Source organism: Diadema antillarum, unplaced genomic scaffold, assembly GCF_040938485.1.
Source record: "Diadema antillarum isolate AM-2024a unplaced genomic scaffold, OU_Dant_1.0 seq00000345_RagTag, whole genome shotgun sequence".
NCBI classification, from domain to species: domain Eukaryota; kingdom Metazoa; phylum Echinodermata; class Echinoidea; order Diadematoida; family Diadematidae; genus Diadema; species Diadema antillarum.
This window is the reverse complement of record NW_027271356.1, coordinates 254704-378453: the sequence shown is the minus strand read 5'-3', so window position 1 is coordinate 378453 and position 123750 is coordinate 254704. Positions and strand designations below refer to the sequence as shown.

At 38.9% G+C, this 123750-nt stretch overlaps 3 protein-coding genes and 1 long non-coding RNA gene across 5 annotated transcripts; 1 reads left to right on the top strand and 3 right to left on the bottom strand.

The window, feature by feature from the left end:
* Positions 1 to 5537: 5537 nt before the first annotated feature.
* LOC139730964 (crossover junction endonuclease MUS81-like) lies at positions 5538 to 26075 on the bottom strand. Its single transcript, XM_071641844.1, has 18 exons — positions 25934 to 26075; positions 21391 to 21520; positions 20212 to 20369; positions 18638 to 18736; positions 18098 to 18178; positions 15664 to 15752; positions 15343 to 15477; positions 14459 to 14550; positions 13161 to 13325; positions 12366 to 12531; positions 11369 to 11527; positions 10387 to 10627; positions 9941 to 10057; positions 9221 to 9316; positions 8431 to 8556; positions 7446 to 7549; positions 6018 to 6101; positions 5538 to 5604 (listed from the first exon to the last, which is right to left on the bottom strand). Exons 1-18 carry the CDS (start codon positions 26069 to 26071, stop codon positions 5538 to 5540), a joined length of 2247 nt encoding a protein of 748 aa, XP_071497945.1. The 5' UTR covers positions 26072 to 26075.
* A 4001-nt stretch (positions 26076 to 30076) lies between these two features.
* Positions 30077 to 32861, bottom strand: LOC139730971 (uncharacterized). Its single transcript, XR_011710949.1, has 3 exons — positions 32194 to 32861; positions 31402 to 31526; positions 30077 to 30571 (listed from the first exon to the last, which is right to left on the bottom strand). It is a non-coding gene; the product is annotated as an uncharacterized lncRNA (long non-coding RNA).
* Positions 32862 to 35399: 2538 nt separating this feature from the next.
* LOC139730970 (heterogeneous nuclear ribonucleoprotein A/B-like) lies at positions 35400 to 47733 on the bottom strand. Of its 2 annotated transcripts, XM_071641850.1 has the most exons (11): positions 47636 to 47733; positions 44421 to 44545; positions 43876 to 44020; positions 43085 to 43286; positions 42311 to 42442; positions 41647 to 41700; positions 41318 to 41365; positions 40338 to 40433; positions 39773 to 39889; positions 38771 to 38887; positions 35400 to 37620 (listed from the first exon to the last, which is right to left on the bottom strand). In XM_071641850.1, exons 1-10 carry the CDS (start codon positions 47654 to 47656, stop codon positions 38775 to 38777), a joined length of 1053 nt encoding a protein of 350 aa, XP_071497951.1. In that variant the 5' UTR covers positions 47657 to 47733; the 3' UTR covers positions 35400 to 37620; positions 38771 to 38774. The 2 variants fall into 2 exon arrangements, with proteins under 2 accessions (XP_071497951.1, XP_071497952.1); XM_071641851.1 differs by lacking the exon at positions 41647 to 41700.
* Positions 47734 to 62183: 14450 nt separating this feature from the next.
* LOC139730938 (cyclin-H-like) lies at positions 62184 to 110556 on the top strand. The gene is made up of 11 exons (XM_071641821.1): positions 62184 to 62274; positions 63618 to 63879; positions 64973 to 65095; positions 67933 to 68006; positions 68658 to 68862; positions 71978 to 72085; positions 77129 to 77184; positions 82295 to 82368; positions 84497 to 84608; positions 86260 to 86335; positions 110312 to 110556. The coding sequence occupies exons 2-11, from the start codon at positions 63763 to 63765 to the stop codon at positions 110351 to 110353; spliced, it is 987 nt and encodes a 328-aa protein (XP_071497922.1). The 5' UTR covers positions 62184 to 62274; positions 63618 to 63762; the 3' UTR covers positions 110354 to 110556.
* Positions 110557 to 123750: the final 13194 nt, after the last annotated feature.

Genomic DNA, 123750 nt, shown 5'->3' with positions numbered 1-123750 from the left:
AATTGATGTGGGTATAGCGTTGAGGGCTCTTCATTGAGTTTTGAGTATATTTCAGTAAGGGTGTTGGTGGCGCAACCAGCCTTGGAAATGTCTGAAAAGTCTACAATTTAGAAGTGTTTTGTTCTCAGTGTGACACTATAAGTAGCAAGATGTCACGGTGCTGAAATCTTTGCACAAGGCACAGTACAGACTTTCACATTCATGCTTGATAATGAGTGCGTTCATCTTGTGGCATCAAACTTGAAAGGATGTTCCAGAGCAAGTAAATGCAAGCAAAAATTGGAAGGACACATAGTTTCTGTCTTCATCTGACCAAAGAATTCATACAATTTCACTATGTAAAGAGAGGAATACATCGTACAAAAATAGAAAAGTGCACTCTTCTTTTGCTAGAGGCATGAAGTTTTCAAGCTGTCCATCTGTCTGTCCATCTGTTTGTGTCTGATCTTGTTATCACGGTGTAAGACCGAAAATGTGGTGGATTTACTTGGTACATAGCCCAGGCGTGCTACACGAGTTGTGGAAGGGACGATCAGAGTTTTTGCCAAAAAACCCTCAAGTTGAAGGTCAGAGGTGACTGAACTTTGGCAAAAAAAATTATTTTCATCTGTACATCCATCTAGGAATGTCCAATTGTTGTATAATTGATAGAAGTGATAGAAATTAATAGACTGGTGTGTGAACATAAAAGTAGTTTGAGGTCAAAGGTCAAGGTCATAAGCCACTGCATTTTCCTTAATGCTGTGATAACTTTTGTCAGGGATGTCCTGTGGTAATATCTGGAAAAGCTAGATGTAACATAAACAATTACCATAGTTTAACAAAGTCACCCAAATTTTGCTAAAATCATTTTCTGGCAATATTCTACTAGGTAACTCAAATAATTGTGTAATTTATCCTAATGGACATGACTAAATTGAGAATTTTCTAGGTGTGGAGAGGGTTCAAGGTCAGTCATGGAGCAGTGGTGAAGATCAATGTTATGTATGGCTGATACAATGACATGGGAGAATGCTGGAAATCTGATGGTAAAAAAAAAGGTGAGAGATACTAATAGTAAACAAGCAAATGTTATGTTTGTGAGAAAAAAAAATCAGTGGAGTATTGTGCTTGTTCCTTCATAGAGCAAGGCCAGCGTATATTGCCATGAACGACTGAACGTGGATGTGTAAAAGTGTAAGGTGTTTCTGATGATTTAGCCTTGAAAACTTGTCATTGTGCATTCCCTGGTGGCCACCAGATCCACAATGAAATTGCAAGGTCACCCTCCGATGTTGCCTTGTGCACTTTCTGTACCATCTCGACAAGCTGTGCCATAAAAGTTGGGGGGGGGGGGTTGTTTTTACCATTTCCATCTTTGTCAAGCCTGCAGTCACTCAAGACTATCCGTGCTCTGTGTGGTCGAGGAAAATAAATGCTAAAATGTTACACTTTCGCACAGATGAGGAAAATCACCGCTGTACTTGTGTACCCTTTGCATTAATCTCTATCCGTTGGGAGAAGGCAAAGATCTTACCTGGTATGCTCTGGAGCAGAGGGGGGGGGGGGGGGGGGGAATGGGGACTTGAGGGGGAATGGTTCAGAGCGGCACAGCATAACTCTCGTCTGTTATGAATATTTCTTCAGTGGAGACTTGAAACAAGAAAAGTGCACCTATGCAAGTATACATTCTTTTTTTTTTTTTCCTGGCAACACAGATTTTCTGTGCTTCCGTCGCCCCGTTTCCATCATTTTGCTTCGCACGAGAGTACAAGCTGGGTTCAGTATGTAGTTGGTATGTGCGTCACTTCACAAATACAGACTCGCCGATCTTCAAGTCCTTTGTTCGTTTCTCTGCTTTTGGTGAATTTCTCCAAATCAAGTGGCAAAAAGTTGCATTTGTTGTGCAGCCCCAGACACCCGTGCATGTAGTGTTGGTGTTATTGTATCTCGCAGGTGCAGATGTTTTCTAGGCATTTCAAAACGTTAAATAGCTGTGAAATACTCGGCGTAGATAGTCCAGTTGAGCCTTAGCATTTAACAGAAAAAACAAGTTAAGCAAAAGTGAGGTGTGGGGGTTGTACAGGTTATCGCAGAACATACCACGCTGCAAGAGACTCTACACAGGTATGATGGAAAATCTGTCATGTTGGAATTGGTGTTCTAACCCGTGCAAAGAAAATTGTGTTTAATCGCTGTGGTGTAACTGGCAAATAAGTATTAGGGTCCTTGGCAGTCTGGCTTTTTGTTTTCAGAGATATCGAACACGGCAAATTTGGGGATGATGATTTTGAGATCAACCTCAACATGTCAATTATGTTTAACTTTTTTTTTTTAAATTTTTTAATCCTTTGAGATGTGTTGTATTTATTGAAATTGATTCATGAGAGGCAGAAGCATAGTTAGCGGACATGAAAGAAACTGAATTTCAGAGTGTCTGCAATCTATACTTGTCCCATGTGACATAGCATATCACAGTGCATACAATTATTCAGTGATGGTACAAGAGACAGAAGAACTTATTGTATTTTCTTCTCTTGCTGAGAGAAGGACAGAAAATATGGTGTAATACTGTGTGTTGATTGAACAAGAAACTGGAGTAAATATATATATACCTATATCACTTCGATGGTCACCAGTGTTTCTCATTAGCTTCTTGAAAAAGATGAATAAAAAATGACGCATGGTACATTGATGTTGTGAAGAAACGACCGACATGCTCGTATTTCAGAACATGTGAAACAATCACTGATAAGGTCTTGATATGTTTATATGATGACAATTTATATTGACTAGTAGAGTATAAGCAGTAATATGTTGTCCGTAATCATATGCATTTCACAGCTACACAAAGCATTGTCAAATTTTAAGTTATTTTCTCCTTCACAGTATACATAATAAGCTGGTGAAGCCCGGATTTTTGTCCATGTTGTGCGTGACAAGCTTTCTTTCTGTTTATTCATATAATTTTAACACAGCAGAGAGAATAAAATATTTAAATATCTCTTTCTACTCCTACTCGTCAAAGAGAATAACAGGAAAAAAAGGTATGAAACACACAAGAGAAAGTACTTGTATGTTCGCATTACTTTTTTCCTTTTTTTTTTTCTGCTCATGCAGCCCTCCCTGTAACTTTGTATGGATATGCTTGCTTTGTAAGATGTAGAAATGTAATGTACTCTGGACAACACACACACACACATTGTAATATTTTGAAAATTGTTATGAAGATGTATTACGAAAAAATGGAAACAATTTCTGTGTGTATTCGTGTGTTTTCTTTGCTGTCTGGTGTGTCTTCAGTCTTGAGTTGTTGATGTACAGTGTAGTGGAAATCAGAAGCAGAACATTCAATGATTTGTTTAAAATTTTTTTGTTATGATTTTTTCCTTGAAAAGTTAAGAGGCAGTGGGAAGTGCACTCATGTTCTATTCAAATTTCCTTATTTTTGTTAGCAGTACATTAGATGAAAGTACAAGACAATTTTGGATTACTTCACACTATAAAAGCAATTTGTTTTGTTTTGTTTTGTTTTCAATAATGGGAAACAAGTGAAATGGTTTTGATCACTCTCCAGTTGCAGACCTCCCAACCATCATGAATTTGGAGGAAAGAATCTGAATTTTGACCATTCCCAGCTCTTGTTTCAGTAGGAATTCCCTATCTTTCTTGATAATTCTACCAGACACTCCTATGGGAACTGCTCTTTCTTTCCTACTTTTGAGCCAAAGCATCCCTATTTTTCAGTCAGAAAGGTTGGGAAGTCTGCAGCTGATTCAGGTCACTGAAAAGAGAGAAAGAAAAATGAGAAGTACACCATGTGTTTTAAATAACCATATTGATACTTTAATGCTTTGTATCTTCCTACACATATGATGCAACAAAAAAAAAAAAGATTTTTACTGTGTGTTTGAAGTCTACTACTGCTGATGTACATCAGACAATGAACCTTGTCATAACAGTTTTTCTAACCGTAGGAACCATGTAATTTGGCAGTATACTGATTAGGTATTGGTGCTCTTAGTGGAAATGTAAGGCCAAGATGATGGAGTTTAGCGGCATGCAAATACTGCATTACTTAAAGAAATGGTATAGTATTGGTGGAGATGAGGATTGGGCTTTTAACTTTTTGCAAGATACATTGTACAAGAAACAACTTATGAAATAGTACAGAGCAAGCCATTGTTAGAGGAATTCAAAGTTTGTATGATGAAAATCGGTTTTGGAATGGCTGAGACATAAAAAAAACAAAACAAAACAAAACAAAGCGATCCTAACAAAAGGTGGGTCCCATCTTTTATTAGAATGGCTCTGTTTTGGATATCTGCCATTTCAAAACCAATTTTCATCAAATAAACATTGAATTCCCCTTGGAATTACATCCTCTTTCACATTTCATAAGAGGTTTCTCATTATCTCACAAAAAAAAAAAAAAAAATGCTTGAAACCTGAAGTCCTGTTTCTGTCCCACTCCTGACACATACAGGTACACAAACAAATAAGCCAGTTTGGAGTTATCTCATGGGCGCAATGGTACGAATGACCTTTCTTTTTTCTCGGTCGGTTAGGGGCACTTCACCCATTTTCAGACAGACATAAGCTTTATGCAACAATTTATGGGATTCATCAATCCTGTTCAAACAAAGAATGAACTTGCGCAGACCAGATGACCCAGAATGATCCGTCAATTAACACTTGGGAAAGCATCCATTTCATTACTTTACACTGAATGTATTATCAATCTCTTTCTATTGATACTGCCAAATACCACTTCTGCTATCAGGTGGATGTGCTGGTCATTAGCATTTATAAGGATTACATGAATAATCATTTCATCACAGACGCTTAGCCCAGTCGATTTAAAAACCAACATGCTCTCGTTGGTTCAAATGACCTTTTTTCTGCTCATGCGCAAAGTGGAACTCCGAACTGGCTTAGTCACACTTGCAATTCCACCTTAAGCCCAACATCGGCACAACCCCCAGCGCTTTTCAGTCCCCTCCCCCCCCCCCCCCCCCCCCCCATATAAAGGTAGTAGCACACTTCTGCTTAGAAGTAGAATGACACCACTGAATCTGGGCTGAGGTAGAAGCAATGTACAACTAGTATGACTTCCACATTGCCTAGGTAAGCCCCGTTAACTGATAGACATGCAAGTACAACAAGTGGCATACACGTTCAGAAGGCAAGATAATGACATTACTGATGGCCAACACAATCTGTTTGGCATCACGGCTGATGGTCTAGAAAAGTGTTTGAAATTCTCTTCAAGTCTTCATCTTGAGCTCTTCTGTAGTAGACGATGGACGAGATGATGACTTCCATTTCGGCAAATAACAAGAAGAGAATTTGTCCACAGCATCTACCTGTGATTTCCTCCTTGATTCGAGGATCCAAGACATAAACATAAGGAGAACCATCTCCACAACTTTTTATGGTCCTATCACAATGGAACAGATGCTGCCGACCAGCATCCCGCTCAATTCTTTAGCACAGGGAGTCCAGTGCGGTTACCACAGATGTGCCCGATGATGCGTAAATTGATGATGTGCATGGCGCTAGGTCAGAGCAGTGGGTGTGCAGTAGTGCTGGTAGATCACTCTGCTCAACATGGGACCAATATTCCTGAGGTATGGGAGAAAGTCATGTGAGAAAGAATTGGGGTTAGCATCTGTATGTTTTATCAAACATAAAGACATGTAAAACCCAGTGATAAGGCACCTAAAAGATTTATTCTTGTGATACACAGTCATGTGATTAACTTATCTTAAAGGAAATTATTGGCTCCTGCTTACTCTATGCTGGTCTCAACCCACTACCCATGTGAACTGGGTGGATTTTGTGTAAATTCTGTACAGATTTCAGAATGTCATTTGAAACAGCTTAAAACTTGAGCTGTGGTAGCATTACAAAAGGAGTAATTTCACTCCGAAAGAGATATATTCATCAAGAGTGAACAGGGTATGTTACACAGTTAGTATAATAGTTACATAAAAGGTTAATGATACAGCCATGGTGGCTTGAGCCAAGGAACACACCTCTGTGATGCCCCATACTTGACTTTAGCCAGCATCTTCTCCTGGTCTGAGGGCAGGTGGCACATCCTGTAGGCCTCCAGGAGGCTGGGGTTGGGGTAGGGGGAGGAGAGATTGAACAGATAGTGTGAGTACATGGAATCAAACTAGAAATAGTATATTGGAGCTTAAAGGAAATGATCATTCCTATTTGTAAAGCATCACGAGGTTTCCCAAAAAATACAATGAAATGGTTCCCTTTAACCCACTGAGGATGGGCTGATTTTGCTACAACACGCATTTCCAAAAGACACTTGAACGAGTATACTCAGGACTCTCCCTAAATGGCTTAAATTTGACTATCCTGACCATGTAGTTAGGACAGCAAAATAGCATCTTAGATTTCAAAAGGCTAAGAATGGCATGTCACTTTCCAGCTCTCGCCAAGCTCCTGAGCATGACATGGAACACACACTCATGGCTGTAATAACTAACATTCGCCTAATTCTGAACTTACTCTTGATTGTAATGAAAGCAAGCCCTTCACGTATTATTGCAAGTGTCTTGGTATCCACACTTTTTTTTTCTCAATACACCAGCGAGATCTTGGGGGTGTAGTCGTTACACGGGTGTGGTTAATACATCGATAGGCATGGTGATAATCTCTTCTTCCTTGTCTCTCACTGACCGTGACTGAGAAGATTGGGGAGAGTTAGGTAGATCTGGAGAAGGCAGGGCTCTGGCACTGTTATATGTACTAGTACAGATGTATTTTGCTAAAGCACAGTGCTGTAGGAGGAATGTCCCAAAAGACTATCAACAAAATCTACAATATATATTGTACAGTTTTCAAACCTAATGCTACTATGACTGAAAATTTTGGGCACTCAGGCCTCAAATGAAAAAGTCAAGCTGGATGGAAAAAACATTAACAAACCAAATGGTTTTTCAAAAATAACAAAAAGGCGTAACATCCGAAAGCTGAAACCAAGCAAATAAGCTATACCTTGAAAACTCTTTTGTGCAGAATACTTTATACACAGTATATTTTGCTGTGCTTTTACTTTCACAGATTTGAGGAGTTGATCAATATTGGCAAAATGAACAACTTGCCCCAAAAATTGCTTCCTAAAAGTGTGTTGTATGTCACCCTAAGGTGGGAAATCTTCAACTTTTTCCGTAAAAAAGGAAAAATACTTCTTTCTCATTTCATCAATATGGTTCACGATCAAGAACTCAGCCACTTGCGAAACTGTCTTAGGAGTCCTAATTTGCAAAATATCATGCTCGCAAAATATATGGACCACAAAGTAGATGTAACAGCTAATGCAAGCTTTAAATGTCGACCGACTTAATCCAGCAGTCATGGATGTTGGTGTTATATGACCAATGTGGATTAAACTGTCTTTCTCAGCAACACTTCTGGTCAGTCTTACGTGCGAGTTGACTTACTCAGCAGGTGTCTGGTACATCTCGGTCAGCGCCAATGCCTTCTCCGCTGTCAGACCACTCAGCTGAAGGAGCTGTTTGGCAAACGTCTCTGTCACCGTCATTTCCTGGGATGGTCAACATGATTGGCGAGGATTACATGACTGGGGTAAGAGAGTCTTGACAAGATATGGGCCATTGTTGTGGGTCCCCTGGTTGATAATAATTGTGTTTCACATTGGTTCCTATGACCTTGGCATGACATGTTGACCTCACCCCATTAACTGGTAAACACAGCAGGCAATGTATGTCGTACACTTCATTAATTATTCTACTCTCCATTTAATTTCCTTAGGACTGACAACAGACACCAACTTTAGAAATCAGATATTCGATATATTCAATATGTCTCTGACTAAAAGAATCACAACATATGCAGGGTTCCCAGCATTTCAAAAAAACAAAATTCCCTGATTTTTCCCTGATTTTTCCCAGATGAAGTCTCAAAATTCAATGACAATTATTTCAACTCATTTCCAGTTTCATATTTTCTACATTGTTGCAGTGAACTATTTGCAGTATAAACACTGTAATATAAAACTACTTAGTACTTTTACACAGGCATGAAATGGCCTCCCTTCTCCTCTCACAGGCATCGATCCTTTCCTCCTAATATACAAAAGTCGGACTGACTACTTTCAATTTTTGGGCCAATCAAAATGCCCTGACTTTTCCCTGATTTGAGCCATTTTTATCAAATTCCCTGACTTTTCCCTGCTTTCCCTGATGGGCTGGGAACCCTGCTATGGAGCTTGAAGTGAGACAGGACTGCAAGTATGAAGTAAAAACTTAACTGCAACATGGAGGACCATTGCACATTTTGGGCAGAAATTTAAGAATTCAATAATAGACTGTAGATCAGAAAAGAAAAAGAAGAAGAAGAAAAAAAAAGCCATATTATGTGATCTGCAATCATAATCAGTGAAGATGGTGACATGACTTGCCCTACCCTGTTCTTTATGGAAGAATCGCTGAACTCCTCAAAAGTGATGAAGTGCTGTTCCGGAAGAGACAGGTCATGGCTGTCCTTAAACCAGTCGATGTCATCCTTGCGGTAAGCCTTCAAAGTCTTGCCCTAAAGGAGTTACAAGAACAATTATGATAACACTGCGCATACTGTATTTTCGCGTACAGGTATTTTTCGTGAATGACAAGCTAACAGACATTTTCGCGAGATGTTATTTTCGCGAATTGACACCAATGCTATCATACTTGTAGCGCATTGCGATGGCACTGAGAGTGAACCTGCTGTCTTCCATTTACATCTAGTTAAACTTACAAAAAATATAAAATTGATGATGTGAGTATATCTTTGATCTTCTTGACAGAGTGCTGGAAAGTTTTGTTTCATTTACTTCTGTGCAGTTACACAAATTCTGAAAGAACTTTGTAATAGATAAATCTTAAAATACCAGTATGTTATTCTCTAAAAAGATTACTGCAACTCGCAACTTTCCATTTACTTCTATGCAGTTACACTTATTCTGAATGTAATACGTGTAGATGAATCTCAAAATACTAGCATGTTTCTCTCCAAAAATGTACTGCTACTCAAACTTTTCTGCTTTTGTGTCTGCGTATGCACAGCACAATCTGCATCTTGCTAGGGAGTTCACCAGAATTTTCATAATGACCTGTAATGGGGTGGAGAATTGCTAGCATGAGTAATATCCAAAAGTTATAAACATATATTGTCAATATATGCCATCTTGGGTGCCTGTGGAGCTTAGAAGACTTACTGAGTACAGACTTTGCAGGTATCTCGACATGATGGTCAGATAAGCTGCCGACTCCTTACTGTCATGCGTGTACTTCACAAAGAAGCCATCTATGATCTGCAAATCAAACAACAGCAAACAGACAAAGTGTACAACAAACATAAAAAAGATGAAATACCAGTAGTCAAGGTTGGATGTAGTGTATAGCAATCACTACTGTTTGTAAATGAAAGAAATAGTGCACATTGTTCAGAAGTTGTTTCTCTTTTTCTTTTTTGACTGAATCTGGACATAAGCATGGTTTGACAAAGAAAACCTATCGAGCATATATATAATTTTTAATTATGCATAATGATTGAGACTCATGAGGTGCCTCTGACTTTTCAAAGGAGCAAACTTTTTTTTTCTGTTTGCGACACTGGTGTTTGATTTTCTATGCTGTTTGAAATTTTAAAATCATATAAGCATTTATAGGAGTCTAAGCTGCTCTCTCTCCTCCATGAGTCCCCTGGATCACTCTTGGTATATTAGTTATCTATTCCAAGACAGTTCCCAGCATCCTGAACTCAGATCACCTCAATTGCCCTCCCTCACAGTCTCCCACTCACACTGATCAATATCTAGTCAATGTTCCTATTTGTTGCTATCTCTTCCAAGACAGTTCAGAATACCACAGATGCCCTCACTTCGGTCTACCACTGGTCAATATCTAGTCAATGTTGCCCCTTCCCCCTTCCCTACCTGCGTGTTGACCACAGACTGGAAGAGGGTAGATGCTGGAAGAGACAGGTGGTCAGCTGAGCCAAACTCCTCCACCAGGTAGACGGGATGACGAAGACCACACTGCTTCAGGCGAAACTGGGAGAGGTCAGTGAGAAATTTGATGATGTAATTCTCCAACTTCACAAAAATTCCATGGCACTATCATTTCCTCTTTCTCTTTTTTTTTTGTGTGTGTTCCTTTGGAGAATAAGTTGAAAAACAACAGCAACCAGCAAATGTCAACAACACTTTCCATAGGGTGGTGCAGGGTGCAATTACTGGCAAAAATCTTCTCCTGCCTGTTGGGGGTTTCAGAATCAATTTTGAATGCTTATCCTGCCATGTAACCATGACTTCTTTGAAACAGGAACAGGTGAAATAATAATCAGCATACACACTCTCTCTCTCTCTCTCTTCAAGATTACCTTCTGTTCTTTGAAGCGGCCATCTTGAATGCTGCTGCACAGGTCGTCCATCCTCTTCCGCTCCACCACGTGGTCGAGGACAATCTCCTTTCTGTGAGGCATCTGAAGGACACCTGGCATGGCCACGCCCTTCTCCCTGGCCACCCAGAGAAAGTCGCCCACCTGCAGCTTGCGCACGTCCAGATTGACTCCGTTCTTCTGCAACTCCTTGAGGAGGACGTTCTTCCTGCCTTTGTCATTCCTAGGGCGGACCAGAAGAATGGATCAGAAAGGATTAGGATCACGGGGTAAGAGGATTAGGATTAGACAGAAGATGGAGCTAGTGGGTCAAGGCTTTGATGCGGTTAAAGTCTTTGATGTGAATGCCTCTTGATGGAAAGATGGTTAGTAGCGTGAAAGTGAGATGAACTGAGTGGAAATGCACTGGAGGAAAAATAAATTTGAAAAATCATGCAATTAGCAGTGGGAAAATCACATGATTAAGCAATGAAGTCATTGTGAGATTTGCAGTGTACATGTAGGCCTACCTACCGTATCAGGTTACATAGTTAAGAACAAAAGTTGACATTTCAGCCAAAGATGTGGCATGCAGAGGCCTTCAATTGAATATCTATGAATTTATGCACAGTCCTGGCACTTTAATTTCGAGGAGAATTCTTTTTTCTTCAATTACATGCAAGAATCATTATTGGCCAAAATGGGGAGGGGGGGGGGGGGTCAAAAGAATATAGCCCACCCACAGTAACTGAATGACTGGAGAACTTACTACAATACTTAAAATACATACACTAGTGTTAACTTGAAAATTCACAATGTATGAAAATAGAACACATATTTTTGTATTTACGGTAGTGTACAACTTTTATGCAAAATAAGTGAAACTGAAATGCAACTAAAATTGTATTGTTCAATTCTTAATGATAACTGAAGTAATGGCGGGTATCTTCCCCTACAGCAGTAAACTAGCCTGCCTTGTGCATACCTCCCTCCGATGCCCGTTGTCTCACAGTTGTCCACACAGAGAATGATGTCGAACTGGCCTGGCAAGAGGCTGAACAGAGGTTTAGGTCTTTCTCGTTTCTGTTCGATTCCATCCTGTCTACCATTTTTGTAGGCTGTCGTAGACGGTCCGGTACTTTTTCTTTCAGATGTAGAATGAGAGTCTCTGAATTAAGAAAGTATGAAATACTGGGTATGCGACTACTGTGCAACAATTATCTCTATCTTTCTGAGTAATCAAGAAGATATGTATTTATTGAGATAACATTCTTAAATGAATTTGCAGAAATGGGAAATTATCTATATGTATGCAAAAACTGCCAATATTTCATGAAAAAGCCACTAGGGAAGAGCAAAGCACATGGTGAATATGTCCACAAACCTGACACAGGATCTCATCCAGGTCTGAAGGTAAATGTGCTACTATAGTAATAGGGGTCATACAGGCAATGCCTCAATGTTCAAAATGTGTGACACACACTGGATCTTCGGAAACTTGTATGCTTTCAGAATAATCACCAAATGCTCCAATCTGTTGCATAGTCAGAATATTTCATAATTTTTGATGAACATCGGATATTTCATCAGCACAGCAAACTGAACAAAAGGTAGAAAATCTTGCTTCATACCATCCAATATTTCTATGCATTGAAACAAAAAAAAAAATCCTCCTGCACAAAATTTCCATTCTTGAGCCAGAAGATGCTAGATAGTCTTCATATTTAGTCATCTCTAAAGGCAAATTAACAGACTATTAAAACAGAGTCAGTCACCTACTTCAGGTATGGAAACCATTAGGGATGAATCCCAACAATTCATGTGACTAATAAACCTACTTACTCTGGTAGGGGGACTTCAACTATGATACTTGAGAATGTTCTTAGATACTAATTTTACTTTGGTAAGTGACACAGTGTGGACCTACGGTGATTACATTGTCCAGCAGTAATACAATTTTACAAAGAGCTCATTGGACTCACTGCTGTGAATACGACAGTGGCTGGACGTGACGAGTCCCAGGCTCTGAAGACAATGTGGTGGAAAATGATGATGAGGAGAGATGAGAGGTGCTAGTGGTTGCTGGGTGTGGCTCCATTCTGTGACTGTTCATGCTGGAGTGAGTTTGTCTCAGGGTAGAATTTCCTCCTATATGCAATGCAAGATGAAGGGAACACACAGCTTCAGAACAGATCCCCAATCCTGGAAAGCACGAGTGTTTATCAATCTTGACTTTACAGTGAACAATTTTCACATATGTATGCACTGTCAATGTTATGTTACGGTGGGGGTTCCATGAGCACTAAAGAGAATTGATGAGTATGAAACAGTCGCCATAGTTACTTACTGATGATGCATGCCACATTGTATCTAAGACCATTTCTGCTGTGAAGGTGTGTGTAACATCAGGGGGGCATTTCATGAAGCATTTTGTCTGACAAAGTTGGACAAATTTGCTCTCAGCCAATCAGATGCAAGGATTTCAGTAGCTTGTAACAGTTTGTCAGAAAAATATCTGACCAAAACGCTTCATGAAATGCCCCCCCCCCCAGTTTGACAGAAAATCTAATTTTCACAGAATTTCTTGACCATTATGTCTAAGAGAACATCCACTTCCTGATGAGCTAGTGTACACTGTATTTGCATGCTGTTTTCTGTAGTTGAGAAGATGTGAATGTGAGGGAATTCATTTGTAACATACAAATCTGCCTCTATGTCACATATGGCCACAACGTAAGACATTCATGGAATAGATGCACACAAAGCAGATGGCATACTTGGCCCTGCAGCGGCTGGACATATCTCCATGGCGTCGTCGTTATGGAGATAAGCAAACGAGAGTCCCTGTGTGTCTGGCCAATCGGGGGCAGGTTTGAATCGCAGGGAGGAGTAACGTAGATCGGCCTTGGAACATCTGATCAGAAACCCAACTTCTCCATCGTCTGGAATACAGAGGAGAAAACCACTTTGGATTGTGAATATTTTCCATCTTGGCAAGACCACCAGAGACACTTTTGTTGCAATCATATGTGTATCTTGTAAACAACAGCCACTGTCTTGGGAAGCAAGAGCACAACTTGATTATGAAATTGGCTAAGATCTACCAGTTCACACAATCTTTAAATTATGTGATGGCTGGTACAGCAAAATTCTTTGGACTATTGTTAACAATAACAATGACGAAATTAATATAGTGCACTCCAGTTTTAGTGAACACGGTTATAACGAAATTCCGGTTACAACGACGTAAAACTTCAGCCTGCAACATTACCTGCTCTTTGTTTTTTCTTATTGTTACTTTGTTCGGTTATAACAAATTTTGATACAACGAAAGCAAACTGCCGGTCCCGAGGACTTTGTTATACAGGGAGTCCACTGTAATAGCATCAATGATCAGGATGGTCGTCATCATCTTCATAACAACAACAATTATCACCATCATCATTATCATCTTGATAATAGCATGGTCTTATTTACAGGAGGTAGACTTTTCAGTGTCTGCAATGCTCTCCCAGCGGGCCATGCCATTATTATTACCTCAGCATTGCTATCCCCATTTTTACAACTGGGTCGAGAAGGATATGACCGGTAAAAATGTCTTGTCAAAGAATGTATTGTAAACGCCATTATTTTAGCATAATTAATTATTCACGCTGAGCGGCTCAAAAACATATTCACAGGTTCTTGAATTCGCGCTGAGCAATTGTCAACCCACTCAAAACTTGCAGAGAAAATTGCGAAGATATTTTCGGGGGTTTTAGAATTCTTGCTGACCAGAAGTATCACGAAATACACAAAAATTAATGTACTGTAAAAATTTCGGCGTTTACAGTAAGCACTTTGCAGGATTTGAACTCAGAAACTCTGTTTGAAAATCTAGTGGTCCTATCCACTTTAAAACTATGCATCCAAATTATGAAATTTGTTGCACAATGGTTGCAAAAAATAATACATGGATAACAACCATTAACAACAGCAATCAAAAAAGGCTTCATTGAACCTCAGAAAATTAAAATAAACTGTAATGGGCAAATGACGATCTTTGAGTCTTCTAAGTCAAAATAGGGAGCCATACCATCAATGCTGACGGCAGCTTTGTCCTTGGCATCCACTCTCCTTCCTTCTGTATCAATGTACCAGTATTGTGGCACCTCAGGTTCTGATGATCTAGACACATGCCAAAAAGAAGAGAAAAAAAATATAACAACCCAAGTAATTACATGACAAAAACAACAACTAAAACTGTATATAAATGATCAAAATGACAATGCAAAACTTAAGACTACTAAAAGTAACAAAGAGGTATAATCATTGAATAATTCATCTAATCAAGGGCAAGTGAGGTGCAAATACCTTTTGCGCCAATTTCATTAAGAGTTTGGTATATGAGATGTTTGGGCATCCACAGTTTCACTATAGGATTTGTAAAATATTCATCAATTTCCCTGTATTCTCTTCTCAGCTCACATAAGCTCACATAAGAATGAGACAAATCTGTTGTGAAACTACACATGTAGGAAATGTGTTACCACAATTTCACAAACCCATGTTTACCTGATATTCAAATTTTTATCTCCCCCCCCCCCTTAATACATGTATAACTAATACTACCTACTACTACTACTACTACTACTACTACTACTACTACTACTACTACTACTACTACTACTACTACTACTACTACTACTGCTACTACTACTACCACCACCACCACTACTACCACCACCACAACTGATACTACTACAACTAAATTGCTGTAGTTGTGTGTGTGGGTGTGTGTTTGAGTAGTGGAGGGGTGGTAGGAAGAGTTCTGGTAATTAATAATATTAACTGTGCTACTGAATATAGCATAAAACATACAACCATGCAAGGCAGGAATACCAGTCTTAATAGACATAACATGAACTGTACAGAAGAGAAAGAGAAAGAGAAAGAGAGAGAGAGAGAAAACAAACATACTTCATTCGTTTTGGCTGTAATGCTTCAGGCGACATGCTTGCATTAGGATCTGCTGATGTGGGCGGGGCCCTCTCTTGCTGCTCAACCTCTTCCAGTCTCTGAGCCAACCTGCATCCAGCATCAGTGATAACATACCTACATTCATACAAGATAATAATGGAGAAAGAGAAACAAATACTATCAATGGAAAACAAACAAAGAAACAAACAAATACAGTGATCCAATCTGGTATATTTCAAGCCATTGGCTAAGCCATCTTCAAGAAGAGTATTTGAAATGATAACGACGCCTAGTGCAGTGGTGTTACTGGTGAGAGATTACCTTGCGGGGTTCCCTTCCTTGTACACAAATCCCTTCTTGGTGAGTGTGCTCATGGATGACCAACCAGTGTAGTGACTCCCTGGGTCTGGCTGAAATCACAAATTCAACAACAAAATATTGTTGGCGCTCAACATTGTTGTGTAACACAATGAATCACAGTAACGCGTAATATAAGTCCAGTCAAACAGATTTATTTATGCATTATAAGCCAGTTTGGGGTTAGCTCATGGGCACATGGTTCAAATGACCTTTCTTCTTTCTTAGTTGATTAGGCACTCCACTAGTTTCAAGCGGCAGAAGACATAAGCTTGCCCAACGCAACAATTTATGGAATTCATCAGTCATGTTTAAACAAAGGATGAACTTGCGTAGACCAGGTGACCAGAATGATCCTTCCATTGGCATTTTGGAAAGCATCCATTTCATTATTTTGCATTGAATGTATTAACAATCTCTTTCTATTGATATAGGGTGTGTTTATCAACTCCTTTTCTCGGCAGAAACAGGTTATCCAAACAGCTTTCAAGGAATTTTTACGAGTTGATAAACTCAAAGCTGTTTTGAAAGCCTTTTAGGAAAGCCTTTACGAAAGGGTGCGTTTATCAACTCTCCTTTCTCGGCAGAAACAGGTTATCCAAACAGCTCTCAAGGAATTTTTACGAGTTGATAAACGCAAAGCTGTTTTGAAGGCCCTTTAGGAAAGCCTTTTCGAAAGCTCCAAATTTGTGGCTATCCAAACAGGTTTTCCGAAACCTGTTTGTAAAAGCCTTTTGGAAGTTGATAAACGCAAAGCTGTTTTGAAACGGCTTTGTAGTATTGTACTTCAGTTACGAACAATGCACGCCTTATATGACCTCTTCATGTGGCATTGCACCATGACTCGTCACTCTCAAAGGAAGATATGTCTTTATGATGGTAATTGCTTTTCGCCGTCCCTTCTTAGAAAACAAGCGGCACATTAATAGTACAGGAAGTCAGGGCTTTGGAAAGGGCTCTCGAAAGGGCTATGGAAAAGGCTTTCGAAAGGGCTATCGAAAGGGCTATCAAAAGCCGTTTAAACAGGGGAGAGTTGATAAACGCAGCCATAGTCAGATACCGCTTTTGCTGTCAGGTGGATGTGCTGGCAACAAAGAGATTTTCCCCAGTGACTGCTAGAGTGCGGAGTCTTCATACGCCCTGTACTATTGTTTTGTGAGCGCAAGGGGAGCACTGGATGACGAGGCGGTAGACTCACCCCTCGTGCTAACACGTTAGCAAACGAGCAACCGAGGAGCAGCCAAAAGCAGGTGCGTACTCGCGTAAAAGTTCAGAAGTTCATGTAATACGCGCTGTAGAAATGTATTCTTGCGGTCGGCTACACGTCACTTCCAGTTGACTGGAGTGAAAACAAACAGCTTGCAAGCGCAGGCGTGCTAGCCTGCATAATGCGCATACTGCTGTGCATGTGCGACATGTATACTTTATGTGCAACTCTACGCAGACGACATGCACATGGGGACTGTTTTTCATTATTCATTTTGTCATTTGTGCCATTCATGAGATATATGTATCATGTCTTGCCAGCAATATTCTAAAAATCTGTATCGATCCTGTCGATTGGTCCCGGTATTTTGCCAGGTTGAGGTGTAAGGCAGCCGGACTGGACCTGTGCCCGTATGAAATCGCGGCAGGAATCTGGATCAACGACCTGACAAAATGGCCAGATGTGCAGTAGGCCCTACACCGATATCTACGCTTACCTCATCGAAACTCCAGGTAGGTCTATAGGCCTAACGTTAGTACTGTAGTACTTAGGGTAGGGCCTAATCTAGGGTAGGCCTAGGGCCTAATCCTGCCGCCCGCACAGCTACAGTAGTACAGCTTGCGCTAGCACTATGCTCGCTGGGCGCCCCGGCAGAAAACACCTACAGCATTACCACTCCAGGCTCACGCGACTATAAGACTATGGTTTGTTTTCACTCCAACCGCTATCCATGACCCCGTGACACGCAAAATACCCGGATGTCCGACCATGAGAATACTTAGTATGCAAAGTCCGCCATTACTAAGTGGGTACAATGGCGGCCCCCATGAAATCACTGACACCATTGTAGAGTCCGCCCTCTAGTGGTGGGGAGGAGAAAAATCTCTTTGGCTGGCAAGCACCACTTATAAGGATCACTTGAATAATCATTACATCACAGATGCTTAACTTAGTGAATTTAAAAACCAACATGCTCTGCTCAGATCATCGACACAATGAATTAAAGTTGCGCAAGTGCTGCATGGAAGAATGGGAGCACATCGTTTTGGAAGTGAGAATCAAATGAAGGAAAGTGTTGATACCTGTGCCAAATTCACTTGTTTTTGTCAATCAAATACAGAGAAGAAAGGAAAAGAAAAACAAATGTTTCTGAAAATGGTGAAGGGCTGTTCCATATTGCAGCTCTCTTACCAGGGTGAGAGATTTTTCACATAAAGGTTGGGCTTGCTCCAAGAGTTCTGCCTTTTTGAGGAAGCCTTTGCTGCCTGGTCTCTGCAAACAACAAACAAACAAACAAGAAAGGAGACTCACTTGTCAACAAGCAAACAAATAAAAAGAGGTCAGATGGCCATGGCAATGCCACCCTGCCTCATTGCACCTTTATTACAACTTATTACAGCTGCAATGTTTCTCATTGCATACACATGCTATTACATCAGTTCTTAAATAGATTATGTTCTCTCTTTTTTGTGTGTGTGTATGTGTGTGTGTGTGTGTGTGTGTGTGTGTGTGTGTGTGTGTGTGTGTGTGTGAGAGCGAGTGTAAGTGATAGTTTTAAAGTATGCATCATTACAGATTAGAAAGAAACAATAGAACTTACAATTTCAATTTCACCAAAATACTCTGAAAGAAGAACAAGGCCACCTCTGAATATTATGCACTGAACATACAATCCAAAGAGTATAGTGACCTATATTACCTTTGGCAATGATAGAAATCATGTTAACTTACTAGGTGGTTTCTGTAGAGGGTCAAGATGAGACCATATGGCCCAGACCTGTAGAGAGGGACATATTCTCTGGTCCGCTTGATAGTGGTCCTGTGAGTGGTCTGTCGAACCAAGTAAAAGTTTATGTCAAGGGCTAAGAAAATGACTAATAGGAAAAGCATGAATTCATTAAGCATCTTTCATTTGTAATGAATTATCATACATACCAGATCAATTTATAATAATAAATTTTAGAATGCAAATCAATGTAAATATTACACACAGTACACACCCAAACATAATTTGAATAGCACACACAGATACATGAATTTGAGTTTACACACACATTCCTCATGCCTCCTTAATTTTGGACATATTTGATAACTAGATACAGAAATAGGGTTGGTGAGCTCGGGTCTAATAATTCACCTGTGTATCCTCTATGATAACACATTGTATATTCATACACATAAATCAATGCATTCTGCAAGGTGCTATAATTCTTAACATCTACAATATAATCTGTGATGATGAAAAATGAGCAAAGCAACTAATATTCAATTAATTAATAACACAATACAAAATGTGAAAAAGCTGCATTCTAATTTTGAAAAAGGAATTGTATGTGCAAGAAAAAAAAAAGCCAACTCTACTATTAGTCTAGTACAAATGTCTGACACACTTTACCCCAATGCATGCCAAAGTTTGATGACATTTGAACCCCTTTAATGTAAAGGCTGATCCAGAAATGTCATAACCACTGAGTTTTGACCATGTTTGATAGAACAGATATATCACAACCAAGTAAAAACAAATTCATCATATACATGTATGTAGAGTTCTGCAAAATGAAGGATTTACAACATGTGCTGCTGACCAGGGGCTTGTGCTGAATTTTTAAAAACTTATTCTTACTCAAATTTGCCATCTTTATGAACAATGTGTATCCTTAACTTTACATTAATACCTAGTGGGGAGATATTGCACTCAATTTAACAGACTACTAGTTCACATCTTTCCACAGAAGTGGGAGCTTCTCAATGACGGTAGACATAGTATATCAATTGTATTAGACCAACAAAAATGAATAACACATTTCGCAAACTTGTTCCTTACTGCTAGGCAGCTACTAACCAAAAGAGTTGAATAAGCCAGTTTGGGGTTCCACTTTGCACAGAAAAGGGTAATTTATAGAAATGAAGCATGCTGGTTTTTAAATTCACTGAGATAAGCATCTGTGACGCCATGAATATTCATGTAATCTTCATAAATGGTGCTTAACTGCCAACACATCCACCTGCAGAAGTGGTATTTATATATCAATTGAAACAGACTGTTCATACAGTCAATGCAAAATGATAAAATAGCTGCTTTCCTAACTGTTGATTGATGGACCATTCTCATCACCAGGTCTACTCAAGTTACCTTTTGTTTGAGCATGACTGATGGATTCCATAAATTGTTACGTTGCAAAAGCCTATGCATCATGTGGCTTTGTAAATGAGTGAAATACCTAACCAACCGAGAAAAAACAAACATCATTTGTACCCATGTGCTCAAAAGTTGTTCTCTGAATTGCCTTATTCTCTTCACTAACCGGACTATGATGTCCATTGTCAGTCTGTTGAGAAGGGCATTGTCTGTCACAGGCATACATGGGGCACTCCTCAGAGACTCTCCTCCCAGAGGCACTACTGACTGTGGAATGTCTGTCGTGGACTTGTGCCGCCTCCAGTGGCAAAGCAGAGATCTCTCCTGCAGATAGAGAGAAATTGTAAAGATAGAAAAGTGAACATGGGCAAAATTTCTGGTCAAACGTGTCGTAATCTCTGTGGAGGCAGTAGCTGCACAATAAAACAAAAGGTTAAACAACAAACAAGTATCTTAAAGCATACTTAGATTCTGCACATAAATCATACATTATGACTTGCTGAGGCTGAACACAATCAGAGAATAAACAAAAAGCAACATTTAATCAGAGAAGTGTGAGAGAGATTCTCCCTCGCCTCCCTGATTTAATATAATTTCATCCGTAATGTGATATTTAGAAAAATTTCCTAACATTCTCATATCACATTTTACTAGTCCATGCATCAAAGATACAATCACAGCACGCTACAAGAAGAAGTACGGTATTTTGAGTAGCATAATCACTTGGCAAAGAGGAAGTGAAACTGCAATTAGCTCCAGTACTGAAGAGGTTCTTCAGTACTACCACTGTATAATTTTACATCAACCTCAAACTCCTTGAATTCATGCCGCTTTCCCCCCTATATCAATGCCATATAATAAAATAATATCAAATGGACCTCCTTCTAATTCAAACTTTGATCTTTGACTCTGTACTTTCCCAAGTTTCCCTCACTTGATGTTCAATTAGTGAATCTATAGAACTTTCACCATGTACTTGATCTGACAAAAAAAAAAAACAAAAACACATATCGTATGACATATATAAATGCAGCAAGTAAAAGTGAACCCATTTTTTCAACATGCACTTCCAAGACCTCACACCTCTTATTTTTGCTCTGAAATCTGAATATCTAAAAGCTGAATAATGCTCATATTGCACTCCCCCCTCCCCCTCTCTCGGTTACAGTTTTTGTTTCCATTTTCAGGTTTCATTATTAACCTTGTGGTTAAGTACATTAATGAGAAAATTCAGAGAGACAGTTTATAGATAACTTTGAACATGATTCCTTGGGTGTGCTTTGAGTCTTTGGACTCAGTACTACACTACAGCATATACCCTTCAAGCTTCACATTGTATGATTACCTTGGTTTGCTGCATGTTCTTGTAATCTCTTATCCAGCATAGCACATATTTTGTCTCCAAAGCTGTCCAGTATCTTCGCAGCTTTGCCAGAAGGCAGCGGCAGTGGATATTTTTTCAGTGCACTCAGGGCCTTGAGAGTAAAGACAATGTGATGGAAACTAAAAGTACATTGTAGAATGCAAACTGTAAGGGTCAGGAAATTACAGATACTGTGATTAGTAGCCAGACAAAATCATTATCTTTTATGTTTTCTTAGAATAAACTGGTGATTATTATTCTCTTTCATCTGTACACATAATACATCATATTTCAAATAACATCATATTTTTTTCAAATACAATACAATATAATATACATCAAGAAAAAAGGTGTCTAAAGAGACACCATTTTTTCCGAAACACTTGCAACTTATGATTATTTCTTGCAATAAATTTCTCTTTATCATAATATTCCCTTATACTATATTTACATAAATCAAAACGAGGTGTTATTTTTCTTATTTTACAAACATAAATTTCATATCTCACAAGCATGTGGTAATACAATTCAATGCCACATTGTTAATAATAATAATAATAATAATAAGGTCTTATTTACCCAGGGTAGCCTCTTCAGTGTGGCCACTGCTCTACCAGAGGGCCCTGCTATTATTATTACCCTAACGTTGCCAGGTACCCATTCATACATCTGGGTCGAGAGGGACATAGTGGGTAAAAACATCTTGTCCAAGGACGTAAGCACTGGGTGGGAATCGAACTCGGGTCCTCCGATCGGGAGTCCGGAGTCTTATCCACTATGCCACAGCTAATACCACAGTTGATACCCCCAAAACCAAATAATTTATTTTCCGTCGTAAAATGTTATTTCTAACCCCGTGTTGACATTAATCCATTCTCTTACTTCAACCCACAATCTATCAACATGTTGACACTCACTCAAATGTTGACAAACATGTTGACAAACCCATATCATGATTCAAATCTATATAACCTGGAATATTTTGTGTGAAAACACATGGTACATGTAGGCTAATGGGAGTTTAAAAGCTCTTGATTTACGGATCCATGCATTTCGACTCCTTTTGTTACAAGCTGCCAATTTCCAATACATTTTACAAATGGGCATCATGTTTACAATGGACAACTTTCATTGTCAACAAATAAACATTGCTATTTCTCAATTCATTAGCACACGAGACCAAGTAGCTAAAAAGACGCAGAAGTACATGTACAGTAAATTGTCTCCTGTTCAACAATAAAGCAATGAGACATTTAAAACGAAGGTACACACAACCCCCAACACAATCAAGTCTTGAATTAACCACACTGGTTACTGGTTCACTGGTTACAGCCCCCCGCGCCAGGGTTACTGTAATAGTGGATATTTTCGCGCGACTAATTTTTCGCGCTTGGCCGGGTCAGAAGAGTTTCGCGTGTTTTTAATTCCGCGGAATCTAGACGTCATGTACAGGAACATATGGCAAGCAAAAATATTCGCGGGCTTTTATTTTCGCGCTAGTTTCTGGTTGCGCGAAATGCGCGAAAATTTCAACACCGCGAAAATTTCAACACCGCGAAAATTTCCGCTTTTACAGTAGTCTTAATTTTACCTCATTTGTATTATGGAATAACTGTTTGGGGCAATGCTCACGAATGTAATATATTCAAAGACTTTTAGTGCTTCAAAAACGTGCTATACGAATCATTTCCCATGCTGCTTTTCTTGCCCATACCCCACCACTTTTTTTATCCCTGAAGATATTACAGTTGAATGATATGTACAAATATCAAGTTGAAATTTTTATGTATTTGTGTCCAAATCATTTATTACCAAAGACTCTTTTAGATTTGTTCACTTTTAATAAACAAATTCATAATTATAGCATGCGATCCGCAAATGATTTTTACCTACCTCTATCTCGTACTTCTTTTTATCAACGATCTATCATTTACAGTGGTCCTACCCTGTGGAATTCTCTCCCCTGTGCAATTCGTAATGCTAACTCTTTGAATACGTTTAAATCTGGTTACAAAAAAGTTCTCCTCTATAATCACAGCCAAACTCATTGAGGTCAAGAGTATAATCTTTTATCCCTTATGTTTCGAGACATCCTGTATTTTGTTTTTATCATTGTGTGTTTTGTTTTGTCTTTGTCTTGTCCTGTTCTTACGTTTTACTTTCCATTGAACACATTATAGATAATTGAAATTGAATGAATAATTTTAGGTCAGCTAAAAATAAGGGACATCTCCTTTCTGGCCGCTACCTACCATAGCATAACTGTTACCCTATGTACGTATAATTGTCAATCATTTTTTGCATTTTTTGCCTTTTCACTGTCTTACTGATATGTTTGTATTGTATCTGAATATTGATGTATGTATTTGTTTTTAATATGTTCCTTGCTTTGGTGAAATAAAGAAACTTGAACTTGAAGTAACCCCGGCACAGTAGGCCTACGGGTTGGGGTCGCTGGTGCGGTTAGTCTTGAAGCAGCTGCAACACACAGCTACAGACACTCAGCTCAAGATCGGGAAGGGTTCGTGCACTGGAATACAACAAAATGTACATGTTCCTAGCCCCTGCCCTGGTCTGGAGCGGATGAAACTTATGTAGAAATCCAATTTAAATGTGAAGGGCCAACTGTGTCAGTGTGTGTTGTTGTTGCAGCCATGCCCTTTACTTAACTGTTAAAAGTATAAATTTGGTTAATAGTTGTCACACTAGTGTCTACTCTACTGCTAGTGTAACTATACACAGCCCAATCGCTGTACGTAGGTACGTAGCACAACGTACTTACAGCGTCTCGTCGGGCTACTTCTAGTGCTACTTAGAAACTTAGTTTTCTGTAGGCGGTTATCTCCTGCATTTTATTTCTATAGGATCCGATATGTCTAGTAAGCAAATAATCAACGTTGGTGAAGGTGATGGGACAAACTATCACTTCCGAGGCGATCTGGATGTAGCTATCTTTCCGAAGCGCAGCTGAGGAAAGATAGAGTATACATTCAGATCGCCGAGGAAGTGATAGTTTGTCTCACTGCCTGAAACTAAAAGTTGATTATTTGCTTTATATTCCACATCTAGGGTCCTAGACATTCCCATTATTCCACCTCTGAAACTGTTTTAGCTGTCTTTAGGTATCCATCCCTAAGGCTTAGGCTACGTGTGCGCGTAGATGACAAAACAATGTATTTGCTGCACGCATCGCGCGGCACCGATGTGAAAGTGCGTTGCACTGTGTACTATCAAGTGACCTAGGCTAGGTCACATGATAGTCCACAGTGCAACGCACTTTTATTTCATGTGTACTCATCTTGCGTTAGGACTGTGTGGACTGTGTGGAGATCAGCGAAACAAAAGGGACTATCAACATAGAGTGTAACGAACTTTTCTTCTCAGGTGATGTGATGGGCAAAACTACGCTTCATCACGTGATCAGATTATGACCTCCGTTGGAGCGCCCACTGTCAGTCTGTGCTTTCTAAAGCAAACCAAACCCTAGGTCTGTTGCGGAGAACTCTGTCTCTATGTTCCAAAGAGGTGAAAGCCCAAGCTTACAAGTCACTCGTCCGACCACAACTTGAGTATGGAGTTGAAGCCTGGAATCCCTATGACGTTACTACTATCAACCGATTGGAACAGGTACAACGAGCTGCTGCCCGTTTTGTCTACCAAGACTATAGACGTACATCTCCTGTCACACCATTACTATCTAAGTTGAACTGGGACCTGTTACACACCCGCCGTCTTCTTGCGCAAGCAACAATGTTCTACAAAATACAACATAACCTGGTGAACATCTCCTTCCCAGCCATCGTAACCCCAGCAACTTACATTGGCAGAAATGACCACCTCCTCAAATACTCAGTCCTGGACGCCACAATTGATCCATACAAATATTCATTCTCCCCAAGAACAACAAAACTGTGGAACCGCCTACCATACTCTACAGTTACTTCAAGAACACCTACTGCCTTCCAAGAGGCTGCCCTCCCATCTATTCGGAACATGCAGCCCCCAGTCAGTAGGATCCAGAATACTATAAATTCACCGGCTTAGTTTTTACTTGCACATGGCAATTTTTTTTTATTTTGTACAATTGATTATAATTGCCATCTGTAAATACACTCTGTCCGTCGGCCGTTGATATCACCTTGTACTATCCCAGTATAGCTTCCCACGAAAAGCTGCAACAGGGATTACTCCTTCAAGGTTCAAGGTTCAGCTCTGGACCAATCCTACGGCAACATTCTTAGTACTAGTAGACTATGTGGAATATAATAAGTTTTGATAGTGGTCTAAACAAATTCATGTCATCATTATCATACTCAAAACATACTTTACATAGTATAAATAGATCGACAACATGTCAAGACTGTCTTCATTAACAATACCCATCTTTGAGACTTGATGCTACTTTCTAACAAATTTACAAATCTCCTGTTTCCTCTTATAAAATTAATTATATTCTCTACAAAACGAAAATACGACTGCTAGAAAACACCACACAAAATTTCGAGTATGGGACTGTGTACTGTACCTTTCCATACGCATACTGTGTTTTCATCCCCCTTTCCGCGGCCTCATCACGCCATTCCGTAAGCCACTTGATGAAGAGAGGGTTTGGGCATGAATCCACCTTCTTCTTGCGTTTTAATTTGGCAGATGTTCCACTCATTTTGAATTTGTTTCATGTCATGTTTCAGTAAAAAGATCGCCGACTGTGACTGTTTCGGATTTACCGCCACGGCCGCTCCTGATCATTCGCTTGTTGTACACACACATTTACAAGCGAGTGTACATAACTACAATACAAGCGACTGACTAGCAAGCTAGCGAGTTCTTTCGGAGGTAACCTGGAGGTAACCCCGGGGCGGGCGCGGGCGCGCTCCTTCGCGTTCAGGGCAGCTGGTACTGTGATCGCAGTGATAGTTCGGAGGTACCAGGGAGGTGAGTCACCTCCCTGGAGGTACTGAGTAGCTCATTCACAATCACATGGGTAAAGGGTACAAATGACCTTTCTTTTTTTCCTCAGATGGTTGAATAGGCACATCACTCGTTTTCCAAGCGACAAAATCCATCTACATCACCTTGTTCAATAGAACAATTTATGGAATTTATCAGTCATGTTCAAACAAAGGATCTTAGATGAACTTGATGTGTAGACCAAGCTATGACCAGAATATGGTCCATCAAACTTTGGGAAAGCATCCATTTCATTATTTTGCACTTAATGTATCAACATATATATATATATTTTTTTTCAATGATATTGTCACATATCACTTTTTCGCGGTCAGGTGGATGAGCTGGCAAATGCCATTTTTGAGGATTACTTGAATAATGCTTATCTCAGTGAACTTAAAAACTAACATGCCCTGTTGGTACAAATGACCTTTATCTCCTCATGCACTAAGTTGAACCCTGAACTGGCTTTTTCTGCCTTCTCTGTCGTGAGCTGGTGTGTCAGAGGTGGAAACAGTCCATGTTAAGAAATTATTATATTCACAGTTCTCTGTGTTACTTTTTTTTTCTTTTTCTTAACAAATACATGTACTGGTCAGACACATTAAAGGACAAGTTCACCTTCATTGACATGTGGGTTGAGTGAATGCAGCAATATTAGTAGAACACATCAGTGAGAGTTTGAGCAAAATCGGACAATCCGTTAAAAAGTTATGAATTTTTGAAGTTTCTGCTCAGTCACGGCTGGATGAAAAGACTACTATAGCTTGTGATGTCACATGAGTACAACGATATAAGGAAAGAATAAAGAAAATTCAACATATTTCCATTTTTCTCGCATAACAAAAGAACACTCGACTTCTCTCTTTCAGAAGGCAGGGGGAATAATATTACCCTTAACATACATCAGTAGCAAGTCGAAGAAATGTGCACTTTATTCAAAAAGTAAAGTTTTGTGAAATTCTCTTTTTATTTTCCTTATAGAGTTGTACGCATGTGACATCATACACTGTAGTAGTCTCCTCTTCCAGCAGTGACTGCGCAGATACTTAAAATATTTGTAACTTTTGAACGGATTGTCCAATTTTCCTCAAACTTTCACTGATGTGTTCTACTAATATTGCTGCATTCTCTCAATCCTTATGTATATGAAGGTGGACTTGTCCTTTAAACATGATCAGAAAATGTTATGTGAATTTTGTTTTGGAGGTGCTTTTTCTACCCTTACGAGTTGTAAGTTGTTATGAAATATTGTGGACAGACCATGTCATCTTTCTGGTTTCTGACCAAGTAGATGAGCATGTGTCAGTATACTGTATACAGTTGAAGATCACTTAATGAAATAAATCCTGCATGAATATCAGAATTGCGCAGATGCTCCATACATATATCTGTTGAAAAACAACCAAACAAACATATTTGGTCGATTATCTAGCAAGTACAATAAATACCTTGACACTACTGGGTCATTGCTGGAATGTTTAATATTCAAGTTATAAATAATTTGATGCCAAAGGTACCACGTAGACTGTATTTCTTTTTTACAATTTCAAAAGGAACTTTGTTGAAGACTTGTGCAAGTCGATAAAATATGGCAAGATGATGAAATCTCCTGATATTGTTTATTAGAGACTAATTCTCGAAAACATACTGGTACTGTACATCTTTACAATTATGTCTCTGCGTGATTTTAAAGATTTTTTTTTTGCTGTTGATGCTTTGATTTTACTCTTTTACTGCTGTCAACTTTGAACATGACATGGGGTGGAAGAGTGTAACTTCACCAAATTATGAAGTAAAATGGATAATGCATGCTCATATACATGTACATGTAGAAGAGTTTTTTAATGGTCTAATTTCTGAAGTATTTCCCAAGGACACAGATGCATACTCACAACCACACACACAAACACACACAAATCTCAGTAATCATGATGGTTGTATCAATCGAGAACGAGTTCTTGGTCTTCACTCCATTTGAGCGCTTGTTCATCTTGAAGACAGGAAGCCCAGTGGACTGTATCTTTCAACGGAGTTGCACAAAATCCTACTGAGAATGTCATCCCATGTTCAAATTACATGTACAGTCAACTATGAATAAGTCAATCTTGAGGGGACTGAAGAAAATAGATCCAACTTGGTGATACAGACTTGTACTTGACTTCCGTATGTACAGAGGAATAGCAGACATGCTTTGAATGTAAATTGGGACTTCTTATTTTTGTTGACTTTGCCTATTTTTTACATGTGCTCTGTCAGCTTACAAGGAGTCGACTCCTTTAGAAAAATATGAAGTTTTGTGTGTGTGTGTGTGTGTGTGTGTTTTTAAAGAAATATACTGTGGTATACATGTATGTATATTGACTTGACAAGAAATCATCCTCACAAACACCATGAACAACAAAGCTTTTTTATATGCTTGATGGATTGCATTGTTCCAACAGCTTACAGGAATTTTGTGTCTGTTCATCCTCTAAAGCACTTGTTAGTTGTGATTTTACTGATGTACAATACACATACATGTACTTTGTGTATATGTATATCAGTGCAACATAACTACGGGTATGTCTTTGATTACTACGTCTTTGATATTGTCATTCATGACAGCAAATGTTAAAATAAATGGGGAATCCGATCACATAGTGCATGTACTTCACACATTCCACAACACATCTCATTAGTCACACACTCATCTAGGGACGACAGGCAGGGCAGGCCGAGGGCATACAGTGATGCCTAACAATCACTGGCTCAGATCAGGCAGGGCGTGGTGTATTTTATGTCATCTTTCACTGACTTGCAGGCATCATGCTCTTTCTCGGGGGAGTGCACTTAATGAAGATTGTCACATCTCACTCATCAATCACTACAAACACAGCCTAATCTTGATATAAAAGACATGTAGACTTACTCACTGTGACTTATACAGTGCAAACTCAGTATAACAAGATCCTTGGGACAAAGACAATTTGTTATTTACATCAGACTTTCTTTTTTTTTTAATATCAGTAGTCAATGAATAATACTTGTACAAAACAAAGGAAATAAATTAATTGGGACTGGAGAAATTTACTTGTTATATCAGGAACTTTATTTCAGATCTTTTTATTTTGAGTTTCCACTGCACTGTACTAGACTTGACAAGCCAAAGGGCAACCGTTAAACCATCTAAACCTTCTTGGAGAGAAAGACAATGAAAGGCAAAGTTGTATTTCCTTTTTGCTATGAGGATTTATTGTACACAAAGTTCATGATTTTATTTTTTTTCAAAGTGTCTACTGACACTGTGACAGCACAATTATGTATCACACAGACACTGTAGAATGGACTGCTTGTACAGTAGTTTCACCACTAACACAGGATGCGACCTATGGACAAGAACTATAGTATGCACAGAAAATCCCCATAAAAAGGTTGAAATCTCGCTAAATTTCTCATAGAACTATAAGTTTTCCTTTAGAATCATATTAGCAAGATGAATGTAGTGTAGGGAAATGAATGTACACTCCATATTCTTTACTGCTGGGGTGACAAGACCTAGTATCTCAAATTTTGGTGAAAATGACTTTTAAAAAAAAATTAATGGTCAGATTATCAGTTGAGTGATGTCCCGTCCAAATCCTAGCTGTCTTACCCCCCAAAATGAAGCCACCATGGCATGTCAAAGGAAAGGCCATTCCATTTGATGCAGTGCTTTGATAATACACCGTGGCCCTGTTTTATGAATTGATTATATAGTTGATTTCTATAAGTCTATGGCAGCCTGTGGGTTAAGGTAATTTACAATCGATTTTATCTTTTGATAAAACGGGGCCTGTACCTGATAATACCTGATGATGGGGGAAAAATCTAATCTGATTCCCCTACATCTATGAAACACTGCAACAATTACATTCTTATCCTCTGAAAGTGATATGGACTTGGGGCGTTTGCAGTGGAACAAAGTAGAGATGCCATGTCTTCATTCACCGGAGGAACTACATGTGACCTCAGAAGCACCTATGTAAATGTGCAAAAAGAGAAGGGAGCTCATTCTGAGCAGGCAAGCATTCAAGCAGGTCTATTCTAAGATTACTGATGCATGCATCTAGTGTTCTGCTCCTTGCTCTCAACACCCAACCCTGCAATTCTGGGAATAGTCCTGTGTTGTGGTGTGACGCTTTTGCATGATGACACCTCCCACATTTTCTTGATGGCTTCGCATTCAAGGAACCTGCAAAAGATACACAGAACATTTCAAGCGTTCAATACAGAATTTTCTCTTTCCTCTTCAAACTGAGTTTTCTATAAGCAAAACTTAGTGTGGAATACACTTTCCTTTCTTTTATCACTACAAATGGAATTGTGTATTCATGTCAGCCTCTATCCTTTCTGCAGCAGACTTCACAATGTTCTCCTTACAGTCTGTGACATTTAAGATACACAATCATTGTACATGTATTACACTTTGATACCATCGTTACTCATTCATGCATGTAACAGTTCAACGCACTTTCAGAGACTGCTGTCTGTACTCAAAATCATCACATAATATGGCAATTGGACAGATGATTTCATTACCTTAAAAAGCCTACATCTTGCCAAATCATATTCATCCACAAACCCACTAAACCATTGTCTGTATTTCTAATATGGCACCGTCATGAAGAGATGCACTGTATAAAACATTGCACATGCTCCCACCACGTCACACCAACCCAAAATCCATTCAACTCTTTGCTTATGGGAACTGGACGAATCGTTAGTGACCCCATGGAGAATAAAAATATATTGGCAGCAAAGGGGTAATGCACAGTACGGACCTTCTCTTAGCAGATGGTCTTTACAGTCATGAACATTCATTTAACATAGACCTTGGAGTTTCTGAAGATAAAAGATATTATGCACTGTACCTACCAGAAAAAATGCAAGCACTACATTTCACATTTATGGATGTCTAGGCAAGGGATTTGCTTGTCAAAGTGTCTACCTCTACGCTAACATAAACCACACCACTTCAATGTGCTCTGAACGATACAAATGTTATCCAACCCAAATACTTGCCCTTGATCCCTTGGTCGTAGACTTGAAATCTACCCCATTCTGGCTCCAGACAGGCACTCCATGTTTTGGAAGCGATTCTCCTGTAGGGTCTGCATCCGATCAGAATGAGGCTGTTATCCATTGGGCTGGGGAAAAAAACAAACAAACAAATATTCATCACATTTTTCCAAGGAAATCTTCACAGGCATGAACTGTAGTGGTATTGACATGATCAGTAACTCTAAGTGTAATGCATCTTCAAACAAACATTCACTGCTTCACAGATCTTTTGAGCATAATACATTAATGCATTTTTACCACACTGGAAAATTTTGTTCTGAATACCTCCCTCGCAACTAGTTGCAGAGCTTACTGAACATCAGTTTGGTGAAGCAGAATTTCTCTGTAATTGTAACACATTCATTCAAAATATAACACATGATATGAGGATATGGATATTTGTGGACACCGTGTATGATACTATTGTACAGTGGTTGAGTGTGTGAGCAACATGGTATGCTTTGACATTAATGCCACTTTTTTTTCTCTCTCTCTTTCTGGTGAACTACTGAACATTGTGAAATGACACAGTTCACTTTCGCGGATTTTTTTTTTGCCCTGAACTGTTACACACAATACAAATTGAACTACCAAAGCAGGATTACAACACAAATATGATAAAAAATGGAAGCACTTGTCAATTCTTGATGCACCTGCTCTAAAAAGAATGGTGTTAATAAATAATAAATGTATAAACAATATTAAAGAATTACACCCAAGCAGGATCGCAAGACATATTTCAGTCATACATACCCGATAAGCCTGCTACTACAGGAATGTCACCAGATGACAACTAAACAGCTTTCATCAGTCTCCAGTAGCTGGAAAATTGGAAGAAAAATTGCAGTATACAGCATGGGATATACTCACATGAAAAACAATAATGCAAATGATGAAAATAATTATGCTCCCTTTTGTTACTGTGATGAAAACTTCCCCTTGCAAAATTTAGTAAGTTCTTTTCCTTTTTTGTTAATCAGACCCGCTTGCTAGTTATGGCAGAGAGCTTTTTCTGTGGTACTTTGTTACACACCACGGCTCTATTTCATTTTTTTTTTTTTTTCATAAGCTACACCTTATAATGAATTGTGAAACTCTACTGTATATAACCTGACCTAAACCCCTCAACATCCGGTTGCTGGCTTTGTCTTTTGAGTATCAGTGAGCCATATTTGTTTCTTCGGGGTTTTTTTTTGTGTGTTTTTTTTTTAATCAAACAGTATCAAAAGGTAAGAGAAAAATGTCTATATAAGTTATTACAGCCAGCCTATGTCTAGCCACCAGAATATGCAATACAAGCTGTGTCATTTCCTAAAATTTGAAGTGACTACACTTACTAGTGCAGCACATAACTGGGGTAAAAGTAAATGCTACCTTTCATAATCAGGAATCATTTGGGTGAAGAACTAAATATGATTCATCAAAGGTCCCCCCCCCCCCCCTTCAGAACGAAATTTTGATTTTTTTTTTTTTTTTTTTGAAGATATGTTTGTGTAAGACCATACTGTAAACAATATAAAAAAATAATAATATAAAAAAATAATAACAATAACAATCTTGGCTTTGACTTCTAGCAAGTCACATATATTCATCACTCTTTCTCATGCATAAAGAACATGGTTCCATTCCTGTTTCAAAGATGCACAATGAAATAATTTTAAGTGAAATTGTAATGGTTATCAACCACCACTTGCATAAATAAGTCCAAATAATGGTCTTTGGTCCAAGAGAGTAAATTGTGCACTGAAGTGGTACACTGAAGTGTGTACATAAATCGATCTGTTATCTATGAAGTTGATTTGCTTTGGTTTTGAAGAAAAAATAAAAATGGGCTTTGAAAGTGTGGAACAGTTTTCAGACTTCTCTAGAACATTGAACACACAAGTTATGAACTGTCACAAAGAAATGTGATGTACAGAGATATACGTACACATATACTCTACCTATAGCATCTGTTTAGCTCTCCGCTGCCTGAGGGTCCTAAGGTTTCTGTCCTATCATCTTTCTCTTCACGATCTTTGCCGACACTTGCTAGCATACGCCTACCCTTCAGGACATTTGAGTCCTGTAGTCTGGCTATGTGATGTCATTCATTCAAGACGCATAAGATACAATCAAGAACATTCACACCTCGTCATCTAAACTCATCTCACAAAGACAAAGGAATCACAAGGAGAAAGCGAATCATTCAACAAACTCTGTTTGGGGCGGGCCAATACTAACACCCACTGGGCTAGGTTTCTTGTGTCTCGTGACAATTTGGGGTAGGTCACACGAGAAGTTCTAAGTCTTTGATCGGTTTCAAGAGCAATTGAAGCTTGAGCCAAGGTTTAGACCCTAACCTTTTCAGGACTCTGCAGATGTCTACTATGGTGAGAAATTCACCTCAAATTATCAATAAGGTGAAATTTTAAAAGCAAAATCAGACAGTTTTACCACTGGAGATATCAGCAAGTCATTAAATGTGGCATCTGGAGTATCTCTAATATACAATGCCACTGTCTTTTTCATATGACCGTGTCATAGCACAAACAGAAGTTTTCTATACCCAGTGTACAGTGCACTCCCGTTATAACGAAAAAGGTTATAACGAAATTCCGGTTACAACGAAGTAGAAATTGAGGCCGCAACACCATCCACTGTAAGTATTTTCATTGTTTATTTGTTCGGTTATAACGAAATTCCGATATAACGAAAGAATACTGCCGGTCCCGAGGACTTCGTTATCACGGGAGTCCACTGTACTTCCTCTTTGTCTTGGATGGTGAAAGCACGGAAAGAAATCTTCAGAAGAGTCCTACAAAAATTTCAGGTAACTATTGATTGTTAGTTGACAGAATCACTGGATGGTCATAATCTTCCGCAATATTGTCTGATTTTGCCAAGATCTTCACGCATCTTATGCATTCTTCCCACAGAAGCATTGGTCATGGGTAGCAATTTGAAGACGTGACTTCATCAGCTTGATCGGTTAAGATTAAAAGCCTCATCCTATCCTTTGTGCTAAAAGAAATTGATGCTTGATACCAATCTTTAAAAATTGTGAATGAAGAAAAGTTTGACAAAGATGCCTACAGGGTAATAGAAAAAACGTAACAAAAAACCAAGACCAAGTCAATGCGCATGCACGAAATGCTTTTGCGTACTATCAGGTATGAGTTGCCAAGGTGTGAAAGAATTTTTTCTTAAAATAAGCACTTCTGCCCACTGGTGGAGTCTGACCTCATTTGGCAATGACAAATATTCTTCTTTCAGAGCAATTCTACACCATGTGCAAGTTGAATTCAGTGAATGGTGTCAACAAGAATGCAAGAGCTTTCATCAAAATCAGACCTAATGGAAAATTATGGTGTTAGAATAATTATAGATGAGTTTCACACAAGTTCAAAATACCAGGTAGTAATATTTGTTGCAACCATGTACCAGGTACATGTATGTGCAAATAAGTTGAGATAACAACTCACCACAAGTCCCACATTAGTTTGTGAACAATAATATCAAGTGATTTCTTTGAATAATAAAAACAATGGGTTTTAAAACTTTTAGGTCCCACTGCGATGAAATCTCTACCATTCCGTTTTTACTTTATTTACTAAAAAAACTTGGACATGATGTGGAATTGCATTTCTAAGCCCATTTGTGATACATAGCACACAATTCTACTGAAAACGAGTCTAAGACAAATATCAGACAGCTATTCAGTCATGCTACCCCCCATGATTGTGAGATACAGGGTGTACTTTCTCTTCTCATCATCTCATTTACAACATACACGACCGGGAATGTTTCCTCGGTACAAAAGTACAACAATGTAATATATCTGAGAATGGCATTAACACAAAATCATTAAACCACGTTGAGTTCGGTTTGTCCCCTTCTAGATTGATATCTAGCTGAAACTGCAAAGGAAGAGTGGTTTTTTTTTTTTTTTCAAGTGTAAAATGCCACAGAAGTTCACAAAGTGTAAAAGGCCATTCAAAACTTGGATTCATACACGCAAAGAGCACAAATGCCACATCATAATCACAAAGGACCCTAACACCTATAAGAGAGATTTTCTAAACTCCCAGCCAGGTATTATACAGCTGTATCTAGGTTTGCATGTGTTGCAACATGCAAATAAATAGATGCATATGATCATCTGCTTGATACTTTAAGCTGTGAGCGTTGCTTGTTGGGAGTATCTTATGAATATTTCAGTGTACTTTGCCTAAACCAAGTGTCTAACCACAGGGTATATGGGTGAAAATGTCACATCACCAGAATTTTATTCCATAAGAGATGTTAGACAATGCACCGGTCATACGTCCAGCCGTAACATATTTTTTGGGCCCCAAGTGTCCAGTCAGGAGTTCAATGTTGTGCCTCACAGGAAATGGCACTCCTATCAACCCCCCCCCCCCCCACATAATTTCAAGAAGAAAAAAAAAGACATCAATGACTTTGTATTACTGCTGGATCTGCTTTGAAAGAAGTGTTGGTGTGTGAGAAGCATTTCACAGAACAATCATGTTCCGTACCAAAAACAGCAGATGAAATTGTTCCTTTTCACAGGTTCACAGTCTATTCCACTGCATTCCCTCTTCATGTACCCAATATCAGCCGAGTCAACTGAAATTCAAGTTTCTACTACTACAGGACAGGTATTCCACAAAAAATAAGTTTTCAACACATTCAACTAAGATCAATCAGAACTAACGAGAGACTATTTCACGAGAAACTCATTTAATTCACAATCTCTTCTGATAAAAGCACGTAAAACATCGAATTCAAACAAGATCTACCAAGTAAGACAACTGTGATGGTGACTCAAATACTGTGGGGGTTAACTTTGTACAGAAAACAAAATCCCCTACACAAACCAGTACAAATTCACACAAGTTCCATTCTTTAAAATGCAATCACAAATGAGACTGTCTTCGACATGAAGCTTTATATATAAATCACTAGCATGATTACTCCGGTTCATTTGCAAGTTAAAAAGATATGGTTTGGACAGAGGTAAGCACTTGTGTGCATGGAATAAATTAAGGATCTTACTAACTCATATCATACTTTAATAGTAAAACAGTTATCATACAGCACGGGTAAGTCAATATTAAGAGGCCAGAACTACAAGTGAGCCAGGAAAATTTTTAACGATGGAGTTTAAATGTTTGTGTGATTTGTTGGAACCATGATGTTATATCACAGTTTGTGAAGGCCCAAAATTTGCGAGGTAGAACACTGTTTTGAGTCCTTAAAGTAATCAGCATGCGTAATATTTTCAAGATACAATATCCAATTTAAGCTCAATTGATGATGTACTAAACAAGGTGCCTTAACCACAAATATGATTTTTGATCCACAGTTAATGAAAATACATATATGCTGACATACAAACCTGTCTTTCGTTTAAACACAAATGTATACAAAACAGGATCAAGTGACTTTTAAACCAGAATGATTGATCTAATTGCGATCTGTACATATTTACATTTCAGTAATCTAGGTAGCACTACCCCTTGAAGAATCCTGGCAGAGTAAAAACGTATCCCCCATTTCCAATCCATTATACCAGTGACCTATGCAAGATTTTAGAAAACAAGTGTTACACAGTTTTAGATATATCTTTTGATTATAAAAGGATGACCTATGTTTTTACAACCTAAAATGAACATACTTGTATACAAATCAGTTGTGACTTTTACAAAAATGGATTTACACCAGGAAAAAAATTATACAATATAATGGTAAGCATTACCTATACAGCAATGGTGGGAAATGAAAATAAGACATGGGGGACAGCCCTTTATTGAACACAGAAAGTTATATTTGTTCCACCTAAATTACAACATCTACTTTCCTGAATCTTTGTTGTGAAAGTTCAACACTCCAGCTGTTACACTACATAGGCGGCTATGAGTGCACCTAGCTCAGTTGTGGAGACTGCGAGGAAACCTGGCAGATATCCACACCACTCACTGTGGCGAGACACGCCACACAAAATCCTGTCTTGTCTGCAATTCATCCTACATTCAGAGATTGGGTTCATGGATTGGTTCTATGTCTTCGCTAGCTTTTCCACAGAGGGTGAAGATTGCCACTAGACAAGAGGTGTGGCCTGGCCTATCACTGATTTCTGCTTGACTGTCATATGGGGGTGTCACTGGAATCTCCTTGCTACCAAATATATCTCCTCTGTATGTGATAAATGGCAAATCATATACAACTAGCATAGAACATGTCAAGAAGCAAGGTATGAACACAATAAATCAGATTAGTCAGTCATTACAAGCTTATAACAAAAAAGGAAGAAAAAAAGCTGGCTCTATACCATCCCGGCTATGTCCTCTTGGATTTTGTCATTGAGAGATTTTGATTGGGTATTCATTCTAGTGCTCCTAACATCAAGTTTGCCTAGACAAACTAGCCCCCTCCCCCTGCCTTTCACTAAATTCATCAATTAGCGGGGGAATAAGAAAAGTATGTAAAACAGGACTGTCCACACCTGGGTGTGTCATTCAAATGTGTCATGGATGTATGCCGTCATAATCCTAATCCATCAGCAAGCACTTCTGATTATGAAAGACCGGTGCTCATGTGTGTGTGTGTGTGTGTTTGTCCAGGGAGCAATGCTGCTTTAGAAGTATGATTTTCTCAGGTGAAGCCAGTTGACTATCAATAGCTAGATATCAATCTGTTCTAAACGACATCAAAAATAATCTCTTTGGAAGCCAGATGCAGATACATGATCTTATCTTAAAAATGTATATATTGCTCACAAAAAGAAGAACAAAAAAAAAATCTCAAATGTCTGTATCTATGACCACATTTACATTTAAGCTAAATGTATATTCCTCCTCTTCTCCTGTTAAAATCAACTACGTGCTGCCCATGTTTTCAAGAACATACTGAAAATTGTGCAGAGAGAAAAAGAAGTTCCCACCCTGCTACATTTTTGTAGCTAACGTCCACCTTAAAACAAGAAGATGAATGAAAATCTGTTTTCTTACGGGCAGCTGACACCTCAGAAGTACCATTTCACCAAATGTACCGTCTCAAAGCTACTTCTTCTCAAGGAGGTGCAACGGAGATTAGACAGCCTGTTGGCTTTGCATTGCTTCCAGGGTGACGGAAAAGTCTGTATTGTTGAAGTTCTGGGCTAAATAGTGTATCTAACCCCATAGTGCCTGGATAGCTAATGACAACTTGTTTGTTTTTAATCATTATTACTTTTTTTACTACCCATATGCAATTCAAGAATATTGGCCTGATCAGATACAAAAATTCAAGAAGTCATGATAACAGGAAGAAAAAAAAAAATGATTCTTCAAAGCCTCTTACTTACCAGATTAGTAGTAGTTGCTACTTCTGCCACCGCCGCTGCTGCTGTAGTTTCCACCATATCCATAACTGCTGCTGCTGCCGCCGCCGCCGCCACCACCACCGGAGTTGCCGCCATATCCTGAAAGCACAGGCATAATGTGATAAGATGTTGTTGGATATAGTAGCCATTGAGTTCAGATTACACTTGTATGTACATGAAACAACTTCATAAATATTGTAATTTTTTCGAGGTATACCCCTTCCCCGCACATTAATTTACCTTTCATGTCTTGAACTCTTACGCACCGTTACCAAATTTGCAACAAAATGCACAAATTTGCTGCTTTACTTTCCACACTACAATCTGCTCACATAAGTGTACCATCCTCACTTTTCTGGTATCACCTAAGCTTTCCTCTCAAAAATCTTCATTTTTGCAATCCTTCTGCATTCATTTTCATTGCTAAAATTATTGCTTAGGATACAATAGTGCTGGAGAATTTAGAAAAGGTCATCAACAAGGTGCAATTAGAACAGATTCCTGCTCACATAATGCACGTCTGAGTTGACGATCTCTTTTATTGGCATGAACAGGGCGACTTTGTTATAACAAGCTGCTTGGAACCACTGAAATTTCCTTGTTATATCAGGGATTTAAAAAAAAAGATAGAAAATTGCTATATCCAACATTGCTATAATGAGGCTCCATTGTATGACCTCATCTGATACATACCTGCCAACATTGCAAGATGACATATCTTACTAGTGGATTGCAAAAAATCTCATTTTATATGCAAACTGACGTTGAAAATCTTACTTTCAGTCAAATCTTCAGAAAATACACATGAAAGGTATATCTAATTATTTTTTTAAATCTTATTGCTCTGACAGAAAATCTTATCTTGCTTTTTTTTAATGTAAAAAATCTCACTGAATCTGAAATAATCTTATTAGTTGGCAAGTATGCTGATACAGAGGACAGGTAGTTTTATCACAGCAGAGGCACAACCCTTGTACAACTTACCACCTCCAGAGTAGGGGTTGTTGCGATATCCACTGTTGCCACCCTTCATTGGACCGTATGAAGAGTTCTGACCTCCGTAGCCCGAGCCGAAGTCATTGTAGCCACCACCACCACCACCTGATGGAAATGAATGTGTGGGGAAAGTATCTGTTTAACTCCAGTTACTGGCTTTGGTCCATTGGTGCAATGACAATATACCTCATACACAGCGCAAATGTATTCTTTACCGTTGAGTGATGCCTAGGGGAAAACAGGCAAGAAGTTTTGCCATTTTCATATTGAGGAACCACATGACCCTCTGACCATTTGTGGTAACACAGACTGTTTCTTTGATCTGTTCTGAATATACCTCTGAACAGTGTCCATCTGGAGTATAATGGATTTGCTTGAACCTACAAATTAATTCATTTCTGAATATTCCACAAACTTGCAAATACCATCACTTCATTCTTTCAATTTCAATTGCTTGATCCACCAAAAATACAGGTAACATATATAACAACACCCACACACATATGCACAAAAGACTCAAAAGGGTTTCTCAATCCCTGTAACTGTCTCTCACCAGAGTTGTCATAGCCAGAACTATGGTATCCCGAGCCTCCATAGCTTCCACCTCCATAGCTGCTGCCGCCCTGTCCACCTCCGTAGCTTCCATACCCTACAAAATAAGTTTTGGCAAACACATACCTTTACTGTCAGTCAGGGAAGAAACACTGTTGAAGTATGCTTCAAACTGTGGTTACTGATGACTCGTGAGATTATTCATTATGGCCATATTCCAGGGCTGCACGCTAATCCATTTTTTTTTTCTATTGGCCGACCTGTCTGTTGGACCAGTAGGTACCAACTTTTTCTATTTTTACTGGTCCATGTGTGAAAAAGTTACTGGTCCGACAGTGAATGTTACTGGTCCTGGACCATCAGACCAATGCCAATGTGCAGTGTTGCATATTCTTTTAGTCAATATCTAGTTCCCCGCCACCAGAGAAAGGGATATAGATCTATTATTGTGTGAAAAACAAAGATTCATTGTGGTCTCAGAAATTTACTTCAAAAAGTTTCAGACGGCGAGGAAATAAGAATAAATTCAAGAATTTAGAAATACACAGTCATCAGGCAGCTTCGGGACAATTTGATACACTGAATGGAACTCTCTGACTGGAATATATACCTTAATAAAGCAGGCCATTACATTCTTTAGTGGCTTAGAGAGCATTTGGGGCACTGCGAATACATGAAGGCCCTCAATTCTTGCACAGGCAAGAGACCATTCTTTTCATTTTCCACCAATGCCAAGTTTCGACTGGCCCGGGCAGCCAGGAATGTGCATTTGTAACACCTACTCTATATACATGCATTTACTAAGAAGACAGTTCAACACACTTCTAAGCACTCAAACTAATTGTTTTTTTTTTTTGATTTTTTTTCCCCCCTCTTGTTCCAGTCAACTGACTTTAAATAAGGAGCTGCACCCGTCGACATATTTTAAGTCCTTACGAAGTTACAAAGTATGATGACATGCTTCAAAAGCATACTCCATACCTGACTGCTGGTACCTTCCACCACCACCACCATAACTTCCTCCATAATCTGAATAAGAAAAAGATATCAATTCAAAGAGTAATGCATTTCTTTCAAACTTTTTCATAGAAGATAAAGGGGAAAAAGGTAAAACAGAACAAAAAGAAAGGATATCATACAAGCAAATGAAGTGATCTTTTGAATTGGAACTTTAAAAAAACAAGATACTACAAACACAAGCTCTACATCTGTATATAACATATGCTCTTGTCGTCAAAGGGCGAAAGGAGTGAACTAGCTTTACTATGCATGCATGCAGTAAAAAGGTTATGTCCGAACATTGGCCATACCTCCTCCTCCACTGCGGTATCCACCACGGTTGTTGCCATATCCACCTCTGAAATCTTGTTTAGACAAAAGAAGAGAATCTCGTCTCACAAACATTTTCTCTTTTGTTTTTTTCTCCCCCTCAGTGCGGGACTCAACTGAAGCAGGTCAAGTGTGACAATGGAAAGGCGGAAGTCTTGAAAGGCATAATTTATCATAACTCTATAGAGAAACAATAGAGCTCCATGGTCTAACAAGTTTGCCAACAGCTGATAAAGCCTAATGGATTGCTAAGGTTTCCCTTGAAGGTACAGTGAAACAAATTCTTGACTATGCCAATGTAGTTTAATTGAGATGGGATATAGTAAAGTCACACCAACATTTAAATCACGCCCTTGTACTTCTCCAAATTCTAATTTTCTATTGTCATGAACTGTTCTTCCCATGGCCTTTTATGTCAGACAGCATATTACATAATAAGCCCTAATTTCTCAACTAAATTTTTAAATGGAGAAGAGAGATCACCACAGATAAAGACTACAACTTCTCGAAGTAACACTTGTCACTTTCTCACTCTGACTGAAGTTCAATTTTCTCCTTGTGTAGAATCTATTCTAACCAGAATGTCTCTTCCTGACCATTGAGTGATGAAATACAAACTTGATGAAGTTGTAGAACACTACTTACCTCTGCCTCCTCGACCCCTGCCCCTGCCTCCACGGGGACCTCCAAATCTTCCGCCGTCCCTGTCTTTGGGCACTGCCTTCTTCACATCCAGTGTCCTATCATGGATAATGTGGGGATCATGGTGGCCCTTGACTGGTAAATAAAAGACAACAAACAAAACAAAACACACAATCAGTCTTTTTCCAGAATTGCTGTTTTCATTACATTGACCAGGCAAAACAAATTTGCCTTTTATGCTTAACCTACAAACTTTGAAAAAGTGAATGATTTCACGTGATATCTAATTCATGACTCCAACAGTAATTTGATGATTTGAATCACCACTACTCTTAGATATCAATACATAATCTCTGTACAATATCAGCAAGTATGTAATTAGTCAAAGACTATGGCCAATCCTTTTAGCTAACAAGATACCATTGGTCAAAAGTCCCCTCCCCATAACACTGCATGTGGCAAACTATACTGCAAATTTTTTGACATACCAATAGACAGTCATTAATGATTTAAGATTCTTTTTTTTTTACTAGTTTTATGATTTTTTAATTCCTAATAACATGTCAAGAATGCCAACAGTCTGAAAATGAAAATTTTACAGGTGGTTACCTTAGCTCTTCCTATTGTTTATTACACATTACATTCCTCTGCCTGGATGATTATTCTTCTAGTGTGGCAGCCATGGAGCAAATACCTGTTGATTTAGCATGATATGTGTTGAGGTTAGGGATAAAAAGGTTTGCTCTTCAAAGAGCAACCTTATGCTTCTGCACTTACTGATGATACAGTCCACACTGTCAGAATCTTCAAATGAGACGAAGCCAAAACCTCGCTTCTTGTCTTCGTTGCTGCGTTTGGGGATGGTCACCTCAATCACATTTCCAAACTTTGAGAAATGCTCACGCAAATCCTCTTCTGTGGTTTCAGGAGCAAGACCACCGACAAATGCCTTGGTGACAGGTTCTTTAGGTCCTGCATCCTGTTAAAACAAAAAAGAATGCAATGCTTGAGAGCCAATTAGAACAATGGTTGTGACAGTTATGCAAAGTTACTTGTTCTTGCTGTCCTTATGAGTCCAATGCTTTGTCAATCTCTCCAAACATTGGCATGGAAACTACAATGATTAGTATGTAATGATAAAAGAAAAAGAAAAGAAAGAGAAGACACTTGTAAACCTCAATGCAGTACACAATGTTGTATGTAACAATGATTTATTCATTGTATTACAAAGACTTACTCATTGGCATAATGCATAGTCCCATACATGATTATGTGTGTTGCTTACAAAGAGGTAAAATTGGTTGGACAGACCATGATTTGGTTGTGCTGGTTTATATAGGCTGTACCCCAAAGTTTTTATTACTTTATTTATGTGAAAAATAGCGTGGCATTATCATCGGCAAATGAGATATAGAGGTATGTGAACATCAAACTTTTCTTCTCCATTACAAAATCTTCAAAAAGATACAGAGAAGGAGAGGGAAACTGGGATTCACAGACACCGTCTGCAGTAAAGCTACATACTATAATACCATACACCACATATTTTCCTTTGACTGAGCAATTACCTCTTTGGAGAGAGCTCGCTTCACATCAATGTCTCGACCATCCAATGCATGGGGAGCCTCTTTTTTTGCCCGCATCACCTTCTCCACAGATTCTGAATTTGAGAATGTGACAAATCCAAATCCGCGTGGTTTCTTGGTGTCTTTGCTAAATGTGAGACAGAGAGGGGAAAAAAATGCACAATAAGCTCATTAAAATGTATTTCTATCATATCTATACATTTGTTTAAAAAATGGTATTTCAAAAAAAAAAAAAAAAAAAAAAAAAAGTACTTTCAAATGCATTGCTACATGTAGTTTGAATCAGTTTCAGACCACGCTCTCACATGACACCAGGGCTTGAGCTAGCGCCAATCAATTGCATGCAGGAATCTGCAAAATCTTATTTCAACAGTTAGGCCATTACATTTTCCAGAAGACACATGTTACACAGTATCTCATTACAACATATTCTTTCTAAGATCCATATATGTTATTGAGAGTGTAGAAGTGACTGATATTTGTGGTGAACATTCAATGACACTGACATTTTCTGAACAATGACTTACTCGACAACAACACAGCAGTCCACGATTTCACCATACGACTTGAAATAGTCCCGAATTGATTCTTCATTTGTATCAAAGCTCAGACCTCCCAAGAACATCTTGCGCAGCTGTTCTGGCTCCTCATTCTGCGGGAGAAAACAGTTTACATATATACATAATGTTATTCACAAGTTATCAAGGTTCTGAAATTTGAAAACCAAGGTTATTCTAGTTGTTGCTCAATGTAAATGGGATTTCCATGTGAAACAATGGAAATATCATCTCATAAAACATTAATAAGAGACCCACAGGGTATAGCACTCTTTAGTCAGCCAACACCAGTTGACATTCTTGCATATTATTATATAAACCTATGAAGAACATAGCAGCTTAGGAAACGTCCGGGGGGGGGGGGGGGGGGGGGGGGGGGCTGATTTCCATAATGTGTACATCTATTCCTCCCTAATGTGTTAAAAAAAAATCAAAATATCAATATCAAAATATCCCCAAATACCCCATTTGCGGCAGACTTTGTACAGGGTGCCTATTTGCAGCAAGGGCCATTTTATTCATTGATTCATCTTAATAGAACTTGAAAGAACAAATGTTGGTTTATATTCTGTTTTGTATAGAGGACCTCTAATTTGGAATAACTTGCCACAGTCAATTAAAATGAGTCCATCTTTAAATGTTTTTAAACGAAGATTTAAATTATTCTTATTGGAAAAAGAAAAGTAATCTACACATTCGGGTATTACTCTGTGTTTGTTTGTTTGTTTTTGTCTCTATGTGTCTATTGTTGAATATGTATTTTCAATCTCTTTGGTTTTGATATCTATGCAAATTTATTTGTATGATTTAATATGACTTTTATTATAAATGCTTTTGTTATGGTGGCAGCTGCTTATAAAACTTTGTTTTTCTTGCTGTCTCCACATTCTGTTACATTTTTATTGTCAATTTGAATTTATTTATATACTTTGTCTGAATGTTTTTTATCTGTTTAAATGAAATAAACGCGAACTGAAAGATTGAATTGAAATGAAAAGTCCCAATCAGATGTAACTTCCCATAACACTTGCAAGTAACTCCTGCTTGTGTTCTAAAGTGGGATTAAACACGCATGATGTTCATTAGCTGTTTTACTGAAGAATGAAAGTGCCCCTGCCAGAAATAGGCACCCTGCCGCCGCAAACTGGGTTGATTACTCTCCATCTATTCTAGACTCAAAACATTTCTGATTCTATAGCATATTTTATTTATTTCTTTTTTTTTTATTCTTTTTTTTAAAGGAAGATTTGATCATTTTAGGTTTCAGGGCCAGGCCTGGCCTCTGGGGGCCGCCCAAAATGGGGTACAGTGTAATTTGTACAAATATTTTTCTATCACACTAGTGATAATACCTGCAAAATTTGGTGAAAATTAGCAAAGGCGGTCAAACCTTGTTGCAGGTTTTTTTTACTTGTTGATCTACTTGAAGAGGTCTCTGTAAGTTTTGATGTCTGGCACTACAGATACCTAGACTGTCTAAGTACTTCATATTCACTCTTTGCAAAATTTCCCTTATTCTTTCTTCAGAAGGAATGGAGAATGCTAAGCAGATCACTCGCGTTTGCTTTAACTTTTAGTAGTTAGACCTACTAAGTTAGATCCTAGATAGTAGTTCCTATTAGAAAATTATTAGCAATTGTAAACTACTGGTTTGCATTCTAAGAAAAAAACAACAACCCTGAAGCAATATCCATGCAAAGGGAAATTCTTCCTTTATGAAACATTATGCTAACTAAATACTTAATACAACTTACTTACTTACAACTAACTTTATACTTAATACAACTACAGGCACGACTTATAATATCTTTTACGGTTGGGCCATGAAGATGCACATGATCTATGCAGAATGAAGTGAAGGAGTGTCTAGATCCATGCAGAATGCAGGTGAACCATGAGTGCGAGTTGGGCCTAGCATCTAGAGTAAAACCCCCAGTTTTCGGCCAGCCTCCAGAATCCGGACGCTTCACTACGCCAGCAAATCACGCATATCACTTTGTTTCACATATTGGCACTGCTGTTCACAACAGGACAGTGCTTTAGTCCCCTCCAAAAAACCATCTAGGATCTCATTAATTTCGCCATCATAAATACAAAATCAGCACAACTTTACAAAAGCGCACGTGAATTAGAGTCTACTAAGTCACATGTTAAGAATCAGGGTCGCCGAAAAAGCGATAAGAGTAAGAATGTAGAAATACACCGTTCTGTTGCGAGATTTTTCACTTATCGTAAGCTCAGAGTGTGATGGTATCCTCAAAAACACAAAAGAAATACAAAATCTCCGTACGTGCCGATGCAGTGACTTAAAAATGAGTGCGCGCCATACCTTGTTGGCGCAAGGTTGCATCGGGGACGTTGCAGCTACTTATTCGCTGCACAACAGTGCATTGGCACCTATGGAGATTTTGTTTTTCTTTTGTGCGTTTTTGAGGATACCATCACACTCTGAGCTTGCGATAAGCAAAATCTAACGACAGAACGGCGTAATTTTTCAATTTTTAGCGCTTTTTCGGCAACCCTGATTCTTTATACAGGACCCAATTTGCGCGCACTTTGGAAAAGTTGCGGCGCTTCTGCATTTTTGACGGCAAAATTTGGGATTTTAGATGGATTTTTGGAGGTGACTCTGGCACTTTCCTGTGGTGAACGAGTGTGCCAGTTTCTATATGAAACAATGTGATATGCATGTGTTCTGACAGTAGAATTTGCTGGCTTGTGATAAGTGATGTGTCCAGATTTTGGAAGCCAGCCGAAAATTTGGGGTTTTCATGATCTGCTAACGTTAGTCGTTAGTCACAAACCTCAGCAGTTACGAGTTTCTTCAGCTTCACTGCACAGCAATTTGGCAACACCAACAGAATAATGAAGACATGAAATTGATCTATAGTTTTACCTACTTCGTCTGGATGCATCAGTTGTTAAATTTGATTCATTCATCAGCACGAAGTCACATGCTTCGATTGGCTTGCATTATACGCATGGCGTTTGTGCCAATGGAGAAACCGCGTGCTGAGTGCATGCACGCCATAGAAGATACACGCAGACAGCACGCCATTTAGAAGCATCGTGATCACACACACTGAAACTTAGAGCTACATCTTCAAAAAAATATACAGGAAATGCAAACCAATGGCAATAAAAAATGAACGTAATATTCCTTGAAGATTGTCTACAATTCTTACCCCTGATCCATTGTAATCCATGATGACGATTTGCTTGTTAAAAATTGAAATTTAGACGAGCAGCTTTCTTGGCAGTCACGCGTTGTTGGAGCTACTGCAGGACAAAGAGAAAGATGGCGTTCTTTCGATCGTGATGTGCGCACGCACGCATGCGGTATGGATCTGGCGTGCATGCATGCATGCACGCCGCCCGACGCCAAGGAAGGGAGCGCAGCGTCACCGGCGGCGGGCACAGAGTTGATTATTATGCAAATACGATCACGTGTCTTTCCGGATGCGCAGACAGTCGAAAAAAAGCAACGCCGTGAAAAGCAAATGGGCATTGAAGTAGCGTGACGGAGGCTTCCCAACCAAGGAGCTGTTTTCCCTACTTGGAAAAGGGAATCACATTTCAATAATGTTTTGGGACTCGGATCTGTCTTTGAATGTTTCTACAGATAAATGGCGCTATATTAATGCTGTTTCATCATCATCATATCTAAATGATTTTTTTTTTCAATCCTAGTCAAAGTGGCATATGTCCTCGATGCTCATATTATGGTACTGATGTTAAAGATATGCAGCATTTTAGTGTTTTGTTTTTTTTTTTTGGGGGGGGGGGCTGAAGTTAGAGAAAAATCAGACTATCCGTTCCAACCGCCGTCGCTAGATGAGAAAACTTAATTCGGTTTATATGTTACTGTTTGTGAAATCACTGCAGGAAAAAAAACATAAAGAAAATTCCACAAAAATAAATCAGTCTTTTGCGAAAAGCACACTCCCTTATATTGACTTCCATTTGACTTGTATATACGGGTAATATATTGTTCCTTCCGCTTTCTGAAAGAGGAAGTCACCGTATTGAGTGCTCTTTCATTTTGCTGGAGATATAGAAATATAATGAATTCTTTGCTTGTTATACAGTTGTCCTGAAGTGACGTCACAAACTGTTAGTCTTCTCATCCAGCGATGCGGCAACAGAAGGCTCAACTTACTTCATAACTTTTGATCTGATTGTCCGATTTTCCTCACGAACAAGTTCACTGATGTGTTATGGCAATACACGTGTACATATTGCTGCATTCACTCAATCCACACATAGGTCCTAGCCTAGGTTTAGAGGTGAACCTGTCTTTTAAAGTCAAAATGAAAATCAATCACACTGCAAGTCAACAGTTCATGTCAAACACGTCGTATATAAGCTCCCACATCATATACAGAAATATTAGGTTTGAGGAAAATTCGACAATCTGTTCAGGAGCAAAAAGTTAGATCCGTGCACTGTGCCATCGTGCTACATGAATATAGGCCTAAGTAATATTAGTAGTAGTAGAAAGCAACAATTTATGATGTAACAGTCAGGCCACAACCCTGTCAAGAAATCACATTTTCACTGTTTCTAGCATGCATAATCAAAGAGTATTAACAATCACTGACTGTGATGATGACACGGCCGGCCGTATCTTCCAGAAACAGGTGCCCCCTCGGAGGGGCCGGCCAGGTATGGTGCCCCAACAGTGTACTCCAAGCAGTATAGATTGCTCTAGACCACCGGTTTTCGTTCGTTGTGTCGAAATTTCGTTATAACCAAACCTTATAGGCCTACGAGTGTATACAATATAATAGATGATGATATTAGGACCTGAATTTTGATTTCGTTGTATCAAGAATTTCGTCACTTATGACCATACGGTATGCCCCCCCCCCCAAAAAAAAAAGAAATGGTGGGCATTATGGCATCGAAATTTGGAAGATAATATTATTATGTTTATTGTGGCCGTTAGGAAAAGCGTTGCCATGGTAAACACAATTTTTAGTAATTAATTTCAAATTTGTTATGTATATGATCTGAGGTGTAGCTATATGCAAGATATGTTTGTGTTTGTACCAGACTGAGGCGTTGCCATGGCAACTGCATAATTTTTAATTACCACCACAATTGTGAAGCAATTGTAATCAAATCTAGTGGACATGGCATTTGGGGTATAGATATAGAAAAGATAAAATGTACAAGTTTTTTTTTTATTTGATATTGAAATTATATTTTTATATTTTGGAAATTATTGACTGTATACCTATATGAAAGGGTTAAAGGTTCAGTGAAAACCATGAAATCCTGAAATATCTGGGGGTTTTTTAATGATAGAAAATATAGTCATTAGTTCAATTAAACTTATAGTTCAAGGAAAATGAATATTTAGTATATTTGCGACGAGTATGTCATTTCGATATTTTGTCAATCTGATATGTGTGAAACTGGCGTCACACACTGTCAATACGTACTATATACTCTGGACTAATAGAAGCGGCATGCATCATGGCGGAGGCATACCAGTCGCCATATAGTGACATTCCTATCCATAGTCTAGCTTGGTACACACACACACACACACACACACACACACACACACATATATATATATAGTTGTTTAATCATGACTTTATTCAAAAAAAGTTCAAGAAAGTGTGAGAATAACAAGTATATATACAAAAGAACCAGGTCCACCGTATCATTCAAAACGAATGGCAGGTTTAGACACGTACATGGGGGTACAAAACAACAATTTTAGAGTTTACATTATTGCAACCCATATCACACATAAAATATCAAATATTACCGGTGATCAATCAATAAAAAAAATCAATACAATTTACTATTTCTGTGTTACAATAACAGCAGTGATGTAGTTTTCATCCACAGTATTAATACAATAATCCGCATTCAAATATGATATAATAAATTATACAAATACACATATAAACCTATATATATATGCATATATATACACACACATACATATTATATATAAAAAACCTACATAAACCTTATTATCATCATCATCTCATCAAATCTTCACCAACATTAATCTTTATTTGGCTCTGTGCCCCATACCCCCCATCACATATTATAATTATCAAAACCCATTTAGAACTATAAATCTTTTTCAACCTAAAACCAAAAATTATGAACAAACATTTCTACATTTTTTTTTTCAATTACCCATTCACCCATAATATTACAGTGCATAATGCTAATCTCATCTCAAGTTTCCAAACATATCATTTAACCTAAAATTCCTTTCCTTTCCCAACAAAAGACAAAACATCAAAAAAAAAAATATGCGAAATCCAAACCAGCCGCAGCGGCAGAATAAACTTTCACCCGCTATCCCCATCTCATACCTGCGGCTACCCTCCTCCTCTCCCCCTCCCCCCCCCCCCCCCGGAAAAAAAAAATCTACAGCCAATACCACATACTTATAAACCATAAACATCTGCGCCTGTATATTATACAAACAATAAATATCTATATCAATAATTATAACATACCTCAAACAATATTCTGTATTTATATCACATACATAACACATACAACTGACAGATGAAATGATTACAAACAGACTTACAGACCGGCAAACATTACTGTACTTCTACTTCGGCTTCATGGAGGGTGTGAATATTGCATAACTATTAAGTCATGGATCTAAGTGCCGTATACCTCCCCTCAAAGCTCTCTCTTTCCTGGTATAAAATATTGAAAAAGAGGAGAGTATGACGAGTTTAGAGAGTGTCTGGAAAAATTCGTTCGGACGAATCTTTGAACCTGTTGTTCTCAGAATTCGCTTTAAACGGCTTTTGTTCCCCCGGTCTATTAGGCCCCTTACCCCGACTTCTATCACGTGGAATGACACTGAGTAGCCCTTATCCTGGATATCCCGCACAATTGAATTATACTTTTCTACGTTTCTTTGATGCGCATCCTTGAGGTTCATTTCAAAGGGAACAGTTAGTTCAACAATCGTGATATCTTGTTTTTCCCTTAAGATAACTAAATCTGGGCGCAAACTTGTAGTGAGAATATGGGGAGGTATGGTGCCCCCGGCGATTGAGTGCCCCTCTAAATCAGTGTAAATCGTCCCGTTGGACAGATTTTCAAGAAATGTTTTATACATATACCTCAGCAGGTTGTTATGACGCCACTCGTATCTATCTAGAAAAACTGGGAAGTTTGAAAGTATATAATATATGATGCAAAGTGCCTGTGGTGCCCGGACAGAAGACACATTATCACTGAGGCGTTTACCCCAGGTGTGCAAGTTTGTGTAGGAGGGCAGAGAATCTATACACGCATTGATGATGAAACTGAGAACTCTTTTGGGGAGGTTATACAATAAATGATCGATTTCCATGTTAGATTCTCATTTTCCAGTAACAGTAATGATGTGAATTTCCCCTGCACTAAGAGTGGCGCTACTCGATCAGTCCAGTATTTCACTGTATCCTCCTCTATTTAACCATTTTCTTTACTGCGTTCCATGAGCTTGTCTGCACATTAACTACGTGTAAGTTTTCCACTTTACCATGAGTTACGTTACAATGCACAACAGTGGACTGTTTACGTGCCCAATTTGACTCTCTTTCAATGGCGGAGTCAATCGCTTGGTTAACGACACTCAGCTTTGACTCTCGATCTGGTGAAAGCTAGAGATTGAGACTGGCGGTCAAGATGTCAGATAGGCTGGGGTGTTGAGACCATGGGGTAAGTGAACAATGGCGATGTTAGCACCACGAGCGGGAATACCTAATAACCATTTTTTCAGATATTTTTTGTCGGTCATTACATCGAGTTTATCTAGGTGGGTCTTTTGCAGTGTATGAACTGTAAGCAAAAAACGGAAAGAATTTAGCAGGTAACGTGAATAGATGGCAACCTTAAACTCCTGACGGACAAATGTTTCTTCAATTCTTTGCATCTTGACCATTATTTCATTGTGAACGAACTCGCATACTTCGGCTGGTTTGCCACTAAAAATATGCGAACCCAGAAATTTATGAGACTTTTCTTTGATTGAACGAATACGTTCAACAGTGGCGTATCTAGGGGGGGGCAAGGGGGGCACGTGCCCCGGGCGCCACTCCTTGGGGGCGCAAAAAACGAAAAAAAAAACGAAGAAAAGAAGAAAAAAAAGGAAAAAAAAAACGAAGAAGAAGAAAAAAAGAAAAAAGAAGAAGAAGAAGAAGAAGAAGAAAAAAATCGCCCGGAAGGGGGAGGGGAGGGAGAATGGCGGGGGGCAGAAAACCAAATCAAACAAGATAAAAACAAAACATGATGATGACGCGGACAAAATGACAATGTTTATTGTGTTCACACAAGAATTCCATGTTCCGTAAGCTGAAATACAAACATTTTCGGCGCGCTCGCTGCGCTCGCTCGCCAAATATATATAAAAAAGAAGGTAAGAACAAAACTTGATGATGACGCAGACAAAATGACAATGTATATTGTGTTCACACATGTCATTTAATATTTAGCAGGCAAAATGTTTCACTGAGCAGCGGCTGCAATTTCGTTCTGAAGCGATCGCCAATTGGATCAAAAGGCGCCAACGGTTTCGAACATGGGGGGGGGGGGGGGGGCAAAAAACCCCAAATCAAACAAGATAAGAACAAAACGCAATGATGACGCGGAAATTATACAAATTTCGGCTCACTCGCTCGTACTAATTTACAGTACTTTTTCAAGTCCTCAGTTTGGTGGTATAAATCGTTATCTATATAAGGCCGTCACTATATCTTGATTAGAATTGTAAGATTTAATTAGCAAAAAATGACAAGAGTTCCATGTTTAGCAAGCTGAAATATAAAAAATTTTCGGCTCGCTCGCTGCGCTCACTCGCCAAAAGTTATCAAAAAAAGGAAGAAGAAGATAAGAACAAAACGTGACGATGACGCGGACAAAATGACAATGTCTATTGTGTTCACACATGTCATTTAATATTTAGCAGGCAAAATGTTTCACTGAGCAGCGGCTGCAATTTCTTTCGTTCTGAAGGCGATCGCCGATTGGATCAAAAGAGGACACCAACGGTTTCGAGCATACGGGGGGAGGGGGCGCAAAAAAATCAAAAAAGATAAGAACAAAACGTAATGATGACGCGGAAATATACAAATTTCTGCTTAGGTTTGTTGGTATAAATCGTTATCTATAAGGTCGTCACTATATCTTGATTAGAATTGTAAGATTTAATAAGCAAAAAAATGACAAAAATTCCATGTTTTGTAAGCTGAAATACAAAAATTTTCGGCTCGCTGCGCTCGCTCGCCAAAATCTATATATTTTATTATATATTAAAAAAGAGAGATAAGAACAAAACGTGATGATGACGCAGAAATATACAAATTTCGGCTCACTCGCGCGCACTAATTTAGAGTATTTTTTTTTAGTCCTCAGTTTGTTGATATAAATCGTTATCTATAAGGCCGTCACTATATCTTGATTAGAATTGTAAGATTTAATAAGCAAAAAATGACAAGAATTCCATGTTTTGTAAGCTGAAATACAAAAATTTTCGGCTCGCTCGCTGCGCTCGCTCGCCAAATTTTTTTATATATATATAAAAAAGAGAGATAAGAACAAAACGTGATGATGCCGCAGAAATATACAAATTTCGGGTCACTCGCGCGCACTAATTTAGAGTATTTTTTAAAGTCCTCAGTTTGTTGATAATATAAATCCTTATCTATAAGGCCGTCACTATATCTTGATTAGAATTGTAAGATTTGATAAGCAAAAAATGGCAAGAATTCCATGTTTTGTAAGCTGAAATACAAAAATTTTCAGCTCGCTCGCTGCGCTCGCTCGCCAAGATTTATCAAAATTCGCAAATTACCCTCAAAAGACCGCTTTTAAGTGCTTGAAAAAAGCATATCATGTAGATTTTTGTTAAAGTCCCTACCGGGATGGGGTTGGGGTTGAGAAATTAGGGGCGCAATTTTTGCGCTTGCCCCGGGCGCCGTTTCCCCTAGATACGCCACTGGTGCCGATTGAATACTCAATCTCTTTCGGGACACCACCGCAGATAGACAGACTGCAGCATTAAGTCCCATTGACGCTGTGTATGAGTGCAACTGGTCAATTATTTTTTGATGTTGTACTTTGTTGTTCGTGATCAAATTGAAATCGTCTGCGTACGGAGTTGTTATGATTCTGGTGCCATTCAGATCATACCCCAGTCTATCCTTCATCTGTCCGAGATATTCGATAAGGGGGTTGAAACATAGCAGAAAAATCATAGGTGAGAGCACTGGCGTAGCCAGGGGGGGGGGGGGGGCGATGGGGGCGATCGCCCCCCCCCCCCCTAAGATTTGGACCGGGGATTTGGGAGGCGGAAAAAAAAATGCGCGTATACTGTACCTATGCATGCACATGAAGCGGGTCTCCTTTGCAACCTTTCATCAAATAAGATATTTTTTGAATATTTCACTCAAAGTGTGCACCAGATCGTTGAATTTCAATTCAAAATATGCAAAATCTCTCGTGCTTGGGAGGGGGATACCCCCTCCCAAACCCTCCCCCTCTGTGCCTCTTTCCCTAGCTTAGTACACTTTTTAGATTTACAAAAAATTATGAATAATTCTGAGTGCACAAGACTTATCACTTATATTCCGAAAACTCAAGGTTCCCTCATGTATAAGGGGAATTTCCCCTTTTAATCGACCCTTTCCTCCCTCAGCCCCCCCAATCAGTTTTGTGTGTGTGTGTGTGTGTGTGTGTGTGTGTGTGTGTGATTTCCCAAATGTCAATGATTCCATCAAAAATGCGTAGATGAGATATCTCAATTTCAACCTTAAAAAGGCAAAAGCTCGATCGGAAGGGAAGGGTGGGGATAACACTCTTCTCCCTGCTCCCCCGCCCCTCCCCCCCCCCCCCTTCCACCATGCATAGAAGTATAGACTGTGGCTATACCCAGATCGCTTTATTTCAATTCTAAAAACGCAAAAGCTCCGCGAGCAGGAGGAGGAATCCCCCTTCCTCTATATATACCTCACTAGACTTTACATACACACAGATGGTGCACATTCGGAATAAGAGCTACATTCCGTGATTTTATCACTTCGATGAAAAAGTATTACACCAAAAATTTGCAATAGATCGCTGAATTTCAGGTCTGAAAACGCAAAATCACCTTCGTGTGGGAGGGGATATGCCCCTATCTACACCCTCGTGTGCATGCTTTTTCTGTTTGACTGCTGAACAGACAGTGTTCATGATATTCAGTGTAAGAATTAATACAAGAAGATTATTTAAATGATACCATTTTATAGGCAAATTGTTCAATAATAATCTACACTAAATTATACTGCAACTTTAAACAAGTGGGACTGTTTCATCTCGTTAAAACACGCAAAAACATGCATCAAATTGCACCATTTGCAACATCAAAATGCAAAAAGTTCTCACCGTGGGAGGGGGTACACCCCCTCCCACACCCTCCCCTCCCCCCTCGCTCTCTCCGCTCTCTCGGGTTCCATGATGAGTCGCGTTCATGATATTCAGTGAAAAGAAGTAATACAAGAAGCGTATTTAAATGATAGCATTTTATAGGCAAATTGTTCAATGATAATCTACATCAAAATATACTGCAACCTTAAACAAGTGGGACTGTTTCACGTCAATAAAACGCGCAAAAACATGCATCAAATTGCACCATTTGCAATATCAAAATGCAAAAAGTTCTCACCGTGGGAGGGGGGACACCCCTCCCCTCCCCCTCGCTCGCTCTGCTCGCTCGGGTTCAGTCGCGTTCATGATATTCAGTGAAAAGAATTAATACAAGAAGTGTATTTAAATTATACCATTTTTTTTTATAGGCAAATTGTTCAATGATAATCTACATCAAAATATACTGCAACCTTAAACAAGTGGGACTGTTTCAACTCGTTAAAACACGCAAAAACATGCATCAAATTGCACCATTTGCAACATCAAAATGCAAAAATTCTCACCGTGGGAGGGGGGATACCCCCCTCCCACACCCTCCCCTCCCCCTTCACTCGCTCCACTCGCTCGGGTTCAGTCGCGTTCATGATATTCAGTGAAAAGAATTAATACAAGAAGTGTATTTAACGTATACCATTTTATAGGCAAATGATTGTTCAATAATAATCTACACTAAAATATACTGCTACGTTAAACAAGTGGGACTATTTCACGTCGATAAAACGCGCAAAAACATGCATCTAATTGCACCATTTACAACACCAAAATGCAAAAAGTTCTTACACCCTCCCCTCCCCCCTCGCTCGCTCCGCTCGCTCGGGTTCAGTCGCGTTCATGATATTCAGTGAAAAGAAGTAATTCAAGAAGTGTATTTAAATTATACCATATTATTATAGGCAAATTATTCAATGATAATCTACATCAAAATATACTGCAACCTTAAACAAGTGGGACTGTTTCAACTCGTTAAAACACGCAAAAACATGCATCAAATTGCACCATTTGCTACATCAAAATGCAAAAAGTTCTCACCGTGGGAGGGGGACACCCCCCTCCCACACCCTCCCCTCCCCCTTCACTCGCTCCGCTAGCTCGGGTTCCATGGGTTCAGTCGCGTCCATGATGTTCAGTGACAAGAATTAATACAAGAAGTGTATTTAACTTATAGCATTTTATAGGCAAATTGTTCAATAATAATCTACATCAAAATAAACTGCCACCTTAAAGGGAAGATAAACCCCAAGAGCAATGTGGATTGAGTGAAAGCAGCAACATTAATAGAACACATCAGTGAAAGTTTGAAGAAAATCGGACAATCGATGCAAAAGTTATGAATTTTTAAAGTTTTGGTGTTGGAACAGCTGGACGAGGAGACTACTAAAGGTTATGACGTATGAGTGGACAACAATACCAAGAAAATATAAAGAAAATTCTACAAAAATCCATTTTTCATGAAAATTACAAATTCCATTAGCTTGATATTGACATATGTTAAGGGTAGCAATTATTCCCCCTGCTTTCTGAAAGAGGTTGGTCCATTGCTCTTTCATAATTCTAGAAAAGTGAATTTTTGTTGAATTTCCTTTATATTTTCTTTGTATTGTTGTCCACTCATACGTCATATCCTCTAGTAGTCTCCTCATCCAGCGGTTCCAACACCAAAACTTTAAAAATGCATAACTTTTGCATCGATTGTCCGATTTTCCTCAAACTTTCACTGATGTGTTCTACTAATGTTGCTGCTTTCACTCAATCCACATTGCTTTTTGGGTTTACCTTCCCTTTAAACAAGTGGGACTGTTTCACGTCGATATAACGCGCAAAAACATGCATCAAATTGCACCATTTACAACATCAAAATGCAAACAGTTCTCACCGTGGGAGGGGGACACCCCCCTTCCCACACACACCCTCCCCTCCCCTTCACTCGCTCAGCTTGCTCGGGTTCAGTCGCGTCCATGATATTCAGTGAAAAAAATTAATACAAGAAGTGTATTTAACTTATAGCATTTTATAGGCAAATTGTTCAATAATAATCTACATCAAAATAAACTGCTACCTTAAACAAGTGGGACTGTTTCACGTCGATATAACGCGCAAAAACATGCATCAAATTGCACCATTTACAACATCAAAATGCAAAAGGTTCTTACCGTGGGAGGGGGGACACCCCCCTCCCACACCCTCCCCCCTCGCTCGCTCCGCTCGCTCGGGCTCGGTCGCTTCGCTCCCTCGCAGACTAACCGCCCCCCCTAAGATGAAATCCTGGCTACGCCGTTGGGTGAGAGGGGGTCTCCCTGAAACACACCTTTTTTAAACGTGAAAGGTTGAGACAACCATTTGATACCTTATATATATATGCAGGGCTCGACACTAACGGTGGCCCGGTGGCCCGGGGCCACCAAAAATGAAAGTCGGGCCACCAAATTTGAAAAAAGGGCAAATTTGGTGGCCCGTCTCGGGCCACCAAAATTTTTTGAAAAGTATGTCAATAAATTCGTAACTTTTTGCGCCGGAAATTAGCAGTTAAATTTTTCAAAGGATGGATGAAAAGGACTGAATGAATGCCTGAGAGTGAGTATTGCAAGTTTGTTGAAGTTTATTTATGTATTATGTCCAACTTCTAATTCTTACTATCATAAATCTTAAATATGTGACTCATAAAAAAAGGACTTTTAATGTTTTTTATTGTTGTTTTTTTCGGGACACCAAATTTTTCTCTCGGGCCACCACAAATTTGAAATTTAGGATTTTGGTGGCCCCATCGGGCCACCAAACAAAAAAGTTAGTGTCGAGCCATGATATATGTATATATATATATATATATATATATATATATATATATATAATTATATATATATATATATATATATATATAGAGAGAGAGAGAGAGAGAGAGAGAGAGAGAGAGAGAGATCGGGGTTTTTTTTTTTGGGGGGGGGGAGGGGAGGCATACTGAAACTGAAATGAATCATATTATACACACTTTCGTTTATGTTTATGGTGTTTACATATATCATATATTTTTTTAACAACTTTCGCATTTCATAAATCATTATTGAAATTAGTATTCTGCACTCTTTTGGACATATCTCCGTTGCGTTTCCCTAGTTTATTTTATACAAACCGAATTGATAACAGTTGTTTATATTTTATTGATGCAATATTGAATTGTTCTTGTTTTGTATGAGCCTGTGTTATCTTGATTATGTAATTTTATATGCATAAATACCGTATTTGTATGTTTTTATTTTTGTAAGATCATTTGTAATTCAGCCTCTGGCTGCGATCAATGATTTCCTGAATAAAGATGCCATTAATGAAAAAAATGATAATAATAATAAAAAATACGACGGTATACCCTTCGTATTGATAACTTAAAATAAAAAAAAGTGAATCAATCCAAATACAATTTCAGGGTATATGAAACTGTAGCTTATTACCCACATCTTACAGAAAACCTCATTCAATTTGCTTCAGTGGTGAAAGAGAACTGAGGAGTTTCGTGGAGCATGTCAGGAATCCCTTCCCTCCAAGTTTTGCTCCATTGTGTTCACACATAATGGAGTTCCACGGCATCCAAGTGGAAGAATGAGACCCATAATATGCTTTACAACGGTCCACATTTCTCTGTGACCACTTAACCAAATAAAATGTGATTTTCTGCAAAATATAAATAGCTATCATAGAATGTAGGGTCCTATTTCAAGACTCTGGCCTAGCGTTTGGACAGTTTTATCACATTGAAAGTTATCAATGCGAAAATCCGAATGTGTGTTTTTTGTTTTGTTTTGTTTTGTTTTGTTTTGTTTTGTTTTTTTTTTGGGGGGGGGGCATACTGTATAGAGATCTATATCTCTAATTATTTTTATAACCTTGTTTGTTTTGACAGGAGTGCACTGTAGGCCTACGTGGATTGCGTGAATCGGCAGAAATATTTGTATAGAACCAGTGACATTTAGAGCACAATCACTGAAGTTTGAGGAAAACCGGACAATACGTGCAATATTAATTTTATCGGTGTTTAAAGTTTCGGTTCCGCGATTGCTACTTCATCGTTCGTGTTGTCGCTGAGAACAGCTATATAAATAATAGAGAATTCAACTTATTTTAATTTTTCATAGCATATATCTACAAAACTCCGAACACTTGTTCGACATACCTCTTATATTTGTGTATCATCAGGCCTATAGGGCTTACTTATCTAGTAGTATAGAATGGCCTACACTTACGAATAAAATGTTTGGAATTCTCTTTGCATTTTCTTTGTATCATTTGCAATACATGAACACGAACTGTAGTCCTCTCATAACTTTTAAAGAATCTAGGGCCTTTGTCCAATTTCCCTCAAACTTCACTAATTCTGTTGTGGCATTCATATTCACTCAATATAGGTCTACACACAACTTTTGGGCTATTTGTCCCCTTTAGTATGATTATGTCATTACAACGTGTCATAAAAAGTGGAAAGTTCTTTCGGCATTTTTCTTCCTTTTCTTTTCTTTTCTTTTTTGCCCTACATGTGACATCACGAATGATTTTAAAGTCTTAACCAGTGATAACTACACGCAGAGTTCATGACTACTAGTTCATGACGTCATGACATTGTGTGGACAACAATATAAAGAAAATATAAAGGGAATTCCACGACATAATTCTTTTTTTTTCATGAAAATTACACATTCCATCAACTTGATACTGACATATGTTAAGAGTAGCAAATATTCCCCCGCTTCCTGAAAGCGGTTAGTCAAGTGCTCTTTCCTTATGCTACAAAAGTGAATTTTCGTGGAATTCCCTTTATATTTTCTTTATATTGTCCACACACAAAGAGATTTTTCTCCTGGGGAAAAGCTCTTTGTCCACACATGACGTTTTTATATAGTATGGTCTCCTCATCCAGCGGTTCCAACACAAAACTTTAAAAATTCATAATTTTGCATCGATTGTCCGTTTCCTCAAACTTTCACTGATGTGTTCTACTAATGTTGCTGCTATCACTCTGTCCACATTTCTCTTTGGGTTTTGGTTTCCTTTAAAGGTATAATAGGCCTAACTTATACAGGACAATCGAAATAGAGCCAAAGCGCCTAAAAATGAATAAATGCAGACAATCCTCCTGATTATCTTAATAGAAACAGACATTATGTAGGGCCTATGCACACAAACATACAACAAAAACACAAATAAACAGACTAACTACTAAACCCAAACAACTAACCGACTATGATATTAGTAGATGATTGATCGAGTCGCCCTCGTCCGTTTAACATGAAAGCCCAAGTTAATTTGAATTGAAACATTTAGGCCCTAAATAAGGCTATGGTCATATGGAATTTAAAACACTAATGACAAGAGAATCGTCTTATTGGGCACATTCAGTCACAAACGCAGATTATAGGAACTTATACTACTAGTACTGTGTACTTCTAGTAATACATGACCAGTATTCAAATATTCAAATATTCTGCAAATTGTTTTAATCGCATACTTGTATATTCAACAATGTATTCCTTGTTACATATTATTGTTCTTACGTAATTTTTGTATTGCGGAAACTTTGAATAAACTTGAAACTTGAACTTGAAACAGTAGGCCTACAGTGGCGGATCCAGGAAGGACAGCAACCGGCGCATGCCCCCCCCCCCCCCCCCACCTTTATTTTGTTTTTGTTGAAACAAAAGAAATAAAAAGAAAAAATTGGGGAGGGGTGCGTGCGCCCCCTTTAATTTTGTAAACGCGCCCCCTCTTTACGGAATTCCTGGATCCGCCCCTGCATGACGATTGTGTAACCGTGAGTGAGGATAGAGGTTGGATCGTAAACAGTGAAAACGAGGAGCAGTAGGCGTTTTCACATCAGCCCGATGTTTCGAAATAGCGCGCTATTTTGCGCGCTATTTTGCTGACTATTTTCTGCGAAAAAATATCTCGAGCTTGGATTTTTATCGGGCTGATGTGAAAACGCCTGGTGTTATACCGCACTTATGAAGCTGGCTCGCCTTGTATACTGTAAAACACGATATATTCGCGGCATGAAAATTTCACGAATTGGAGTTAACGGCCTTTCTCGCAGCATGAAATTTTCGCGAATTGCCACTGGCATCCCATACATATTGTGTAGGCAAGAATTTTCGCGTGCATTTTAATTTCGCGAATTTTGGCGCTCGCGAAATTCGCGAAATTAAAATGCACGCGAACATTCTCGTTCTACAGCAGATACAGTAACCAGCTCCAAGTCAGATTATCAGCGTGCGGTTCGCCGTGGAAAGAAGCATGCGTAGACGTCTGCTTCGTGTGACTGTGAGGCCACTCGCGTGAGAACATGACAGAAAACAGTATTTGGACCGTTTCCCCTATATATTGGTGACCTTATTAGATTGTAATTAGACTTTCTTGACTATGAAATTTGAGGTAAACATGTAGAACGAGCATGACTTTAGCAGAAGACAAATCTTTGACTTTAGCTTTGTGTTGCTTCGCTCAGATCAGCCAGCCCCACGTATCTGAATCTGTGTTTGATGTTTAATTGTTACTTAACTAAAGTAGTTTATACTAGCTCTAGGTCTATCTAACGTAAATGCTTTCTTTAGAACTAGTTTTGTATAGTAACGTTACTTTAGTACTCCAGTACTGGCAGTAGGAGAGTCCTGTGTTACCGGACGCTGTAGTATTTTTCGTTGCTCTGAATCCGATCCTCAGACAGAGTCAGAGGATTAAATTTTGAGCAAAAATAACACCATTTATTTTCAAAGTCCTGAAAATTATGAAAATTGCAAAATCATGTGAAATTCATTTTCTCTATTTTGAAAATATAATTCAAGTGAGCCCTCTCCCGGCTCTACAAATAGTGCACTGTAAAATCGACATCTTTTACCATTCACACGGGTGTTTTGATGGGCGCTCTGCACCGGTTGATTAAAACTCGATTTTTGAAGAAAAAAAACCAGATAGGATTTTTTCTTCTTTTCATCATGGATAGTGGACATGTGTGTGTAACAAAAAATCACCGTGCAAAATTGCGACAATTTATACGTCAGATGCGAGATGAATAGAAGTGAATAGGGGGCCTTATGAGGCGTGGGGGCGGTCCTCGTACGCAGGAGCGGTCCTCATGAGCGGGTTTCCCAGACTGATGTGCCAAGATATTGTATTCCGACACACTTTCAATCTCATCATGACCGATTAGAAGTGGAGTAATGTCGTTATCGTTTTTCCTGAAATAAACAATCATTTCTTTTGTTTTCTTGGTGTTCAACATTAATGACATTTACTAAGTCTACATTCCGATACAAAGTTCGCTACTTTTTCTCAATAATAAATGTTTTCATTGCTATCTGTGATCAAACCAGTGATGCAAGTGTCGTCTGCAAACTTCAATAACTTTCAGAATCCAGCTGATTCTCACTAGTGAAGAGTGATAACAACATGAAGAGAGTATGCATCCTTGTGGGATGCCTGTATTTCGACAGCTCATTTGTAATACACTATTTTCCCACCTAACTCTTTGTCAATGCATGGTAGAAAATATTTTGTGCAATGTTGATGCATTTTGATGAAGCAAAATTTGAGATGTTTACTTGAATACAAATCTGCTTTCACATAGTTCTGACTACAAGGCTTTGTTTCTACTCCTTTGCATGTAGATGTTATTAAAGAATACATACAGATTGATCTTTAGTTGATGTTTCTTTTCATTTTGTGCTTTCAATTTGTTATCAACAGGCAAGGCATACCTCATGATTGGAGCAGTTTGGTATTCATCATAGGGGGAATTTGACAAGTAGGAAAAAGTCCTTTTTGACAAGTAGCATTCATCAGCCCCCACCCCTCTCAAGGCCAAGAGAAACCGCACCAAACAAGAGGAGAAATGTATCATACCAGCAGCCAGAAAAGAGAATGGACTTTCTCTTCTGCTGAGGAATTGGCAGAGAAACGGAGTGCTGCTAACCGCAGATATAGGGATGAGCATGCAGCAAAAGCACAGGTTTGTATGAGGAGAGGTGAAAGGGTCATGTTAGTGATGTGACTGTTTAGACCCAATAGTGGAAAAAAAAAATGATTTTTTTTTTGTGACATTTGTGTAGGATAGCATGCAACAGGCTTATTGAAAATTGCTGAATCTGACATATTCTTTGAACTGACTGAATGTTTGGTCGCATGAGTTATGTATGGATTAGGTTTAAAGGTTAACATTCAAACCAAACTTAACAAAAGCCAAAAAAAATTTATTTAACCCATTGTAAGTACGCATTGCTGTAAAATTGTGAAATACATTCTGGATTCAATATGTCCAGTTGTGATGTTTGCCACTAGTTGGCCAAGGAAGGTCATGGTTTTCTTTAAGATTTGCTTACATTGTAAAGTAAATCAACAGCCACTGGACCTCCTTCAACCATATTGGGATTAGAACTGCAGTGCAACGTGCTGACAGGCTGTTGAGTAAATGTAATGGTAAAGTACCTAATAGTATGATTACAGGAACTGTTTGGGATGTGACTTTTAAATGTACATATATTTGTTTTGTATGCTTTGCAATCTTATTATGAATATAAATTTACATTCTTTGAATGTGTGTGTGTGTGCGTGTGTATTTTAGTTTGTTTTTTTGAAGTAAACTCACACTTTTAGTCTTCAGACTTTTTGATGATTAAGACTAATAAAACCAAACTGAATGATTGAATGAACTGTCACAGGATGTGTCACAATATCTAAAAATATCAAGCGTCTGAGCATTTTGTGACATAAACCTGTGATGTTTCAATGTTATACACCACCCCAAAGAGCAAACTGGTATCTTGCTTTTCTTTATCACTTTTTGGTTGCAAGTTCTTAGATCATTGTTTTGAATGGCACTTAGCACTTTAAGTAAAAGACAATGATGATAGACATTGAAAAGTGAAACCTTGATTAAATATTATGTGTTCTGCTTGGTGCCTTGCAGGTCTATGAAACTTTGAATTGTCGATTTACTTAGTTTTTTTTTCCCCCAATAAATTTAAATGATAACTTGACAGAGTAACAATATTAGATTACAAGTTTTCCACAATAACGACATTCTATCTTGTATCTTGTCTCAGGGTAAAGACCCTTCAACTTTCTTTTTGAGTGAGTCAGAGGAGAGAACTCTCTGCGAGTCATATGAGTTCTGTCTGAGAGATTTCTGCAAGAAGTTCCAGCCACCAATGCCCCCCGCTGTTTTGGTAAGTCCATTGGTTTCTGTTTGAAGAACAAATCACATTTAGATTAAATCACCTTTTTCAACACACCCTATGAACCCTGAGTTTTTTAACCTACATTGTGCTGATTGTAATAGTTATGCATCATGTTTGCAATCTAAGATATTCTACCAGACAGTGAAAATACCAAATGAATATAAACACAATTCCTTTTCTGTGTAATGACAATTTGAAGTGCTGGTCCACCATCGAAAAAAAAAACCAAACAAACAAAAAACAAAACAAAACAAAACAAAATCTGAAGCATTTGTGGATCAAACTGTAGTCTCATTCCTTAGCTGTTGCTGAACTTTTATGTAGTAGATATCGAAATGAAATGAATTCCACAAGGTGGTATACTCAACCTTTCTTCCCTAGCAAACTTGATGTTTCAAAGCCTCAGTACTGTTTTGGCTTTATTTGTTGAAAGAAACTGGTTAGCTTTTGCATGAATTTGTAAAATGCCTTGTCATTTCTCGCTCATGTGGGCTGTAAATATGACTGTATTGCTAGTGAATGATGTTTGTTCATTTGAATGTCAAATTCTGGTATTGAAGTGATGACGATTGCATGATTATCTCCAGGGGGTACTGTTTTTGATAACACATTTTCCACCATGTGCTGCTCAAATTTCTTTGCAACAGAGTAACTGCAAAGGAAAAAATAAGTTTTGTTTTGAATTGACTTAATCTGTTATAGAATAGAGTTTCTGATATGTGAATTTGTGCACATATGTGAATACATTTAAATATTAAAACAATGAGATAAGAATAAAGCAACAATAAGATAAATGGCATAAGTTACGGAGCAATACCATGTATAGTTTGTACAAGTGCACAATCAGGGCCCATTTATACCAAGTTTGTTTTACAATGCTACTTTTTTTTTCTCATGTTTGTATTGAGAGGTTTGTGGCATTATCTTTACCAAGCACCTGCTGCTGTATCAACCATAATAGAGAATACTGCTCGCATGTAGGTACTTCAGTAATGCCACTACATTTATGTCTTACGTGGTATCAGCATATATCAAACATGAGTAATAGTACAATGTACAAGTGAATAAGGTAATTTAGGATATTAGCAGCTGATTATTTATACATTTTTCTTTTTAATGTGGGGGTGGGTGTTCCCAGGATTAAAGATTACTTATTTAGGCCTTAGTTTCTGATTTTCATGGTGTTGGGATTGAATGAAATTCAAACTGTGTATGTATCCCTTTAAAATGCAAATACTCTTACAGATTACAAGGACATATAACCTGCAGATCGAAGGGCTATGTTGTGAATCTTTCACGGGGGAGGTGATTTATCAAATACGGTTCACACATGTATTAGACCACTTGTGACTCACACCTTGATATTCTATCTGTAGGTTGTAAGTTATACTGGTAGATAGATACGTGGATGGTTACAAAGTGCTACTCTGAGACACAAAGTGTTTAACTTATTCGTGCCCACTGAGAATGAAGCCAAGGGCTAGAGTGCTTGCACTATACCACTGAGATTCAGCAAGCAACTTTATCTGTCTTGTGTTGGCAGCTAGTTGGTGCATTGAAGTGGATGAAAATTGACCTAAAGTTGTAATTCCCCGTTCAGAAGGTTGTAGACACACTACAGCCAGAGTGGAAAGTGTTCAGGCACAAACAATTCATGATTCTCAATATTTACTGCCCATTGTTCTTTCCACTCCTAGTTTTCGTTTCATTGTAATTGAAATGTACCAATACCTTGAATAGTATGCTTGCTATATTTGTAGAATATACTTCAGACATGCCCTCTCAAAAAATATTAGATTTTTTGTCACTCCAATTTTTATTTATTGGAGTTTAGATGTAAATTTTAAGAGTATAAAAAAACACAAACGACTTGAAACAGACTGGTTGATCACCCAATATTTTCAATCAAATGATCGCGCTATTGATATTTTGTCCAAACACATCTTGAACGATAGTGATAATCAATGTGTGCGCCTGATCAGCTAACCAATCGGCATGGAATCTCGATATTATTCGTAAAAACATACGTGTATATCTAGAACACATACATATTAGTACCGGCACTTACTGAGCAGAACTGAAATGCGCAGAGCACAACTGCCAAATTGTTACAGATATGTGATCTGATTTATCAGTATGTATACTTTCAGGGGCAATCACAGGTGAATTATGGCTGTTTTGTGTATTCTAGTTGTACAAAAAATTGATTTCCAGGGTGTTGGTACACTTTAAAGGTCCTGCAACTACTTGTGCCAGTACAGTGTACTAAAATCACATTCACTGGCATCATTTTTGTTTCCTATCAATGACCATTTCTGCTACATACAGTACCAATTAAGATAAAATCAGATTAGGCCTTTAATAGAATTCCTATTGTTGAGGCAATCTGAACCATATTTCAAAATCTTACCAGGAGAGTAGGCATTTTCTTGAGAGAGTGTATATGTGGTAAGACAGCAACAGTCTTGTCAGATAAGAGCTAAAACTTGACAGTCCTATTAGTGTTAGCTAGTGTCCATGAACATGGTGTTATAACCAACAAAGGCTTCCAAAAGAACTGGTATGTTAGATGTTATCAGTACTTTGCTTTACCTGGCATTTTCATTCCTTTCCGTGCATCTTGTGCGTTCACAGCCATACCAGCTATCGCCGACACCTGGTCAGTGGCATTAAAAATTTGGGTGATAATTTCACACAAAATATGCATAATTTCCTCATTTAAAATGATCTATAATCAATATCATGATGTGGATTGATAAACACTGGCTGTCACCATCCAGTCATTCATTTTTGAAATGTCTGACCTTTTGACATGTTGTATCCAGGGAACGTCATGCACTTACTTCAAGAGGTTCTACGTCAACAATACTGTCATGGATTACCATCCCAAGTACATCATGTGAGTATGTTCTGCTCTATAATAGGCAGGGCTTGTTGCCCAGAGATGGCAATTACAGCTTGCTGGAGATTTAGGTACACAGATGTCAATGTATTTGGTATCACTGAGGATATGCTGTGTACAACTTTGATGCCTATTGTTTTGATGTATGATGTAATGTGTGGTTAGGAACATTGTTTTCTGAAAGAAAGTGCAGAGCCATGAATAGTGTAAATCATATGCAATGTTGAAAAGTTTAAATCCTTTGCAATAAAATTAATATAACCGTGCATGCTATATTGTGTGGTTTTGTTATGTTAAAGGGCTTAAATCCCAAATAAACAGAATCTAATGAATTTTTATAGTCACTAAGGTATTATTATTTTTTAATCAAATCTGAAATCTTCGTTTCTGACAAAACTTATCAAACACCCTGTAAGATTTTGGAAACTGTTCAAAGTTGTATTGCAGAGTTTCACTCTTGATTCACAGTGTATAGAATTGAAAAACACTGAATTGAGGCAACATCTTTATAAACCTTTTGCATTTCCAAGCATATATATAAAAGAGCCCATACATTTTTCAATGGGGTATTTGATGACACTATTGAAGATATTGAAAATTTGCTACTGAATAACACCTTTTTAAAAAATTATTTTCATTGGCCGTCAGGTTGACCTGCGCGTACTTGGCCTGTAAGGTTGAGGAATTTAATGTGTCGATATCACAGTTCTGTGGTAACCTTCGACCCGAGGAGCAGGAAAGGATGGCAGAGCTCATTCTGAATCACGAACTCCTCGTCATGCAGCACCTCAATTACCACCTGACTGTCCATAACCCCTTCAGGCCTCTAGAGGGCCTCTTCATTGATGTCAAGGTGAGTCACCAACTTAGGTGTGCATTTCTTGGCTATCTCAGCCCTTACTTCACTGTTTATTTGTATGGCGTAATGTGCAAATCAATATTGATTGCTGACCATTTCTAGTCACCTGGAGGAACAGCAAGCAGTCGGTATCAATCGCTTATTGCTACAGTACCATTGCAAGTTGGTTCGATCGTTAGCATGTTTGCCTTACAATTTTGAGGTCCTTGGAATTCAAACCCCACGCTTTCCTCTGTTCGGAAACAACAGCTTTGGCCCGTATGATACTAAGTGCAGGTTCAATGTGTGAAAAAGTTACAACTGGTGAAAGAAATATCCAGTTTGCTTCCAGCAAAAGGGCACAATGAAAACCCTGAGGTCTGTTTTGCAAACTCCATTTGAGAAATGGTTAGTTATAATGACCCCTTGAAGTTGAAGTAGGTCATAATGGTCTGGATTAAATTTCAGATACCTGTCAGCACTCTTGTGAAAAGCACTTTCTTTACCCATTCTGTAAAGAAGATGCCTGACATCATCAAGGGGGATAAAGTGTACCAGGGTATACACAAGGACAAGCTCATGTATTATTTAAGGTGTCGCCAGTGTAGGTGAAAATCATGCTGCACACATCCAAAGTGAGATTCCAATCCATTTTTATACCCCCGCCACACGTAGTGTGAAGGGGGTATATAGGAATCACTGTGATGTTGGTCGAGCGGTCGGTCGGTCGGTCTGTTGCAAAATCTTGCGTCGCGAACTCCTCCTACAGTTTTGAAGCAATTTAAATGAAACTTAGGGTATTGAGGTATAGATGTGCAAGACATGTTTTTTGTGTTTGTCGGACAATGCGTTGCCGTGGTAACCATAATTTTACCAAAACCTTGTGGATTGAATAACTTCCATAGTATTTGAGCAATCAATTTCAAAATTGGTATCTATGATGATCTATAGGTGTAGTTATGCAAGACACTCTTTGTGTTTGTACTTGACAAAGCGTTGCCATGGTAACCGCTTGTTTTCTTCAAAATCTTGTGGAATGAACAACTTCCACAGTTTTGAAGCAATCTAAATCAAATTTGGGAGGCATTATGGCCTTGAGGCATAGATGTGCAACACATAATTTTTGTGTTTGTCGGACAAAGCGTTGCTATGGTAACCATAATTTTACCAAAACCTTATGGATTGAATAACTTCCACATCATTCAAGCAATTAAAGTCAAAGTTAGTATGTATGATGATCGGGAAGTGTAGTTATGCAAGACACCAATGTGTTAATATAAGAAAAATGTGTTGCCATGGTAACCACTCATTTTTGTATCAAATTGACTCATTTAATCTATGAAGGTGAAATTTGGTGTGTATGATGCTCTTGAAGTGTAGTTTTGCAAAATGTCCTTTGTATTTGTATCGGACAATGCATTGCCATGGTAACCGCTTTTTTTTTTTTATCCTGTGGAGTGAACTTCTTCCAGTTTTCAAACAATTGAAACCAAACTTGGTAGGCATTATGGCCCTGAGGTATAGATGTGGAACACATAATTTTTGTGTTTGTCACACAAACCATTGCCATGGTTACCACAATTTTACCAAAACCTTGCAGATCGAATAACTTTTCCATCATTCAAGCAATTAAAATCAAATTTAGTATGTATCATGATCTAGAAGTGTAGTTTTGCAAGACACAATGTGTTAGTTTAAGGAAAATGTGTTGCCATGGTAACCATTCATTTTTGTATCAAAATAAACCATCCAAGCTATGAAGGTCAAATTTGGTTAGTATGATTGTCTTTAAGTGTAGTTATGCAAAATGTCCCTTGTGTTTGTATCAGACAATGCATTGCCATGGTAACCACACTTTTTACCCAAACCTTGTGGAACTCAGTGTCAACTCTGTAATTGTACAGTAAACTAAAATTATTCTGTTTCCAATTCGACAAGTGCACAAACTTGGTATTAATGTCACTGCCCTCATGACATCACATACTATAAAGCGACACTAGGGCGGGGGTATTAATCACCTTCAGTGATAATTCTAGTTAAGTTTATTTTTGCTAAAAGTAAAATAAAGTGAAGTAAACAAAATGATAGAAGTTTCATTGAATTTTGATATAGGGCAGAATTTTTATTAAAATGATGTAGTGATGTCAAGCTCAATGTAAGCATAAAAATTACATTATGTGGTAATGTCATGATGGCATATGTGACCTGCTACAACAAAATGATCCTAAAGTCGGGCGAGGTCAATTATTTGAAAATTGCATGGCATAATTTCCTCATCTTTCTGCTTTAAATTGATATATAACACATCTTATAAAAATAATCGGCTGCGGAGATATCGATGTTTAAAAGAGAGCATGTCGAGACGTCTGGGAAATTACTGTTTCGAGAAAAGCACCCTAAAAGTTTTCCTTGCAACGCAATCGCGATCAAGGGACACGCAAGTCAGTTTTCACCTCCGGACAATAGAAGGCAAGCCCTAGCAACTCCCGAAATGCTCATTCAAGCACATCGTCGGCGGTCTCCTCACCGACCAATCAGTGACCAGGATGCCAGGAGAAACGGCTGGGCATAGCGCACCCCGCCTGCACGCAATAGTCGACTGGGCAGTGTGTGAGCTTCACGCTTCGGTTAGCGGCAAGAAGCAAACTGACCAATGAGATCACTCTGGTCGTTGTTAGGGGCGGAGCCTATCTGTGGCGCTCAATCCAAATTTTGGAACCAGTTTCTGCTTCGTTGAAACGCCAAAAAACATGGCCCAGAAAAACGCTATTTCTTGGTCTTTCCTTTCACCATTTTGCTTCAAAATTTCGGCAGATGATAGAAGATATGTCAGACTACAATAATATGTCAAAATCAGAAAATCGTAAGTTTTGACCAATTTTGATGCTCTGACTTCAAACTCGATTTTCACGGCTTCGACCGTGCACGACTTTAGGACCATTTTGTTGTAGCGGGTCACATATTTTTCAACAATAGAGACAAATTTAATGCATGTTTTCTTTGAAATCTTTGCAAATGGTGAGACACGATAGCAGGTATCCTCAGACTGGTGTGCTACAGCATCTCTGGGTAGAGCAGATGAACCTCCTGGTGTGCTTTAATCCGTATCACTTTGTACCCTTAATTGCAGACAAGATTTCCAGCTCTGAGGAATCCAGAGCTGCTGCGGAAGAATGCAGACGAGTTCCTGTCCAGGTCACAGAGTACAGATTCCTGCCTCCTGTGTTCCCCGTCACAGGTACGCAGTCTTGGCAGCAAAAAACCAAAGAGGTGTATTTGACTTCTTACCTGGAGATTTCGTTTAGGCAGTGTTTTTATCTTTCTCTTTGGTGCTCCCGATAACTTTAAAAAGGGAGTTATAAAATACCTTTGAAATCTTTAAAAATATATATCAAACACATCATAAGATTTTGATTTCATTTTTTTTAATGAGTTCAGAGACCCCATTTTGAATTCATACACAAATATTATCTCCTAATTAAAGGTATTGTATATTGACAGCTTAACTGACATAGGGTAGGGTTGTCTGTCTTGAGATAAGGGGTGAGAGCTTACCTGAGATAGGGGGTTCATTTAACAGTGTTCCTTATTTAGGAGGATCTCAAAGGCAGAAAACACAGAAGAAATTTTGGCTGTGCAGATAAAAGGGTGCTTTCAAAGGGAGGGAACAAGCATATGATACCCTAAATAATAATGCGGAGGGGGTCGGGTGTGACAAGCCTGCAAAACATGAGAGTTTTTATTCTATATCAGCTCCTGCTGTGGCCCATAAATGTACTGTTAGCCTGTGTTTTTAGTCACAGCTAGTTGTGTATCACAAAACATCACCAATGGGTATTTATTTTTATGATATTCTGAGGATCAGTGTGAATCATATCTGCGTCATTTGTTGTTTGAAGTACCTGTACAAGTAGTAATCCGTATTGTGAGGCAAGAGAAACCAAAGTTTTTCAATGAGTAGTGTAAAATTTTGGTGTATCCCCAGTAGCTCCAGTTGTAGAATTTGCACATCATGAAGTCTACCTTGGCATGTTGGTGCAGCTGTGTGCATTTTCCATTTATTCATGCCTGGCCAGTCTCTCTAGCTATGGATATGGGTCAAACTTACGAGATTAACCCTTGAACCAAGTCCTTGCTTGAACTGGTCATTCAAAGGTGTGCTAAAAGATGCAATGACCAAATTCGATAGACAAACAATTACGTCTATGTTTAATAACTTCGTTTGTTTTCTCATATTACTGTGGTTATTAATCCATCTTGATGTTTTGTATTAGACGCTTCATTTGACATACAGTAATTTATGTGTTTTTGTTTTTTTTTTGCGTTTCTCTACATGTGTCCTAATCCCTTTTCCGCTATGAGACACCATTGTCATTTGCCATTCATTTTTATGTTTCTAATTTTGCATGGTGCTTTACCTATTATTATTCATATCTATTGCTTTCCATATAATAGACATTCGTCCTATACAGTACTCTCTGCATAATCGGGTATGCTCGGGCAGAGCGTTTCTTACCCGATTAAGCGGAGTACCCGATTAACAGAAGAACACGTCTCATTCACAATTGACACACACAATGTGTATTTACATGCATTGTATACTGCACCAAACACCTACGCTGTATGCTTAACGCCCATGCTTGCACGGCACATTATAGATACCTTGCACTTGCTCAGTCACGAGCAATATAATTTACAGTCTTTTTTTATGAACAAATACTAGTATGTCTTCAGAACACTTTGTCGTTTGACTATAGACTCCTCGCTTTTTGAACACGCAGACGTTTTCCCAAATGAACACATCTCTTTGCGTGTATAAGTCGCGTAGAACGTCGGGTTACTTTTCGAGAAGTGACTGGGGATAAGCAAAATTATATGGAGCTGGCCAGATGGTACATGGCCTGATTTTCGTTGCAAGCTTCTCGTATTGTGAATGTTGTTACGGAGCAAGGCAGGAGCACAAGTGTGTTCAACTCCTGTCAGTCTATGCAGTTGTGAGTGCCAGCTACATTTGAAGGGGTAGGTGCACTATAGTGCTAAGCCACACAATAGTCATTTTGAGATAATCGTTGTTGAATGTTTGAAAAGTCCATACATTGTACATTATAAAACATGAATGCATGCATTTTTTACCATCTTATTGGTTGAATTCAAATATGATATTTTCACGGAGGTGAGAATGAAGGATAAGGATTATGAAAATGCAACTCAATTTTGACAGAAGTGTGGGTTAGCATTATATTGCACCGACCCCTTCATTTGTAATGTTCGTTTTTGTGTGGCAAGTCGGTATGTGTACAAGTGTTTGCATGTTTAATCACTCCCAAAATGATCGGTCTTCTTTGCAAATTAAGCAGAAATTGTGATAAGCTGTGAAAAATTTGCCATGCATGATTTCTTAAAGTGTTATATCTGCGATAAAATGTGGGTAGAAATTAGATTAGAAGAAAATTTTTTACCCGTTTATGCGCAGAGGCAACCCGATTATCAGGTAATTTTAATGTGCATTGGAACTGACTCTGACAATACTACCCAATTAAACGGAGTACCCGTTTAAGCTATACCTGATTACGCGGAGAGTACTGTACTACAAATAAGTTCCTTCATGTATATCATTTAGTGAACACATACCATCTAAATGATTTGTGATTAAGTTTTTGTTATTGATTTTTTTTAATAAGTTTAATGTTTGTGTATGTTTCTTATAAAGTGAATGCTGTTTTGTTAGTTTTGATATTTTAAGTTGTTTCATATATGTTATTTTAGCAAACTCCATCGATTTTGTATTTGATTGAGAATTTAGAAACGAGGATGTTTCTTTTGGGAAGGCCATACTAATGTAAGGTAGTTTTATGTATGGTTGATAAGGTTTATAACACCAGTAAGGGGTTTGTATGTAAGTTTGTTAAGGGTTGTAACACTGTATGTATAAGCAGTGTACTCAGCAGTAAGAAATTGTGTGTCACAACAGAATGAATAGAACCCAACTGTGTAGGCTTTGGACTAACAATATAGCACTAGGATTAAGAATATAATACAGGGCACAGCATGTATAGCCTATCTCTACTTCCCAAGTGAGTCACTCTTTTATATCAAAGCAGTATATTGTTCACATGTAACATATACTGGTATAGCTATTAATTAACATGTCTGTAGTCACAGTGACCAGATTGATAAGAAAAACAGAGATACAGTGTATATACAGTGTGACTTGGAGAACAGACTCAGTCTTTATTCCCACCTTCTTCAGGTGAGGACCTCAGATCTGCTGAAAAACCCTAGCCACCCCTCCATTGGGTTACGGCTTTTATATCATATATGGGTTATACCGCACTTATACGACTGGATATTGTGAATTTGTTTCCATGCTCAAAGAATCTTGTGTTCAATAAACCTGCCGGTGGACTTCAAATAAGTTATGCTTCATCATTGAACTGCTGTTGTTAACACTCTCCCACGCTACCTCAAAATCATTGAGTGTTACATTGGTGGCAGCGGTGGGATAGTGTTAACAACAGCAGTTCAATGATGAAGCATAACACATTTATTTGAAGTCCACCGGCAGGTTTATTGAACACAAGATTCTTTGAGCATGGAAACAAATTCACAATATCCAGTCAAGTATAAGTGCGGTATAACCCATATATGATATAAAAGCCGTAACCCAACGAAGGGGGTGGCTAGGTTTTTTTTCAGCAGATCTGAGGTCCTCACCTGAAGAAGGTGGGAATCAAGACTGACCCTGTTCTCCAAGTCACACTGTATATACACTGTATCTCTGTTTATACTTATCAATCTGGTTACTGTGACTACAGACATGTTAATTAATAGCTATACCAGTATATGTTACATGTGAACAATATACTGCTTTGATATAAAAGAGTGACTCACTTGGGAAGTAGAGATAGGCTATACATGCTGTGCCCTGTATTATATTCTTAATCCTAGTGCTATATTGTTAATCCAAAGCCTACACAGTTGGGTTCTATTCATTCTGTTGTGACACACAGTTTCTTACTGCTTAGTACACTGCTTATACATACAGTGTTCCAACCCTTTAACTTACATACAAACCCCTTACTGGTGTTATAAACCTTATCAACCATACATAAAACTACCTTACACTACTATTGAGTAAAAGTTAGTTTGATGTGGTGTGGTGATAACCACCATCTACCTGGCATGATGAGTCAATTTCAATATGACATGTTTATCCAATGATGCATGAATATTGCTGTGCACATATAATGTACTCTACCAGCTTTGTGACGAAGTGATGCTCTATTTACCTCATCTAAAAAATCTTGACATCTGATAGGTTTGCAATTGAATCTTGTGCTGTCTGTTTCTAAGAATGAATTGTACATGCCTAGGCCAGAAGGCAACTTTAATGTTGGCTGCAATCCGTACAAGTTCACAAGTGCAATATCTGTCTGGTTGAGTAGATATCACACTTTAAGTTTTGATTTCCAAATGGTTGCTTTCTAAGGTACATGCTAGGTAGTGTATGCACGCCCACCTTCTCAGGTTATAAGCCCTTCACATTAATGTTACAGAAAACACTCGGTAAATAAGTGAATTACTTTAAAAATAAAGTACCTTCGTTTTACTAGAGCACTTTTAAACAGAAATAGTGACCGCTTAAAGGTGCATGGTCCCCGTGTTTTAGTCAAGTGCGTACGCGGGCGCACGGCGCAAGTTTCCTATAGAGACCTACGCTATCGACTTCTTTTGGCGCTTACGCTTTGGCCCACTTTCCCGAGTCCGAAGAAGTCCGATTCACTGTAGTCAGTGGTCCGATCACACTTCGGCTCATGATTCGGCTGAGGGGGATGACAGCTTTAGCAAACTTCTTTTGTGATGTCATAATAACAAGCACATATGCACGCACCCTGGCATTACTACAGACTGCGCGATGCGCAGAGAAGACAACAAAGGCAACGTTACTTAGCAACACCTACGCACTTTACTCTTGATGACAGCTCTACTTCGGTAATCTTCGGCAGTATCATCAACAGCGCCATCTACACTACCGGGACTATGCCTCTTTAATGCCTTTTTGCTCAAGTTATAACAGCTTTGATTAACTTGCAGGGGTTATACAATAGTGCCATGAACCAAGATACAAGCACCTGGGATTGTAGCATTTCTTTGAGATACCCAAGAGTCCACTTACTTGGCCATGTCTATACTAGCAGTCAACATATATTTTTACACTTTGCTCTTATAGCTCAATTGCCCATTCACTGTGTTTGTGTAATTAAATGCATCTCTTTCACAGATTGCTCTGGCTGCCCTGATATCCAGCGCTTCAGAGCAAGGTCTGAACATTGATAAGTAAGTCTGATGTATTGTCCTCATGTGCTGTAATATCACCTATGGCATTATCCTCCATGCACATTTAGCTGCTATCAGTTTGTTTTGCTATGTTCTGATACATAGAAAGACGCCATCTTGACTTTTGATCAATCTTTTTTTTTATATTCCTCTACTACAAAGTGTCGCCAGAGGCGTTCTGTTTTTGGGTTGTCCGTCAATCTGTCAGTCTGTCCTTACATCCATCCGTAATCAATTTTGTGGACAGCGTAACTTAAGCGCCATTTGAGGTATCTAAATAAAACTAGGCATACGTATGTATGAATGAACCAAGCTGTGCCTGTCAACCTTTGAATGCACATGCTCAAGGTCAAAGGTCATCAGTCTTGGTCAAATACTAAAATTTCACCATTTCACCCCATATACCTATAACTTCAAGGTGTTTTCACCAGGTAAGGGTTCACTGGACAAAGTTTCAGGCCATGGACTCAAATGTTAAGGGTCAAAGGTCTAGTGAAAATGCTAAAATTTCACTTATTCCTCCATATAAGAGAAATTGTTCTCATGTCTTCATGAAACTTAGTACATGTACATACTGTACTGCCTTACACCGATTCTCTTGGGAGGATGTTTGGTCATGAGATCAAAGGTCAGGGGTAAAAAAAAAATCAGATCAACCCGTTGGGACACGCCGCTGATGCTAGAGCACACATTTACCATAGACACCTGCCCAAAAATAAACTCGGGTAAGTCTTCAAAGGGTGGAAGTGCAAAAAGTATACTATTTGATGTTGAAATTACACTATTTTCTCTGTACAGAGATGTACTTTGGAAATGACTTTCGTAATGTATGTACTTAATTGAATATGAGTATACTGGACAATTATTATGTGAGGAAAGATAAGGTCCATTCAGTCAAAGGTCAAGAGAAAATGCTGAAAATTCTCTGTTTTTGTCTATATTTTGAAAATGGCTTGAAATATTGTCATGATTATTGGTGTATACAGAGAGAGAGAGTATTTGCCAATCATATAAAAGCATTGTCTCACATTGGCGAGATTTTCTGTAGAGCTATTAATAGACTCATGAAATGGCGGAGGCACACCAGTAGTTAGAGTGATATTTCTAGTTAATTATAATGTCAACTCAATAGCCAGTTTTATTAACACTTTTACTGTTTGTTTTACAATAGAACACCATCTGCTACTGTGTTCAGAGCATGAATTTACAGTACTTTGATGCACCTCACGATTTGAATGCTAATAGTGCTTCATCGCTAACCCGTTCCATCGATCCTGAATTCTGAAATGCCCATAGACGTAATATGCTGGTTACCAGGTTCCCATACGGTATGGGTTAGGATGTCAAATGCTGCTGAAGAGTAGATAAGGACCATCTAGACTCTAAATTCTAGTAATGGTAACTGAGAAATGTCGATTTCACATATTTTGTTGTGCCATAGCTTTTCAGAGTAGCTCTGGAACATCATCATCAAATTTGACCCTGCACCACAAAATCAACAAGAAACTTTAGTTAAGGGCAGATACTGAAAGAGCAAGTTTTAAGCTTTAAAATGATGTGTAACTCAATTGAAGTGCACTCTCCTAACCAGTCTAAATGTTGGAAAGAAAACACACACTCAGGAAACTGAAGTGTATACTGTGAAAAGAGACTCTAAAGAATAGCAGGGTCTATTCAGGGCCCACCTCCCTGGTCTATTCAAGCACTTAATTCTTCCAAGCTGTTCTCTGTGCACTGAATGAGACAAAAAAACAGGATGTCTCTGTAGCAACAACAATAGAGAGCTTATCAGATTAGGCAGACATTGAGTATACTCTATTAACACATTGTACCCATGACTAATACCAACTTTCAAAGCAGTGGCATCATCCTTTCAAAAGTTATCAGAGTTTAAAAGGAAGCATGTGTAAAAGGTTTTTAAGATGTGAAAAGGGGAATGTAAGATATACCTAATCACAGTATTCCACAAAAGAGTTCAAGAAAAACTGCTGAAAACACAATTTTTCCTTCATTTTATGTTCCTAAACTTTGGAATAATGTAGAAGACTTGTCCTTTCAGAAAATATGAAAAGCTCAAGATTGACTAGATTAACCTGTTTCACCTATTTTGAGTCCTCATTTAAAAATCAGGGTTTGTGACTTTTGGTGGGTTTTGTGATGCTTGGTCACTAGTGTCCGAGTGTCTCGAATCTGAAAGTTGCATGACCTTTACAAAATAAGAATCGGTGTTTGTGTATGATGAACACTCAAAATTTACACTTTTTTAAAAGATGTTGTTTACTGGTGTTACCTGGCAACTGAATTAACAAAAGAGGCCAAAATTTATTTTGGAGCTTTAACAATAGGCAGATTGTTATTGATTACTTATTTGTTTGGCAGATTGTTATTGATTACTTATTTGTCTGGCATTCTGTTGACTGCTGTTTTGATTGACAGGTGCTAGTATCAATTTACACTGTTGCACCTGTCGTTGAAATGCTAGTTATGCACACCTGCATGATAAAAGCTGCAGAACACCATCTGCATGTTAAAAGCTGCAGAAAAGTGTGTGTAAACCATGTTAAAAGCCATGGAGAAAAAGTAAGTTTTCATTTAACAGAAGCTCCAGTGAATGCAGTGTGTTCAAAAAAGTTTCATGACCTTAACAAGATAAGGAATGTGGTAATTATCTTACAAACTCTCAAGAGCAGCTGTTGAAAGAGTATTGTTTGGGGTTTTTTTTTCTGTGACAGTTGGCTTTCAAATCGGGAAAATCAAAATATTGTTTTACTTGACAAGAGGCAACATGAAATCGAACATTCACCTCTTATTTGTTTGGCATTCCACTGGCTTTTGTTTTGATTGGCAGGTGTTGTTGACATTAGTTGTTGAAAAGAAGAGTATGCGCAGACTATGTTAAAAGCTATAGAGACATGTCGTGTCATATGGCATAAAGTTCAGTGGCTTTTCACGAGAAGGTCACCAGAATTTAGATGCCTGATTGTGTACCCCTGAGATTCAGAAAAGTTGCATGACCTTTACAAACATGCAATCAGTTAGATTTTATGCGTCTGCCATGAGTGTAGATGGAGGTTCTGTTTTTTTGCATGTTCATCAGTCCATCCATCTACTGTACGAGCTGAAATTTTCGCGTACTGATATTTTTCGCGAATTGCTACTTGGAGGACATTTTCGCTTGTTGTTAATTTCGGGGTTGCGAGGGTCTAACTGTACTTAGTTCTTTGCACGTTGTTATTTTCGCGTGTTCAAAGGCGATTCGCGAAATTCACAAAAATTTTTTTTTAAATTCAGCTCGTACAGTATCTGTCATTCCGTCTTTCCATCTTTTGTTTAAAAGTAACTATAAAAACCGTTTGAGGTATAACACATACTTGCCAACTAATAAGATTTTATCAGATTCAGTAAGATTTTTTACGTAAGAAATAGCAAAATCAGATTTTCTGTCAGAAAAATCAGATTTTGAAAAAATATTTAGATATACCTTTCATGTGTATTTTCTGAAGATTTGACTGAAAGTAAGATTTTTAACTTCAGTTTGCATATAAAATAAATTTTGCAATCCACGAGTAAGATATTTCATGTTGAAATGTTAGCAGGTATGCATAACATCCAAATAAAACTTGGCATATAATGTGAGTTTGAGTGGACAAAGCTGTGTCTATCAACTTTTCTGCTGCACATGCCCATTTCAGCAAGGTCAGATGCTTAAAATCTCACTATTTTCCCCATATCTATGCAATGCTGGAAGATATTTTCATGAAAGTTAATGCATGCATGCATTACCAGATAAAGATCCTCTAGAGAAAGTTTTTGGCCATGGGGTCAAAGGCCAAAGGTCAAGTGAAAATTTTGAAACTTTTGCTTTTTCTCTATTCCTTGGAAATGGCTGAAGGTATCTTCATGAAACTTATATGCATATACCGCTAGAAAAAGATTTGGGCCATAGAATCAGAGGTCAGGTGAAAATCTAATAGAATGTTCCTTTTTCCCGTATCTTGGAAATAGCTCAAAGTATTGTTAAAATTGGATGTCACCAGTTCATACCAGTTGTGATTATTCCAAGAAAGTTGTTGGCCATGGGGTCAAAGGGGAAGGGTCAAAGGTTAAGTTAAAATGCTGGATGACAGAGGCACACAATATTTCTAATTTCTTTCTTTTTTTTCCAAAGAGAATTTTGATTTACATCTGAAGAACATTCATTTAGAAATGACAGTCATAATATACCTGATGCATAATAATTATGAAGTACGCAAGATGACTAACAGCTTCAAACAATCTACTGTAAATAATATGAATTTGATTCCAGCTGATAGGGGATGCATAGCCTTTTGTTTTTTGCTGACATGTATTAATCTATCTTTTTTGCTTGCTTTAAAAATTGATAAAACTTCTCGTCGTATGTCAGATGGAGAGCCGTTGGTTGGGCGAACAAGGGTACTGTTGATACTGCAAATTTCAGTAATGTAACACTAAATCCTAAAATTCATGCTGAGTATTAAAGTTGTTATCTGCCAAGTTACTTCAGAGTGAACACAGGGCTGAGATTATAATGTTTCTCGCTTGTGTTTGCAAAGAGAATGGATATTGTATGATTTTTTTTTTCGCAATGTTCCTTGAATGAAAAGGAGATGATTGATTCTACCGTATGTCCCCCCAAAAAATTATAACATTACCCTCCGCAACAATAACTTAAAAAATAGTGAATCAATCCAAATACACTGTCAGGGTATGAAACTATAACTCATTGCCCACATCTCACAGAACACCCCATTCAATTTGCTTCAGTGGTCAAAGAGAAATATTTGTAGAGCATGTCAGGAATCTCTCCTCCAAGTTCTTCCTATTGTGTTTACACATTAACATGCAGTTCCAAGAGCATCCAAGTGCTAAACTTGGAAGAATCAGGCTCAAGACATGCTTTACAACAATCCACATTTCTCTGTGACCGCTTAACCAAATTGAATGGGGTTTTCTGCAAAATAGAGCTAAGATGTTGAATTTTAAGACCCTGGAGTAGCATTTAGACTGCTTAACCAAATTGGACGTTATCAATGCGAAAATTTGATTGTAATTTTTTTTTTTGACATACTGTATTTCTGTTGATTTAAAGGTACGTCACAGAGTTGCTGCTTGCTGGCCGTGACTGTGCCGAAGACCTCCCAGATATCATCAGTGCAATCAAGAGTAAGTGTTTTTGCGCAAAATTCCTTGTCCAGGAAAAATTAAAAAGAATCAAACAAACACTCAAAGACTCGCATAAAGTAGACTCCCGTTATAACAAAGTCCCAGGGACCAGCAATTTTCTTTCGTTATATCAAAACTTTGTTATAACCGAATAAATGAACAATAAAAAACATTGAGCAAATAATGTTGTAGCCAGAATTTTTACTTCGTTGTAACCGTGTTAGTTATAATGGGAATGCCATGTAATTATAAGTGGAATAGATTGGACATATGATAAACACTGTTAACCTGGAAATACAGTTATTTGTAATTTTTGGATGCTGGTGGACTGGCATGAGTGCATGCTTCAGGGAGATATTGAAATATCAACAGGAATAATCTCATCTGAAATTTTAAGCAATAGAAGTGTGCTGAAATTGTTGTGGAGCAAAAGTTTCTTCCGTATATCTTGACATGTTTGGTGCTTACCTCTCCAATTAGTATGAATCAATTCCTCTTTTTTTTTTAAATCACAGATTACATGGACATACATCCTGTTTTTATAGATTTTGTGAAATCAGTATTCATTTTGAAGCAGAATAGGCTCATTTTCATTGATATTGTGCCATTATTCTAAACAGAAAGCTCCCCATGAAAGATTGAAAGAAGCATGGAAAAAGTATACTCATGTAGGTGTCTATTTGAAATGCATACTATAGCAAAATCAGCTCATCCAATTGAGTTTTCTCAAGCAATCAGTTGGGGAAACATGCTGGTCCTAACATTAGTCTTCTTTCAAGATTACCGGGTTATACAGTTATCCATTAATCTGGGTTATTTGATTGTTGTTGTTTTTTCCATTAGTATCTGTCAAATCTGAAATTCCCCTCCATACCACCAAATATGTGATCCAGCTGTTTTTGTATGTCTCTGCTGTATGCTACAAGTAATATCATAATATGATAAATTCAGAATATCTTTTCATAGGCAAAGTGCTTTAGCTGTGTAACATGGGAATTGTAAGGGCTGTGCATTAGAAATGCTTTAATTCATAAGTACTTTAAGCATTAAATCTGACCAGCTTTGTGTTGTACATTGGGGTCATTTTCTTTCCTTCTCTCGCTGTGCAATATGTTTATTTGGAGAAATATGCATTTATGTAAGTCGAACTGGAAAACATCATGAGCTCTCTATTTTTAAAGGCCGTGTCACACCAGCCTAGCGTGCGACTTGCAAAGAACAATTTTGACTACCCGGAGGTCCCCGTAGATGATCCGCACATGACAGTACTTAGCATGTATCTCAAAAGTAGTCGCCCGGAGGTGCGCACGCATATTTTTTTACCCGCAACCGTGTTTAGGCCCTGTCACACCTTTCCGGGCAAGCTACTAGGGCTTGTTACGTGTAGGGATTTTCTAGCATACCGGACATTCCTGAGGTCGGAAGAGGATTTGTGCGAGTCAACGCATGTGTCTTACTTGCTGGACGCATTATACTTGCGAGTATATTGTGTGACCTTTGTACCAGTCGCGTGGGGGCTGACAACTCAGTGAAGGAATTCCTCTAATGGAATGGCTGAAATCTCACAGAATTTCATTATCTTGGCTGCATACGGGACTGCGAAGTACCTGCGTGGGAATTGCCTGGGAAGTACTGCCGCTAAGGGTCTCCTACTGGCGTTCTGCGTGGACCTCTACGGGCATTCCCGCGACTCACCCGGAAAAAGTTTTGGTCATGCTCAAAACTTGGCTGCGGTTAAATCTGACTTGCGTGAGCACTTCCGGGCAACTACGCGCTAGATACTGTCAGGTGCGGACCAACTGCGGAGAGCTCCGGGGAGTAAATTTGTTTCCCCGCAAGTCAAGCCGCAGAAGTTCCCCCATACGGTATGACAAGGCATGAATGAAAATTGCAAACATTCTTGTTTGCCCGCTGAAAATCTTCTACGTGCTGGAAACTACCTCCTCACCACAAGCCCGCGTAGCTTGCCCGGAATGGTGTGACACGGCCTTTAAGGTGAGGATGAAACAATGGTGAAAACAATGTACAGGCTTTATTAGAAATGGATGAACCTGTTTGTCAAATGTTTATGATATTCATAGTTTTTTATGTGACCAAGTTTTATACTGTACACACTCTCCCTCTTCAGCCGTCAGACAGATGGTGAGAAACATGCCGAAGTTGAACAGAGAGGTTGCTAAGCAACTAGAGAGGAAACTTGATAAATGTCGCAATGAGGAGCTAAATCCAGAGAGTGAAGTGTAAGTGGTTGCAGTTTCACTTTTGTGTGTGTGTGTGTGTGTGTGTGTGTGACTTTGTGGGTTTGTTTCTCCAATAACACCAATATCAGGAACATCTGCAGGATTTGTGTCTTGAATTTTGGCATGAATAATTTATCATAAATTCAGCACTTTAATTTGTTTCTTTGTCCTTGTCACTGTTAGGAATGCTACCATTTGTTTATTATCTCATTACATCACTACTAGATAACAGCAGTAATGCAGTTACATCTGTAGCAATAACAACAAAAACGAACCATGATAATATTGAATTTTGTGTCTAAACCCTAATCAGGCTGGGCTTTTTTGGCTATGCTATATCGGGGGGGGATTCCGCCCCCCTTCAGATCTCGCCTATGGAACGCGCGATCGCGCCGAAAATCGGCACACGCGACGCCTGCGACGTATTCTATCAAAATGTTTGGTTGCTTTCTCCGAAAAATTTTTCTTATATTTTATATTAATTAATTATTGTAATTTATGCATAAAATCAGTTTTGGGCTCTAAATCACTTATTAATGCTCCAATTAAGCTAATTTCTTTTTTGAAAGGTTTCTTGTATCATTCTTCTGAGACATAGGATAAAAAAAAATCTGTATCGAAATTAATTTCTTATGTATTTTATTGTTTTTTGAATTTCTTATGTATTTCCATGTTTTTTGAACTTTTGTTTTTGTTTGTTTTTTGGCCAAAATTTGTCACAGACATTTTTCAAAGCATTATTATGCTAAAATAAATTAATTTCGGCCATTCTAAGTGAAGATATGAATTTTTATGTGAATTAATTGAAAAAACACAATTTGCATTGGATTTGTACACAAAATCACGTTTTGGAGCAATTTTGGGGTTGACAACTTTTTTCGAACGGGCGTCGCGTCAAAACGGTACGCGCGGGCACAACAATTTTGGTCTCAAAAGTTGCGCGATACTTGAAAGAAAAAAGTCATGAAACATCGCGGCGGGAGCTTATCGCGTTGCGAAGATATTGCGCAAAACGTGGGGGGGGGGGCAAATTCCGCCCCCCCAGCCTGATTAGGTTAAACATATTTCATTGAATCTTGTAGATTAAGGATAGATGTTAGAGCTCGTGCTGGATCTTAGTGTAATATACCGTGGGAAATGAAAAAACAAAACAAAACAAAACATACCAACAATTTGTTATTCATTGTTTATTGAAATTGTGACTTGCAGCAATGAAATTGCTGAATTGCTGACAATCGTACACAAAAGACATGCATGCATACAAATGTAACAGTTGTGCCTGGTATATTCTTATTTATGATCAGAGATAGTCATGCAGGCTACCACATCTTCAAGGGGCTATTGATTCTGTTTTGACTAAAGATTTTTAAATTGCTTAAAAAAAAAAAAGAATAATTGTATAGCATACTCAAACTTCTACTGATCCATTGATTTGATCCCACCTATGTTCAAAACTTTTAATTATGGGCAAAGTCCATCATGATATGAAGTGTAGCATATTTTCATGAGTGACATTTTGGTTTTGTGGTGTTATGATAAGATAGTTATGAGATTTCACAAACATGTCCACTCCACCACTGAGATAGAAAGCTGCATCCATATCTTTTTTCTTTTTTGTTCGTATTTGGTATTTCTTGTATTATATGATCAGATACAAGAAGAAGCTTAAAGACCAGCTGGATGCAGAGGATGAAGAAGTGTACATCAAACATTTGCAGGAATCTGAGGTGAGTGTAGGTGTGACTGTTTAGCATTTGCTCTAAGAGCTGTAATTTTTGTCTACAGATATTTTCACAAATGAGGAGGTCACAGATAATTTTGTTAGATGTTGTTTTCGCGATCTGACACTTAGGCTGTCGTAAGTGCGGTAATGCCTGTTTGTGCGTTCACTGAGCTAGTGCATCAGGTGGTGATGTTTTTGCATTTTGTTAAATTTTCGACCAAACAGTTATTTGCAAAATTTGGAAAAGTTAAACCCTCACAAAAATATCAGCCATTTACAGTTTGCAAATTGGTCCTCTTTCTCGAGATTTCTGATCACCATACGGTAGATATTATGTTTTCAGATCACTGGAAAGCCATTTTGCCATTTGAGAAATGCCTCTAATATACTGAGCAGACTGCCTTATATTTGATAGGTTGATGTGGCCTTGTATACCCTTTCCTAGTAGTGACTCATTTCCATGTGCATCCTGAGACAGGCTTATTGAAGAATGGAGCGGCTATTGCTAATAAGTTCAAAGAAGCCTTATAGTCTGTCTTGCAGTAGACAAATGATCGCGATTAGCATTTGTAATCACCGTGTGGCCATTCTGATAGTTATGTATCCAGACTACCTTTGAGACACTCTCCTAAGAAATTATAGCATGATGTATTTTGATGCTTTCCAAAGCATGTCGTTCAGAATGAACTTGCAATTTTGTGTCCAAATGATAAAGTTTGATATGTGTGCACATCAAACATGATTGTACACATTGACAACACTGTTACATATTTGTCAGTCCACATAACATACGTTCACCACTAAGTCTAGAAATGGTATAAAAACACAATGTTCAACAGATTCTGAGGGCTGTCATTATCTTTTCTATTCAATATTAAGCCATTGTACGTTCACCCCAAAATTTTCACTTTGGCATAGATTCTGATGTGTTGCTTGTTTGAAGCATTTCGGGGCAAAGTTATCTCTCTGTAAAGTGCTCTCAAAGATCATAATGTCTTGGGTGTAATGCACATTGTACACAGAAAATAATCTGACATCCCGGAAAGGTACCCTTTTATCTTGGAAATGCCAAAATGTAAACATGTGCAATTAATCAGAGCAGTGACATAGCTGTGCTGAGGGTAAAGAAACGGCATTGCAGTTAACTGTAGTCTTGTGTTGGTATATTGTTGTCACTCATGCAGTCTGTCAAAATGGAAAAAAAAATACTTTGCGGAATGGTATATGTTTGTTCATGCTATTAAAACTATGTTTTCTTATCAAAGTGTGTAGTCTCAGAGAGAAAGAGAAAGAGAGAGAGAGAGAGAGAGAAGTAAAAAAGAATTTATTTCTTTTTTTTTATTACCAACGCTGTAAAACAAGGAATGTTCATGTGCATTTTAATTTCGCGAAATTTGCGAGAGCCAAGATTCACAAAATTAAAATGCACTTGAAAGTTCTTGTCTTCACTATACATATTGATTGTTAGAGGCAACTCGCGAAAATTTTATGCCGCAAAAAAGGGCGTCGGCTTCAATTCACGAAAATTTCATGCTGCGAAAATATCATGTTTTACACTACTGCGATGAGATGGAGCATTTTTTTTTCTTAAATGAAATGTGTAAAATTGGGCCAAATCTATGACTGGCAACACAGCATTCATTGGACATTAAAGATAGTTGTCTCAGTTCAGTGTGCCTACATTGTGCTTTAAGAGTCCTCCTTGTTTGTAGTAAACACATTAAGACCAGTGAAAATCTATTTCTATTTTCAAACTTGTGAAAGGGGATTTACTTCTGCTGGAAGTTGTCCATGAGAGGTCCAGAATCGATCGTTCCTTTACAGAAATATGGGTAATTAGTGCTGTCTTGTTTTGTGCCTCTTGTATCACATGTTGGCAGTGGCACTAAAAAATGACATACTGTGCAGCACATCTACTGTAAACAAGGAATTTTTCGCGTGCATTTTAATTTTGCGAATTTCGCTAAGATTCGCGAAATTAAAATGCACGCGAAAGTTCTTGTCTACACTATATGCATTGAATGCCAGCTTTGGCAGTTCGCGAACATTTCATGCCGCAAAAAAGGCCGTCGGCTCCTATTCGCAAAAAATTCATGCCGTGAATATATCATGTTTTACAGTAACTGCCCACGTTGTACTCAACTGGTTGAAATTTACTTGATGTTTGCCTAGTTTACATTAACTTTTCACCACCACTGTACTGTTTCAGGAGACATACAGCTTTCATTTAACTCTTTATTTGCCACGTTCACATGCCCGACTCAGTCGACGGCGTGCCGAGTTCGCGTATGCTGCTCAAACGCACAAACCCGCCCAAGCAGATCGATAAATCACCAAATGCCACAGTACAGTGAAAGCGTTTCTCGAGGTTCCATTTCCGTCACACATAGCTCGCATTTCATGTGGTGATTGAATATCAAGTGGTGTTCCCTACTGGGTTTGCGAGTAAATTCTAACTTTCTGTCACTGTTTTTTGTGCGAAAGTGATGCCTCTACAATAATATGTGACCCGCGACAACGGTTTCAGGCAAAAGTCGGGCATTTTGAAAATTCATTTTTTCACTGAATCACATTGCCTTTTTTCCTAAGCTTTGCATTGATATAAAACACTTGTATTCTTCGGCACTATAAGTGGGCATGGAAAGCGAAATAAAATGCACTTTTTAAGTTGTTAGCCTGACAAAATTGCGAGCAAACGGGCTTTGAAGTTTCACCTCTTACTCAAAGACAATGTCCGAGCGGCGATGCGAGGTGAGAATCACCCATCCGTACGAAGGTGCCAATCGATGTTAAGCTCCGCCTCTAGCAACCACATCGCATTCTTATTGGCTCACTGAGAGAATCAAATTTCCCGGGCACCCTTCCTAGTAGCTCAGCGTATGGAGCCGAAAAACAATGCGGTTCGCTCGGGTTTGTTTTACCAGTACGTCTTTCAAGATGGCGGATACGATAATTGCACGTATGGTGTACATGTGTATGGGCGCACGCATTACGCAATGGCATCCACACGCCATGACCATGTGCATACGCACTGCAGCGTATAAACCACTATAGCAAGAACAATGGAGCATGTAATCATGCATGCGTGGACAAGGCATTCCCCAAACGCTGCAACTGGTGTCTCCGAAAGCCGAATTATGCAAATGTGTGCGACGCACCAGCCAATCGCATGCGAGACCTTGCGCCGTAGCAACGCTGGGGATATTGGCGCGGCGTTCGAAAGAAGCTCGAAACTGACGAGTGCGATCCAACATAGGGTGCTTAAAATTCCATTTTCGATAAGAAAAGCGTAGTCTTATGCTATGAAATTTAGTGTAGATGTAGAAAACATATCAAAGATTCGATTTCTGCAAAAAACCCAAATCGACAAAAATAATGGTAAAGATCTTTGTACCCCGCCTAGGAGGAAATTTGCTCTTGCGACTTTTGCCTGAAACCGTTGTCGCGGGTCACATATAGCTACTGGTCATTTGAAAGAAAAATAATCATATACGTGTATTTGTCATACAATTTACTGTATAAAGGGGATGGCTAGTAACCGATCAGTGGGAATGCTGAGGGATGATTGTTCCAATCCTTGTGGGATTCATTTAAGAGTATATTATATATCTACTGTTGTGTGAAAATTGTTTGCTTCAGAACGGTCTCATGTTCAAGTAATGTGCAGATTAATGCCCCGTCACTGACCAGGCATGCTAACCTGGAAACATTAAACTGCACATTACTTGAATATGAGACCATTCTGAAGCAAATAATTTTCACTCAACAAGTCGTATATAATTACTCTTAAATAAATCCCACAAGGATTGGAACAATCATCCTCCAGCATTCCCACTGATTCCCACTGATCAGTTACTAGCCATCCCCTATAAGCTGCTATTTTCGCGAATTTTGCGAATCACAGTTGGATTGCGAATTAACAACACGCGAAAATGTCACCAGACACTAGAGTAATAGTACATTTAGATTTATGGCGTAGGTGTCAATTCGCGAAAGCAACATCTAGTGAAAAAGTCTGTGACCTCTTCATTCGCGAAAATATCTGTACGCGAAAATAACAGCGTATACAGTACATCAAGGCAAAGCTTGAGACTTTCTCTACAACTTTGATCATTACTTGGTGAAGGTAACAAAATTTTAAAAAGTTACATAGATTTGAAAAATAGAATATATTCCGTAAGCATGACTATGTTGCTGTCTCAGAATAATGTGGCACACAGGGGGTTTACACCATGGCACATGAAGAGTTAAAACAGCTTGCAGTCTGCATTGATTTTCTTTTTTTTCCCGGTTATTATGTAAGGAAATATTATATGGAGAAGTGATGTTTGAGTGTGTAAATAATTGCCTGTCGTCATGATAGGGGGAAAATGATTTAGCCCACCACTTTTCAGAAACCTGATCGGTCCTGTGGCAACATCTGTAGAGATTTTAGAATCTAGTAGAGAACAGGTTAAGAGGCACACAAACCTGGGATTCAAGAGGGCGCTGTTGTATGGCATAATGATTGCTGCCATCTTCATTATAGAGATTGATGATGTGTAGGTAGTTAACTGTCAACCAAAGATCACATACAATATTAGACAGAAAGATCCATCTGTCCGGAGGAGTCTTTTATTTTTTTGACATTATCGCTCTCCTCCGTATAGGAGGGGATCCGTAAAGCCAGACGAGACGCAGTCTCCGTGGAACATTTCCCCGACGACCAGATACAGACCGATCTTTTGGTCAAATACAATATGTATACACAAGTTTCTCATGCTAGCTAGCAAGCAGACTTTGTCTTTTAAAAAGGATCCATATGTAGAAGGGGAAACCGGCCAGGAACAATGGCTAAAACAGCTGGATCTGCCAAACTGGAGTCACCTGGATATCTTTCTTTTTTTAATGATCTGTATAACAGGATTCCTTTTGTGTTTTATTGGACACCATTTTGGCACAATGATAAGTTTGAGGTTAATTTCCTGTTTGAAAATCCTTCCCTTGATGGCAGAATGAAAGATTGCATCCTGCATTTAGGTATTGTCTTTGAAGTTTTGGGGGGTTTTTTGCGCTTTATTTTTATGCAGCCGCACTTTAGGCCTCAGAAGGGCTTTTTACACTTGTAAATTTTTGCTTAGTCCTGTACCAACGGTGGGGCTAAGGGGGGGGCCTTAGCCCCACCGTTGGTACGGGACTATCCTTAGCCCACTTTCTGTTTACACTCGTTTTTGCCAAAGTGGGCTAGCCCCACCGATAGTCCGGTACTATCTGGCCCTGCAAAATAGCAGGGTTAGCATCGCAATTGTGGTGCTAGCACCACAATTGCGGTGCCAAGCAAGTGAGTGTAAACAGAACGAAAAAATAATCTGGGGCTAAGCGACGGAGACGAAGTGCGACCCCCACTGACCAATCAGAAACGAGGTAATCAAGTGCTGCCGGTGCGTGCGTGTACGTGTACAGTGCACAGCGTAATCATGAATATTCATGTGGTTTGGAAAGTCCGGGGCTAAGAAATACGAGTGTAAAAAGGTCAGTTTTCTCCTTAGCCCCGGACAAGAGATAGTACGGGACTAATTGGCTAGTGTAAAAAGCTGAAAAAATTGGTACAGGACTAACGATAGTCCTGGGTCAGAGAAAGTCTGGGGTTAAGAAACACAAGTGTAAAAAGGGCTAGAGATGATCATTCCTCTGTCCATTTCATCTAAATTTAATGTCTTCCTAGTAACTCAGACAGTAGTCTTATTTACCAGTTTATTGAATGCATTGTGTTGCAGATTTGAAAACAATCAAAATTGAAGGTGCGGTTAAAGGGGAATTCACCCTTAATTCATTCAGGGTCAGTGAATGTAGATGTATTTGTAGTAGAACACATCGTGCGAAGTTTGAGGAAAATTGGATGATCCGTTCAAAAGTTACCCATATGAATGTTAATGTATTGGTTAAAACCATGTTATGTCATCACTGGATTTAATAATGCTACAATGATGATTATGTGATGTCTCAGTAGGGGAATGGTACAAAGAAAATAGAGAGTTTCCACATAGTTTCATTTTTCTAGCATAATGAACAAGCCCTTTCTAACCTCCTTCAGAAGGAAGGAAATAATGATATTCCTAACATATGTCAGTATTAAGCAAGTCAAAGGAATGTGTGCTTGTCATGAGAAAATAAATTTTATGGTATTCTATGTACATTTTCTTTGTATTTGTCCCCTACTGTGACATCAGTAGCCTTCTCATCCAGCAATGACATCACATGGATGTAGCCAAATCTTTAGCCAAATCTTTAAAAAAAAAAAAAAAAAAAAAAATCCAAATCCAACTTTAACCCATTGAGGACGAATCCCAAGTATACTCTGGCAGGGGTCTATGGGAAATGCGTGTTGTAGCAAAATCAGTCCATCCTCAACGGGTTAAGAGTAGATTGTCACATTTTTTTTCCAAGCATCTGCTGATCTGTTATTCTCATATTCTGCAGTCACTAAATCCACATATGTGATTGGGATAAGTCCCCTTTTATACCTGGCACCAGCAAAATTTATGCAAGGAAAAGCAGTCTGTATCCCCAGGAAATGAGCCAATAAGTCATTGTGGTGGCAGAACTACAAAAGGCTGTGTCCTGGAGAGTATAAGATGGCATATCAAAGTAATATCATATATATATATGTAACATTGTGGTTTTTGTCAAAACAAAAGGAAAGAAAGATTTCTAAGAACCAAAAATTCAAAACAAAAAGTAACATAGAAATATATTTTCTGGAAAATGAGTCACCCTGCGTCATTCAGGAAGTCCAATCCTTCCGGTTACATTCTCCACTTTTACTTGCCAAATTTGGGCATAATGTCCACTCTCTGCCCTCCTTGGGTCAAGCTATGACCTCATAGCCAGTTATAGCCCCTCCACCCAAACAAAGTGGCAGTAAAAGTGACGTAGAACTGTGCGTCGGTGGATTGGAATTTAAAGTTAAAATGTATCTTTGGGAAGGGTCCTAAACCCAATAAATAGAGAAAGTTTTCCTCTCCTCACTTCATATTGGAATCTTTGACAACGGGAAAGCATCGAGACATATTGTGAGCAGAATTCGTGAGAGTCAGCTATCTTCGTCTCCGGCAGGGGTAAGTTATCTTCTTTATCAAGCTTAATCTGTGAAGTCTAGTTCGAGTCTAGTATGTTGTCCAGATAGTGTTAGGATTATCTATGAGCTGCTACTTGCGCTGTAGATCAGTGATAACATTGTTGCTATTTCAAATTGAGTTGAAATAGGGATCCTCTGTTATGTTGGACAGAGTGATGCGAATGTGCATGGGCACATCATGAGATTTCATTGTCGTTCATATATATCTGACTTCTGAAATGTATGGCTCAAACCTGCCTCAGACTCAGATTGGTTGATATGACATTGTTTATCGGTTATCGAGCTCCTACATTATGTGAGTGGACATTAAGTTAAGTTGAGTTGATAAAGAAGAAGAACTTGTTGGAAAGCTGGTTAAAAGATAGACATGACAATTTGGAGATGTATGTTCATCGCTGCTTTCACGTCTTGATCGATGCCATTGTGTACGTGCGTGATTATATTGTGGAGTGAACACTCGTGAATGTACTATTCTAGTCATATTGGTGTATGCACTAGGAGACCCCCCCCCCCCCTCTCTCTCTCTCTCTCTTCTTCTCCTTCACTCTTCTTCACCTTATTTCCATATCTTGCCCTATTGAAGATGATATGAGAGTTTGGCAGTATAAGCCTATATAGGGAACTTATATGTCCAGTATTGAATGCATATACTACTGTTGGTTCTTTGAGCAAATTGAATCTTGCTTTATTATGTCGAGTTGTATAGAAGATATTATTGGGATATCAATCTCTCCTTTGCTGGATTGAGTTGCAATCATGCTAACTCCTTTATTTTGTGGTATCTGCTAATTGCATGTGCTAATTAGTTTGCTTAGATGCATTATTGTGATATGATTACTTGCTCAAGTTAGTTAGCAAGACGTTTATAAATTCGAGAGCAGTGTAGAACAATTCATACTAGCAAGAAACACATTGACGTCAAGATTCTAGAAAACAGAGCAAATTCACTTTAACCTAGTGAGCGGACTTTGGACCTAAGGTCATTCAATCCTCTCTGGTCAGTGAGAGAGCATTCTTGACACATTTACGACCTAGGAGCTTTCACATAGAACACCTGTTGCAGAAAACTAGAGCTACAGTGAAGCCAATGCAAACGCTTTCACATTGGAGTCTGTGCCAGTACTTCTGACATAAACTTAACTTTAGAGAGAAACCTAATGCGAATTAGATATTTGCTACTGTAAATATGTATCTGTAATGGAATAGCTATAATCATGCAATTGAAACGAGACTCAATGAGCATAGCATGAAGTATCAGAATTTAACCATTCACTGTTGAAATGTCAATATAATCAACGACTATGTGCCAGTTACAAGTTGCAGTAATTATACTAATAAATGTCGATCTACATGTAAATGCACCATTTGGAGAAGTATAAGGATTAAGAGCGAACACAAACGAATTAAGACTGTGTATGCTATATTGATGTACCTCATTTACAAATAATGTCAAATGTCAAATGTATTCATTGATTATACAATGTACTCATTATCCCTTGTACATAATGTTTACACATTTCAGGGCTTGATATGAGCAGAACCTGCGAATAAAAACGAACACCAGTAACCAACATAGCGAGTCCCGGCTCCATCATTGTTGTCGTTACAAAAAATTGGCGTCACGGACAGGATTTGCAGATCACTGTTCACCTACCTGCCCCTTTGCTGGAGAAAATGGAGAAATCGGAGATCGACGCCCTAAAGGAGAAAGTGGCGGAGCTGGAAGCCAAGCTTGCAGGAGAACGAGATGACAGCAAGGTCCCTGCCTCAGCAAGCACAACTACCGGCATCCAACCCATCTTTCTGACACAAGGAAGACGGCTGGAAGTCTTTAAGGGGAAGCCGCTTAAACCAGGAGATCCGACCGTCCAGGACTGGATCATAGATATGAAGAGCCAGCTTGCTGTCCGGAACTTGGGTACTTCAGAGCAGGCTGCTTTCGTCCGTGATCACCTAGGAGGGAACGCCCGCAGGGAGATCCTGGGTCGTGGTGATGCTGTAGCCGAGGACGTGAAGGAGATCTTCACTACACTGGAGAAGGTCTTCGGGAGTGGGGACTCACTTCCGGTTCTGCTCCAGAAGTTCTTCAGCTATCAGCAGGCTCCAGTAGAGGGGCTGCTGGAATGTTCGCTACAGCTGGTGACCCTCTATGACCGCATATGCTTCCTGGACAGCTCCTACAAGGGCAGCAAGATGGAAACTCTGAAGGGACGGCTGGCGGAGACTGTTTACGATGAGGGGTTGCGGCGAGAGCTCAGACGGCTGAACACCGAGTCTCCCGACCTCGACTTCTTTGAACTCCGAGACCGTGCCCTTAATTGGTTTGGGCTATCGAGGAAACCAAAGGCAGCCACCTTGCAGGAGACCTCGACGAGCGAAAAGGCAAGCATCCTGGATATCCTGAAGAGACAGGGTGACCTTTTGGAGAAGCAGCAACGTCAGATTGAGGCGTTGACTGCTGAACGTTCCAGCCGACCAAGGATTACCTGTTACTACTGCGGGAAGACTGGCCACATTCAGCGCCAGTGCAAGAAAAGGATGGCAGACTTGAATCGGGCCAATGAGAGTCAAACTATCACCAAACAACCGGCGTCGCAAAGCCCAGCTGAGGCGCCAAAAGAGTAAGGCCCACCGTTGAGAGCCAAACGGTGGGTAAGGAATGTCATGGCTCAGCAGTTTTCGAGAAGGCGGTGGGAAGCTGTCCGGAGGTGTCGGTGAATCTTGGAGGGGTGAAGGACGTCAGATGTTTGCTGGACACTGGTGCCCAGGTGTCCACGATTACAGAGTCCTTCTTCAATGAGCACCTCGCTCATGAAGAAATTGTTGACGTTTCAGAGTTCATCTCTATTACAGGTGCACAAGGTCTGGCAGTTCCCTATCGCGGCTATGTTGAGTTGTCACTGGAGGTCATGGGAAGGAGGTTTCCGGAGATGGGTTTCCTCGTCGTGCGTGATCCTGTTCACCCACCCATGGCCGAGCGCAAGAAGCTTGTTCCTGCTGTCATCGGATCTAACGTCCTTCGAGATGTCAACAAGGCACTGAAGTCCACGTCAGAGAGCCGGTTTCAGCAGACACTAGCAGAGTCCAGTGAGGGAACTGCGTGGGTCCATGTCCTTGCCCTATATGAAGAGGTGATGGCCCGGAAACCCCAAACGACTACGGAAAAACGTTATCAAGTCCGGTCTGGTGGAAAGAAGCCCATTCTTCTACCAGCAAGGTGTAGTGTTACGGTAGACTGCACTACACATAAGCCTAGACAACCTTGTGTCGCAGTTGTTGAGGAGAGGGATGCCTCAACATTACCAAATGGACTCGTCCTCCTACCTACTCTCGTAAGGGTGCCCTCCTCGGGAAGAGTTCCTGTCCAGATGGTAAACTTCAGCAACAGCGACATCTATCTTCATCCTAGGACGCCAGTTGGTCTGCTGGAGCTGTCACCAGGCAACCTAGAGTCGTCATCTGAAGAGCACACTGTTGGTCTGGAGGAAGCATACAGTTCACCCTCCTCGACTGGAGATATCAAGGAGATGATGGAGAGGATGGAGGTAGACGAGGAGACCAAGACGTCACCAGAGCAGCTTCAGGCAGTTGAAAAGCTAATCCAGAAGCACTTTGACAGGTTTAGCAGAGATGACATGGACATTGGGTACTGCGACAAGGTAGAGCACAAGATCATCCTTGATGACGACCGCCCTGTACGCCTACCCCACAGGAGGATTCCCCCACATCAATGGAACGAGGTGAGGGAGTACCTTGAAAAGTCCCTAAAGCAAGGCATCATCAAAAGGTCATCGAGTCCATATGCATCTGCAGTGGTTCTTGTTCGGAAACGTGATGGTAAGCTACGACTTTGTATTGACTACAGGGCCTTGAATGCCAAGACTCATAGAGATGCCTATCCCCTCCCCCGCATCGAGGAAGCCCTGGATGCTCTGAAGGGTGCTAAGTACTTCTGCAGTCTAGACTTGGCACATGGCTTCCACCAAGTTCCCATGGCAAAAGAAGACAGGGAGAAGACAGCATTCCGAGTGGGGACAGGAGGTTTGTATGAGTTCTTACGAATGCCGTTTGGACTCTGCAACGCTCCTGCGACCTTCATGCGGCTGATGGACCTGGCATTCGGCGATCAGAACTTCCAGACTGTCCTTATCTACATGGACGACATCCTCGTGTTCGGATCAACGTTTGAGGAGACCCTTCAACGTCTTGACATGGTGCTAGGGAGACTGGCGGACTTCAATCTCAAGGTAAAGCCAGAGAAATGCAACCTCTTCAAGAAGGAGCTGCGTTACCTGGGCCATGTAGTCTCTGCAGGAGGAATATCACCTGATCCAGAGAAAGTCAGAGCAGTACAAGAGTGGAACACCCCTCAAACTGAGACTGAGCTTCGTGGATTCCTTGGTCTATGCAGTTACTACCGGCGCTTTGTACCAAAGTATGCTGAAGTAGCAGCACCCCTGCATGCCCTACTGGGGTCGACATCAAAGAAGAAAAGGTCAAAGAGGACTGCAGAGGCCAAGGCTAGGACTCCACTGTCTGAGGCGTGGAATGCAGACTGTTCGAAGGCGATGGAGGACATGAAGCGTCATTTGACGTCAGCACCTATACTGGGGTATCCAGACTTCAGGGAGCCGTTCATCCTGGAGATAGATGCCAGCCATCTTGGACTGGGAGCTGTGCTGTCCCAGCAGAAGGATGGTAAGAAGGTGGTCATTGCTTATGCGAGTAGAGCACTGAGGCCGAATGAGAGGAACATGCAGAACTACAGCTCAATGAAGCTGGAGTTGCTGGCATTGAAGTGGGCCGTAACCGAAAAGTTTAGGGACTACCTGATTGGAGCTAGCTTTACGGTGTACACGGACAATAATCCACTTAGTTACCTCAACTCTACTGCAAAGCTTGGGGCCACAGAGATGCGCTGGCAGGCAGAACTAGCGCAATTCCAGTTCCAGATAAAGTACAGGCCAGGGAGGATCAACACCAATGCTGATTCTCTCAGCCGGAAGACTGACCATGGATGTCAGCGTGGGAGACTGGAAGAGATGGAATGCTGCCCTGAGACCATTACCCCGGAAAGAGGCACCGTTTTGCCGGCTGCACTAAGAACGACAATCGAAGAGGTGGCAGAGTTGCAGTGTCATGATCAAGTTCCTGACAAGAAGGTGGGTTCATCATTCACTCTACCGTCCATCCCCAAGGAAGATCTTGCAAGGATGCAACATGGCGACACAACTCTCTCTAAGGTTTTGGCTTACAAATCCAAAGAAGTTCAACCTTCACCACGGCAGTTGATGGCCGAATCAAAAGCTGTCCGAAAGATTCTCCGTGAGTGGGATCGCCTTACCTTCAGAGATGACATCCTTTATCGCAAGGTCCTGATTGCTGATTCAGAATGTTACCAGTTGCTAGTTCCAGAGACCTTGAAGGAACGGGTGCTTCAGGCTGTCCATGACCAAGTTGGGCATCCAGCCTCAGAGAAGACAACTGCTCTCGCCCGTCAAAGATGCTACTGGCCCTCCATGGCTGACGATGTAAAGAAATACTGTGAAAACTGCCAAAGGTGCCTGCTGTCAAAGTCCAGTAACCCCAAAGTGAAGACTACAATGGGAGCGCTCATTGCCAAGAAGCCACTTGAGATCCTGGCGATCGACTTCACCTCGCTCGAGCCAAGTGGGAAGATCGAGAGTGTCCTGGTTATGACAGACGTCTTCACTAAATTCACCCAAGCTGTACCATCTCGGGACCAGAAGGCCTCAACTGTGGCAAAGCTCCTTGTTAACCACTGGTTTGTCCGATTCGGGGTGCCAAAGAGGATCCACAGCGATCAAGGAAGGAACTTCGAAAGTCACCTAATCCGAGAACTCTGTGCCCTCTATGGTATCCAGAAAACCAGGACAACACCATATCACCCAGAAGGTAATGGTCAGTGTGAGCGATTCAACCGCACGCTCCACGATCGTCTTCGCACTCTCCAACCACAGCAGAAGAAGAAGTGGACTGAATTCCTGCCAGAGATTGTGTATTCTTACAACTGTACACCGCACTCTAGCACAGGGTATTCGCCCTTCTATCTTTTCTATGGTCGGGAGCCGACACTACCGATTGACCATGTGTTAGGAGCAGCCATGCAGCAAGATGAGGATGCAGACGACTGGTTATCTTCACACCACCATCGTTTGCAGACCGCTTTCACCACCGCTGCTAAGATGACAGAGAAGCAAGCTCTACGACGACAGACACGGGCGAACGCCAAAGCAACTGATGAGGGCCTGCGCATAGGAGCCAGAGTCTTCCTTAGGAACCGAGTGTTGGGAAGAAACAAGATCCAAGATGTCTGGAGTGACATCCCCTATAAGGTTGTCGCTAGACCAGACCCAACAGGCAATGTCTACATTGTGGCTCCCCTACATGGTGATAAGGCACAGGAAGGAAAGGCTATACACCGCCGTAATATCCTGGACAGCCGGCAACTCGTCCCCGACATTGCACCTGACGTCCCAACGGAGGCAGAGGCATCTCCAGCTAAGAGTCCAGATGTGCCACAACAGGAGAGCGACGACAGCACACCGATGGTAGTCCATGTGAAATTGACAGCTGGACCAGAAACGACAGTCGACGCCACGCAGGTGCAGAATGAAGGAGGCGAGAACAATCGCGACGGCGCCAGCGGCGACAGGGACGACAACCAACAAGGCGACAGCGACCGCGTGCCTGTGGCGGATGACGGCGAAGCAGCCATCACGAGGGAGGATGACCTCTCTGCTTTGGAAAAAGCAGGGGAGCACCCGGAAGATGGATCGGAGTCAGCTCCACCCCTGAGGCGCTCAGCTAGGCTGCAGGGAAAGCCGCCAACTATCACTGAAGAGATTTTGGCGGATGTTAGCAAGTCGCACTTGCTACTCCTTTCTCTACTCTCGGGTAGACGTTAAGTATTTCATTAATAGATATTGAATAATTATGTTTATTGATATGTTGTCAGGGATGCCAACATGAAGCAGGGGAGAATGTAACATTGTGGTTTTTGTCAAAACAAAATGAAAGAAAGATTTCTAAGAACCAAAAATTCAAAACAAAAAGTAACATAGAAATATATTTTCTGGAAAATGAGTCACCCTGCGTCATTCAGGAAGTCCAATCCTTCCGGTTACATTCTCCACTTTTACTTGCCAAATTTGGGCATAATGTCCACTCTCTGCCCTCCTTGGGTCAAGCTATGACCTCATAGCCAGTTATAGCCCCTCCACCCAAACAAAGTGGCAGTAAAAGTGACGTAGAACTGTGCGTCGGTGGATTGGAATTTAAAGTTAAAATGTATCTTTGGGAAGGGTCCTAAACCCAATAAATAGAGAAAGTTTTCCTCTCCTCACTTCATATTGGAATCTTTGACAACGGGAAAGCATCGAGACATATTGTGAGCAGAATTCGTGAGAGTCAGCTATCTTCGTCTCCGGCAGGGGTAAGTTATCTTCTTTATCAAGCTTAATCTGTGAAGTCTAGTTCGAGTCTAGTATGTTGTCCAGATAGTGTTAGGATTATCTATGAGCTGCTACTTGCGCTGTAGATCAGTGATAACATTGTTGCTATTTCAAATTGAGTTGAAATAGGGATCCTCTGTTATGTTGGACAGAGTGATGCGAATGTGCATGGGCACATCATGAGATTTCATTGTCGTTCATATATATCTGACTTCTGAAATGTATGGCTCAAACCTGCCTCAGACTCAGATTGGTTGATATGACATTGTTTATCGGTTATCGAGCTCCTACATTATGTGAGTGGACATTAAGTTAAGTTGAGTTGATAAAGAAGAAGAACTTGTTGGAAAGCTGGTTAAAAGATAGACATGACAATTTGGAGATGTATGTTCATCGCTGCTTTCACAACGTCTTGATCGATGCCATTGTGTACGTGCGTGATTATATTGTGGAGTGAACACTCGTGAATGTACTATTCTAGTCATATTGGTGTATGCACTAGGAGACCCCCCCCCCCCCCTCTCTCTCTCTCTCTCTTCTTCTCCTTCACTCTTCTTCACCTTATTTCCATATCTTGCCCTATTGAAGATGATATGAGAGTTTGGCAGTATAAGCCTATATAGGGAACTTATATGTCCAGTATTGAATGCATATACTACTGTTGGTTCTTTGAGCAAATTGAATCTTGCTTTATTATGTCGAGTTGTATAGAAGATATTATTGGGATATCAATCTCTCCTTTGCTGGATTGAGTTGCAATCATGCTAACTCCTTTATTTTGTGGTATCTGCTAATTGCATGTGCTAATTAGTTTGCTTAGATGCATTATTGTGATATGATTACTTGCTCAAGTTAGTTAGCAAGACGTTTATAAATTCGAGAGCAGTGTAGAACAATTCATACTAGCAAGAAACACATTGACGTCAAGATTCTAGAAAACAGAGCAAATTCACTTTAACCTAGTGAGCGGACTTTGGACCTAAGGTCATTCAATCCTCTCTGGTCAGTGAGAGAGCATTCTTGACACATTTACGACCTAGGAGCTTTCACATAGAACACCTGTTGCAGAAAACTAGAGCTACAGTGAAGCCAATGCAAACGCTTTCACATTGGAGTCTGTGCCAGTACTTCTGACATAAACTTAACTTTAGAGAGAAACCTAATGCGAATTAGATATTTGCTACTGTAAATATGTATCTGTAATGGAATAGCTATAATCATGCAATTGAAACGAGACTCAATGAGCATAGCATGAAGTATCAGAATTTAACCATTCACTGTTGAAATGTCAATATAATCAACGACTATGTGCCAGTTACAAGTTGCAGTAATTATACTAATAAATGTCGATCTACATGTAAATGCACCATTTGGAGAAGTATAAGGATTAAGAGCGAACACAAACGAATTAAGACTGTGTATGCTATATTGATGTACCTCATTTACAAATAATGTCAAATGTCAAATGTATTCATTGATTATACAATGTACTCATTATCCCTTGTACATAATGTTTACACATTTCAGGGCTTGATATGAGCAGAACCTGCGAATAAAAACGAACACCAGTAACCAACATAGCGAGTCCCGGCTCCATCATTGTTGTCGTTACATATATATATATATATATATATATTAGGCGCAGTCAGACTGGCAAAAGATCAAGAAGTTTGAGATCGCGAAGTCTTCCCAATCGTTTGTCGTGCGGGCACACTGGCAGCCAAACTTCTCGATCTTTGTATCAAGAAGTTTGGGTCATTGGTGCACGCGTGTGACAAAGAAGAAAGAGCGCGCCTTCTGATGGCTGGTGATTGTGATGTAACAATGCATGCCTGCACATGACAATGGCCTCGTGCTTCGTAGACACTGCCTGCAAGCAGGTGGTGGACTGGTCATGTGACAAAGATCGTGAAGTTTCAGTTTCTCGCGGTGACACTGGCAAAAGATAGAGAAGTTTGGAGGGGGTGGGGGGAAAATCCCTTGGTGATGTGGGAAGTTTGCGGTCACACTGGTAAAACTTCGAAATCTTAAAGATCGCGATCTTGAACTTCTCGATCTTTTGCCAGTCTGACCGCGCCTATTGTGACGTAGAATGGCAAGTCACACTCCAATTCCTACCAAGTTCCTGTGTTGTTGTTGTTGGTTTTTTTTTTTTGCATTTGCCTCAACTAAAACATTGGCTATATTAAATGAGAGCTCTTCTTACTCTGAATGTGAGAAGTAATCAGAATCTGGTTTTGAGATGAAGTTTTGTAGGTTGCTTTCAAAACAAAATATAACCCATTCCCTCCCTTCCATTCCCTTCCCTACCCAATATGCTGCCCCACCCCCCAACCCGGCCCCACTTCATTTTACAACTCTACACCAGGATTGATAGATGATAATGCAGAAGCATTGTGTCTGAAGGAGGATCATTGCGTTGACATGTCCCTCTTGGAGTATCCTTGGGGATTTATTCCTCCTGCCATTATTCTCTGTGGGAGTCCCTCATGAGAACCCTCTACTTCTGGCACTGAACACTGTGGCTATTGTTTTCTTGCACCTGTTGCGTATAAGATGAGTCATAATGAACATCTTCAGTTGTATGGGATTTTGCCTTCCTTTCTCCAAATCATTGAAGTGTACCAATACCCTGGAAATCAAATTTGTGTACAGCTAGAATACACAAAAACAGCCATAATTCACCTGTGATAGCCCCTGAAAGTATACATATTTTGATCAATCAGATCGTATCTCTAGCAAATCCGGCAGTTGTGCTTCGTGCATTTAAGTTCTGCTCCGCAAGCACCGGTATTGATGTGTGTGCATTCTAGCTATACACATACATTTTTACAAATGATATCAAGATTCCATGTCAATCGGTAAGTTAGAATCAACGTACATCTAGGCATTGCATATCATTATCGTTCAAGACAAATATAGAGAGAAAAAAAAATAGTGATAGCAGTGATAGCACGATTGTCCAATTGAAAGAATGAGTAGAATCGTCTATTTCAAGTTGTTGTTTTTGTAAACTCTCTAAAATTTATATAGATTGAAACCCCAATAAATAAGAATTGGAATGACAAAAAATTCTAACATTTTGCAGAGGTAATGTTGTGAAGTATATTCTACAAATATAACAAACATAATACTCGGGGTATTGGTACACTTTAAGCTATTTTTTCTCTTTAGCCAGCTATGTCACATTATAATTGCAGATGGTGACTGACCAAGGAGTGTGACCAGACAGAATTCTTTCATCCAGAGGGTTTGAATCATCTTGGGATTTACAACCTCCCTGAAATACAATGCAGCACACCAAATGGGTGCACGCCACGAATCATACAGCCCACGAGTCATACAGCCCATGAGTTCGACACTAAGCAAACAAGGCCCATGAGACTGACCATGTTGTATCTGTCAAACGCATTGGCTGTTTTTACCTAGTGTCAAAGTCATGAGCCTTATTTGCCTAGTGTCAAATTTATGAGCTGTATTTTCCTATTTGTTGAACTTATGGGCCTTATCTGCCTAGTGTCAAGCTCATGGGCTGTATAACTCGTTGGCCGTATGGCTCATGGACCTTTTTTAAATGTCAAACTGGTGGGCTCTATGGACTTCCGAGTGTCGGTATCATGGGATGACTCCGTGGGGGGGTAGAGCATTCTGCCCCAGCATTTACACAAGGTTCCTGTTCCCAGTTCCCACACCACAGGACTTTCCCCTCGACATCGTGAGTAAAGGAGATGAGAGACCCAGCTCTGGAAGTTGGAAATGATAGATGGTGAAGGAAACAATATTGTTGATTAGTATAAGTTGCATGATTTTATATTTTTATCTTTCATATGTGCAACTTACTATCACTTCTCTATCGAGAGCAGTGCAACCATCTGAGTTTTTATTAACAAATTTGCAGCAAATTGTACAGAAATTCAGTGCAATTGCCAGTGCATTTGTAGGCGTATGTCATGTCACGTGGTGTGTTGTTGTGTTGTGTTGTGTCATGTCCTGTCCTACTTTATCATGTTATGTTATATGTCTTCTTTGCAGCAAGCATATGTTGAAGGCCAAATTAACTCCTCACTGATTGTATGATGACATACATGAATGTAGCCTTAGACGTTCTTCAATTCTTTGCTAATAGGCCAGGTGACAGTGCATTGTACAGTTATTTTCTGCCACTTTGATACAGAACTGCTATATACTGTAAAAGTGTGACTGATATTTTGCGCTCAGCTGGGTATAAGATTAATTTGGCATGTTTTAAATTCGGCGGAATCAGGTCATTATGGCATGCAGAAACATTTGTGTGCTTTTATTTTCACACTAGCTTCTGGTTGCGCAAAATGTGCGAAAATGTCCGCTTATACAGTCAGTAAATTTAATGATATTTTGAAGCATGTTGGATGTACTGCTTTTTTCTGCATTTCACTAAGAAGATGTTTGTGAAATGAAGATTTTTTTTTTCGTTTGAATAGCCATGTAAAGTATAGTTATTTATCAATTTTTGCACCAACATACAAGTTTTGTTTTCCAGAAAAAAATATTTTTCCTTTTTGCTTGGTCCTATATGCCAAGAATAACACCTACATGTGTACTGCCATACAAGCTTGACAAGGACTGGTGGTAATCAGCATGTACTAGTAGTTCGGTCAGTTATCCATAGTAGAAGAACTTGCAGAAAGACCAAGCATAAACTAGCAGTCAACAGTTTCTTAATCTACAGAATTCCAGCAGAGAAAATGACTTCCCCAGTTTTCTTTAGCTAACCACAGGCAAGAGTGTACATGAATTATTTGGACTATTGCAATTATTATCAACTGTCATGCACTACACATTGTGGGTCATTCATTGTATGTCATTCACACACTTTTTAATCTTTTCTCTCTTTTTTTTTAAAACTGATCATCCAGTCTTAACATACTTATTGGTAATCATTTCTATGGGTAGGGGATAATAAACAAATGAATAATTTTCAAAAGTCTTCCTTTCAAGAACTGCAAGTGATGAAACCATGTCATTTTTCTTTCAGACATACCCCGGAGATATATAATACAAGTTGTTTATAAAATTTGCAGAGGTTGGCATAATCGGGCACATGTGAGGGAAAACAAGTTGTGTAGGGGGTTAGGAATTGACACTTTCATCTTCTCCTGTAAAATGCATGGTCAGATTTGGATAGAAGCGGGCAGTAATCATTCGCAGAGGGTAGGGGATGTGAAATGGATTGTTCAACTAATTCAGGTGGCCTCCATGAATGCCCCTTGAGAGATACAATTCAGTTTAATGATATCCAATCAAGGGGCACCATGGAAAATTTACTCATGTGCTGTTACCATGGCAACATACTTTACTCCACTCTTTAAAGATATGCCCAACTTCTGCACATCTTTACATCACAATCACCACATTTCTTCTCAATTGCTTACAAACATCAGGAGAATTTCAATCTCCAAGGCTTTTACCTGAAAGTTGGTGCCATAATATGTCCTAATACCATCATGGCAATGCACTTTTAGCTTCTATTTACACACACACACACACACACACACACACACACACACAATTATTACACAACTTGAAGGGGAATGCTGTTTTTTAGCTGCACTTAGTTATCATGTAGTTATTTTATACGGCACTGTACAGACACTACACCAGACCCGCCAAACAGTGTGAAAATACACCAGATGGTGGTCCTCACTTACTTTGAAGAAGAAGAAGAAGAAGAAGAAGAAGAAGAAGAACTATACATTAAGCTCTACATGTTTGCCAAACGTTTGAATTGCTTTAAACTAGAGAAGTTGTTTGATCTGTATGACTTTGACAGAACTTTGAGGCCATAATGAGCTGTTATCATGGTAATGTACCTTGAGTCCACTGCTGAAAAATGTGTGTTGTACCACTTAACATTGAGCTCCACATGTGTTTGCGAAATTTCCTTTTGCCACTGTGTATGTTGTTGATTGCATTCGTTGTACACGAATCACAGCAGTGTACTTTGCCCATATCCAAACAGTGTGCACCAAAGCCCCCTCAACAGTTTCTATACCCTACACCCAATGTGGGATCATTACATGCATGAAAGCCCACTCCGTCATGCCTGACTGTGCCTCATTCATGGTGTCTTGTAGTCAAGAGAGAAGGACAGAACACTGAACCATTCCATCATTTATATGAGGCAAAGGTCACAATCAATATCATTATGAACTACATATACCAGTACGTTATCAGCGCAGAACCCTCGGAACCCGCAGTGTAACCAAGAAAAACCCAGAGAAGAAAGAGAAATCGTGGATGCTGTAAATGTCATGAGAACTCAACGTCAACGTTTCAAAGTGGCCCTTTGATATTTTAGTGACCTAGGGTCCATTTCATGAAGTCATCTCATAAAAGGCTTTACATAAATCTCAGAATTGCCTAAGTTGCTCATATGTAGCTATGTGAGACTTTCAAAGAGAAGTAAAATCCATTTCATGAAGTCTCTCATAAGTGTGTCTTGTGAGCAAAAAAAGTCTCTCGTAAGACTTTCATAAAATGGACCCCAGTATCATTGATGAGTTATGTCAGCAAATGTGTTAAACTTTTATCTCCTCTGAGTTGGACAGTGCTAACATCACCAAGATGCTCATGTACATGTCTTATGAGCTTATTGATGTCATTGGGCTGTGAGTGAGATATGTTTTATCTGCATTTGATTTGAGATTTATATGCTAGTCATAATGTAGAATTGTCTAAATCTGATGTGTTTCTATTCAGTGTAGTGTTTTTGCCTGCTGCAGTCTTTCTGCAAACTTAGGGTTTGTGTGCTTTCCAATTTTGTCCAATCTGTTTATATGGCTTGCGAGAGCAAGGCAACTGCACTATGGTTGTATGATTTTTTTTTTTATTTCTATCAAAGTGTGTGGTTTCCATTCTGACATTGAACTTTCAAAGAGCGGAAAGCAAAGTTTTCACTAAGGAATTCCCATTTGTAATTCATCCATAGACAATTTAAAGTACTACCACCCCTTAACCCGTTGAGGATGGACTGATTTTGCTACAACATTGCCTGGATCTTAGGTGGAAAACTTAACAGCTGTTGGTCCTATGGTAACAAACAAACAAACAAGCAAAGCCACCTATTAAAACTTTTATTCTACAGTCATTGTAGTTTGGCCAGCACCTGGAAATGTAGATGTCTTGCATATTGCCTCAAAATAGCCCACTTTGCAGTTCATAGTAATTTCAGTGTCTGCCAAATGATCCTCAGGGAGATATGTAGCAGTGGTTTTATTTTCACAAATGTTACAGGCCGACATGCAAAAATAATCATATTGCTATCAAGGTGGGAAATTCCTAACTTTGCTTCTTATGAAGGGATCATGCCAACTTTTCTTTCCGTGGCTGTGGTTTTTGTGTATGAATTCAAAGCACATGCAGATTTTTTTTTTCTTTTTAGTCCTGATCTGTGCAAAATACCATGATCATGAAATATGTAATACATAGATTAGATCTCCATGACACAGTACTTTACCTCATTAATAGAGAGAAAACACCTATGATGGCCATTGTAAAGTGTTGTGGGGGTGTATTGCTTTGTATAGCACAATGCCTTTGAAAATGATATTGCCTTGTACGCTCTTTCAAATGCCATGCGCTAAAATGTGATCTCCTAAGAAAGCATTGTTACTCTTCTTGCTTTATACAATATCCATTCCCTCTGTTCAACTATTCAATAGTTATGGGGGAGGGCATGGGGGAGGCGTCTTAAACTTTTTTTTTCTTTTTCTTCTTCTTTTGTCATTTGCAGTGTACTTTGTTAGGGAGGTTAGAATGCAAGGACTTTCTTTCTATTGAAAGAGTTTGTTATTGACACAACCTTTACAGAAGTTAGGTATTCATGATAGTGATTTATTTTCTATCTTTTCTTGCCTGGAATCTGCGAAGTCAGAACAAAAGTCTGCCCTTGATAACCTTGGCAGGACTGTTTTGATGTGTTTTTTTTTTCTTTCATTTTTTATTGTTGCTTGTGGGAAGACAGATAGTCAAAAGTGGGTCACTGGGACTACTGACAGTGGTGGATCCAGAGGGGGTCGCACTGGGCGCACGCCCCCTCTTTATTTTTGTTTAAAAAAGAAAAAAAGAAAAAGAAAATAATGGGGGCATGTGCCCTCCCCTTTAAAGGGACTGTACAGTATTGGTTGAGGTGGGGATTAATGTTTTGAACATTCCTAAGTAAGATAATGAGAAACCTCTTATGAAAGAACATTTATTTTTAAGATGAATTCAACATTTATTTGATGAAAATTGGTTTTCAAATGGCTGAGATAACCGAAAAAGTGATAATAATAAAAGGCGGCAGGCCATGCCTTTTATTAGGATCTCTTTGTTTCACCTTATTTTTTGATATCAGCCATTTCAAAACCGATTTTCATCAAATAAACTTTTGATAACCCTTAGAATTGCATGCTCTTTGACATCCCATAGAGTGGTTTCTGAATATCTCGCAAAACGTTAAATGCTAAATCCTCACCTTGACCAGAACTGTACACACCCTTTAATTTTGTAAAGGCGCCTCCCCTTTACGGAATTCCTGGATCCGCCCCTGACTGATCAATTCTACCTTTGTCTTTCTGTAGATATCTGTTCATAATATCCTTGCAGAGTTTGTAGAGTGCTGACCAGACAGATTGAAATTGTATAGCAATATTGAACACTTCTTTGCTTCTCTTGTTTGAACCAACAAACATCTAGTTAGCATTAACATGACGTTTATGTCTTTGCCGAAGGGAGATTTAGTGACTCATTTCACAGTTGCGCAGTAAATAGTTGCATGAATGATGTGAGTCTTGGTCAATGAAAATGCACAAATGAAATGTTTGTGCATTTTGGACAATGTGCGGAGCGCTTGCTTTGATCTTGTATCAGGGTGATTGAAGATGTACATGTAGCGGGTTTGTGCATTGCGGATTACTTTGCAAGCTGCTTGCTCTTTGTTGGGTGTGCTTGAAATTTTTTGAGAGTAAAATCTATAATACTTTGATTTGTGAATGTTTGCAGATTGCTGCGAGAGATGAATAGATGGATGGTCCAGCATTTTTAGAAACAATTTTCAGGAAGTAAAAATGGTAGAGCATCACATTGACATAACTGTACATTTTAGAATTGTAGTGGTACACTCCCGATATTTGAGATTCTGTATGAAATATTGTAGAAGTAAGTGTCTATATTCTGTATTGATATCACTGGGTTTTCGAAAGTTTGGTATTTCAATAGGGTCATTGGTCAATTGATCTATAGTACATTTATTGTCTAAAAACATGGGATGATAAACACATGTTTTTCCTGTTTTGTGGGGTTTGAAAAACTCTTGCTCAAATGAGTTAATACTTTTCTTTCTTGCTGTGTTTTCTGATACTTCCAACAGGAAATGAAACGGAAGGAGAGAGAACTTTTGATGAACATTTGAACGCCTCAAACCCTTCCAAACGGTGCTCTGGAGCCGCAGCAATAAATCAGCTTTCTGTGGTAAATCATCGCATTGGTTTCCTGCTCATTTGCCTCTACAGACTTTCTACGTGCTTCCGTTAGGTTTGAGCACAGTGGCATTGGCTATTGAGAGGGCAACTAGAGGTTGGAGTCTGCACCGAACATTTTACAGGGTAGTTTCAAGCAGAGAGGAGAAAGTTCTCACATTCACCTCCCTTTGAAGGTATAATTGAGTACTCCTGGTCAAGACGCGTTGTTGGTTGACAGCTGTGCCTGAATGACAATCAGACAAGAAATGTACCCAAATCTGAGTCATTTTGTGTTGTTTTAGAGGCTCTACTTTTGAAAATTAATGTTCTGTTTTCTTATGTATTGTCTTTTCATTTGACATCACAGTAAGAACATAATTGAACAGTGTCGCCTCATGCTAAAGAATCATGTTTTTATCATACTACAATATCAAGGCAGTGTTTGCCACATCACCTACGCCTGGGGGTGGGGGATATTAAATGCATGTCATATTTGTGTTTCGTACTATGGCACTGTGTTTGAGGTGTGCATTCATCAACACAATATTATGTAGGTTAATAAGTGTATGCTATTCAGTGGTTGGGACTAATGTGGAATACTGTGAAATAAATGTCACACAGGTGATGCGAGTGCATCTGAGCCAGTGTTGGCAGATATACATGTGCCATGAAAAAAGGTTGATCACATTTTATTCTGGATTTATTTTTGTGCTTATTTGATGGGCCATGGTATCAAAACTTCAGTAATCCATTATACAACACAGTCAAACTTCCGCTTGACAAAGGAAAACACATTTGTAGGATAGCAACCAAGAAAAAAGTATTTTCACGATGCATGTTAATGTATTCCATGCTCTTGTCATGTTTGATCTATTTCACACTTCACATCTTCAGTCCAATGTAAAAGTTAAACAAGTGAACTTGACATTTGTTTTTGTGTCTTGTTACTTTTGGGGGCACTATGACAAAGTGGAGAAGATTCCTGACTTTTAAACAAAGCGCCCAAGTTCAAATCCCGTCCAGTGAGTATGTACTTGGAGAAGATGTTTTTAACCCACCATGTCCATCTCCACCCAGTTGTATAAATGGGTACCTGACAATGCTAGGCTAATAATAATGGCAGGGCCCTCTGGTAGAACATTGTCAACACTGAAGAGGCTACCCAGGGTAAAGAAGCCCATTTCATCATTACATGTATTATTATTATTATCATTTGGTACCAACAGCAGCCTTCTGAATGTAATGTCAAAATAATCTCTCTCCTCTGCCTACAAACAACTACTGTTGAAACAGTCTTATACCAGGTAAGCACAGTTTTCAACAAATGGGTTTTGAAGTTCAGAAACTACAGACTTCTGTCAAACTAGGACAGCAAAGCTCCATGTGATGAAGAAAAAAAAAACCCACCCCACACTAACCAGAAAGTTTCAAGATATATTTCAAGACTTTAAATTGAGAGAGAAGGTTGTTATGGTATCAAATTCTAAACAAACCTCAAGTTTCAAACTTACAACCAAGATCACTTTATGTAACACTTATCTCGGCTGTACATATGGACACAACTTTATGAGGCTATTGTGGTAATGGGTCACATGCCCCTTTTTTCTTAATACTTCCTGGAAGAAGCCATAAAATGAAGTGATGCTTCCGGCTTGATGTACAACCCTCCAGGGTCTTTTGGAAAGGACTGGTGACATGTGCAAATGTGCAGCAAGTACTGCTGACTACCATGGCAACAGCCAGACAAACCGCCAATCAGCTGTAAGTAAGGTAGTCATTGCCATGGAACCAAGTTGTCTGCAATGTTGACGGCAAATCGTTGAAAGGAGGTCATTGACTGGTTGACTGCTGCAAATAAAAGCGAAACCTTACCTACCTAGAAACTCATACAGCTGCATTTCAAATCAAAATCTATGTTTGAAACTTACTAATTCTATCAGTCGTAATATATTTGTTTTGTTTTGCTGTATACATATCACAATGTAATTTAATTTTGTATTTCGATCCAACTTTCCTGTATCAGTGCACTTAGAAGTGCCTGTATGCATTGCTACATAAATGGTATTTACTATCATTGTTATTATCAATTATTATTATCATTAATATTATTATTATTATTATTATTATTATTATTATTATTATTATTATTATTATTATTATTATTACTATTATTATTGTTATCATTATTATTACTATTACTATTATTATCATCATTATTATCATTATTGTCATCGTTATTATGGCTTTTATAAATTGTTATTAAAACAAAATGGCATTTGTTTTATTTTGAAGAAATGGCACAACATATGTTACCCTCAGTGTGAAGCCTTATGGTGCTTTTCCCTGTATGAAATCGATTCTGCACTCAAAGTCTGTTTCGTCAGATAGTTATTTTGGATGGGGCCCTTTCCGTGGTGAAGGACTTGAATTGTTGTGAGATGACCAGATTTCCAATGTGTGCACTGATATGTGCTGATGCATTTAGTGAAAAGTGCCCTCAACTATTCACATTTCTTGCTCTGTTGTAGAAAATATGTAGTTCAACTCCTCTGTCATCAGTACATGTTTGTGAATATAAATCTGAGAGACAGAAGAATGTCAATTTATCTCATCATGTTTTTCTATTTTCCTTTTAGCAACATCAGAATGATTATACCAATACTGATTGTTCTGTGACATGTGAATAAACAAGGAAATAAAGTCTCATTGCGGAAGAAGGAAATAAAAACGTGTTGCCAAGTGAATGTTGTCGACAGCACTTCAAAGACAGTCCAAATTCTGTTCTGCAATGGTTGAGCTCACGTCTACACACTTTTGATTTTTTTTTTCCAGTGGACTTGTATTTCCTGATAATGGTAACAAATCTTTACCACTGTGGTAGTTGTTAGAATGAATACTAGGTTATTTATGACAATAATGTTTTCATGACTAGTTTTTAAGGTAGTTATTCCATCATGCAAATCTCCAGATAGGAACGATTAGAGTAGAGGATAGCTCAGATGTGAAAGTCTCACAGAAGAGGGAAGAGGAAAGAGGAAGTGAAAATTGTCACCTAAGAAATTGTCAATGTCAAGCATACTCAAGAGACAGACAACTAGCAGACCGTCTATTTCTGTCAATCAAAGTTAAAGCAGACACTTCAGAAGTGGTCGTGTATTTTGTACCAAATAGTACAAAATTGCCGCTTTTGTATTTTTGAAAAGGGATAACAGAGGTTTTCTTCACGAGTCTTTGTAAGCCTTCCAGGTGAAGGTGAATTTAATTGTAGATGTCAATATTTTTTATATGGCATGTTTTAAAGTGAAAGTTCAAACTTCCTTCGAAGTAGTAAGGAGAGTTAACGTTTCGCATACATTATTTTTTTTTCTTGCACATATTGAATCTAGGTTGAATTATATCAATTCCCTTGAAATATGTGGGGAAATTCGTGATTGTGTGTACTCAAATGTTTTTCCTATGGGCAATGATGGGTTTCATTCAAGTGTATTTTTGTTCTTGAAATAATACTTTGCTCTTGAGAAGCTTGCTTTTCAAATTGTGTCATTTCTTGTTTTTGTTTTTGTTTTTGCAATACTTGATGTTGCTCTTTCCGAGGTGTGCGTGATACAATGTGCTACTTGGATTTTTCGTTTATATGATCCACAGTGCAATGACACAGTCATGGTGAGGACAGGATATGAAGATTACATTACATGAAAACATACTCTTAAATACCCAGTTGAGACCAAGCAAAATATAAAAACAGCGGACCTGCCTAATTGTAAGTTAACCCACTGAAATACTCCGGTCTGAAAGTCTCAGATTATCTTACGAGTGAAACGAATGAAACCCTCATGAAACACTGATAGAAATTTAGGCAGAAGTCGTCTTCCAGTCACCCCGGGTAGATCCATCGAGCGTTCAATGGTGCTTCAATACACATCAGTCTCAGCTCTGAATCACGTTTTCGCGCCACTGATTTTCATTGGGCTTCTAGACCAGTTCGTAATTCCACTTTGTGCATAAGCAGAAAAGCGTCATTTGTATCAACATGTATTTTGGTTTGTTAATTCACTGAGATAAGCATCTTTGATGTGATGATTATTGTGTGATCCTTTCTGAATGGTGCTTGCCAGCACAACCACCGGACAGCAAGCCTGGTATCAATAGAAAAATATTGTTATTGCATTCAATACCAAACAATGAAATAGATATCTGCTAGAATGATGTCAACTGACGGACTATTCTGGTCACCTGGTCTAACCGCATTCATTGGTCATTCTTTGTTTGAACACGAATTCCATAAATTGTTACGTCGGGCAAGCTTATGCATTATGCCGTTTTGAAAACTAGTGAAGTGCCTAATTAACTGAGAAAAAAGAAAGGTCATTTGTACCAATGTGTACATGAGCTAATTACGAACTGGCTTTCAACGAATGGCGTTCTCATGGGTAGCTATAATGTGTGTAATGGTGCGAAAGGGTATAGGAGGCACATCTATACTCCGCTTACTTCACCTCTTTTACGATGATATCATTGCGAATTTTGGAAAAGAAAGGCACCTGGCACAGAAAGAGAACCCTGGAACGGTATTATTGGTATAGAGGATGCCCAACTATAGCAAACGGAAATTAGACCCACTGAGATGAATGATAGATAGGTAACTCTTGCGTGACAAGTTTAAAGTGCGTTTTGAATCTCCGGACTGCCTTGTTCAAGAAGGGAGAAATTTGATACACATTTTGGGTACATGCTTCGAAATTGACAGTTGATATTCGGGCGTTACAGACAAATATTCAATGGAAGTAGGGCTAATTGCCGTGGAGGGTTGTTGCAACTCTTTAACGGTGAAGCCGCGAGCGCATCTGATCATAATATTATGGGCTTGCCTCTCGCTGATACCGCGTTGACTCTGATCTCTGCTTCTGCCGCAGGGGCATCACATACATAGAAACATGGCATTAAAGTTTGGTTAGTCTTCACATAACTGAATTTTCAGGGTTGTACTACTTGTTGTTGGTTTGTGTTTATATAGCATGATATGCTTTATGCAGGCGTTCATTTGTATATAATCTTACATGCACATTTTTGTTATCATGTCTTATTATTGAACAAAGAGAGAAGGGGGGGGGGGAACCCTTTCAAACTGTAGTCCAGGTCTTTATATTGATAAATGACTTTATCAGACCCTGTCATCTATTTCCCGGAAGCTCCTGTTTTTATATGGTTTTTATACAATGCTTGATGGGTTTTTCCCACATAGCCTTTGATGTGCGATAAATGTTCTCGTCAAAACAAATGAAACTGTTCCTATAAATGCGGCATGCTCTTGCGGAGACAAGGAAATTACCTGATCATCAAAAAGCAGCCAATGCAGTGAATAATAAGACCTGAAATCACCTCTTTGCACGCTTTTCCCTCATTTATCGGCATCTGTGGAATTAACTCAACAAACCAAACTAAAAAACAACCATAAACCACCACGCATCACCACTACTCCGGACAACAACCAATATGATGTAATATGATATGCACGTCTTTTAGACAATTTCAGATGTTGGCATAGACACCACAATGGCACGTACACTATTCTAGAAAGCTCCTTTAATTTAGCTCCGACTGTGTTCGTTTTGAGGAATTAGAACTAAACTTTTTCATCAAGTTTCTTTATTATGTCAGTGCTGGCAAAAAAAAAAAAATCAATCAATAAATCAACACTGCAATTCAGTGAACAAAGAGAAAGAAAGGAAATAGTGGAATAGAATTTGACTCCATCCTGTTCTAATTAATTGTCAATTTCACGGATTCCTGTGGAGGCTTGTAATCGGGACCAGACGGGAAAATCTGTGCCGTGATATTGACCATGATTGTCATACATGTATTAGGAAGTGAAAGGAATTAGCAACATACTTGTACTTTATACTGCAAAAGTAGACGACAGCAGGAATGCCCATCACTTTGCATCATGTTGAAGGGAAAGTGCGAGCAGTTTGTGGAAGTTTAGAATAATATGGACAACGATGAATAGAGATGTTAGCATTATCAGCAGCATTAGACTGATACACGTAATATAGTACAATGTAACTTGACATCTGGGAATATTACTACCCTTTGCGAACTTGCATGACTACTTGCAAGTCAGATTTTATTGTGTGCATTGTTTGTTTGGTTTAAGTTTTTTGTGTAAGAGTTTATTTAAGCTTCTCATCATTATATACATTGCGATACCTTGTACCAAAGTTTATTTAACCCAATAACCCAATACAATAGTTCACCGGAACTGAGATGTGTTAGCTTGTGGAGCCTTGCATATTTTTTCCTAAAAACAAACGTTTAAAATACTTTTTTTTTTTTGGTGTACATTACCACTGAAACGTAATGAGTAAAAACTCTACTGAGCAATAAACTTCTGTCTTTGGGTAAAACATACTGATTTAATTTTGTTTTATTCTTCCTTTTTATTTATTTATCTTTTTGCATTCTTCATTCCCAGCATTCATTTTTTGATATTTAGATCTTCGTCATTTTGTTATACACCTTCCAAAAATATTTGTGACCCTTTTAGGGTTTTAGGATGCTATAGCATTTATCATTTTGCGTGAAATTTGCTCATTTTCTGTCTTGACTAAAACCATGAGGTACCATTGGGCCTGGTGAAGATAAAGGTAATGACTTAAAATTATTTCTTATTCTCGTCAAGTTTCCCTCAGGTGACAAAATATTAAAAACAGCGGTGGAATTGAGTCAGTCAATGCTTCTTTATGAAAGTTCCCATCTTACCTGGTAGAGAAAGGCTTTTATATCTGATTTTTCTCACATCAGGTGCTCCTTGGTAGAATATTCAATTCAATTCAATTCAGTTCGTGTTTATTTCATTAAAACAGATATTCACACAAGGTACATATGTATACATTCAAATTGACAATACAAATGTAACAGAATGTGGAGACAGTAAGAAAAACAAAGTTTTATGAGCAGTTGCCACCATAACAAAAACATTTATGATAAAAGTCATATTTAATCGAACAAATACATGTGTATAGAAATTAGAACCAAAGTAACTTAAAACACATATTCAGAGAAATACAATAGACACATAAAAAAAAGGGGGGGGGGTAAGAAAGGCGCGTGTATTTTGTATCCATTGGGAGGGACACCCCGTATAGTCTTTATATTACTTTATGTACACTGCATGTGGCAGAATCATTCTACTTGGATAGACTTTTGCAAGAGAAAGTTAATCAATGGAATTATAAGAGACAAAGCGTGACGTATTTAGGCAAACATAGATATAAATTCATAATGTTAATGACTTGATTGAATATACATTTTTTGCATATAAACGTATGTTTAAAACGTTATGGTATAGTTACTATACATGTACCTAATTTTATGATGGACCGGTGATGGCAAAAGGACGTGCCTTCTCTAAAGCTCATTGTTACCTGTTTATTACATGTATAACACAAAACTCCCTCTTTAGATTACATGTTTGGAAAGAAGGGTATAATGGGTCACCATTCCATTGTCAGTTCTTGTGAGTTTTTGTTGTTGTTTTGTAAACTTTCCGAGCCCTCTGTGTGTGACCCTGTACTTGTGAACATCCTTCCTCAATATTGAGGAACTTTATTGTCAACAATACAAACTTCCCTTCGCTGATATGACAGTTGAGGGCATGGCCGGCTTGACCTCTTGGCTCCCAAATTTTATCAGACCATCAGCTGACCGCATGCAGATTTTATAACTATTATGACAACGAGGCATTCGATCGGCTGCTTCTATGAGGTCATTGCTATATTATCATATGAATGTGTTTATCATAATACATAATACTTTTTGTCATGTAATACGATATTTTAAAAAAACCGCTGCTGTGTTTAATTTTTCATGTGTTTTAAGCGCCAAATCTTACATCTTATATATCCCGCGTAGTCAAGAAGACTGTTGGGGCGCCAAAGAAGCCTTCGCAGCCAGTTTCCTCCATCCCTCCCTCTCCTAAGCGCCAAGTGGTACAGCAAAAAACAAAACAAAAACAAAAACAACAAAACAACAACAAAAAACAACAACAAGCAAAGAAAACAAAACAAAACAAAACAAAAACACGTAATAGTATACGTGTAGTGTATAATAGCTTGTACAAGTCTCTGGCAGTGCTAAGTGGCTTGCAAACGAAAGTATATGAAAAGAGGTCATTGTAAAACTCTTACACTTAAAATCAGGGTTGTCATTGAACTGGCATATAGTGTTTGTCTTTATTTTGTTTTGTTTTGATACAAACGTTTTTTCATAAATATATTTGATAATACATTGTAAATATCATGGTTTTATTGTCCCCGCCGAATGAGTTCGAGCAGGGGACTATGAAACGGGCTCCGTACGTGTGTGTGTCCGTCTGTCCGTCTGTCCGTCTGTCCGTCCGTGCGTCTGTGTGTGATCAAAATGTTCAAAATGCTACTCCTTCGCCATTTCTAACCCGATTTTGATTCTGTTTGCTTTATATGATAGCACTACATGGGAGCTTTGAAACTTCTATACAGAATTTCAGTTGTGACCTTTGACCTTGACCTTTGACCTATATTGTACATTTTGCTTTAAAATGCATTTCCTTCGCCATTTCTAACCCGATTTTGATTCCGTTTGCTTTATATGATGGCACTAGGTGAGGGCTTCAAAACTTCTACACAGAATTTTGACCTTTGACTTCTTTGACCTTTGACCTTGATTTTTGACCTATATTGTACATTACATGGCTTCAAAATGCTACTCCTTCGCCATTTCTAACCCGTTTTCGATTCCGTTTGCTTTATGTGATGGCACTAGGTGAGGGCTTCAAAACTTCTACACAGAATTTTGACCTTTGACTTCTTTGACCTTTGACCTTGATTTTTGACCTATATTGTACATTGCATGGCTACAAAATGCTACTCCTTCGCCATTTCTAACCCGATTTCGATTCCGTTTGTTTTATGTGATGGCACTAGGTGAGGGCTTCAAAACTTGTACACAGAATTTTGACCTTTGACTTCTTTGACCTTTGACCTTGATCTTTGATCTATATTGTACATTGCATGGCTACAAAATGCTACTCCTTCGCCATTTCTAACCCGATTTCGATTCCGTTTGCTTTATGTGATGGCACTAGGTGAGGGCTTCAAAACTTCTACATAGAATTTTGACCTTTGACTTCTTTGACCTTTGACCTTGATCTTTTTACCTATATTGTACATTTTGTCACTAAATACTACTTCCGGCGGGGACATATATTACGCACCGCGTGATTTCTACTTTTCCTTGTTATGATTGCTGCCCTCGCGTAAATCCTTTGAATGTTTGAGTTTTTTTTTCATAAGAATAAAAGAGAAACAGAAGGAGAGAGGGGGAGACAAATAAACAGAGAGATTAAAAAAAAGAATTGGAGTGAAATATATAGACTTACAGAAGAGAAATTATTTGAAGACCAAAAAAAAAAAATCCCTAAGAAGTGCTTAGATTGTCTCTGATTTATACATTGTCGCAGTCACTAAATTGTACTTTTGTTTACTACTCGTCACTGTTAAGAGATCGAAAGGTTGAAGTTCCACCTCTCTGACAGAAACCGTCGCTCTTTATCGACGCAAATATTTCCCCTCTGTGTTGTCCAATTGACAGTTCCCTTCCATGTATCGTCTTCGTACTGCAATGAATGTGCTTGGAGCAAGCGTGCGTGCATTATCCTTTAGTTGCATGAAGCCGATCAGCTTCATAGAGCAATTTCTTTTTTCTGCAATTATGACTATATTTGTTATTTCAAAGAACAACATTGTATTCATTTCCGTTTCGCGTACACAGCTGAAAAACAAAATCGTGGAGAATCAGGTCTTTGATATATATGTATATATATATATATATATATATATATATATATGAAATGCGTAATGGCGAGTTTTTAGTCATCTACAGAGGAAGTGATATATCGGAAAACAATGAGCAAAATGTTTCGTCGGGCAAATGTCATAATGAAGAGGAGGCGGGCAATAGCGTTATTCAAAAACTGTTTTTTATTAAATTGTTTGTTTTCAGTCAGTAATTCCTTGATAAGATCACACAAAGTTCATTTCCTTTTTTTGCGGTCCACTAAATATGACGTCATGCTGACCCATAATATATATATATATATATATATATATATATATATATATACATGCACTCATACATACACACATTATATTCATGCAGGCCTACATACGGGCCTACATACATTCAAAAAGTGGAAAGTAAACAATCCAGTTTAACGGGGCCAGTCGGACGCAATTTCCCACGCGCGTTCTTGGTTGTTTTCCTGATCATCATCCTGATCTGCCCTTGGTCACCTGTTGGTTGTAAAGTGAACTTTCCCCCTTTTGCAATGTGTCACCTGTTACTTACTTTTTAGTTAGATACTTATGAACTGCCATACCCCTATACTAAATATTTTATTTCTCCCACATCAGACTTCAACTCAAATATCATTATGCAGAATACATTATGCACACTCAGTTTGTCTCAAAACTCACCCACAATTGATATAAATTCAGGTTTTAGGTCGAACAGCCTGAGCCTGTGGTGGTATCCATAACATACATGTGGGTATATTTTGCCACTTATACAGATTTAATATCTTACAACAATGTGCTCTTTTAGGATTCTCTGATCTATAGGGCCTGCAAGGACATGCATAATAAAGTGACATTCTGTACTCTTGCAGCTGTGGGTACTCCAATTTTTGTATTAATTTTCTCATTCGCGTATCAAGTCGTATTTCTGTGACCAGAAAAACGAAATACACGGGGGACCAAACTTTATTTCGCCGATTCTCTATACCTTCTTTTGTCTGGGGGAATTATTATCTCATCCTAGTTGAGTACGGGACAGGAGTGTAATCATAATGACGAGACGACTATCAGAAAACACTTAAATACAGTAAATGCAACAAAAATATCATGCAGTATGTATACCCTTCGAATTCATAGCATTCTCGTGATGATATCCTCAAGTCCGATATAAAGTCAAATGAAATATGTAGTATGAAAACACTGGTACATAAAGTTTGATTACCCCCTGCTTCATTGTACGTGCCAGTTAGTCACGTTCTACCAAAGGTCTATACTTTTGCCATTATACGACCACTCATCGGTTGGGATCGCTTATATCAACGAAAATCAAGGTCGCAGCGAACCGCTATATCTTCCCGTATCGAGCAGCAAAACATTCTGATCGTTACCCTGTCGCTTTCATCGCCCTTGGCCGAAACCTTGGCGGTGTACCGAGAGGTGTGTGCAAGTTCACAAACCTGTTTTCCTCCACTCATGAAATACCTGCCCACGGCTGGCATTGACGCTCTTAAAGAGAAAATTCAGTCCAATTGTAAGTTAGTCTAATTAAAAAAAAAGTAAAATCTTACGAGCTCAAGAGTAAAAATTTGACTAAAATCGGATGAAAAATAAGGAAGTAATGACATTTTTAAGTTTTGCTAATTCCTGCAAAATAGTTCTTGTACAGTAGATATGAATATGCAAATGAGTGAGCTAACTATGTCATGCCCTCACATTTTTCCATTGATCATGTGCAAAAAAAAAAAGACAAAAATTCAATGTTTCTGTCATTGAAGTCTGAAACATGACGTCTTTCCTGGTTGAATAACTTCAGAATAGTGATCAGTTTAATAACACGAGGACTTGAGCCTCGGGCATAATTGCGTTTGAATGATAAAGTGGAAATTTCAAAATTTTATGTACAAACTATATGGTAGTTTGTGAGGGAATGATATGCCTTCTTTGCCATTTGCATATTCATATTAACTGTTCAAGAACTGTTTCCCCCCCCCAAAAAAAAAAAAAAAATGTGAAACTTCAAAATGTCATAACTTCCTTATATTTCATCCGATATCGATCAAATTTATACCGTTTAAATCGTAATACTTTACTCTTTTTTATCAGACTAACTTATATTTGGACTGGATTTCCCCTTTAACACTCGACGGTATTCATTATCGTTGATCAGTTTCTTTTCTTCTCCCGTTTCATACGAAAAAAAAACACACTGTACCATCAAGTACACAATGAATGAGTGTGTTTGTTTGTTTTATTTTGTGTGTATCTTTTTTGTTTTGTTTTATTTTGTTTGTTTGTTTTCTGGACTGTGACCTGGGACGGGAGGAAGGACAGAATGATGTCTGTCTGGTAATGGGCTGGATTTTAAGGGGGAGGGGAGATGTGAATGTGGAGGGGTTTGATGTTTTTTTTTTTTGGTTGTCTTTCTGTTATCATTTTTATTTATTCAGCCAAAATATTAATGAAAAATGACAATAACAGTATACGTCATAACGTACATTCACAAGGAAATGGCACAGTTGACGTATAACGCAAAATATGAACATGGAAGCATACATGGGCTATAATAGGGCTCACAAAAGTAACATTTTACTGTTGCTCTTAGGCATGTTAGCCCTCGTGTGATGCATTCTCGTACACATGATATACATTGGACTTATAAAAGTATATTTTACATGTATTTTGATAAGAAATGCATTTATTATAGACTTATCAATCATAGTTCAATGGTATATATACATATATATATATATATATATATATATATATATATATATACTAGTATTATGGGGAGGTAGAAGAATTGTTTTGGTATCGGTTTTATTTTATCAGATGTAATACACTTCCATTTTTGGTTGGTAATTTGCTGTACTATTGTCATTTCATTTGTTACATTGAAAACATGAAATGTATGTATCAATAGTTATACTTATTATTATATTATATTATATTATAATTATTCTGCTACGTTGTACAGTCCGTACCAAAATAAATGGATGTTTCTAGTGGTATTATTTTGATGGAAGTAATGGGGGGGGGGGGGATGCGTGCGTGTGTGTGTGTTTGTGTGCGTTCCCCTCTCGACAGGTGGATCACAAGGTCCTGCAGCTCTCTTGCATGGGCTTTTGCGAAATGATAAATGTGGGAACATCCAAAGGAAAACAGAAGAAGTGACAGTGATTGATTGAGGAGGGGTGTTATAATCATTATAGACTTATTTGTTTGTCAAATGCCGTTGTGATAAAATCCAAATTAATTAAGAGAAGGAGGAATCACGAGACTCGTCAAATAGAAAAAAAAGAGGAGCCATTGTTTCTCGCATAAAGATAATTTATGTGTAGCATAAAAAGAGTTAATCAGTCATTCCCTTTCTCCGCTTTGTTTTGTTTTGTTTTTAGGTTTTCATTTTTTATCAATCATGTCAATTGTCGAAGCCTGCCCAGAAATGATGGAAATCGCATCATGTGATAAGGGAAAAGTTGGGGGAAAACACCGACATTTATGTTCTTCAAGTCTTTAAA

What these genes read in the sequence shown, in the direction of transcription:
- LOC139730964 (XM_071641844.1), bottom strand. Translation starts at nt 26,071, where the DNA reads ATGAGTGGAACATCTGCCAAATTAAAACGCAAGAAGAAGGTGGATTCA. An exon ending in GTGAAAAATCTCTCACCCTG is followed by an intron (nt 15,753 to 18,097) that starts GTAAGAGAGCTG and finishes TTGTGATTTCAG; the next exon opens with CCAGACCCAGGGAGTCACTA. An exon ending in ACCTGCAAAGTCTGTACTCA is followed by an intron (nt 8,557 to 9,220) that starts GTAAGTCTTCTA and finishes TAACTCCTTTAG; the next exon opens with GGCAAGACTTTGAAGGCTTA.
- LOC139730970 (XM_071641850.1), bottom strand. Translation starts at nt 47,656, where the DNA reads ATGGATTACAATGGATCAGGG. An exon ending in GACTGCTGTGTTGTTGTCGA is followed by an intron (nt 44,021 to 44,420) that starts GTAAGTCATTGT and finishes TCTCACATTTAG; the next exon opens with CAAAGACACCAAGAAACCAC. An exon ending in CAGGGGTCGAGGAGGCAGAG is followed by an intron (nt 41,701 to 42,310) that starts GTAAGTAGTGTT and finishes TGTCTAAACAAG; the next exon opens with ATTTCAGAGGTGGATATGGC.
- LOC139730938 (XM_071641821.1), top strand. Translation starts at nt 63,763, where the DNA reads ATGTATCATACCAGCAGCCAGAAAAGAGAATGGACTTTCTCTTCTGCT. An exon ending in AGCATGCAGCAAAAGCACAG is followed by an intron (nt 63,880 to 64,972) that starts GTTTGTATGAGG and finishes ATCTTGTCTCAG; the next exon opens with GGTAAAGACCCTTCAACTTT. An exon ending in CTAAATCCAGAGAGTGAAGT is followed by an intron (nt 84,609 to 86,259) that starts GTAAGTGGTTGC and finishes TTATATGATCAG; the next exon opens with ATACAAGAAGAAGCTTAAAG.